The following is a 144,179-nucleotide window of genomic DNA, read 5'->3' on the forward strand; positions in this document are numbered from 1 at the left end:
GAGATGGACGAGGTCATGTGATCGTGTTACCACAGTAACGGCATGAAGGAACGCTGGAAAACTCCATTCGGGGCTTCTCAGCTGCGTTCTTACCCAGCCCACAGCGTTTTCTCAAGGCACTTCGAACTTCCCATACCCCTGGATTTAGACCATGGTTTTGCTTCCGGGACCCTCTTTTGGCAACTCCACAACTACAAGACTTCCTCTTGGCTCGGATCTCTCAAACTGCCACGACCTCGGCAAGGCTCTACGGACTGTTTTTTGTATTAACATTTTGTTTTGGCGCCCTTGATTTGCGAACTTAAACATTTTCCGACCTCGGTCTGTACTATTCGATTGCCTTTGGAATTCCCTTATTTGCTCCACGCTCACTTTCACTCAAACTCTTTACCTGAGTTCCCACTGGTTCCACGTCAAGTACCTTCCAGTACCAGGTGTTTCAATCGCAGGACTTTCATTGACTTTAACCTTGCACCACCCTAGTGGGGGGGTAGTCAGGTATCCTGTCCACCTGCCTCAGCTTGCACATCTTCCCCAGCATACCAACTGGTAGGTGTCAGTTTCTGGGTTTTCTTGATTGGATTTGATGCACAAAGTGCAAAGTGATTGTTCCACTAACTCCCTGTTACCATTGTAGCTACCTGGGGAACCGGTGTATTGTTCCAAACACCTGTGGTATCAATAACTTGTCAGCAACTTCTTATTAGTCTCTCTGACTGGTGCTTGGGGATGGAGGCATACATAGTCTGCACAAGAATCATTTCTGACACTGCCACCAACCCATACGCTGCTCTGTGGGATCTCACAGGTGCCCAAAAACACAAATAAAGGGTTGAAGGGTGTATCCTCACCCATGGGTGCCATAAGGGTATCCCTTGAGTGTTTTTCACCATAAAGAAAACATGAAGAGCTGCACTACCAGAGGTCCAGGTTGGACCTCAGTGGCCGAAAACATAGAGAAAACACACACAGAGAAGTGGAAGGACAAGTACTAGGAGGCCCTGCCCCTCCAAAAGGCATTTCTAGCATCCATCACACTCGGACTTGGCAATAGGGCAATGCGAAGTGCCAGCCCCTGAAACTAGGATGGGTCAATTTGTTTGACAGAATGGACCAGTTTTGTCCAGAGTGGGCCAGTTTCATAAGTTAGTACACACGTTTAAACAAATGTTACTAAGCAAATATGTTTACAAAAGCAATATTTGCACATATTTTACTCCAAACACCCCATTGGATAGTACTCAAGCAGACTCTTCTGGATAGTAATGATTTGTCAAGTGTGATTGTGGGCCACTTTTTCATTAGTGTCTGGACGGAGTGTATGCCCTGGTCTGACCATGTGGGTAATTTTGAATCACTTAAGGTTTCATGCTAAGTAAGTAGGGCAATCCAGACATGGACCCCTTGCTCTCCTTGCCAAGAGAGGTTCATGCACTTCACTAAGTGTGCCCAGGGTGGCAGAAACATGTGTCTGGGTTCATGTTGGTGTTTGGAGGGGATCTGCTTGGCATCTCAGGCTGGTGGGATCAGACTGATAGGCTAATGGAAATTCTTCTCTGCAATGGAACCGTGAGGACTAGACTGATAAACAAATGGATATTCTTCTCTGGCATGGAACAGTGAAGAATGATAAACAAATAGATATTCTTCTCTGGTATAGGACAGTGGAGACTGATATACAAATGGATATTCTTCTCTGGGACAGAACATTGAAGACTGATAAACAAATGGATATTCTTCTCTGGGATGGAACAGTGAAGAATGATGTACAAATGGATATTTTTCTCTGTTATGCAACTGTGAAGACTGATATACAAATGGATATTCTTCTCTGGACGGAACATTGAAGACTGTTAAACAAATGGATATTCTTCTCTGGGATGGAACAGTGAAGACTGATGTACAAATGGATATTTTTCTCTATTATGCAACAGTGAAGACTGATATACAAATGGATATTCTTCTCTGGACGGAACATTGAAGACTGTTAAACAAATGGATATTCTTCTCTGGGATGGAACAGTGAAGACTGATGTACAAATGGATATTTTTCTCTATTATGCAACAGTGAAGACTGATATACAAATGGATATTCTTCTCTGGGATGGAACAGTTAAGACAGAGATAAAAATTGATATTTTTCTCTGGGACTGAACCGTGAAGACTGAGATAGAAATGGATATTCTTCACTGGTATGGGACAGTGAAGACTGAGATACAAATTGATATTTTTCTTTGGTATGGGACAATTAAGATTGATATACAAATGGATATTCTTTGCTGGGACCGAACATTGAAGACTCATGTACAAATGGATATTTTTCTCTGTTATGGGACTATGAAGACTGAGATATAGATGGATATTTTCTCTGTTATGGAACAGTGAGCTAAAATGTGATTGTGTACCCTCTCTTTTTTTCAAATGCACAGGTATGTTGCAGAAGCAATCTCGGCCTGCAGATGAAACATATTTGGTTTACGGAAACCCAATAGATCACCAGCTGAGTAGTTTACACTACTTAGAGCAGGTTATTTTAGCTTTTTCTTGTTCTTAGTAGTTGGTTTCACTCCCTGGTGCCAGACATCATATAGAAGTATTTGGCAGATGTATGGAATGGGGGAGGGGGTGGGGATTATCGGAGAGACGTATGATGCAGAAGATGCTAATAGCAGGGGTATGCAGTCTGTTAAAAAAGTTAGGTTTTTCAAAGGCATGCAGCTAGTGGTGTGAATTGTTGAAGGGGGCTTAGTGAGGGAAATTAAGCATTCATACAGATAAGGAATCCTTCAGATCATATGAAATCCTCAGGACTGCCTGGCTGTAGAGGGTTGCCAGCACGCCCGGATTCTGACCGGCTTCTGACCTCTTTAAACTGTAACATCACAACTTACATTTATGCATTTAACCACATTAAAAAACAATGGGGCTAGGTTACACGTGGAACAAGGAAGCAGATTAGAATACAAATACTCTCAATTACACGTAATTGACTCTTGGTGAATAAATGACTGGTATTGTTATTGGCCAGCTCGGTGACATTCCTTCCCTAAAGGCACTGGAAATATGAAAAACAATAGAATCGAAATATACCCAGGACACTGTCAGTGGCCAAGAAGCATTTCCTTACGCATTCCCACTAAACAGTTTTTGGTTTGCTCGTTTCATGAACACGCGAAAGATGGAAGGCAGAGGTAACCCGTCTGGGACTTATGGTGTACATACACACACACACACCTTTTTTTTCTTGTTTTCTTTTATTCCTCCCCCTCTCAACCATGGTACCGTACCTCACCCAGAATCCTCGTGGGTGTTCTTCTACAGTGAAATCTGAGGCCTCCGGCTTTCCCATTAATGTTGGTCTTTAAGGGAACATCGTCTGCGCTCCGGAAAATTGACAGATGGATCCCCTGCCGTCTCTGCTGGACTTGGGCAACTGTGAAAGTCAGCCTTTTAGTAGAGTAGCCCATGGGTGAGGAGCTGGGCAGAGGCTGGAGGATTGTAGGGCACTACTGGGGATATCATAGCTGCCCTGATGGGCATCGCCCAGGAGTTTTGTGAAGTGTATGGGGGGATGTCAGTGAATTGAGAAGGAGGCATCTTGTACCAAGATCCAGATGTCCTTTTTCCTTTCCTCCATATGGCCTTCAATGTGCAGGAATGACATATCGAGGGCCTCAGTAAGTGCTAAAACCTGCGATGGGGCATGGCACAGGCCGCAGGTCTCGGTAAGTGCGGAGACTGCACAGGCAACATGGTACATTCAGAAAGGGCTGTATTTTGGTAGAAGGCATGCTGCAGCTCCCTTTGACATATCACGGCTTTTGGGGACTCTTGGGCTGTCAGTTTCATGCTAAGCCTGTTCCAGATGGGCAGGAGAGGGACAGGCTGTGGTGGGTCCATGAGGTGCCTCAGCCAAATGAATGGGGACAAAATGGTGAGCCATGATAGTTGGGGGGGACAATCACCCCTGTCCCCTCCTAAAATTACGCCCATGGGTCCATCGCTCTCTTTAGGCCCATTCACCACCCCACGATTTTAACTGTAAGGAACTTGGGCAGCGAGGGTGGGCAGCATGTTTTAGGCTCCAGCTCATCCTACCCAGGTATTTTCAGCTGTCACTTCGGGTTACTCTGGCACTGTGGAGACTGTGCCATATCCCTGGTTGATGCCTCAGGAGGATAGCTCAGGGGCAACGTGCTCGCCTTGGAAGCAAAACGACATGGAGCACCACAGGTTCAATCCCCGGGTCCACGCTTAGAAACCTCTGGATATTAAGCGTCTTATAAATAACCTATCATATCATATATCATATTATGCCACTGCATTTTTCACTAACCTCCTGGTTCAGGTCACAGCTACCTTGTGACTGTTGCAGCAGGTGGACTTCAGACTGCCGAGAGGTGTTCAGTGGTTTAGGAGATTCCAATTCTCTTAACCATTGTGACCATGTGCTTTTGGTTGTCTTTTCCCTATTCTTGTTGGCGGGTAAATGCAGTGTCTGCTGTCTCTCCTTTTCTCTTGTGACCCTTATGAGGTTTCGGTCCAGATGCTTGGCATTGTAGGGGTAGAATTGCGAGCTTTTACAAGTTGTCCTCTAGGTTTTCATATGTAGTGCCATCTTCACTGTAGATACGGTTTTGTTCTTTGGGGGAGGACTTAATAAGTGCATTGGAATAGTTTGAATGCAAGGTGGTGGGTGAATTTGTAATGTTCTGTTCTCTGAATCTGCGATTGCTATATGTAAGTCACTTGGTTCAGGAGCTACTGTTAGGCAAGCCTGCAGAATTCCAATGTGCTCCTTACAACATGCTAGTGGGGGCAGCTGCCGCTCCCGACTAGGGTTTGAGGTTAGGGGACTTTGCTTTCCCTCCTGGATGGACTCCGCTGACCCCGATTCGGACACTACCTTGGTGCTTTGGTTCCTATAGTCCAGAAGCATTTATTTGCATGACGTGTTATGCTGGTACGATATGATATGGCATTTGTAACGCGCCTATACACAAGTGTTGGGGGTAGGTGGTGAGATGCATATGCATGATTTAGGGGCAGCCCTAGATGTGGCACTGTTACTTTCCCCTCCACAGAGGTTATGGACCCCCTTTCAGAGGGGGCTTCAGCATAATATTGACGATTGGTGAGCTGTTCCATTGTTGGTGGTGTCGTGGAATGCCAATTCTCCTCGCTTGGATGCTGGGACAGGATTTCTAGCATGGGCTGATTGGGGTATCTGCTCACATTATTGTTGATTACGTCCTACTCCCACTCCTGTGCCTTGGCTGTAGCATCTTTTCCTCTCATTCCTGTCAGCACTTTTGACGTAGGTGAGGTCTTTACTTTCCAAGGACTCGCCAGCCATCCTCGGTATCTGTCTATAGGTTTCTCATATCTTTCTGGCCACCTGTGTATCTGCTGATGAGAGCACGAGATACTGTTGCTTTGGATTGAGATGGCGCTGTTTTATGTGTTTTGGAATTCGTTGGGTGGTCGCTACATGTGGGTATTTCTGCCTTATTCCACACGGGAGATGAAGCCTGGTATTTGTATTGATCACATCTCATTCTGTTCTGTGAGTGTGCTGTGGTGAGTCAGTAGTCTAGGATGCTTGGGTTTGGTTAGGGAGTTTCATGGTCCTCTGCTAGGGCATTCATGGGGCATTCCAATCATGGATTCCTGCATCTCTTTGGTTGAGGAGGGGGGGGGGGTAATTCACCATATCGGTCTGCTGACTGGGGCATACTTTTGTCCCCAGATTGGCTATTCTTCTCCAGTTTCCCTAAATGTCCTCTCTAGGTGGTTGGGTAGACGCAGCCCATAGGAGACTGTTCATACATCTGCTACCTTTCTGCTTTCATGCTTTCATCGAAAGGGCCACTTTGCTAGTTGTCACTCTGGGTTTCTCCATCATGGAACAGATTGAAACTCAAGTGGACCATGTCCTTTCTTGATTGTCGTTTTTTTTTTTTTAATCAATGTTACACTTTGAAAGACTTGTGATCTTTCTAAATTTCTGGGCTACCCCTTGGGAGTGCCAGGTGTAGGGAGGCTGCCAGTATTTATTTTTTGCTCTGATCTCGGCGTCTGATCTTTAAAGGCCTCAGATTTGTAGGGCCAGTCTCTGTATACCTTTGTGTTTTTGTTTATGCATTGGTCTGGTCTGCGGTCTTTGATATGCTTCACAGAGTAAATACTAGGACGTGATAAAGGAAGAGGAGGCAATGCTTGGATTACTTATCGGTAATCTTCATTCCTCCTAGTCCTACTCTTCTTCATTACAGTACATACGACCCACCTCTCCTGCTCTTTAGGGGCAGATTGTTCTGGAGTATATGGTATTGCAGAACGATTGCGGTTAAGGCGAGGGCCTATGCACCCTGTAAACGTGGGGTTTGAGTTAAAGACATAAAGAAAAAGGATTTTTGGGCAATTTGCCCTCGCAGAGTAAGGTCTGTGACACGGAAGAGTAGCACTAGGACTAATGAAGATTATCGGTAAGCAACCTGCGCATTACCAGTGATAGAAACTCTGTTCCGCCCAATGCAATCACTAATGGGGATAGAACCTCCGTTCTTCCCAATGTATTCATTCAGTGGAGACAGAACCTTCTTGCCCAATTCATTATTAGAGATTGACCCGCCATTCTAGCCAATGCTTTTATTAGTGAGGTAGAAAATATTTCACTCCCAAATCCAACCAGCCCTCGTTTTAACCCTCTCAAGTTTGGAGGTGTGGAGGTGAGACATATTTAAATATGACCGAGTGTGTTGAGAGGTTTCAGCATACTAGGTAGCTCCACCGTCAAAGTCACATGTTTGAATCCTGACGATACGGGGATAGTCCTTAATTTGACAGAAGTTAAAACATCGAGGGCCATTAAAATACTTACCACTCACTAAACGCGCAATAGGCAGTGCCGAGCACTGCTGTTGAACATGGTAACATGCACAGTACTTTTGTAATTGAATTTGCAAGCACTCTGTTGCCACAAATGGCGTCCTAGAACTGAATTCTCTCTCACTCTCGGGGTCAAGCGCTCACTGCGGCTGCATTACCACTGCACATGACCGTCACCACTTCCATCTGACGCGGTTTGCCAACGCGGAAAGTAAGTTCTGCTTTGGAAATCCGCATCTGGCATAAAAGCAAGGCGCATATGCCCCTCATGTAGGCCACATCCAAAGGACGTGGTACATCATATCTGCCCTACCATACACACATTGTTGGGCATCTTGATAGTTTCTGACCTTCCTATTATCCCTCCTGCCCTTGTCTGCTTCTGCACCCCTACAACTCCTACTGCCCCTAGATAACTAACTCCTGCCCCCTACATCCCTAATGTCCCCTTCGATAGCTACTGCCTCCCTACAGATCCCACCGCCCCCCTTTGACAGATACCTCCCCCCAAAACCCTAACACACACCTTTGACTCTTACGGACCCCTTCCTGCCTGACAACGTGCCTCCATTACTGCCTCACAGCATCCGGCACCGACTAAATCCATGCCACATTCATACATTATCAAGTTCTTGGTTGATGAACTCAACATGGTGGCAGTGTTGGGAAGTAACTGTCTCTTTGGTCGTGAGCAGAACTAGATCCTGTCTCAGCAGCAAAACAAGATCTGGAAGGCGGTACAACTTAAGATCAATGCAATGGCAACAACACCCTGCACAGTGAGCCAGATCCAGAATCACTGGCTGGACACAGAGGTGCATCCTCAAGCTGTTTGCCGAAGCCTGCACAGGGTGCCTAGCCACGCGAGGCGGCTCACCACCATCACCGCTATGGAACACAGAGTAGGATCATGAATGGTGTGTATTGGGTATGGGGGGGTGTGATTTTCCATTACTTTGGCAGGTGTTAAATTATGCCACATGCTTTGCTGTGTCTGTACCCGTGTAGGTTGACAGCGCTCTTTTCCCTCAGTGTCCGGTGTAAGATGTGTGAGTCTACTGGCGGGCGGGGACCTAAATACCCCTTGTTACATGCAAAATGCCATTCGGTGGGACAGTGAGTGGGATCAGTGGTAAATCTGGTAGTATTGCTCTTGTTGCATGGGTCCCTTGTTGTTTGACTAATGGGGCAACTGGCAGGGATTTAAATTGGGCCTCATTACGACCCGGGCATTAAGGGATTACCGGTACCGGTAAGGGCACCGGTACCGGTAATCCCTTACCGCCCTATTACGAGTTCCCTTTGCGGGTCCTCCCTTAACAGCTGGTAAAACCAGCCGTTAAGGACAGGACCCGTAAAGGGATTTTAGAGGTAATAACGGTACCGCAATTTGCGGTACCGTTATTGCCGCCTTCCCCATTCCCATTGAGCCCTATGGGGGCTAAAATGGGAATGGGGAAGGGCCATGGTGAATGGGGAATTACCGCCCCAGCCAACCTTGGAATGGGGCGGTAATTGCTCCATTCACCATGGCGGAATCGGTAAGGTTTTGGAGGCAACAATGGCACTAATAGCGCCATGGTTACCTCCAGGGTCGTAATGAGGCCCATTGTGTATTTTGTATTTGCCTATGAAGAAGGTGTAATTATAATCGCAAATGGCTCACATAGTAGCCATTAACTGAGAGCAGAGGCTGCCCCAGGATAATGTGGGTTTATATGAGAAGGAAAATTGCTGATGTATACCAGGTGGTGTAGGGGTACGAATAGCAACATCATTTTGTACTCTTAAAGCCTGAGTCCAGAATGAACATATGTACAAACCTGAGGAGTGCTGGAGGAGGGCAGGAAAGGTGGATTGGTTGCTTAGTTTGGAAAGGAGTGTGGAGATTTTGGGGACTTCGTCATTGCAAGCAGGTAGAGTTTGAGCCTAGTTTTGATTTATTCCACTGAAGAGAGGGCTTTGATTCCTGGGAGTGGGGGATGAGAGGGACATTCCAGTGGATAGGGGCAAATAGGGAGGAGAAACAAAAATGGGAGTAGACACAGGGAGACAGAGGTACTTACAGGGTAAAGAGACAAGGAGCGGGGGTGGCCAAATGGGAGAGTACAGTGAGATGCATTCATTCAGGTAGTGTGGGCAAGAACATGGAAGGGAATCGTAGCAGGATTGAAAAGAGAGTGATTGTTCATGGAGAACCATATAGTGTGGTGACGGTAATGTGAGAAACTCATGGTTACCAAAAGTAAAACAGACATAAGTGATCACAGTTCAATAGTGTTTATTTTTTTTATTTTTTTATTTTTTATTTACTTGATTCAATTTACAAGAACTTTTTACAAGAAAATGAACTTTTTAACCTTTCCGCTCTCTCGTCCATCCATTCCAGCTGAAGGTTCTTAAGAACTGAACAAAGAATTTAAAAGAAAAACAGGGAGAAAGCTTGCTCCAAATCTTAAACTCTCAGTCAAGTCTCTGTTACAGTCTTGAAGCTTCAAGTTCAAAAATAATTGGGAAACCGCTATCACATATGAAGTGTTTTCCCCCTCTATTAGTTGGTTTCACCAATCCTCTTCTCCACATGTTGTCGACTCTTTCAATATATGTCCCGAGTGCGTAGTTCTCAGTTTCGACAATGTTGTACATGACAGTAGAAGATGTCGAAGTGTCTCGGTTTGATCTTTCTTTTTACAGAAACGGCAACTGTTATCCAGGTTTATTTTTCTTATCGTTCTGATCTCATTTGTTGGCAGGAGATCCATTCGAAATTGCAAGAAGATGCTTCTCAGAGACTTATTTGGGAATTTTTGAAAGTAATTCGCTAAGTCATTTAGGCTCGTTGTTGTTGGTGGCTGATGACTTGTCAGTTTACTTCTATTTTTTAAGGATGTCGTTTGTATCGAATCTCGTTCCCACAGTTTTTGTTTTACTTTGTTTGGATTTTGAATGAGTTCTTCCTCAGAGCTGTCCATTTCTTCCAGGAGTTTTTGATTTTGTTGCACCCAAGTCATCAGCAGGTTACTTTTTTATCTTTAATTTCTGTATGAATAATGGTCATTACATTTGGGCAGTTGCTGATTATGGTCTTCCTATATAGCATTATTGTGTTTCTAGCAACAATCGACTCCAATGATTGCAAACACAATTCCTGAGGAATAGACGCTACGGGTGTTGACACTGGTAAATTCTGAGTGTTTCTCCAGAAGAGACCTTCTATATGTTTCCAGAATTCTCACGGTATCATCAACATGGTATCTGCACCATAGATTAAAGAGGGAACCACCTTACCCTTGTAGAATTGTATCAGGGGGATGGCTGTAAATCGACAGAATCTTCCGTCTATTGCTTTGGCCTGGCTTGCCAGCTTCCTCGCTCTTTCCAAAAGATGGTTTTGCGTTGGGCACTCTAGTTTATTGTTACTTAGTATTATCCCCAAGTATTTAAATTCCTTCACTTGTTCAATCTTCTTCCCCTCCAGGGTCCATCTAAAGATCTCAGTATGGGAATTTTGTTTCTCCATAGTCATGACTTTAGTTTTAACCTTATTGATTTCCAGATTGTTCTTCTTTATATATGACACCAATTTGTTTAATTGGCGCTGGAGGCCAATATGGGGTATAGCCCAATAAAATAAGGTCATCCGTATAGAATAGTCTTGAAATCTTAGTTTTCCCTACTGTTGGTGGGAATGAACGGATCTCCAAATCACATTCTTTGATGTCCCAAAGGTACGAGTTGAAAAGTGCCGGAGCAAGGGGGCACCCTTGCTTTACTCCTCTGGCCGTAGGGATTTGTTCTGATAACATCCCTTCTCGATTTAGACGTACCCTGATGGAGGTGTCTTGGTGGAGAGCTCTGATTGTTTCCAGAATACTTTCCAGACATCTTCTTGCTCTTAATTTGTCCCATAAAATTTCACGGTTGACCTGGTCAAAAGTCTGGACCAGGTCAACAAATGCCAGGTGAATTTTTGGGCTTCTTTCATGGATCTTCCTTTTAAAGGCGTTTAACAGAAGGATGGTGCTTTTCCTGCATCCTTCACGAACCCAGATTGAAGTGGGTCTTCATTTCCAGAAGACCTTGCCCATTTTTGAAAGTTTTCCAATAGTAGCGATCCAAATACTTTCCCAACAACATCGAGGAGTGCTATTGGGCGGTAGTTCTTAGGTTCATCTCTGGGTCCATGTTTATAAATTGGTATAATAGTTGCTGTTGTCCATGAGGTGGGTATGGATCTAACTTCTGTGTAGTTTTTTATTACCTCGTAAATGAAGTCCGCCCATTCTGCCTGATGTTCTTTTAGGTCTGCGTTCGTGATGCCATCTGGCCCCGGGGCCCTTGAGTTGTTCAGACGAACAAGTTTTCTCTTTATGTCTTCCAAGTCCCAGGTTGTCATCCATGGTGTATTTAGCACCTCTTAATTAGCTGAATTGTAGCATCCGACTTTCTGTAATAGACTTGTGAAATGCTTCACCCAGGCTTCTTCTCCCACAAAGTTATTTATGGGGTTATTTTGGATCCCTGACCTTGTTCTAATCAGGGTCCAAAAGTCTCTTGTTTTTCTGCTGCACATTGTCTTTAGCATAGCAACTGCGTCTGCTTGGTTGATAGTCGCTCTTTGATGTCATATCCAGCTTTTATATATTCTCGCAGTGACTTTTGCCTGTTTCACAAGCTCAGTGGTGTTTATTTCTTTTGCTTGCCGTTTTAGTTTCCTTAATTTTTTTCTCTCTTCCACTAAACGTTTGTTGAATTTGTGTAGATGGATTTTTATCTCATGATTTGGCCAGACCTTTCTTTTCATTTTGTAGGCTTTTAGCAAAGGTTGATAGTCGATATTATCTTTGTTGTTTTTCGGGCCCATTTGCTGCTTTATCTTGCAAATGTTGGTATATGTATCGGTCATTTCTACCACTGCATTTGCAGACAGTCTCAGCTTTGTTCCTCCCTTACACGCCTCGATCTCAGCTGCCAAATTTAGTCTGGTGTTCCTTATACAAGTCCATTTTACCTTTAAGAGGTTGTGGTCACTATTGATTGTTCTCACAACCTCGAAATCGGTTACGATCTTCAGCATCTCGTTTGAGACAAATATATGGTCTAGGTTTGCACTCTGATTATTTCTTTCCCATGTCGGGATTGTTGGACTGGGTCTAGGTATTGATGTTTCTATGCTTTGTAGGTCCCAAGAAGTCATCACTGCCTTCCATAAGTGTCCTCGGACCATATTTAATGGTACTTTTTTCCTCATTGCTTCAGAAACTTTAGATTTAGGGCAGACCGCATTAAGGTCTCCACATAGAATGATGAATTTCGGGGTCCATTCCAAGTGTATTTTTTCCAAGATGTTGTCTGCCAATTCCAGATAATCCTCATTCTTGATCACTGCAGGATTCCAATATGTATTTATCAGAATCACTGTTTCATCATTTAAAGTATCTTTGTTGTTTTCCGAGGTTAGTTTTGTCCATTTCAAAAAGGATACTTGGAAGTGGATGTTTGATGTCACAGTTTTTATGTATTGTATTCCCACTCCAGATCTAATGGCAAACAGCAGGCCTGACGATGGACGGCCTCGTTCAGAGCGTGTCGCCGGGGAAAGGTAAGTTTCATAGCCCTCCAGAAATGGCTTTTTAGTTAGCCATGTCTCTTGGAGACATAAGATATCAAAGTCCCCTAAATTGACATCACTTATAGCCAGGAGGTGGCTGAAGCCTCTGGTGTTCCAACTTCCCATTACGATGGTATCTTTCTCTGGATCTTTATCTGCATCGCCCCACACCTCATCACTTCTGTCCGTCTCTTCTGTGCATGGCTAGCTCTTTTTTACTAGTGCTTTCGAAATCCACGACCATCGGGAAAGTTCACCTTTTTCCCTGTCTTTAAGATTTTTTGTAGTTATTTGTTCATTGTCCTTATCTGAGGCTTCTTGTGCGAATGTAATTGTTAAGCTCTGGAGAGGTCCCTTTGGATATCTTCCGTTATTCAAGGGATACAAGTAAGGAATTTCCTCCATTGTGTCTGCAATCGATTCTACTCTTTGACCCGACCTCTCTAAAGTACCTGTCCGCTTTACATTCTCGGTCTCTGCCTCTTTTTGTATCGACATTTTAATTGATCTCGCTAGAGGCTCATTGGTACTGGCCGATGTGTTCCCTTGTTGTAAGTGTGTGTTCTCTTGTGTTTCCTGTTGTCGTTTTTCTTGCTCTGCCTTGTCACCTCTTATGCGGCACTTGCATAAATCATAACCCATCATTTGGAAACTTTCCTGTTCCATTGTTTTCATTGACCTGATTATTGGAGAAGGGATATGTAGATAAACACAGTCTCTTTTTCCCGTAGAGCTAAATTCTACAAATCTGATGTCTTCAGAGTTGATCTGCCTCAGGTTAGGAATACACTTGATTAGTGCCATTATGTTTTTCCTATTCAAGATCAGATTGTCACGGATATCACCCACGCGCTCCAATTTAAAAGACCTTTCACTACCCATCTTTTTACTATATGGGATGTGAGTGTCTTTTCCATTGTCTGGATCATTATTTATTTTCTTTCTCGAATTTCGTTCTTGGCTTAATTCCAGTAAGGCTTTCCTCTTATGTTCTTTCTTTCAGTTATGACTGATTGAACCTCCTCCCAAACCTGGGTTTTCATATTTCTCTTTGTACGGGGTGATCTACTCCTATGTTTCATATCTCGTGAGTTCAATACTTTCTCTCTGGAATCTATCCCCCTCTTCTCTCTTCCTGCGGAAAGCGTTTTGAACATTTTTCTTTTCGGTGAACTCTTTGATAATTTCTCCTGCCTTTCTTTCAGAGTAAGATATGGACTTGTTTGCTCTGTATCAGCGTTTTCTTGGGTTTTTACTCTCAGCTCTTTTATCCGTGTGCCCGGTTGTTGCACAGTTTGTAAGGTTTCTGTGTGCGAGTTTTCAACTGAGTACACTGAGAGGTCCATAAGATCTGTACTGTCTTCCAGATCTTCAATCACCATTTGTCATTTATTTACAGAAGCATCTTGGCCTGTTTTTTCTACATTAAGTGGCTCTAGATCTCACAGAACCACAATTCTATTTCTCGTCTGTTCTTTAGTCTGCATTTCTTTGCTCTGGTTGTTTTTTGGATTCTGTATTGTCTCTGAATCTGTTCGCTGAGCTTCAATTCTTACCACTCTGTTTCCTACTTTTTTTGTATGTCTCTTTTCATTCTCAAAGAGTGGGTATGTTATTTGTTCCTTACTTAGTAGGTCAGGGTTTCTTAACTCAGGAGTCTCTAGAGGTTTCACCCTTGAAGCCTTGATTTGGGGCTCCATTTCCCCTCCGCCTACAATAGGAGGCATACTCAGGACCTCTTTTTCCAGGGTCATGACCACACATCCGTTAGCTGATTGTTTCTTTGTTAGAGTCTGCTGTTTGGCCCCCTGTTGTTTTTGTGGTTTTACTGGGGGGACTTTCTTGGATTCTTCACAAGCATTTACAGGAGCGCTCTGTATCTCTCTAGCCGTTTGTGTTTCACCTGGCTTTTGTCCTTCATCTCTGACCGACATGTTCACAGCTGTTTTTAATATCTCCTCTGTCTGTGATGCGACTGAGATTTTTTCCTGAATATGCTTCTCTGCTTCCAGAACATGATGTTGCCTTGGTTCTCCATTTGTATAGCTTACTCTGCTATTGGCTGTACATGGCCCTCCTCCCCTCATTTCCAAAGCCATGATATACCCTTCTGCGTGAATCATTTTCGTGTGGAGCATAGCTACCAGAGTTGTCTGATCCTTTAAAGTGTCGTGGATGGATTCATATAATTTACAGTATGGAGCCAAGTCAATTGTTATCGCTGACATTACAGCAAAAATGTCTGTTTTTTTTGTTGGCGTTTCTTTCTCGTTATTAGAGGTCAAGGTTGAGGATCTTCTGTTTCGTGTTGGTGTTTCTTTCTCATTGTTGATGGTCAAATTAGAGGATCGTCTATTTCGTAAAGGTGACCGCAAAAGAGGGCAGGTCGTGGGGCTCGGTCCAAAGTCGTTGTCCTTTGATGGTTTTTCTACATGATGTTCCATTTCCAGAGTCGTTTTTGTTGGTGTCTTTTTTGGGTCCTTGTCCACTGGGAGAATCTCGTATGATGTATCCTTTGTGTTTCTTTCGACTCGAGAAATATCGTTTTCATGAGTAATTTTCCTGGTGTTCTCCTTGGATGTAAGGTAAGCGGCCTCCTTATCGCTAACGTCAACAATGGCTGCTTGTGGATGGAAAATACACCCTTTTGCCAAGTGGTTCTGGCTATCAGAGGGAATGTCTCTTATTTTCTCCAGTATTTTCTCTGGTTGTTGATTATTTTGCACGGGCACAGCCTGACTGTCCAACACCACTTGAGATTCTGGATCTTTAAAATATCGAATTCCTGTTTTTAAAACTGCTTGTGGGGTGTCCATTCTCATTCCTGACCAAACAAAACTTGATCCTTGTGAACTGTGCTTTGTGGGCGAGACGGCTCCTTCCAACAAATCCACGTCAGACAGTTCTTCTGTTTGAAATTGTTCCTTAGTCAACAGTTTTTGGAAGAATCTGGCCCCTGAGCTTACAGAACAGGTCTTCATTTTTAGTCTGGGGATGACCTTGCGTAACACTCTTTTGTTTTGTAAACTTGTGTTCTTTTTCTGAGTTGCTTTCCCCGTCAATGGCAGTGTCTTTGTTGTACTGCCCCTTTGTTTTTGTGAGGGTTTTTTTGTTTTTTGCTGGGGTTTTCATAATCGGTGTCACACTGCAAGCAGTGTAATTCATTACACACAGGTGGGGCACAGGATTTAGGAGGATTGTTTTCACCAATTTTTTTCCCCGTTTCTGAATTCACTGCTTCCTCGTTTTTTTCCTCTGGATAATTCTTATTTTCTTGTGTTACAGAATCATCCAGAGAGATCTTATTATCTGTGCTCTTCAAGTCCGGCCCTGTCATCGAAGGATGGATCTCTATAGTAATGCTTATTGGTGTTTTTAGATTTACTTACTATGGGCATTGTTAGCGCAACCTGGGGGGTTTCCATGTAAGCGTCGCTGTCTGTGTCTTCTTGACTAGCATTGGGGGGGTTAACAAAAATTGAAGCGGGGACCTCCCCCGCCTCCTCCTCTACCTAGGCTCCCGGGAGGCACTCCCGCTGTATGTGCGCCTCTCCTGTCCCAACCGACGGTGCTTCTCTCTCCACCCTTCCCCATTCAAGTTCATGTTCCACAGGGGTTGCTCCCGAGCCCCCCCACCACATCCCCCACAACTTTCCCAGATGCTCCCCTGCCCTCAGGGAGTCGCGGAAGTCACAGAAACCCCAACGGCTTTGTTGACTCCTCCACAGCGAGCCCGCCATTTGGCCCCTCCTCCTTACCCTCTCCTTCGTCCGGTAAGTGAGGCGCAACAGTCTTAGGAGGAGCTAGGGGATTTTGGGGAATCTCTTGGGTGTCGAAATCCACCGCATGAGTTGTCGCGGTCGTAAGTTTTGTTTGTTGTTGGCATGGTGGGGGAGTGTGCAAGGGAGGAATAACAGAGCTGTTTGGGCTCGTTATCAGGAGTGTAGATACAAGTTGATCCATACCTGCAATTTTCTGTTTGCTCGGCGATGTTGCAGATGTTGCAGAAACAGTGCGACGTTGGCGAGGTGGATTTTTTTCGAATGGCTACTTAGATCCAACCCAGAGTCTTCTCGACTCGACCGTTGACTTTGTAAACGACGCCCAGCGTCCTCCATTCTTTGAGGGGCACACACTGCCCCGTTCTCCCTGTACTTCAGCAGACTGCTTCCAACCTCTGCTTCCAAACTCCGCGTCTGCTCCGCAGTATGAGGTGGATTATGTAGGTTGTCTCCACCCACAGGCACCAGTAGAGCTAGAGAACAGACTGGAAACAGACAGTGACTGCTGCAGACTGCTTCCAACCTCAGCTTCCAAACTAGTGTTTATTGAACAATGAAAATGGTATGCGGGTTGGAAAAATGCCTAATCTAAACCTAAATTTAAGATGGGGACAGGCGTCGACCATCAAATGAAAAATAAGGCAGTCCTAGTGATGTCAAGTCAAAATAAAAAGGCCTATACAGAGAAACCCTATTGCCAATTCCTTACGCTAAATACAAAGGATGTTGGGTTAAGTTTTACGAAAGAAAGAAGTGCTCTCAAATAATAAATCAGGATGCAGTGGCTTGGGTCCTCCTTCCTCACATTTTGAGCACGGGGTAAGGTTGGAGCCTGGAGCTTGGAGCACAGTATGGTCTTGGGATTCACCAGCATGAGACGACAGTTCCAATAGTGTATGGATCAGGCTTCACCAGCACGGGACTACAGTTCCATTGGTACAGGGTCTCAGGCTTCACCAGCACGAGACAGCAGTTCCAATGGTAGATCTTAAGACGTCGATGGACAAGTCTCGTTTCCTTAGAAAGTCCCTTGCCTTCAGGCATGAAGTGTTCAAACAATAAAACAAAAAGTTCCTTTACGAAATGAAAGTTTGTTTCCAAAACTCAATACGGGTGATGGTTTCTCTCATGGGTTCCCCCTCTTCTGGGCTGACCCTTTTGTATTGTATTCCACAATTTCCGATAGGGTGACAACTTCACCCCTGGGTCCCCCTCTTCTGGGCGGACCCTTCTCAATTATAATCCGCCGTTCTGGTAGGGCAACAATTTCACCCTTGAGCCCCCTCTTCTGGGCTAACCCTTTCTTAATCCAATTTCTCTGCTATAGTTCAGATAGGATGAGGGCTTCCCCCTGGGTTCCCCTCTTCTGGGGCTGACCCATGCTCAATAGAATCTTTGGATGATAGCTTAACTCCTTGGATCTCCTCACTCGGACTCAGATCTCTTTCGACTGCCAGCCCTTGGGTGACGGCTTCACCCCTGGATCTCCCTCATCCGGGCTCAAACCCTTATTAACTTCTTAATGTCTTTATCAAAACAGTTCAGTGGGACTCCCTCCTTTGGGTTCACTGTAACCTTTTCTTTAATGCTTTCAATACAATTCAAATGTTCACAGGATTCATGTCCCTTTCTTTCATTCACCTGGTGGGATTCACTTTCCTTACTTTTAATCAACTTGCGGATCAAAGTCTTTCGAATGTACGGGGCTTTTGCTCGACCCTCACGTATGACCACTTTGCTTTGGCCTTCTGGTTTCTGTAGTTCCTCAATTTGGGGCTCGACCAGAGTCTCTTGAGTGGGCACCCACATGGTGCCACTTTCTTCCTGCAGCTGGTCTCCCCTTCACAATTTTAATGTTCATCAAAGTTCATTAGCTCTGTTTCAAACTTTAGTCATTCTACAATGGTCACTCAACACAACCCAGTGCATTTCCCTTTGCATAACCCCGGGTTCCCCTACCTAGGTGATCCTCCCCCACTGGTCCACCCCCAGGAACTGGATCCAACAGCGATGGCCATGTCCTGGCCACCTGAGAAAGGGAATTCCGAGGTCTCACTGGGAGAATACCCTCAGGTTTCTCACAGTAAATAAAGGTGGGGGAATATATGGCTATGTTGTACATTTGGCTTGTTGAATACTTTGTTCAGGGGGCGAGGTGAGTTGATGGGTAGACCAAGAAGTCTGCTGCAGTACTCCAGGAGTCTGAGTAAAGGATTAGAGATTAAGGTTTTTGTTGAGTGGTGCTTGAGGTGTGGGTGTATTTTTCTGATGTCTAGGTGGTCTGACTATCGTGGGAATGGCACTGATGAACTGGTCACTGTATACGAGAACCCCAAGGTTGGCAGTCAAGTATCAGGATGTGAGTTCATTGGGGTAAAATATTGGAGAAGGGAGAGTGGGCTTGGCATTGGTGGGAGGGAGAAGAGAAGGCTTTCAACTTTGAAGATATTAGCATGAGGCAACAAATAGCGTTCCAGTCGAAGATGGTGGTCAGGCATGTGGTTATGCATTTCGAGATTACAGGGGTGAAGGGTTGGAGTATCTAAGTATCATCAACAAGTATGTAAAACTTAAAGTCAAGGGAGGTCTTGAGTTTTGAATGTGAAAGTATATAGATTGAGTATGAGTAGACCCAAGATTGATCCTTAGGGAATGCCCAGGGCAAGCAATGTTGGGGATGAGATGCAGGAGTCCAGTACAATGAGGCAGCAGTCAGAGAGATAGGAGGGCACCCATTCACGTATGTTGGACTTGAAGCCAAGGAGGGAAATAATTTGAAGGAGGGAGGAAAGATATGCAGTGTGACAGGTAGCTGTAAGGTATGAAAATGGAGGAGAGATGTGGGTAGTGGCCAGTGGGAAGCACTGTGGCAATGCAAATGAATGCAGTCTCTGTGAAGTGGGATGTTAAACTTACTGATGCTGCTAAATGCTTTGTTGATTAACATTTTATGAACCCCACCTATGTAGTCCCACAAACAGAGTTGGTTGAAGCTCCACGTGTTCCAATTATATTCCAATCCTGAGAGTAAGGTGTATCCCATCACCACTGCATTTTTTGGCCAGATGTGAGCACACTAGGAAGTGTGGGGCAAATGGTGTGCCAGAGTGTGTTATTGAAAATATTGGAGATGTGGGGTTGTACTGTGTACTTACTGTGAGTTGGCTTACCCGCTATCCCCAGGGATTCTCTCTCAGGTGGCCAAGGTGCGCCCATCGCCTTTGGATCCCGTATCCCTATCGCTGTAACACTTTTACCCCATCCTACCAGGTAGGATATGTGGTAACTTTACCTCCCTCCTTTTCTCTACACAAACACGTCCACACAGACAGCCCACTCTGGGAGAAAACAGACTCACACCCGAGCAGTGTACATGTACCGCTACTATGGTCACGAAAAGTCAGGCAATTACTGACAATCACTCACACCTGACTTCCATTAAACTTCCCCAAACAGATAAAAGGCAGAGCATAGGGGCACACTCTAAGCAAGACAAAGCACACGAAGGAGCAGCAGTTTCGAGAAGGCAGCTGAAGAAGGGGAGAAAGACAGCAAATCAAGGAGGGAAATACCCTTGATCTTTCCGACAGGAAACCGTTACTTTCAAAACCCTTGTAGATCAGAAAATGTAAGGCTAGGAAACCAGGCTAAAGAATCCTGCATTGTGTGTCGGAGATACCAAAAGCTGTCCTGCATAGCTGACCAAGTTGGAGAGAAGCAACAGCCACTGTGGTATCGACCTTGGCTCCAAGAACAAAGTAGCACCAGAGAGATCAACACAGCCAATGAGTTGGGGAGGCCGATGCAAGACCCGTCTGTGTTGAAATCAAGGTTGCAAGTGGCAACATTGTATAACGAGCGCTGGAACGGACATTGTTAAACGTGTGTGATGAAAGAGGTGAGTAAAGCTAACTTGCTGATGAATGTTTGATCTTTGAGAAGGAAAGATACAATACCAGTGACAGAGTGGTCCGTCGCGGCGTGGGTGCTCAATCGAAGGTCTCTGTAAAAGTATCCAGCCAAGAGTTGGTAGAAACGAAAGTGAGAACATTGTGTGAAGTGTATCGAAGTGGTCCTGCGACGGTTAAGCAAAACCCATGGCACTTTCAAAGTCTTCGATTTTTCATATCAAAAGGAAAAGGTAGAAAGTGAGATTGCATGGTCCGAACCCAAACGAGGGAAACCAGTTGTGAACATTGTGGTAAAAAGGGGTCCAAGCCTGAAGGAGAGAAACCCATGATGAATATTGAACACGAGAACTTGTACATGTGAAAGTCCTGTTAAAAAAGGAACTTAGATTCTTAATTGTTGCAACAGACCTAATGCAGTAAGAGACTATTATTGGAAAAGAAGCTTTGGCAAAAGGCCCTCATACCTTTGCTTTTAACTGTATCCTTGTGACAGAGAAGCAAGAGTGTGTGTGAAGCTCGAACATGCTGCCTTGCCCCGTGCTGAAAACGTGGGGAAGGGAAGCCAACTGCTCAACTATCCTGACATATTTCTTGAACACTTTTCTTTTTGCATACACCATATCTGCCACCATTTTGTATTTAGAAGTAAGGATTGGCATTAGGTTTATTAGTACAGGCCCTTTTATTTTGACAAACTTCACTAGGACTGCATTATTTTTATTTGATGGTCGTAGCTTGCTCCTCTCTTTAGATTTAGGTTCAGATAGGCATTCAACTAACCCATTGAAGTTCAATAAACACCCTTGAACTGTGATCACGTGTGTCTGTCTTCACTGTTTGATACCATGCCTTCATTACATTACCCAGCAGCCAGGACCATTCCAGGTGTAACCCCTCTAACCCAGACAACCACGCCAATGGCCTATCTAAGATTAGAACTGGGATTAGTGTCCCTCATGAGCCAAGCCCTAATACAAAGGGGCTCACTGTACATGAAGGTGAGAAGTAGACCAATGTGTAAATTGCTGGACCTAATGGGAACAAAATATGAAAAGGAAAGCAACCATGATTATGTCATCTTAAATGAGGCTTGCTTCTCAAACATAGATTGGTCCTCTGATTTCGACAGAAGAGCGAAGTTTGAGACACTAAAGGTTTTGTTTGAAAACAAAGTGAAAAAGTGGGACTGGGCAGGAAATTTCACACACCTGGAAAAGCTTCACAACTTCAAATATGTACGGGGAGAGCACATTGCTATTTTCAGACCCAAAAATATCTCTTGAAGTGCCCAAGTCTGGTGGTTCGAATGTTTATGTTGAAACTACAGACAAACCAGTTGCCACTGCTGGCACTGCAGGGTGCACAAGCCGAAATACCGACGACCAGAGAATATGCTGTATGTGTGGGTTAAAAAAGCAGATGGAAACACCTAGACACATACTGACACAGTGCAAAAGATGGGGTCTGACGTACATGACAAGGCTGGGGGAGTTTGTAGGAAGCTATGAAGCATTCAAAAGCGATGAATTCCGGTGTTACTGTTTAAACACAGACCTTGAATTCGTGCACATGGCTTTGTTTTCAGTCTGGCAAGGTATCTTAGAATACCTAAATAAGATGACATAGTGGCAAAAATAAAGTGGTTCCTGCAGCAGTACTTAAACCTGATGTGACCTCTTGGTAAACCCATAGGCTCTTTGATTGAAAGAGGGGAACCTAATAAATGGGTGCATGCTCATACTCCTGTTGAGATATCATATATTTTATAAACCTGAATTGAATTTTATTAATTGAATTTTACTAATTATTAAATATGAGGCTGTGCTGGTTCTGGTTTTGGTCTTAGTGCCATGACCTGGCAGAGCCTGGGATCCAGCTGGCGATGTTGGAAGCTATCTGCATATACAGTGCGCCCAAGTTTACCTGTCTCCTTCAAGATTTTGCTGGTGTCCGCTGAAGCACGTAACGTGAGTAGGTCACTAGACCACATCAAGATAGAGCTGCATATTTATGAAGTACCGCCCATTCCGCACTGGTTCCCACAGATTATGGCACTTTATCTACTTGGATGAACACTGCGATTACGCGCCACAACTTCTGGTATTCCAGACTATTGCAACGCTGTTCCTTATTTGTGCTTTACATGCTTCTTTTTTTTCCTTCCTTGCCTTGCCATTCCGCCTTAGCTTCTTCTTCCGCCATGCATTCCTATTAAGCCAAGCTATTTCTTGATTACCTTGACTTCCGTCACTGAAGGGTCTTGCCTCAAATTAATCCGGATCCTCTGCAGACATCACCAGCATCTATGGAGGATTTTACCTCTTGGGTTTTTCCTCTGTCATCGGAGGTTCCTTCTGGTTATCACCTCTTCTACTGATACTTCTGAGGACAGGGTGACTTCCAGAGAGGACTGTCCCTATCTACGGGACTCCCATTCACAGCACCGCTTTAGAGCCACCTTAGTAGTTGAGTTGTCAGACCGCGTCCCAGATCTATGATTCCGCCCTTGGACTACTCCACTCATTGGGTGAGTGAGACTGCTGACAGTGAGCCCCCTGTCCCAGGTAGAGAAGGGTCCCTCTGCCTCATTGACAGGGTCATGACCCTGACTGTGTCACAATGGTTAGAAGGTTGCTCAATCCAAGAATCATGGCGTCATGGGTGGAGCCAGGGAATCTGGCACACACGTGTGAAGAGCAGTTCAGCATCACCGGCCATCTGCACGTTGATGGAGTGCTGCATCTTCCTCTTCCAGAAGACCTCTTCTGATTCCCTGGGTGGTACAAGGGCCACAACGATGCAGCCTACAGTCCCTACCCCATTGAGGAAGACTCTATGCCATAGAAGTGGGTGTTTTTATTGTGCATTGTCTCAGGATTGTTGGGGAATGTAATGTGGTGGCGCAGCCATCTCATCATGGCTGCAAGCATCTGTGACAGGATTCAGGATTGGTAGGACTGCGTGATGCCACGCGCCAGAGCCACTTTGTGCTATCATGTGCGGCTGGCACAGATATGCAGCACTGTTAGGAGGATCTATGTGATCACTGCGCCGCCCGTAAAGTCGATCACAAAAATGTCAACTTCCGTTATGGCGTGGCACAATGATCGCATACATCACTGTGCCCTGCCTCCCTCACATGCCCCCCCCAATGCACTTACCTTCTTGGTGGCAGAGATGTGTGCTGCAGACTCCCCTCTAACCCTGCAGCGTCAGTTCCCACCCACTTATGTGGGGCGGCGCTGGTGGCCCTGGGTCCATTTTTATTTTTTTCATTTTTGTTCCTGAAAACGTTCTTGTCCCCCACTCTCCATCTAATGGAAGTGGGACCCACCCCACCAACTCCCGACCCCCATTATCCCGACCAAGGGGAGCAGGTGACACCCCTGCAGCCACTTCTCCCCTTAGCCAGGGTAATGGGGGTCGGATTTTGGTACTGCGCAAAGGCGCAGTTTTAGTAATGGGTGACATTTTAAAGTCGCAGTTATTGTATGTTTCCCTATTAGGACATTCAACAGGACCAGGATTGTTGCAATGTATTCGATGATGTGCTCTATATAGGGCTCCATTTATGTCGAGTTGGGTGACTGTGGTGGGCATGTCCAGGCGACAGGTGGAAAGGACCTGCTGGTCTGTGAGGGTGAGGTAGTGCAGCCAAACCCTGCACACCCTCTGGATGTGGGTAGGACCTTAGTCCTCTCATGCCCCTCCTTCTGGCCTAGTGCTGCTGCTTAGGGGACTGGGGGCGTGGCTGATGGGCTGCCTGAGCTGGGGCCTGGCTGATGACCTTCTTGGGCTGGGGGCCTGGTTGATTGCCTGCCTGTGCTGGGGGTGGCTGCTAGTGGGTCAACAGTGGCTGATTCAGTAATCTGATCAGCAGGCTCAGTTGTGCTGAAAAACCTCGTGTTCCTTCTATGGTTCTGGAAACCTTGAACACTTGAAATTGAAACTGTGTTTTCAGTGCTGCCCCACCTCCTGATGACTAGTTTGCTCCCTATGTGCTTTACTGTGGGTGATTCAATGACCTCATTGTCTGCTTTTGCCCCCCTGTGGAATATAGCCACGTTTACACTTTTGATTTGCACCGCCTCTGATAAGGTGTAATTTTGAGATGTACAAGTAAGTCGTAAAACAGGTCAAAGTGTCCTGTATTATTCCGACACTAGCACCCGGGTGGGCGCGACAGCCAGTCAGGTTGCTCGGATCGTGGGCCGAATTCACCAATACTAGCTCACGTTCCAAGCAAGCCAAACACTGCTCATATCCATCCCACAATCTTCCCCCAGCTCCCCTTCTTGCCACTGTCTCCCTCCCTCGCTCGCTCCCACTCACCTGTTCTTCGTTGTGGCGGCTACTGTCGACGAGTCGCTCCTCCATCCCGGGCCACCACGGAAGTGGACGAGGGCTCCGCTCGGGCCTTTTAAATTCGGCCCGAGGCCGTTACCACCCAGTGCACACCAGGCACCCGGTTACTGTTGCTTAAGTGTGATTTCATAGGCGGTATTTCAGCGAGTAACGTAATCGCTGAGTGGATTTCAGACAAGTATAATCCGTGCAGATTTTTCGGTATACGCGACCGCTCTGTATGTCAGTTGCTCTGCGGCATGAGCCAGTCACTTTAGGGTCCATTGTTCTAATATTTTGCAGAGTGAAAATGAAACATAAAATCATTAGACTTCACTTTTACTCTCTGGAATTACACTCCTTCGTTTAGAAAATGAAATGACCCAGTCTTTCTTGTTTTCACTCTTGCTTGATGTCTCTTTCACTCATGGCATGAATGTTGCTTCAATGTTTCGAAGCTAGATATGGGCATATACCCTTCACACCTTCGGATCTTCCATAGCTAGCATGTTTACATGAATGCTGGTGCCCTTTTTGCAATGGGCATGAGTGGTAAGATGTTGCTGGGTGCTCGAACCAGCAGTTATCAAGCAGACCACACCTTCATACACATGATCTCATATACCATGAATGACTGTATTCTATTTCTGAGTGGTACAGGCCTACCTTTTGCCCTTGTCGGGGCTATGCCAGTCTGTAGGACATTATTTATGGCCCTGAGTAACTGGGGCTTGAAGTTGAAGGTGTGTTTTTACATTATTGATGATGCCACTCTGGATCGTACAGAGATCAAAACCATTTTAGGGGCCTTTGTGGCAAGGCTGTGTAGGCTTCAGGCTCGTGCCACAGCTGCTGATTTGAAATGTTAGACACATTCAATCAGACTAACAGCCCCCTAATTACACTCACGTGATGATCTGCCCTTCAGCTTGAATGTTCTTGCTGGGCCTGTTCTTTATGAGGTCAACGGAAATGCATATCTATAAACATAACTTGCAATGAACAGCTGCAAAAGCCAAAACTATAACCTTTTCCAAAGCTTATTTCAGTTAGAGGATAGCAAAGACGCAGCCAAAAAGGAAGATTACACTGGCCAATGAGAGGAACACATTGCATTACATAGGGGCGAACTGATAGCAGGGCCCTGCTGGTGACTCTCGGAGCTCTAGGGTATCAGAAGCTCTCCTTAGTGAGAATGAAGCGTGCATTGTAGGGTGCAGTCCTTGCTCTTGCCACAAGGTGTCCACAGTTCCCAACACATGCGAGGCATGAAAGAAGTTCTGTGTTAAGAGGACATAAAACAACGTCTGATTATGAATACTGCTGCTGTCTTCCTGGGATCACGTGGAACTAATTTGAATGGGTGCCCTTGTGAAAGGAGACCGAAAGCGCGTGGTTAGGTTGCACCGTGGGCGTGCAGGGAAGCGGGCCTGACATCTGTGCCAGGGTGTCTTGCCTTGACATTGAAGATGTGGGCGAGGGCTTTCAAACGTTTGTACGAGGGTGAGGCTGTTTCTGGATGGGTGTGAGTAAGAAGCTGGGCGTGGGTGGATAGGTGCTGCAGGGTGCGTCTGGGTGAGGCTGAACTTAAACAGATGTTGGAGGGTGAGGCTAGGATGTGTGGGGGTGTGTATGCATGTTTGTTTGCAAGCAAACTGAAATCTGCTCGGTGCAAGTTTGAAGACAAACGGGGCCGATGAGGCGCTGGCTTTGAACGGTTGAACGATGGCATGGAAGGTTTTCAACGTCACCTTGGATCCCTAGCAAGTCGATGCAGCTCAGAGCAAAGCATACATGCCCAGTTGTATTCAGTGAATGGTAGTCCATACATGGCTTTCTTGGCATTCTGGGACTTTTAGTTCTGCATTTCCCAATTTTCTTACTACAAAACCAGGTACAAGACCCAGAATACAAAGGCAAACATTAGAATGGACTAGCAACTTCCCATTGGAAGCGGGCTCGTTGGCGTGCATTTCACGAGCCTGCGATTACATGGAATGCATGGGCATGTAGACAGAGGAAGAGCAATCTAAAACATGATTTTTTATTTTCGTTTTTTTTGTGATTTTGATTTGACACTAAATAAAATATGTATCAGTGTACCCATAATGAAAGGTATCCATGTTGAATTATAATTGCAATTGCGTGTGTTTCTATACATATTTCAGGTGGACGGATGCACTAAGCTATTCGATGAGTTGGAAAATCAGTGCACATAGAAGCGTTTTACAATGGTCCAATCCCAGTTGTGTCCTTTCACGCGCATTCATGCAGTGAGGCACGGACACAGAGATACGCCTTGAATCCTTTATTGCATATTCCTTACTGCCTTTCCCTCGTTTTTCTCTACCCTCCTCCCGCCCCTCCCATCCCGTTCCTCGTTTTGCTTTTTCCCTTAAAGGGGCCAGTGCCTTTTCCCCTCATAACACCCCCCCTTACTTATCATGGATGTCCGGGCCTATATTTCTTCAATGAGGCGGGCGGGCTTCCTTGCGAGCCTCTGAGGCCGGCCGGCCGGATCGCCTCTGTCATTGTCCAGTTCTCTGGGCACGGGGTCCTCAGGTGGTTCAGAGGGCGTCTCTCGGCCCTCTGGCTCATCCTCTTCGAGGAGTGTACCTTCTTCCGAGTCTTCCTGGAACATTTTGCGAAAGAAAGATGCGTACCACGTTATCTCTCCTTGGTCTCCTGCGGCCGTGATCATCGGTCCTTTGACTTCGGTCACTACCAAGGGCTCTGGTCGATACCTTGAGTCGGTTTTCCAGTTTTGGGACTGCTTGACCAGCACAATTTCACCAAGAGGGATCTGCGGTTCTCTAGCTACCCTCTTCTTGTCGGCCCACTCTTTGGCTTTCTGCCTTTTCTCTGCCTCTCGCATTCTTATTTCTTCGTCTTCTGCAGGGGTGTAGTCTTCCAGTTGTGGTAGCCTGGTCCGTGGCTTGTACTTGATCATTAGTTCTGCTGGTGTCCTGCCCGTCGCCTCATGGCCGTGTGTCGATAGCTTCTCAGCATTTGTGAGATGGCTTGGGGCATCGAGGTCTGTTCCACTGCAGCTTTTTGTTGAGTGCACTTGATGTTTGCGATGAAGCGCTCCACCATGCCGTTGGCTTGCAGCCACAGTGGCGTGATCTTTTGGTGGTGGAATCCGAGGTGTGCTGCGAACTTCCTGAACTCCTGGCCTTGGAAGGGAGCCCCATTATCAGTTTGCACGACGTTGGCGATGCCACATTCACTGAACAGTTCATCCACTGTGGCTACTACTTGGTGGAAGGCCGTGGACTGCACGTGTTTCACTAGTGGAAATCGCATGTATTCATCGTTCGCCACTAGGAGGTGCCCTCCTTCCTCCAGTGGGCCGTAGAAATCAAGTGCTACTCGTTGCCATGGTCCCTCGGCAGGGGTACTGTCTGAAGTGGGCATGGGGTTGGGCTTGCCGCGTTTATCTGGCAGGGGTCCTCCACTATGGTGTCCATATGTGGGAACCAGACTTGATTTTGTAAGATCTTCTTCATGTTGGCTATGCCTCGATGTCCCTCATGTGCAATCATGATGAGGGGTTTCATCAGACTCTTGGGGGCCACCAGTTCGTTGCCTCTCAGCAATAGTCCTTGGGTTGTGGTCACTAGTTCTCCGTGTATCTTTGCCATTCTTGTCAGGTCAGGTCTCTCCTGTCTGCTCCCCCCCCCCCTCCCCTGGCTCAAAGTGTTCCGTGGCTGCCTGTCTCCACTTGTTCGTGTTGGTGAGTTGGATGGCAGCTCTGATCGTGGGGTCGGCTCTGCTTCGTTCTCCGAAGAGCTTTGCCATGATTGCTGGAGGAAGGGCGTTAAGTGACAGGTATGCTATGTATTCATCTGCTTCCCCTTGCATCCCAGTGTCTGGGGGTTTGTCCAGGTGTCTTGACAGGTGGTCTGCTGGGTTGGCTTCTCCGCCAGGTTTGTGGACGATGGTGTAGTCGTATTCTTGCAGCCGGTTCCCCCAACGTTCGTTGCGGGGGGGGGGGGGGCATCTTTATTCTGGGATTGCCTAAAAGGGCCAGCAAGGCTTGGTGATCCGTAATCAATACGAAGGTCCTCCTAATGATAAAGTGGTGGAATTCTTCGCAGGCCCAGACTGCCGCCAGGCTCTCATGTTCCCCCTGTGAGTAGGCTTGCTCAATGGGGTTCAGTGCACGCCTGGCAGTGCAACCACGTGCGTTTCAGCGTTTTGTTCCAGGTTGGTCTGGGCTAGTATGGCTCCCAGGCCCACGGGGGTGGCGTCTATGGTTATTTCCTATCCCACTGTGGGTTGAAATATGCCAGTTGACGGTTGGTTGCCAGTTCTTGTTTGATCGTGGAGAACGCCCGTTGGCACTGTTCTGTCCAGATCAAAGGTTGGTCTTTCTTCAGCAGTTGTCGTAAGGAGTTGGTGAGAGTCGCATAGTGTGGGAGGTATCAGGCGCAATATCCCGCCATGCCTAGGAAGGAGCGCAGCTTTGATACATCCATCGGGCTTGCCAGGTTGACTATGGCACTGATTTTGTCCAGGTCTACTTTGATGCCTTGGTCCGAAAAGATGTGGCCAGAGAAGCACACGCTGCGGGTGTTGACTTCACACTTGAGGGCGTTGAGTGTGAGAATGGCTTCTTAGAGGATGTGACATACCTGGTGCAGTGCGTTGTTGTGTTGGTCTTGGGTCACTCCAAAAACCAGGATATTGTCACTGTAGTTAAACGCATTGGTTACTGGGCTGATTAATCTGCGAATGGTCTCTTGAAAGATTTCGGCTGCAGATGAGATTCCAAAATTCAGCCTCTTATATCAGAATAGTCCTTCATGTGTCGTGAAGGTTGTTATTGGTCTTGATTCGGGATCAGTAACTAGCTGATGATAGCCTTGGTTGAGGTCCAGCTTAGAGAATCTGGTGGCCTGGTTGAGTCGCACCAGCATATCCTCTGTTTGGTTTTGGGTGCCTTTTGCGTTGGATGGCTGTGTTGGGGACCTTCATATCAACGCAAAGTCGAAGGCGTCCGTCAGCCTTGGGGACAACCACTAGTGGGGACACCCATGGGGTGGGCCCTTCTGCTTTCTCTATGATGTCATTGTCCAGTAGCATCTGCAATTCATGCATCACCTTGGCCTGTAGGTGGAACCCGATCCTCCTGGGGTGTTGACGTATGGGTCGCACCGAGGGGTTGATGTGAAGTTTGATCACATTGTCTTTCAGCATGCGGACACCTTTGAACAGGTTGGGGAATGTGGTTTGCAGTGTCTCGATGTTGATGGGCTTTTGAAACATGGCTTGTATGTGTTGGGCGTTAGGTGGGAACCCTTCAATTGTCTCCGATTGGTCATTGTGAATGTCTATTAGGCGTAAGGTGATGGCTGTTTTGTGGCTCAGGAGGCATCTTCCTGTTGCTGGGCTGTGGATGACGTGTATCGTCGCCTGTATCCTTCTCCCTCGGTGTACGAGGTCACGCAGGAACGGACCCTTGGATGTTAGGGGTAGGGTTGCACCCCACTGAATGATGTGAGCTCGAGGCGGCTATAGGGTGATATTCCTTTGCAAGATCATTGTATGTTTTCTGGGTGATCACATTGACCATGGCACAGGTGCCGACCAAAAACGGTATCTTGATCCCTCCCAGGTGAATCATCACTCGTGGCGCGGCAGTGTCGTCAGATGAGTCTGATATGAGTTGAACATATTCTCGGCTGTATCTTTCATATTCTGCAAATTGTTCCACCCCTGTTGGCAGTTCTTCGATCAGGGGGGTTTCATATGGGTCTGGGATGTTGAAGTCTCTCCTTGGGGCTTCGTCGGGAACAGCGTGCAGGTGGAACAGTTATTCTTGGCCATCATATGCATCGCTTGGAGGCTCTACCTGCAGATTCTCTACAGCCCGGATGAATCAGGGGTGGTTGAAGCTTTTGGGACTGTTGTTTCTGGTGTTGTCCCTCTCGGGGTATGGTCGCATGTTGGGTATCCTCGGTGGTTCGTATCGCCTGTTTGATGTTGGCTGGCTCGGGGGCCTGTAGGCTTGTAGTTGCGGTGTTCTTTCTTGGCATATGCTCTGAAAATGGTTCTCGTGACCGCATCTCATACACATTTGGCCGATTTCCGGGCACTGACCTTTGTGGGGAAATTCAAACCCACAGTGATAGCACTGTCTCTCTGGTGGGTTTCGTCGTGGTGGATTCCAGGAGTCCTGTCGGGATGTGGTGCCCAGCTGGGAAGCCTGTCCTTGCGGGTTGTTGGTGATGGCCGCTATGGTGTCTAGCTTCTTCGGCTTTTCCATATTGGCCGCTTGGACATCCACGCGTTCATAGACTCTCGCCAGTTCTGCTATCTCTTGCAGGGGCAGGGGCTTTTTTAGTAGGTGTTTCCGGAACTGGCAGGGCAGGCATCCTTCGATACCTCTCAGCCAGATGGCTTCATCATCGTTAAAGTTCGCAAAGTCGCAGTATGTTATTTTTCTCTGAAGGCGCAGTATGAATTGTCCTATTGTTTCATGAGGTGCCTGGGTGCACTGGTTGAAGGTGTATCGTTCATAATCTCTATTTGGTACCACGACTAGGCGGTTGTTTATGGCATCAATGAGTCTCTGGCATGTTGTTCTCTCAGGGGGTGGAAGCGTCTTGATGATGCTCTTGATGTCCTTTCCGACGAGGTTGGTGAAGATGTCCAGCTTGTTTGGTGCGTCTTGGTTTCCTGCGGCCCTCATAAATTCTTCAAATTCGTCCATCCATTCCTGCCATCTCTATCCTTGATTTTCCTGGGGTTCCAGTGGAAAGGGGGTTGGACCGCGTAGGCATGATATCGGATTTGTGGAGGTTACTCTGGGCGTGGGTGGTGCAGCAGCATCTGCAGCAGCGCTTCCTGATTGTGACATTTTGAGCTTTGGCCTGTTTTCGGTGGCTTGCTTTTGACTGATGATCTCCTGGCGGTGTGCTGTATGGGTCCTGTTTGCTTAGCGTGGGTGTGGCTTTATTGGTGTGTTTCACGTGGTTTGTGAGCTTTGCCTTCTCTGTATATTTCCTCTGTACTTGTGCTCCTCGCTTTCAAGTAGCTCTGGGAGCGTAATGTACGTGCTCCTCCTGCCGGGCTGCGTGTCACCCTCACACGCGCTTTGTGTCCATTCTTTTTTTGATTGAGTTTCTCGCTTTCAAGTGGCTCTAGAAGCGTAATGTATGTGCACCTCCTGCCGGGCTGCGTGTTCTCCTTACACGCGCCCGCCCCTCTGCCCTCTTTTGTATGTGCTGGAGTCGTCCTGCAGCCGTTAGACACGCACACAAACACACGCATCCATGCATGCAAGGAGACACGCCGGAGACGTGTGATGGCTCCGGTCTCCGGCGCGAACTGCCGGGCACCGCCTTTATTTAACTAATGCGCATGCGCGAGCCCCGTGGCTGCCCGCGCATGCGTACTTGGTGTACGCAGTACACAACGTCCCACCTTTTCCCCGGAAATAAACAATTAACACTTCATTGCAGAAACACTAACAATTAACAACGGACTGCAGAAGTACAACCTGGTTCCTTCTTCGGATTTGCAACGACACCTTTCCCACCTATGGTGCAGGGTCCATGATGAAGTCTCTGAACCTCTGGGGAAGTCGTCGTCCGGCCCGGCTCGGGTACCGGGTTGCCCCATCACTAGGGGCCTCCGATGTCTCGTGATCTGCAGTTGGGGTGGCTTCTTCCACCCTTGTCTCTTCCCCTTGTTCCGGGACTTGTTTGGCTGTTTCCTCGTCACTCGCGGCCTTGATGCGCTTGAAAAACGACACGTTTCTGGTGACAGTTCCTCTGGCATTGGCGGCGGTGACCATTGTGCCTTTCACGTGTGTTACTCCCAGTGGTTGGGTCTCATACGTTGTCGACAGCTTCCCTTCTGCTCTCCTATTTCGTACCAACACGGTATCCCCGACCGCAATCTGTTTTTCTGGCAGTCTCTTCCGCGCTGTTTCATTTTCATTCCTCCATGACCTTTCTAGTTGTACTTGGTCATTATCTATTACTCCCGGTTGTCTCCCCTCTGACTCCGGTATGAGTCCCCTTGGGATCCTCTTGAAAAGTGCCTCAGCCGGGGCTATTCCAGTTGATCGATGCCATGTTGTGCGATACTCCCGGAGGAATTCGACCAAATTCCGTCGGAGGTCTTCCCCACCATTTTCGGATATGCGAAACACCTTGTTTAGCGTCCGCATGAAGCGCTCCACTTCTCCATTGGCTCTTGGCCAAAGCGGGGTGACCTTTCGGTGTTTTATGCCTCTCTCTTCGCAGTATCGAGCAAATGATTGTCCTTGGAAAGGTGACCCGTTGTCCGAACATAATTCAAGGGGAAAACCATGGGTAGCAAATATCTTGTCCAAGGCCAGGGTGGTGTGATCGGTGGCCTGGGACTCGACCAGTTCCACCTCTGGATATCGGGACCATTGGTCAGTCACTGCTAGGAAGTGTAGACCTCTTCCGGTTGAGCCAAAGCCGGCATGCACTGTCCCCCAGGGTGAATCGCTCCTTGCCATGGACTGAATCGGGGGTCCCTTCTCCGCCGGGCTCGTTGCTTGGCACGGGATGCAGGCCCTTACATACTCTTCCACTTTCTTTTCCAATTCTGGAAACCACACTTTGAGTCTGAGACGTGCCTTCATTCTGGTCATCCCTTGGTGTCCGTTGTGCGCCAACTGAAGGACCTTCGGCACGAGTGACCTGGGGATCACAATCCGGTGCCCTCTCAGCAGGAGTCGTGTCGTGCGCCCCAGAGCAATTGCAGGTCCCTTTGCGTTTCTGCGTTTCTTCGGGCATTATTCAGGAGGAGTTCCCGCCATGCTCCTGTGGCTACCGCCCCTTTTACTCTCGGAAGCGCCTCGTCCGAGTTCGATTCGCTGGCAATTTCCTGTCTTGTTAGGGCAATGGGAAGCACCGATTCGACAACCATGTGAATGGTGTCCGTACAGTTTGCAACCTCCGTAGTGTCTCTGGGTCTTCCTGTGCCGGGGTGGCGAGACAAATAGTCTGCAGGGTTGTGCGTGCCTGGGCGGTATACCAGTTTCACCCCGTACTCCATGAGAGATAGCATCCACCTCTCTATCCGAGGTGGCGGTTTGGACGAAGCGCCAGCCAGGATGGGCAGTAGGGGTTTGTGGTCCGTTACCACAACAACTGGTTTCCCCAGAATATATAATCTAAAATGTTTACAGCCCCATAGTATTGCGAGGGCTTCGCGTTCAATTTGGGAATATCTTCTCTCTGTGTCTGTCAGAGCCTTGCTGGCGTATGCAACGGGTCGCATGGGTCCCTGTTGATCCGCCTGCACGAGAACTGCCCCAAGTCCCACTGGTCTGGCGTCCACTATAATTTCAGACTCCCGGGCTGGGTTGAAATACGCCATGGTGTCTTGTTCAGACAGGGCGTCCTTGATGGCAGTGAATGCTCTCTGTTCCTTGCCAGTCCACGTCCATGCCACTTCGTTCCTCGTGAGTGCTCTCAGGGGTTCGGAGAGAGATGCTAAGTCTCGAATAAACCGCCCACAGTAGTTCACCATCCCTAAGAAACTGCGGACTTCTGCCGGGGACGTGGGAGGTGACGCTTCTCGAATGTCTCTCACCTTCTCAGGGTCAGGGGATATGCCTCCCGCATGGAAGACAAATCCAAAAAATTCCAGGCTGTCCTTCAGGAATTCGCACTTTTCTTGGTGCAGCGTCAGGCCAAGGTTGTGGAGCCTTTGAAAAGTGTTCTCCAGGCGCTTGATGTGCTCCGCTTCAGATTTGGCAAAGACTAGTATGTCGTCTGACATGTTTATTACACCTTTTAGTCCGGACAGAGCTCCCCTGATGGCATTCTGGAAGACTTCTGCCGCCGAGGAAATTCCAAAACTGAGCCTTTTATATTGGTACAGTCCTTCGTGTGTAGTAAAGGTTGTAATATACCTGGACTCTGGGTGGAGCTCCAACTGGTGATAACCCGCTCTCAGGTCTAGTTTCCAAAAGAATTTCGCACCCTGAAGTTCACCAACGATGTCGTCCAGAGTGGGAGTAAGATGACGTTCTCATTTTATGGCTAGATTTGGAAGTCTCATGTCCACAGAAATACGTACAGCCCCAGGCTGTTTGGGCTTTGGAGCCACTACAATGGGAGAGACCCACGGGGTGGGCCCTTCCACCTTTTCAATGATATCTCGTTCCACCAGGTCTTGTAGCTCCTTTTCCACCTGAGCCCTCAGATGAAACGGTATGCAACGATGTTTCAGCGCTGTTGGTCTGACCGACTCGTCAATGTGGAGCCTTATTGGCTCCGCCTTCAGTTTCCCTATGCCCCTGAAGAGCTCTTTAAAGCGTGTCAGCAGGCTGTCCAGATCCGTGTGATATACAGCAAACGTGAAATGAACCAGGTCGAGTGCTTCAGATGCTGCGCAGCTTAAAAGAGAGTGCGGGCTGACGTTGGTTACAAAAAACCTCGCTTTGATGCTGTTTTGGCCATGGGTCACTGGGGCTACAAATACCCCCTGGATGGGTAGCGGGGTATCTTCACCAAAAGCGTATATCTGGGCTTTGGAGGGCGACAGGGTAGGTGGGCCTGCCAGTGCGTTGTAATGTCTGTCCGCCAGTACACAGACTGAAGCTCCCGTGTCAATGAGGACTGGGGTGGGAACCTCTCCAATGTCCACAGTATATATGGGCCTTCGTCTGGTGCCAGGGACATTTGCGATGCTGGAAATGAAGAAAACTTCTTCCTCCTCTTCTTCCTCTTCTTCGGCAATGTTTAGGTTGTGCACGTCCTGTTCAAGGGAGGATATGCCCCTTGCCGTGTGAGCGCCTCCTCTACCGGCCCTCTCTGGTCCTCTGCTTGCTGCTACGGGCATGGCGGCCCTACACATCCTTGCGTAATGCCCGGTATCCCACACCTGCCGCATGTTCGTGATTTGGCTGAGCATTCGCCCCTGTGTGGGAGGTCATATCCACAGTAGGAGCACGACTGAGGTGTACCTGAAGTCGTGGGTCCTTCACCCTTCTTCGGTGTCCATCTGGCCTTCCCAGGTGTGAACCGTCCGACTGCCAGAGCCTCCTCCTCGTACTTGGAATGTGTGGCCGCGTCCATTTTCGATCCTCTGGCCTCCGCCAGCTCATACGCTCTTCCCATGTCCAGGATTTGCCGGAGGGTCAGCCCTGGTTCCCTCAGGACTTGTCTCCTCAGTTTTCCTGAGCAGCAACCTTGCAGCAGTTGGTTGCGGACCATTTCCTCTTCGTTGACCCACCTGCAGGAGCTCGCTAGGTGTCTCAAACGGGCACAAAACTGGTCCAGTGACTCTTCGCTTCGTTGTTTTTCTGCCCCCATGACAAACCTGTCGAAGTCAACATTGGCCAATGGTAGGAAGTGATCCCGAAGTGCTTGCTTGACAGCGTCATACGTTGCCACGGGAATGTCAAAAGAGTCATATATTTTCTGGACTTCAGTGCCTGCAGAGTACATCATGATGGCGATCTTTGCTTCGTCTTCAGTCTCCCCCGAGGCTCTGAACATCATTTCCAGTCTTTTGACCCATGTGAGCCATTTTGGGCCACGTTTGGATGGGGGCCCCGTAGTATCAAATTCGGGCATGGGAGCCAAAGTGGTGCGCACTCTGCGTGGTATTGGGGCAACGGCGCCCTCATCATCGGTTTCTTCACCCATCACGATAGGTACTCACTGTATTGTCTTGGCAGGCTGACGGATGATCCAACTCCCAACTGTGGCAGAGTTTACCTGTTGGCTCTTCTGCCTCTTTTTTTTTTCTTTTTGATGTCACAGCCCTGGTTCAGCTGGGCTGTGAAGTGTCCAAAAATTACTGCAATCGGGCAGATGGCGCACGAGCACCCGGAACGGGCCGCAACCACTGCGTGTGTCGTCGTGAGTGAGCACTCAAAATGGCCGCCAGCTGTTAGAGCGGGTCCGCGACTGCGGAGTTGTGCTTCGTTTCGCCGGTGTCATCGGAAACGGGAAGAACAGCTCCGATCCCGCCTCGTCGCCAATTTTGTATGTGCTGGAGTCGGCCTCCAGCCGTTAGACACGCACACAACCACACGCACCCATGCATGCAAGGAGACACGCCGGAGACGTGTGATGGCTCCGGTCTCCGGCGCGAACTGCCGGGCACCGCCTTTATTTAACTAATGCGCATGCGCGAGCCCCGTGGCTGCCCGCGCATGCGTACTTGGTGTACGCAGTACACAACACCCTCTGCTGTACCTTGTGGTAGCTGTACAATGCTGCGTACGCGGGCTCCTCGTTTACTCCGCAGCTCTGACGTAGTCCTGCTGGGCGTCGTCTACTCCAGGCAGAATTCCTTTGCTGCCTGCTCTGCCGGGTCTCCTCCCACCACCGGCGACTCCGCTGAGTTCTTTGCTCTTCTGGGCAGGCAGCTCCCTGGTCGCCTGCAACGCTGGGCTCCTTCCTCGACCTGGCTGACTGCTGGCATGCCAGACCTCTTCTCTGGCAACTCCGCAGGGCAACTTTCCTGCAGTGCATGAGCACGCCGGACCTCCTCTTCCGCAGCGTTGCAGGGCCTCCTTCCCTCGGTGCAGCGGCACACCGGACCTCCTCTCCTGCAGTGCTGTAGGGCCTCCTTCCCTCGGTGCACCATGCTCCTCCACCGCTGCCTCGACAGTTTGGTCCTCCTCACTGGGTGTGGGCGCAGGTCCTTAGGACGTAGGACCGTGGCGTGGGCTGCTTCCTCTTCGTCGCCAGTTGTTGTGTCCTTTCACGCGCATTGCAGTGAGGCACGGACACAGAGATACGTCTTGACTCCTTTATTACATATTCCTTACTGCCTTTCCCTTGTTTTCTCTCCCCTCCTCCCGTCCCTCCCACTGTGTTCCTCGTTTCGCTTTTCCCTTAAAGGGGCCGGTGCCTTTTCCCTTCATAACACCAGTTAAAAACTGTTTTTTAAATCAGGCCCAGTGTATTACATAAGTCTATTCCATCACAATATGTGATAGAATGAATGGCGAATGACAACATGACAGAGACACATTTAATGTTCAATAGGTAGCTCGTAAGATATTTTGTTGTCATTATCAATCATTCGTCATACAATGCTTTAAAACAAACATATAAAACACACAAAAATGACATGTTATAGAATATACACCTATAAAACAGATGCAATGAATCAACTAAAACCCGCACACCTACATCAAAATCTACAATCTAAAAAAACGTACCAATAAAAACACATTTTAAAACACTCCCCTTAAACAGTATCTCCTACAACATGCACATTACATAGCTTCTAGTGGCACTGGCCGTGCAATTATCTTTCATAAATACCCATATAGGCCAGTCTTAGGCGGCATTCTCTGCTGCCAGGCTCTAGCTTAAAACTCACATATCGCATATACTGGCTCCTGGTTCCACCACCTCCATCAGAAGCGTGTACTAGGTTATGCTACATGGCATGGTATGGTATGCTGCATCTCGAGGAATAGACAGCCAATTACCGAAGCAACATAGAAACGTAGGGCCTGATTCTCGAAGGTTTGATCCCTTCCTTAGCGCCTGAAAAACTCTCCCCCTATTCACAAGCGTGATCATGAGACGCACATAGTTTGATGATCTCAACCCCCGCACAATTGCGCAACGCAGGAGGTCGAAGATGGGCGTTTCTGTGCATTTCAAGTGCAACACAAATTCGGAAACAGGATGTGATTTGAAATGTGCAAAAATCAAACACATGGGGATGCATAAAGCACAGGAGGATCATTACTGATCCTCTCATGCATTTATTTTAAGTGGACTTGCGTTTCTATCCCTCAGAGATACAAATGCTTTTTTAGCATTTCCCAATCACAATCGCTATAGCGCCTGTCACCGTGAAATACACTACCAGCACACGGGTGCGTCCTGGGATCCTGTCATACATTCTCCCTGCACTAATGCATACAAGGAGCTCCTTGGAAATCCCCATGTCACTTTTGTGAATATGATGACCTGTTCATTTCACAAAGTATTGCGAGTAAAAAACAGCATCATCTGGCGGTCTTTGTTTGTCTTACTTCTGGAGAGTTTGGCTTCAGTGGCAAATAAGGACCACCGGACATAGTGAGTCTGCCTATTTGCATCCTACTCTTGCCACGCAGTTCCCTGATTAATCCAACGTTCATCTTGCTTTCTAACCCTATCGCTAGCATGAGTCTGCCCAAGGCCTTAGGAGGATGGAGACTAGTCTAAGATTTGTTCTCTCATGTTTCATTTTCCTTGTTTGTTATCAATTAAAAAATATATATATTTTCAGAGTCTTCCACTAATAACACTTCCTAATCATTCAATGGTAAAAATAGAGTTATAAGTAGAATCACGTATACTAATTCATTATTGCAAATTGCTAAAAGCATATTTACAGGGTAATTCATAGAATTTCGCACAAAAGTGGCGCACGTGGCTGGCGCACAGTGTCCTCGTGCGATACACTGCGCCAGCAGCGTGCGATAAAAGCCATTTCATCGCACAGCGTATTCATGGATTTTAGCCTCCAAAACCAGCCGTGGCACAGAGTGGCGCAACGACCCTGCAGCAGCGCCAGTTACGCTCCCAAGAACGCCCTTGCGCAAGGAAAATCCATCAAAATCCCCAATTCATCGCAAATGTCTGCGCTAACCCTGGACCAGTTTACAGGGCTGCCAAACAGCAAACGCCAAGCAGGGAACGTGTATTTCAGGGGTTCGCGGGAAGTTTCACACGCAATCCCAACAGGGTACGTGTATTTCAGGGGTGCGCGTGAAGTTTCATACGCGATTCCATCAGGGCACGTGTATTTCGGGGTGCGCGGGAAGATTCACACGTGATTGGCCTGGGTACGTGTATTTCGGGGTGCTCGTGAAGTTTCACACGCGATTCCAGCAGGATACGTGTATCTCAAGGTGCGCGGGAATTTCCATACTCAAATTCAGCAGGGTATGTGTATTTCAGGGGTGCACGGGAAGTTCCACACGCGATTGGCATGGGTACGTGTATTTCGGGGTGCGCGTGAACTTTCACACGTGATTCCAGCAGGGTACGTGTATCTCAAGGTGCGCGGGAATTTCCATACGCGAATTCAGCAGGGTACGTGTATTTCAGGGGTGCGTGGGAAGTTCCACACGCGATTGGCCTGGGTACGTGTATTTCGTGGTGCGCGTGAAGTTTCACACGCGAATCCTGCAGGGTACGTGTATTTCAGGGGTGCGCGTGAAGTTCCACATGCGATTGCCCTGGGTACGTGTATTTTGGGGTGTGCGTGAAGTTTCACACGCGAATCCTGCAGGGTACGTGTATTTCGGGGTGCGCGGGAAGTTTCACATGCAAATTCAGCATGGTACGTGTATTTCAGGGGTGCGTGGGAAGTTACACACGCGATTGTCCTGGGTACGTGTATTTCAGGGGTGCGCGGGAAGTTTCACACGCGATTCCATCAGGGCCATGGGCGTAATTTTAGGGGGGATGGGGGTGTTTGTCACCCCCAACTTTCATGGCAAACTATTTTGTCCCCATTCATTTGAATGGGGCACCTTTTCTTCAGAGGTCATCTCCCCCCCAACATTTTCAGCAAAGTTTCTCCACTGATCAGGGCACGTGTATTTTAGGGGTGCGCGGGAAGTTCCACACGCGATTGCCCTGGGTACGTGTATTTCGGGGTGCGCAGGAAGTCTCACACGCGATTTCAGCAGGGTACGTGTATTTCAGGGGTTCCGGGGAGTACTACACGTGAATTGGCTATGTGGGTCCTCCCAGGTGTTCCCTCTACACCCTCCATAGCCCCTGCAGGCAGCCCACACCACAGGGGACTACCCTGCACCCCTGCTCATGTCCCGCAGGCAGCCCATCCACCATGGGCATGCCCCCCAGCCAAGCCGCATGTCACCTTGCACTACTGATCAACAACGCATGTCTCCCAGCACCCCGAGCACTGTGGGGCACCTGCCAGCAGGCCCCCACTCATTTCCAACTCATGTCTCCCAGCACCCCTACCCCCCAGCAGTCAGGGCCACCCTCCACCAGGCCCCCACTCATGTCTCCCAGCACCCCCACCCCCCAACAGTCAGGGGCACCCTCCACCAGGCCCCCACTCATGTCTCCCAGCACCCCCACCCCCCAGCAGTGCAGGGCACCTGCCAGCAGGCCCCCACTCATGTCCAACTCATGTCCTCCTGCAACCCCACCCCCCAGCAGTCAGGGGCACCCTCCACCAGGCCCCCACACATGTCTCCCAGCACCCCCACCCCCCAGCAGTGCAGGGCACCTGCGAGCAGGCCCCCACTCATGTCCAACTCATGTCCCCCTGCACCACCACCCCCCAGCATCCAGGGGCACCCTCCACCAGGCCCCCACTCATGTCCAACTCATGTCCCCCTGCATCACCACCCCCCAGCAGTCAGGGGCACCCTCCACCAGGCCCCCACTCATGTCCCCCTGCACCCCCACCCCCCAGCATCCAGGGGCACCCTCCACCAGGCCCCCACTCATGTCCAACTCATGCCCCCCTGCACCCCCACCCCCCAGCAGTGCAGGGCACCTGCCAGCAGGCCCCCACTCATGTCCCCCTGCACCCCCACCCCCCAGCATCCAGGGGCACCCTCCACCAGGCCCCCACTCATGTCTCCCAGCACCCCCACCCCCCAACAGTCAGGGGCAACCTCCACCAGGCCCCCACTCATGTCTCCCAGCAGCCCCACCCCCCAGCAGTGCAGGGCACCTGCGAGCAGGCCCCCACTCATGTCCAACTCATGTCTCCCAGCACCCCCACTCCCCAGCAGTCAGGGCCACCCTCCACCAGGCCCCCACTCCTGTCTCCCAGCACCCCCACCCCCCAACAGTCAGGGGCACCCTCCACCAGGCCCCCACTCATGTCTCCCAGCAGCCCCACCCCCCAGCAGTGCAGGGCACCTGCGAGCAGGCCCCCACTCATGTCCAACTCATGTCTCCCAGCACCCCCACCCCCCAGCAGTCAGGGCCACCCTCCACCAGGCCCCCACTCATGTCTCCCAGCACCCCCATCCCCCAACAGTCAGGGGCACCCTCCACCAGGCCCCCACTCATGTCTCCCAGCAGCCCCACCCCCCAGCAGTGCAGGGCACCTGCGAGCAGGCCTCCACTCATGTCCAACTCATGTCCCCCTGCACCACCACCCCCCAGCATCCAGGGGCACCCTCCACCAGGCCCCCACTCATGTCCAACTCATGTCCCCCTGCATCACCACCCCCCAGCAGTCAGGGGCACCCTCCACCAGGCCCCCACTCATGTCCCCCTGCACCCCCACCCCCCAGCATCCAGGGGCACCCTCCACCAGGCCCCCACTCATGTCCAACTCATGCCCCCCTGCACCCCCACCCCCAAGCAGTGCAGGGCACCTGCCAGCAGGCCCCCATTCATGTCCCCCTGCACCCCCACCCCCCAGCATCCAGGGGCACCCTCCACCAGGCCCCCACTCATGTCCAACTCATGTCTCCCAGCACCCCCACCTCCAGCAGTCAGGGGCACCCTCCACCAGGCCCCCACTCAAGTCCCCCTGCACCCCCACCCCCCAGCATCCAGGGGCACCCCCCACCAGGCCCCCACTCATGTCCCCCTGCACCCCCACCCCCCAGCATCCAGGGGCACCTGCCAGCAGGCCCCCACTCATGTCCCCCTGCACCCCACACCCCAGTTTCCAGGGGCACCTGCCAGCAGGCCCCCACTCATGTCCCCCTGCACCACCACCCCCCAGCATCCAGGGGCACCCTCCACCAGGCCCCCACTCATGTCCAACTCATGTCCCCCTGCATCCCCACCCCCCAGCAGTCAGGGGCACCCTCCACCAGGCCCCCACACATGACTCACAGCACCCCCACCCCCCAGCAGTCAGGGGCACCCTCCACCAGGCCCCCACACATGTCCAACTCATGTCCCCCTGCACCCTCACCCACCAGCACTGTGGGGCACCTGCCAGCAGGCCCCCACTCATGTCCAACTCATGTCTCCCTGCACCCCCACCCCCCAGCAGCAAGGGGCACCCTCCACCAGCCCCCCACTCATGTCTCCCAGCACCCCCACCCCCCAGCAGTCAGGGGCACACTCCACCAGGCCCCCACACATGTCTCCCAGCACCCCCACCCCCCAGCAGTGCAGGGCACCTGCCAGTAGGCCCCCACACATGTCCCCCCAACACCTCATGACGATCCATAATCATGGCCCCCATGCACCCTCAATACACTGCCTACGCCACCCCAGTCCGAACACACCACCAGGTATGACATCCACCCGACAAAGAAATCACCAGCACATGATGCATCCCAAATGGCTAGTCTGCACATCAACATATATCCGTCAAACCCACACAATGACAGCATGTGAATGATAAAACACACATTGTGACATGCATGAAACCAAAGAGAGAATACCACACATTGAAGTACCAAATGATAATGTATTAAACAGAAAAGCAAGGTAATGAAATGGAACAGAAGAAAATGGAAATAATAAATGAAATCCAGCATGTCCAATAAATGAAAAAGATGCATGAAATCCAAATGAAAAGCAATCCAAAAGCAAGTCTCCAAAGTGTCAGTCTGAGAAAATAAATCCAAGGTGCAAAAATAATAAAAAACCATTGATCCATGGGAAAAAAAAATCAACAATCCAAATCCATTGTCAAACTATGTACAAAGTGAACATCCAGGATCCATGTGCCCAATCCTTTAAATGAAACCTATAAAATAAAATCCTACCTAATGAAGAACTATATACAAGAAGTTGGGCCATTGTCCAAGCGCCCCAAAACAAAACAAAACCGAAAGGAAACTTAACACTAAAGAACTATTTACAAGGGCAGCGGGCTAGTCCAACGGCTCACTTCTGGATGTTCCGGGCCAGGGCATCATCGAACTCCTGCTCAATGTCCCAGAGGCGGTCCTCTTCCATGGCCCCGAGGGTCCGCAGGGATGACGACATGTTCTTCTCCAACTCCCTGCGGATTGCCTCGAGGCACTCGGCCCGCCTCAGGGCCCTCCGCATGGAGTTCTCCGCCCTGACCATCGTGAGCCGTGCCTCTTCCGCCCGTTGCCGCTCCGCATCTATGGCGTGGCCCAACCGCTGCCACACGGAAGACACTTCCCGTCCTGGGTCCTCCTGCCCTCCGGCCGATGCCTGCCCCTCCGATGTCGAAGGCCCCGAGCCATCATGGCTCCCACCTCGTTGCTGCTGCTGCTGTGCCTGTGCCCGTGCCCTGGCTCCTGCTGCCTGCACATCCTCCACCGGCCGGGGTGCAGTCGTTGATGTGGCCACCCCTGCTGGACGTCCGACTCCCGACTGTGGCAGGGATGTGTCCTCCACCAGCCTGGCCGCACCGTCAGAGGCAGCTCCACAGGGCACCCAGGTGACAAATGGGTGGAAAGATGGCACGGAGGACGACTGGCGCATAGGGTGTTCAGTTGAGGAGGGGGTCGGAATAAGCTCCAGCAAACGGAGGAATCCGGCCTGGGTGACCTGTCCCAGTAGGCCGACGCGGTCAACGAGCCATTCGAGATGACGTGCAGTCTCCTCACGAAAAGACTGCAGGTCACCTCGCATGGCCCGTTGACGCAACGCCACACCAGTCAGGACAGGCTCAAGCCGTACCTGGATAGCCACGTCCGCAGGCAGAGGAAGGCCAGTCGTTGTAAGCTCATCCCCTGCCTGAAAACGGGTCTGGACGTAGGCATCCCTGCTGGTGCAAGATGGTGCAGTGACAGGATCAGGGACAGGATTGCACACAGGCACCTCCGCGGCGGCCTGTGCTGCCTCCTGTCCCTGGTCCTGCACTGCACCACTAGCACCAGTGGAATCCCCACCTCCAGACCCCGTCTCTGTCGCTTGCATGGCCTCCTCCTCCACCAAACCCCCCACCAACCTGGATGACTCCGTGCCATCTTCCCCCGTTGGGCCCTGTGGGGTCCCACCTGCCCCTTCTGCTGCCGAGGAGTCCAACTCCGACCTCCGCCTCTTGGACCTCCCCCCGGCAGCTGCGGCCTGGGATGCGGCACCGGACTCCTCACTCCCCGACGAGATGACAACCTGGGAAGGGAGCTGGGCCTTGCGTCTCCGGCTGGCGGTGCGATCCCTGCCGCTGTGCTCCACAGCACCTTCTCCGCCCTCTTCATCAGTTGACGCTGCAGACACGGAGAAATAAAACACAGGTATCAGGGCACTGTACAATGGACACATACACACATGACAGTTGTACATGAGTGGCATTGGCAAACCTCAGACATGGCATCACAATCGCCAACACACATGTCATTTCAACTCGCACACATACCACAGCCATATCGCAACAGCCAGCACCAGCCATACACATACAACAGCATGAGCAGGCAAAGGTGAGCCAGACATCACATGCAACACAGGGAGTGCACTACACATGCACACACACCACCACACTTGCATGCATGTGTACACCTCTGCCAACTGTCGCAGTGTTGAGATCGGCATCCATGTCACATCTGCCAATCAGTCTTCCACATCCCGGTGTCACATGCATCCATGTTGCATCACTGTTGCACCCTTGTCAAATACACACACATGCACATGTACACAGTGCAGATACATGCAGCTGAAACCAACATCCATGTGTGACATCACGAACATACCTACTTACATACACATTCATTCAAACATGTGTGCCCACACATCTGCATTTGTAATGCAAGCCTACACACACAAGCACCATCCATGTCTCACACATGAAAGCCCTCGCATGTGTTAGCCTCACGGCCCTGTACACCCCCACCCATACTTGGCCCCATAAAAACACATGTACAACCTGCACACTACTGGCACACCACCACACGCACAGCTTACAATCAGGATGCATGTACACTTATCGCTCGACTCCAGACGGGTCTGCCTCTCAAGGACCTGGACGTGGAGCGCTGGGGATATGCGTTCCAGGACCCTCATCTGATCTTCCGACAAGTGGCCCCGGCGCCTCTTAGCATCTGCTGCCTTCAAGAGGCGCTGGGCCTTGTTGAGGGTCCTGGACCTGAAGTCCTCCCAGTGCTTCTTGACATGATGGAATAGTCGGACTGCCACCCCCTCCGCGTTGATGGCAGTCACGATGTCCGTCCAGATCCGAGTCCATCCTTCCTTGTCGGCGCGCAAACTTCCGAAGAGGGCATCATACTGCCCCAGGACTTGCTCCACCAGGACACCAACTTCGGTGGCAGTGAAGCTGGTGCCCCTCTGCCTCTCTGGCTGCGGGTTGCCAGTAGTGCCAGATGTTGCAGTGCCCGACATGACAACCCCAGAGGCAGGAGTGGGTGGGCAACTGGGTCCTGGGGCTGGTCTGTGGAGCGATGGAATCCCAGTCGGGAGTCTTCGGTTCCAGCAGGGGTGGTCACAGCAACAGCACCCCTGGCTGATGTGCAGGCAGGCAGCAAATGGCAGGGCACGTGGGCAGCAGGCAGTCAGGCAGCAGCAGATGGCAGGTGGGAGCGTGCTCGGGGCTCTGGGGGCAGTAATTCGGCCTTCTGGGCAGGTGCGTGGTCTTCCGTGTGCTTACGCGTGGCCAGCTTAATACGGAGTGAATTGGCACATGAAAATCCAGCACATCTGCGTGTAATTCGAGGAAAGGCCCTTAGCGCGTAAGCGCGTCAGCACACGTACGCAAATTCATTGGCCCAAAGGCCCCCAGTGTGTAGGCACGTCTATGACGTTACGCGCACGTGCGTTTTCCATGGTTGTAGAAAAAATAAGCACGTCAGATTGTCAAAGCGTGTAATTGGTGGAAAGGGCCTCAGCGCGTATGCGCGTCTGTGACATGCGTGTGCGGGAGTTTCCCTGTACACGGGTGCATGTTACACGTCCAATGACTGCACGTCAGAGTGTCAGCTCGTGTAACTGGAGGATAGGGCCTTAGCGCGTACACGCGGAAGTGACGCTGGACGTGTGGGCATGTTTAAAAGGTACGTGTAGAACGCCATTTCCTTGTACGTGCTTTTCGTGGAGAGCGAGTGGGTGAAATCTGTACTTCTTGTCGGTTCACACGCGATTTACTTCACGGCGTTCCAAGTTCATACTCCCTGTTACCTCTGACAGCTTTTTCTCTTTTTGTCTTTTTCCTGGGCCTGTTTCCTCAAACAGCGTTCACTTCTCCTGTTGTCCTGTCTCCTCAGACAGCGTACAATTCTTCTTTTGGCAGGGGTGTTGCCAACGTGCCCACGCGTGTCTTTTTCACGCTATCTTTCCAGGCAGACGGTGAGTCGCGCACGTATTTAACATCTGTGCTTGCCCCGTGTGTCGCGTACCCCTTCAGAGGTCATTCTAGGCTGCGTGTGACACGCATACGTTCATTTTTGTATTTCTGGGTGCCACAGCGTAGTGCAGGTTTATTTTTCCATGCACGTGGTCTAGGAGGGGTTGCATGCACATTATCTCCTTTTTTTGGGGTGCCTGTGCGTTGCGTGACCCTTCATCTTCCCCCAGGGGTCACATACAGCCTTGTTAGAGCACTAGGGTACGAATTCCATCTAGTACCCTACCCCTTTGACCCCCAATTGCCCAGGACAATAGTTTACTGCAACTCCCATACGCACAACAACATCAGTGCCATGGTTGGGAGGCGAGCAAGCGGTAAGGGTGGCAAAGGTGGCCGAGCCTCAAGAGGTGGGCATGGTGGATACGGTAGGGGACGTGGCCAGGACTTGCAGGGTGCCCCTATCCCCCCATGTGTGAGGACCAGTCAGGGACACCCATGCCCCCCCCGGTTGAGCGTAACGTGGCTGACACCATCCCTGCTCAGCCCTTGTTGGACCAGCCCATTGTGGCACCAGACCTGGCACAGGGTGACTCCATGGCTGACTTCCAGGTGAGCAGGTCTAGGCCACGTGTGGCGGTGCACGTTGGTGTCACCAGGCCACGTGGATCAGGGGCAGCTATGTCATCTGCTGCCCCGAGTAGGCAGGGTGGGAAGGCTGCAGAGGCAGCTGCGGCTCCATCCACCCCAGCTCTGAGTCTCCCAGCCAGGACAGTGTCGGTCCCAGTCCATCCTGTTGACGTTCCCCCTGACTACATCACACTTCAGCTAATGCCAGCACCAAGTCCCATGGTGAGTGTTCATTCCCACACTCCTAGTCCACAGTCCACCAGGGCTCCTGCCCCTAGTGTCCAGCGCGGCGTAGGACACTCAGGATCCCCACCACCTTCCAAGCGGAAGAGGAAGAGTGCTCGTCCAGTACAGGCTGATGCCCCAGACACAGCTACACAGTCCGGCCCGCCAAGGAAGCCCAGCTTCAATCAGGCCGAACTTAATGCACTTGTGGAGTATGTGTCCGCACATGACAGCGAAATGGTGATTACTGCAGGATGCAAGACCACACCTGCACAACGTCTGGCACACTGGCAGACCATCACGGACATCATAAGTGCCCTTGAATTTGTGAGGCGCACAGCTAATGATTGCTACAAGCGCTGGAATGACCTGAAGCGCAGGGCAAAGAAAAAGCTGGCCTCAAGTCATGCCGTTACTCTAGTGACTGGAGGTGGGTCTCCAGCAGAGGACATTGAACTCACTCCACATGAGTATGTTGCTGGGACCTACGTCACGGAGGGACAGATCCAAGGCATGGGAGACCTGCCAGATTACGAGGCATTGTCCTGTGAGTGCACATGCATGTGTGTGTCATCCATGTGCATAGTGTGTGTGTGAGGGCTTCTGATTGAGTGCCAGGTGAGGGTGTGTGTGCCTGAGTGGTTTGGGTCACCCATGTGCTTCATCCAATACATTCTGTGCACCAGGATTTGGGTATTGCAGTATCCCTTCTGGCAACAGTAGACATTTAGCCCAACCTCACGCCAGTTGCCCTTGAAGTGTCATCTTGCCACAACATTGTTGCATATTATTCTGTGTTCATTCAGGCTGATTGTTTGCATTCCACCACTTTCACTAGGCATTTCTCAGTCCTATTGTCACATGTGTGACATGGCTATGGTACATGCCATCTGTGTGATGGCATGCGTCATGTATGTGTATTGGACATGCCAATCACAGGCCAATGTGTGATGGCACTGCTAGCCAGCTTGCAGCAAATGTGTTGGTCTTCCATCTTGGTGTCATCAATGTGTGCCATTTGCCTCCCCTTCATACGCAGTGACGGTGCATGCATGGGAGGGTTATAGTCATGTGGGCCATGTGTCAATGAAGTACTGGTTCTGTTGGTTCTCAGCCCTAATTGTGTGACATGGTGCTAATGCCTGTTCCCATTTCTTTTCTTTCATGTCTTTGCAGGGGATGATGCACTTGATACTGCTGGGGTTGTGGAGATGGTGCAGACCCAGGAGGGGTCTCAGGCCCGACCGGGCACCAGTGAGGGACGTGGTGTGGTGGTGGGTGAGAACCCACACTTGCTGCAGACCATTCTCTCAAGGGGTGTCTCTGGGTGCACCTCCCTGAGCTCTGTTCAGGTGTCGATTCGGATGATGAGACCTATGTGCCGTCGCAGGTAAGTGTTTCTGGGAGGGATTCTGTACTGTCCAACCCACCTGCATCAGGGGTAGAACCCTCAATGGGGATGTCAGTGTTGGTAGGTCCGCCTTTGGTGGTTGCAGATGCAGGGTCACACTCCGCAACATCTGATCCTGTTCCTGGGCCAGCAGATCAGAAGGGGAATGCAGTCCTGCAGCCTCAGGCAGTGCCAGCACAGCAAGGCGCAGTTCGCCTTGCCCCAGACAGGTGTGGTGCTCGCCGGCGCGGTGGCTGTACGCCACCTGGCAATACCGCATGGGAGCAATCCATATACGGTATGGAAAACCAACAGGCAGTATCATCTGAGATGATGGCTCAGGCCATGGATAGGGTGGCCACTTCCATTGTCCCCCAAGAAAGGCTGATGGAGCAACTACAGCAGGCAACAGACTCCATTTGCCAGTCACACAGGGAGGACATGTTGGTGTCCAACAGGGACAGACGGGCGGCACTGGAGACTCTGCGGAAAGCCATTTCTATTGAGTCCCAGGGCCACAGGGAAGCCCTGAGGGTGGAACTCCGTCAGCTCAGGGTGACTCTTGTTGAGCTTGAGGCTTCAACTGACACGAGGACAGAACAGCAGCTGGAGCGGCTCACACGTATGCTCTCAGCTGAGATGCAGGCAACTCGGGAGGAGGTCCGGGCATCCCGTGAGTTGTTGCATTGGGACCTCCGCACGATTATCCTCCAGACCCAGACCTTCCACACCTGCATGCTTGCTGCCATGGAGGAGGACCAGACTAGGGCTTCGCGTGGGCTGCCTCCCATAGTACCACCACCTCCTGATGCAGCTGCAGAGGGTGAGGAGCGCGACAGCAGCGATTCTCTCACAATAGGGTAGCCGTGCAGGCCATGAGCCCATGGAGGTGTTTTTTTTTCCCCAAAATCAACACAGGTGGGTTTTGGTGTGCACCCTGTCCTCGGACCTCCTGGGTGGCCTCCCCCACCCCCCTGGCCCATACATGGCCATTTTAGATTTTTGATTTTATATTTTTGATTTTTTTTTACAGTGTGTTGCCTTGTGTGGCTCCCGTGGGCATACGCTGTATTGTGGCTGGGCACATGCAGGTTTGTCCTGAATTTGGGTTAGATGCTTGGGTTTGTGTGACACACACCCCTCCTGCTTCCCGTTTCCATGGGCTTGCAAAGGGTGTGCCCAAGTGACATTGACTTACACAGTGACGTTGGACTCCCATTTGCTGTGTGGGCAGTCTGTAGTCAATACTGTGTATACATTCCTAGTGCATATTATTGTTGTATTGTACACTGCATGGTGTATTGATATGTGCCTCTGCATCCCTCTCATCCTCCTAATTTGCAGGTCCATTCCTCATGTCTTCACAAGGCGGTCTATTTTGGAAATGGAGTCCATGTTGTAAGCAGTGCACCTACACTTTTGCGTGGCGCTAACACTGTACAGTTGGAAGTGGTCGAAGTGCTGGCATTATCAGGTAGTGAGACTACCAATTTTTTAAATCCGTACTGTCATGTTTATGGTAGGTTTGAGGTTGTGTAGGTGATTTGTATGATTGCTAAATATTTGGTCATGTGTGTTGTTGGTCCTGCATTACTGTGAGCATTTCATGTGTGGCCAGTTTCCATTAGGGACACTGCACTTTGTGACACTTGTGTCATGTTGTGGGGATTACTTTGTTTGCTCTCACATAGCATGACATGCCATGGTGTGTTGTGTGGCGGTGCCGGGGAGGGGTTGGGTGACATGGCACTGTTCTCATGTTGTATTTTGCAAGTGGGTATTCATTTTTGCTGCATAGAAGTGTGTATTTTGATGACACTGCATTGGTGGTGTTTGTGTAGGTAGGGATGCACACATTGTGACACTTCCTGGTGAACAATCTCAGGCTGCTATGGTTGTGACAGTTGACTGTCCCTTCATTCATCATCATTGTCAGATTGAGTCATCATTGATTGTCAGATGGTATGTGCCAGGGCTGTGTGCACTCCACAGGGGTCTGATTTCTATGTGAAGTAATTAGCCACCAGCTGCGTACGGCTGCCTCATCCCGTGCCCTTTCCCCTCCCATGCGCAGCGGGCGTGCATGTGGTTGGGGATGTGGGGGCACCACCATGTCCACAGCCAGACCCCGGCGTGTTGCAACATTGTGCAGGACACATGCTGCCACTATGATCCTGCACACTACTGGGGGAGCGTATAACAGCTGCCCGCCAGAACGGTCAAGGGAGCGAAAGCGTGACTTGAGCACTCCGAATGTGCGCTCCACTATGCCCCGGGTTGCAATATGGGCTGTGTTGTATCTTACCTCGGGAGGCGTGATGGGGTTCCGAATTGGCGTCATCATGTGGGTGCTCAGAGGGTAGGCACTGTCCCCTGGGGAGGTGGTGATGGGTATCATTAGTGGGGTAGTGACATTACTCTGTATCTGACATGCATGCGTGTGCAGTGGCATTTAAACTCACCAAGCAGCCATGCATCACCATTTCGCCCAACTTCCATGTCCCGGTTTAGGGTTGACATCCTGTAAATGAAGCTGTCGTGGGTGGACCATGGATAGTTGGAATATACTGAGGTGATGATTCCCTTGGCATCACATACTACCTGGACGTTGATGGAATGCCAGTGCTTGCGGTTTCTATAGATGTGCTCAGATGCCCTGGGGGGACGTAGAGCCACATGGGTGCAATCAATGGCACCTAGCACTTTGGGGAATTGTGCCACCCCGTAGAAATCCTGGATGACAGCCTGCCTTTTTGCAGGTGTTCTGGGCAGGTATATGTGCCTGCGGACTGATGGGCGTGCAGTGATGATGGCCAACACCTGGTGTAGGCACCATGACTGCGTGGCCTGTGACACCCCCCCCACTATGGCACTTGTCCGCTGAAATGATCCGGTAGCCAAGAAGTGCAGTACATTGAGGACCTTCTCCAGGGGGCTGAGTGCTTGGGAGCACAGGGTGGGTGATGTGAGGTCATCCTCCCCCTCACTGACCAGGTCGAGTATTATGTGAGGTGGAAACCTGTACCTCCCATACACCTGGTCATCAGGCATACCAAAAAGGCTGGTTCTGGGTCTAAAGATTCTGGCCCTGACTATCCTCCTCCTCCTCCTGCGGTATCCCACAGCCACTACTGCTAGGAACGGTATATTCATCCTGGCGCCTGAGCTTGTTTGTTGTTTGCGCGCACTTTTATGCTGCACGGGTCGACGTACGCCTGCTTCATGAGAGTCGACATGCGCCTGCTTCATGCTGGCGTTTGTGTTTCTGGATTGGACCGTCTTTTTTGGCGCGTTGTAGGCGACCGTTTAAATCTTCCCGCCCACCCCAGGAATACACCTAACCCGCTCTCCCAGGCCCAGTCGCGTGTAAATCTTCCCACCCAACCCAGGAATACACGTACCCTGCTGATATCGCGTGTGGAAGTTTATGCGAACCCGTAATACACGTACCCTGCTGAAATTGCGTGTAAAACTACCCGCGCACCCCTGAAATACACGTACCCAGGCCAATCGCACTGCTGGGGGGTGGGGGTGCTGGGAGACATGAGTGGGGGCCTGCTGGCAGGTGCGCTGCACTGCTGGGGGTGCTGGGAGACATGAGTGGGGGCCTGCTGGCGGGTGCCCTGCACTGCTGGGGGTGGGGGTGCAGGGGGACATGAGTGGGGGCCTGGTGGAGGGTGCCCCTGACTGCTGGGGGGTGGGGGTGCAGGGAGACATGAGTTGGACATGAGTGGGGGGCTGCTGGCAGGTGCCCCACAGTGCTGGGGGGTGGGGGTGCAGGGGGACATGAGTTGGACATGAGTGGGGGCCTGCTGGCAGGTGCCCTGCACTGCTGGGGGATGGGGGTGCTGGGAGAAATGAGTGGGGGCCTGGTGGAGGGTGCCCCTGGATGCTGGGGGGTGGGGGTGCTGGGAGACATGAGTTGGGGCCTGGTGGAGGGTGCCCCTGGATGCTGGGGGGTGGGGGTGCTGGGAGACATGAGTTGGACATGAGTGGGGGCCTGCTGGCAGGTGCCCCTGGATGCTGGGGGGTGGAGGTGCAGGGGGACATGAGTGGGGGCCTGGTGGAGGGTGCCCCTGGATGCTGGGGGGTGGGGGTGCTGGGAGACATGAGTGGGGGCCTGCTGGCAAGTGCCCCACAGTGCTGGGGGGGTGGGGGTGCAGGGGGACATGAGTTGGACATGAGTGGGGGCCTGCTGGCAGGTGTCCTGCACTGCTGGGGGTTGGGGGTGCTGGGAGACATGAGTGGGGGCCTGCTGGCAGGTGCCCTGCATTGCTAGGGGGTGGGGGTGCTGGGAGACATGAGTGGGGGCCTGGTGAAGGGTGCCCCTGACTGCTGGGGGTGGGGGTGCAGGGATACATGAGTTGGACATGAGTGGGGGCCTAGTGGAGGGTGCCCCTGGATGCTGGGGGGTGGGGGTGCTGGGAGACATGCGTTGGTGGGCAGTAGTGCAAGGTGACATGTGGGTTGGCTGGGGGGCATGGCCATGGTGGATGGCCTGCCTGCGGGACATGTGCAGGGGTGCAGGGTAGTCCCCTGTGGTGTGGGCTGCCTGCAGGCGCCGTGGAGGTGTAGAGGGAACACCTGGGAGGACCCACACGGCCAATTCACGTGTAGTACTCCCCGGCACCCCCGAAATACACGTAGGCCGCTGGATTTGCGTGTGGAACTTCCTGCGCACCCGAAGTACACGAACCCTGCTGAAATCGCGTGTGGAACTTCACGCGCACCCCGAAATACACGTACCCTGCAAATTTGCGTGTGAAACTTCCCGCGCACCTTGGAATACACATACCCTGCTGAAATCGCATTTGAAACTTCACACGCACCCCGAAATACACGTACCAAGGACAATCGCGTGTGGAATTTCCCGCGCACCCCGAAATACACGTACCCAGGCCAATCGCGTGTGGAACTTCCCACGCACCCCGAAATACATGCACATGCTATTTTTCACACAGCAGGTGTCCGTGTTTGTCGTGTACCCCTTTGCACCTCATTTGTCCTAGAGGGCCACAGTATGGGGCATTCATCATAGCTGTTTATAGGTGCTTTTTGTTAGCGCACATTTTGGCGCACATTTATTTCAGGCACAGGGACGCTACCGCCTGCTTTCTTGTGGCAGACTTGTTTGGCCCTGTGCGCGTCTTTGCCCGTGCGCTGGTTTGCCCTATTCGATTCCATGAATATGAGTTGTAGGCGAGCGTGTGGGCGTTCCGCGCACTTGCCTCCTGTACTTCCCCCGTGACGCCCATATTTTCACGCGTTGTTCCCCATTCCGAGTGTTACGCCCCGTGTTCCGCCTACTTTTGTTATGTGCGCCGCGCAATGTGCGATTTCGCTGTGGCCGTGGCGGACGCCGTTGGATGACCTGTGCGCCGCGCACTTTTTCAGCGCACATCCAATATTTTTCTCGCGCACGGACTTCCATGAATCGATGTGCGCTGGTTTCCCAGCGATTTTCGCACTTGCACTGCGATTCGCACGTTTTGGCACCTCTGCGCCGGAATTTTCGGCGCACATTAATACCATGAATCGGCCAGTTAAGTAAGTACTCCACTATTGCTGAAAGATACACAAAATATGCAGTGCTTCATTATTGCTCATATTCTCTATAAAAGAGTAGGGAAAGGGGACCTAAAACCACAGAAATATATAAATCCACATGCAGTAGCGCTATTTTCAAAATCTACGTTGCCAGCCAATTAGCTTCTCCAAAATCAATCTGCCCAGCGTCCAAGGGAATGATGTCATCATTAGGAGCGGTCCTAACTAGCCACCAACTGTTTAGCAGACCATAATGCGTTGGGCAAACACTCTTTGTGGGGTTTTTCTGATACCCTTCCCCCATATATTACGGGTCTCAAAAGCTAGAAGGATAAGTCTTCCTACTAAAAAGACCAGTATATGATCGGGAGAGGACAATGTAAGATCATGGCTTCCCTACCACTGAAGATTCCATTTGCCGGCAAAGATGTCCTTTGATAACCTTCTCCCATCATGCTTATAGTGGGTGCACCATATCCCCCTCCCACTTAGTCCATAGTCACATTGTGATTGTGTCAAGGCCAGAGCCGTTGCAGGCAAGCACTTCCGGCGATACATGAATGGATTCAACCTGGCACTGACAACTACGTTGCATGGGACTTAACATCATTTGCCTCGGAGGAAACCTCAAACCGTTAGTCAGATGGACACATGTGAAGTGGCCTCCGTCCAGTCCTTTGAGCTGTTCGAAGCAGATCACCTTCTTTAATTATTTTCATCAGAGGATGTCACCTTTTATGCTGGGAGTGAATCTCCTCCTCCCTGAGCCTCTTGATCAAAAACTCTTCATGTGCTGCCAACTTCCAAGGGTAGGGTGTTTTATGTAAAAGGATGTGGAACGGAGGTTCCTGAGGGCTGCTTTTACCAGGGGATTAAGGACCTCAGCATTTACTTTCTTCAGAATATAACAAAGGCGGCCAATATACAACACTGCCCCAAGGGCGTGCTCCCCAGTCTCCAAACACAAACCGCTAGCGGAGGTCCCCTTTGGTGAGTTAGTAATCATGGCCGGCATACCAAGTGAGTTGGCTTGAAAAGGTTGAGGGCGGGATATTGCGCTGCCCATTGGGAGTATCTGCCGTCACCCCTGTAGAGGCACTGAGGTTGTAGTTGGGGTTCCCTTATTTCATTATAGATTATGACTAGGTGCACGTTGCGGGTGAAGATTGCTCTCCGGCCAGAATTACGCTGCATGTAGGGAGCTGACAGGCATGGTGTACACTCATCTTAATGAAATAGGGCTGGTGCTGCCCATTGCCTCTGAAGCTACCCCATTTTTGAAAAAACTGAAATAGAAAACCCTTTGCTGGGATCGCTCTCGATCTATCCACAAAGTGACAGAGAAGAAGAGATCCAAGCAATGTGCAAGACAGGGCTCATCTTCATATCTCCCTTAAGCATCGAGATCTATCTCTGATACGCTTTATAACTTACCTGCGTCTTAATATCCTCCAAGTGATAGAGTACTCTGGAGCTTGGACGGGGACACTGTGGGTAGCCAGACTTTGCTGCTTGTGTGGATGCGACATTGAAACCTCCAGGCGTGTGCTAGGGAATGCCCAACATTGGTAGACGCACATGGCAGAGTGTATCATACATTTTCTGACCCTGGCTTGGGCCAATTTTGGTCCGAAATATATGGGGCCGTATCATTGGTAATTACCGCTGCGGCTTTCCACGTTTGGGAAACGTTTAAAAATAGATTAATTTGTAATATTTATTTTATGACATGTGACTTGTTCTTCTGTTGTGGTACAATGTTGATGTATACGTATGAACAACATTTGTTTTTTATTTTTGTGTGATGTTGTTTTAAGCATTTGTAATCGGTTTTATAGTGTTAAAGGTTTGCAAGTTAGGCCACATACAGTTCTATTTAAAAAGAAATTGGTAATCACCCTCATGATTCATTGTTGGTGGCCGCTATTACCAGAGGTGCACCAGTCTGCCTTCTCGTGGAATACTATGGAGGAAATCCTCGTGCTAAAAAGACGTTTGGATTCCTGCAGACAATGCCTCTGGGCTGTTTTGTGCGCTTTATAAATGTAAATAAATAAATAAATATGTGCACCATGGCTACTGTGGCTATCAAAGAACTGGATTAAGCACCCTTTTGCCTGCTTAGCCTGGGCAACTACCCCTTTAGAGTGCGGAGTCCAGGCACCAAATCCTGAAAAAATGAAAAAATAAGCCCCAGATGTAGGAGAAGACATTTTGACTGCAAGCCCATCTGTAGACCACCGACATTTAGGACCTCCATTTTCATAATGGCCCACTTTCATTTTTTCAAATTCAGTCCCACGTTGTTAGATACAAAAAGGGATCTGGCTCTGTCTTACCTTGCATTGGAGTACTCTGGGGGTAAGATTAAGAATAGCCATATTGCCAGTGTACAGCAGGGATAGAACTCTGAGGCCCCCTTTCCATGACGGCCTTGGCAGTACCACTCCTGGAGAGATCACGCCAGGATTGAGGCATGCTAAGATTAAAGTAAAATGAAAGTAAATAAAATAAAAGCACGACCAATGGACAGCATCAAGGAGGTACAGCAGGGGGTGAAGGAGAGAGGTAGTGAAGAGGGCAGAACAAGAGATGAAAAAGAGGACTGGTTAGGTGCAAGATCATTGTAACTTCTCTAGAAGGTAGACAAGGACAGGGAGATGGGGGTTAGAAATAGGACCCTGAGACGGGGAGGGATGAAGGCAGAAAACCCCTAGCTGGCCATTCACCTGTTGGAAGTGTCGGGGCTCATCCATACCATCCACCTCAACTTCTGCAATCATCCATGTGGGTGCACCTCGGTTCGCGAAAACCAGGAAGGTCGTTTTTCCAGGAGCCCACAAAGTGAAGCAGTGGCCCAGATGCACCTGGAAGAAGAGTTAAGAAGGAAGTGTGGGGACACTTAAATCCTCAGAGCTCTGAGAACTTGAGAGACATAACAGGGAAAGGAACCCGGATTTATTTTCTCTAAAGGTCGACCACTTGTGTCAAAATACCTAATATACTTGGATTTTTTATTTCCTCAGCAAATGTTGTGGCTTGAATTAGGAAACCCTTCTGATGGTGGTACTCCACTGAACAGAAGCACCAGCTGCTAAGAGAACATGTATTTTTCTTTCCTTCTCCCATCCCTATGGGGCTGGGAGTGTGGCTCTGCCTTTTGAGGGCTGCTACAACCTAGACAATCATAGAGGGGGTAGTGGTGGCAGTGATGGCTTCCTGAAACAGAACTAGAAGGCCTGCACCTCCTTTTTATTTGAATTCCTATATGCAGTACATACTAACCAACGTTCCCACTCTTCTGCCCCTCTTAAGCCCAAGTAGGTGACTGAGTCAAAATGTGATGTCACTTCAGGTGATGTCACTTCTCTAAAGTCTGGGCACCACTGGGAAATGCATACGTGACTCCCCTGCCCAAATGGGTAAAAACAGGGAAATTGGAAGTAGCAAGAAAAAGAGCTGCGCCCAAAGTGGTGAAGCTGTAGAAGCTGTATAGTGTGAACGTAGTAAGAGTGATGGTGGTGCTCAGAGGAGTGAAGAGGGGATCCAAAGTGGTGATGAAGGTGAAAGAGCCATACAGGCTATTAAAGCTGACAATAGCAAGGACAATTGTGTACAGAGGAGGGAAAAAGTACCTAAGTGGTGAAGAAGGTGTGAGGGGAAAACAAGACTGGGAGAGAGGTTACAGTAGTACCCAAAGCGATGAAGAAGGGAAAGAAGAGAGATTTGGAGATCAGTGGCAGTAAAGCACACATGGGTGAGAGAAACTGTCTTGAGGAGCATGCAGTGGGTCTCCAGGAGGAAGACAAGTGACAGCAGACTACATAAGAGAGAAAAAAGAAATAAAGGAAGAATGTCCCACTAAAACAAGTACTTGTTGAGACTCACCACGAACTGCAAAGGTTGCAAGTCCTGAACTCAAAGACATTGTTGTAAGACCCTCTCTTATTGCAGAACAGTTTCCTGGAAGTGAACCCTCAGAACCACTGAGGCTGCACAGCAACCATTTTTGAACTTTGTTTCCCTGAACATTAGTTATTCAAAATCATCAGAACAATCATGACTTTTTAATTGTCCTTTATTCTGACCCCATTTTATTATGTTGTCCCCAAGCTGTAATTTCTCACTAATATGAATCCCTAAACCTTAGTAATCACTGTTTGTTTTGTCATTTGACCCCTGTCACATATGTGACAGCAGGCTCTACACTGCATTAAGCTCAGTAACGACAGGCTGCTGACTCTGGGGTCATCACAAGTTGGGTGGTATTCCGGTGCAATTTCCACTGAGCGGAAATAGCATTACCGACGGGTCATGCAGCAGTATTAGAGCTGCATCGCATCCTGGTATGAACGCGCGCCCCACTCTGGCAGTAAAACTATTACCTCCCGTCCAAAACAGGGTTACCACTGAAATATTGGTGCAAATAGCGTTACCGCCGGCAACCCCGGCACTAATAGCACCGGAATTGCATCATCGCTGGAACAGGAAGCATTGCGGTGCCATCTTGAAAAACACAATGCATCCAAAATCTCCACCTCCTGCAGCCATCCGGACCTGGAAACAAGGCAAAATGTCACAGGAGATGACCAGAGAGAAGGTGCATGAAAATTGTTTGAGAAAACCCACTTTCAATGAGGTAGAGCTGGTGATCCTCACAGATGAGGTCATTGCCCACTGTGAGGAGCTACATGGCAGTAGGCAGCAAAAGACCATGGATAGTGCAGGGCAGTCATATGGCAGGCCATCAACCAGAAGGTGACACTTGTGGCCAGCGTACCATGTGATGGGGACGACTTCAGGAAGCAGTGAAATGACCTGAGGGTCATGTTGCATGGACTGCTGTCCCAACACTGCCAGTAGTCCCTGGCGACTGGAGGTGGTACATGGAAACACTGGTCCTCACTGCCTGGGAGGAAAAGTGCAATATGATCCTGGACATGGAGGGGATAGAGAGAGTCAGCGGTGCGGAGGTGGGTGCCAGCAGCCAGGAGGCAGGAGGTGAGTCAATCACCCCCCAGCACAAGTGCATGCACAAATGACAGCCTAGCATAAGATGCCCCAGAGGACAGGGACACATGTCAGCAGACCCAGAAGCTGGGCAGGCCAACAGGGTGAAGTGACGGGGTGGTACATCAGCCACCCTCCATCAGCGGGAAGGGGCGGAAAGTAACCTATCCAAGTGCCATTAACACCACACTCCTGCTGGTGCACCCTGTGCCAGCAGGATTGTGGTGCATGAGCAACCACAACACTGTTCAGGAGTCACACCAGCATGTTGCAGGCCCAGTTGGCCTGCCCCATATTGGCATGGCAGACAAGCCACATGGAAGTACACGTCCCCCTACACCGACATCGGCTCAGCTAGCCAATCGCTGTACACAACAGCGCAACACTGCTGGCTGCACAGCAGTACCCTGTCAAGCCATGCCATTGCCATAGAGTAAGACACCCCACCTACTCCCACAAGGTGAGTGCCACCCGGGGAAGAGAGGTGGGGGCATGAAGGACCACAAGCATGCAAGCCATACATCAGCTGCCCCAGCATGGACACCCTGTCCTCCCCACACACAGGCCAAAGACCAACTGGCTATGTGTCACACACTCATTGCTGCAACGGGAAGATAGCTAAGGGGCAATGTGCTCGCCTTGGAAGCAAGACGACACGAAGCAACACAGGTTCGGTCCCCGGGTCTGCGCTTAGAAACCTCTGGGTATTAAGCACGTTATAAATAACCTATCAAATCAAATCAAATCAAACCATCCCCACAATGCTGTGCCCATATGCAATGTCCCCAGACCAACCATGCCCATCTGCCCGAACGTGTGGGGGCCCACTCTGTACCATAGCAAATGTGTCTTGCATGCCAACACATGTGGTAGAACCATACTTGACAACATTTCCAATGGGCAGGCCGATCTGGGAGTGGCGCATCCAGGCCCTCACGGTCAGCCACCACCCCCATTACCCCGCAAAGGTGCAGACGGGCTATGCTGAGCAGGTGTCCTGCTGTGAGACACTGCATACCAGTAAGGACAAGCCCCCAGCAACACCACAGCCCACCAGAACCACCTTAAGACCCCCTCCTGCAGTGGGAGGGTCTGACACTGAGGACACACCTCCAGGTAGGGTCACTGTGGAGACACAGGGGGACATCAGCCCAGTGTCACCGCCTACAGAAAGGCCACAAACCCCTGAGAGCCCTTACTGCAGCCAGCGTGCCCAGACACCTGAGCCGGACATGGACACTCCATCCTATGGCTCTCCTGCCAACAGCCCAGAGTCAGTGCACAGCCCCCTTCCATACGGCACATACCACCAAGCAACACCATACTGCAGAGGCTGTAGGATATGGAGAGGCAACAGAGGGAGAAGGAGGCTATTGGGCAAACCCACTCCGAACACCTGCAGGCAATCCTATAAGGGGTCACCTGTAGGATTGTGCGGCTCATGACGAGGAACCGGGCAGAGGCAGTTGCCAGTACGGCCGCCCTGACTGTATGGGCAGAGGGTCAGGGAGATGGCCGAAGGGTTCTCTGCACCTGCAGAGGCCATTTGCCAGAGTATGGAGGTCACACACGGAGACTGGCATGGGGGAAAGAGGCCGTGGTTATAATGAGCGTTGAGGCACTTATTGCCCTGAGTGGCCGTGCTGGGGAGTTTATGGTGGGAGGAGGAAGGGGGGATAGTGTGCTCGGGAGTTGGTGGTGGGAGGAGTGAGGTGGATAGTCAGTCAATCAGAATTGGCTTTATTCAGGAAATTTGCCATCAGCAAACACAAATTACAAAGCGTCATTGACTACGTCTAAAAATTCAAGTTCAAAACATGATAATGTTACAATTTTAAATTCATATAGTTGCATCATAGAATCAAATAGGATACTCGAAGAGGAGCAGTAATGCAGCCAGGCAACACATAAGAGCTTCTTATGAAGCCAGGCACAGTGAATATAAATATAATTTGTCATTTCTGTAGAGCGACACAAAGCAACTGCTTCTAAGATATCTTGACACGTGCTTTCCTGAATAATGGGACCAAATACATTTTTCTCAGTTCGTTGTAGCATTCACAGAAAAACAAAAAATGGAGACCAGACTCGGGAACCATACCACAAGCCGGACAACTTGCAGAATTGCCACCCCCTCCAAGTGCAAGTAAAAGTCGCAACCTCAAGGTTGACAATTCTGAATTTGATGAACATGGTACGCGCATAGGCTGGTGTTATTAGATCTAAATAACTGTACCTGCCTCGGACGAATTTCAACGAAATGTAATCCAACCCTGATTTCAACCTTAGCCATGAACTTAAAAGACCTTCCTGGTTGACAAGTTTAGTGATCAACTTGACGTCTCTTTTTGAGCTACGAGCATATTTAGCAGATTCTTCTAGAGTTCATCTAAACACACAAGTTATAGGTGGTGTTTTATGTGTCTCAGCCACATAGGCAATACAGGAGGTATCCCCAACACATGGTCAGAAAGCCATATCTTGCCAGTAAGAAAGGTCCTTGGAATAGGGCACCCAACTACTGCATGCTTGCCATGTTAGACGTGCCATCCAAGATCCTTGGCAAGGTATCACTGTCAAAACTGAATGACTGGATCACAGTGAATAATATACTACCACCGAACCAGATGGGCTTTATTTAGAAATCTAGCACAACCCACAAACTGCTCATTCTTGTAACATCCATAGAATATGCTTGGAAGCGCAGAGACACACCTGTCTGTGCTGACTTCATTGATTTCACTGCGGCATTGGACTCTGTGCTACTCAATATACTATGGAAGAAATTGTCACAATGGAACATACCGCTCTGTCTTGCTTAAAATCCTAATGTTATTATATTCTAATACATCAGTTAAGATCAGAGTTAAACAAGGGTGCATTGTCGCTGCAACATTATTCAACCTGTATCTCGCTGACCTTGGCCTAGCCCTGACGAACCCGCATTTGTGCCCTCTTAAAATGGTTTGCCACCTGACCAGCTGATTAGCCTATGTGGATGACCTGATTCTGGTTGACCACACTCCCAAACCGTTGCAAAGTTTAATTCACGCCTTGGGAGCATAGGCCAAAACCAACAGTCTATCTATTAACATCAAAAAGAGCAAAACTATGAAATTCTCTCCATCCCATGATAAAAAATCGTACCGTTGGCTGCACCTTGAATGATCAACCTCTTGCTAATGCTGCCACCTATAACTACTTAGGCCTCCACGTACAAAGCGACCTGAGACGGGGAACACACTGGAAAGCAACAAAGGTCAAATGCAACCGAGCAGTTGACACCATTCGCCAATTCATTGGCAAACAATGTGGGATTTCCTTCGTGACAATTCTCCTACTATACCAAACTAAAATTCGCTCCATCCTATTTTATAGTATTGAGATCTGGGGACACAAATACGGCGCTGAAATTAAACGGTATGACGTATTTATATTGCATAAACTGTTTTTCCTACCACAGTCACTCTCAATTGAATATCTCTATTTGGAATTTGATCTTCCTGGCATATTATCCGACTCTATTATGAAGATGTTAATGTTTTGCGACAATCTGTTCAAACTAGAGAACAAAATCATGATGGCAACCTTTCACGAGGCATTTTGCGAAATTGATAATTGTAAGTCAATGGGGATCCTTGGCCTGTTGATCCCCATGCATTCTAAATGGAAAGTGGAATTTTGTGGTAAAACAACAAACGGAGTAGTACATACGATTAAGTCTCGTTTAAAATCCAAACTCCAGGCATATAGCAAAGAAAAACATTTGGTGAACCTGTATTCTGGGAGTAATGCCACTGCATTTTGTGAGTACATTTCGGAACTATCATCTAAACCTACCTACCTAACTGCGTACCCAAATAGTGCTATTGCTAGGCAGTATATGAGATTAAAATTCAATATTAGCAATGCCTTGATTACTCAAGGGGCACGATACGCATTCCACGTAACTCTAGATTCTGTCGGCTATGCGGAACTGATGCCATTGAAACTATTGAACATCTGCTAATAACTTGTAAGTCTCCATATTTTACGATGTATTTATTTAAAAATATACTACAGTGGTTTTCATTGTCACAACAGTATTTATGGCCTGCTTTTATTAATGGTTGCGACCATAACCTGTTTTTTTTTTATCTAGTAACATTTTATTGGAAGTGTGCTGAGAATATTAACATACTATCTTATGAACATATTTTTTTCCAGTGATCATTAGAAACGAGTGAATGACGTGGTGTAACCTGCTAGATTTTAGTCTCTTGTTTTAGCTTTAGTTTTAAAATATGTCATGTTTTATACTGTTTAACTTCATCCCCCAAAACGTATGCCTATGCTGTTGTGAGAGCTGAGCCCGTTCCGATTTCCTTTGGTGATGACTTTTATATTGTACCCTAGACCTTAACCCTAACTTATTATCTCTGTTGTAACAGTTTTTTGTTCTGTTAATGTTGTATATGCAAAGCCACTCGGCTGAATGTATATTAATAAATAAATAAATAAATAAATAAATAACTCTACCTACCTTGGACGAATTTCGAGGAAATGTAATCCAACCCTGATTTCAACTTTAGGCATGAACTTAAAAGATGTTCCCGGTTGACAAGTTTATTGATCAACTTGACGTCTCTTTTTGAGCTACGAGCATATTTAGCGGATTCTTCCAGAGTTCATCTAAGCCCACAAATTATAGCTGGTGTTTTACGTGACTTGGCCATTGCAAAGAGGGACCTCCTGTATGGTTCAGCAAGTCTAAAAGAGCTTCTTGGTACTTTCCAAGCTCTGGTGAACCTCAGAGTCTGACCCAGTAAAAAAACAGTTTCCAAGCCAGTTGGTGAGTTATAGGTTCTACGTCATTTTCCAATAATAGTGGAGCGCTTGGGGAGCTGCATGGTAGCCTGAATAGCATTTTTAAGAATGTGTTCTCGGCTACCCCCAGGTTTGATCAGCTGGAGTGCCACCCCCCCCCATATCTGGAATCCATACAATACTGCTGATGTGACCTGAATCGTATAAATGCTAATAGCAGGTGAAGCTGCTTGTTCAACATTGGAGACAGAACATTTCTTTAGACCAATGCTGTTGTTTTCTATGATGCGCTGCGACCTACTGGACTGGCTTGCCCATGTTCCAATTTCAGAAAACCTCACCCCCAAATAATCATAGTAAGTCACTTGTTCCAGGACTGTCAGCTCAGAATCCAACCCAAGTGCCACAGCCCTGGACCTTCTTGGTCTGAACACCATCACCTTGGTCTTGCTCCTGTTGAGGGTCAGGCATAGCTGGAAAACATTGTGAGATAAATCGCTCCATACCCAGCCTGATCCCCAGAGGGGACGTGGGTAGCAAAACCGAGTCATCCGCCAAAAATTGTGCCGGATAGATACCAGCACCCAGTTTTTGGTGGATCAAGGTTCCCCCGTGGCGTTCTGCCAGCAAGTCTAGAATGATCTCATTTGTATAAAGACAAAACAGAAGCGGGCAAGGACACAGTCTTGCCACATACCTCTCTCTGCAAGTGCCTTATCTCACAGTCGCCATATTGTTTGAATAAAATTGAGCAATCACAGACACCAACTGACGTGGCACCCCTCTCATTAAAACTGTTAAACGTAATCAATGCAGAGGCCACCAGGGGTCACAGGCAAGATGGACACCTGAATCCCTAACTCTGGTCCCTGTCCTGGAACATCGGGAGCCGCAGGCATATAGTGACCCCACGGGACGGTAAATGGAGTGACGGCTAGGTGGACCGACAGCAGCGGTATGCCCAGACCCAAGGAGAGTCCAGCATCCCATATGAATGGAGGAAATCACCTCCGAAAACTGAGTCCACCAAATTGAGGTAAGGAGCAGACAGAGCAACGGCCAGGCACCTGCGTGGCAGCCTGCAATGGATGAGGTGAGTCCACCCATCCCGAGGACTGAGGAGCAGAAAAGGACGCTGACCACACTGGAACACGGCTGAAACAAAGCGGTCTCCAGGGCACCCGGGCTGAGTACTGGAGTGTGCCCGGGGTGAACCGCTTGCAAAACGCAACCTGGTGGAGGGAGAGAGTCCCCTGCCATGAGACGTAAGAAAGTGACGATGTGGGTCAACATGCCCAAAGAGCGGAGCAGGAGAAGATGGAGCCCAAGCCCAGCGTAAGGCAGTGGCCTGAATCTGACACTTGAGTCCCCCCACCTGTGAGGGACTGTGGAGGTGGACGGGGAGGAGAATAAAACATAAGAGGAAGAGCTCCCTAAGAACCTCGAGGCAGCAGGGATTTGCCTTTGGGTCTGCCCAGGAAGGGCCAGGACACAGTGTGGTAGTAAAAGGCTGGGGGTGAAGGACTGCCCCCACCCCCAAAGTCTTGCGGATGTATGGACCAAGAAGGGGAGATGGCCCCCCAAAGCACAATAAGGAGGACTGAATAGAGACACATAGATGCATAAGGGCAGAGTGGACACGCACAACTCAGGAAGTGCGCTGGTCCCCCCGAAACAGAAGTGGGATACAGGGCATAACGGCTGTGCGGTAGAACGTGGCACACCAGTGGAAGACTAGAAAAGGTGGACCACGGAAGGGGAGAGAGGGAGGAGGGAACGAAAACACTGGGCCGCAGAGCCTGCCCAGGAACAGTTGATTCTGAGGAGTGCAGAGGGACACAAGGGCCCAACAGAGAAGGCAGAAGAAAGACATAGAAGCAGCCACAGACTGATTAAAGACAGCACACGACGGAGGGACAAAAAGGCCCAGCCCCAGCTGCTAGTGGGGAGACCAGAGAAGGCGATGGGGCCCCTATAAAGAACACCAGCAAGTGGCAAATAGGTACCAGGAGGGAGGGGGAAGAAGGGATCCCACTGAGACCCGCAACACCTCGGCTGTGAGAGAATTGAACAAAGGGAGGTGAGGCAAAAGGAGAACGCCGGAGAGAACGGCCAGGGGCAGCAGACCCATACCAAGTAAATGGGGGTCATTACGACCTTGGCAGTAAGGGGTTAACGGCACCAGTAATGGTGCCAGAGCCATCAACCCCTTACCGCCCCATTACGAGTCTGCTTGCGGGACCCGCAAAGGGCGCCTGGTGAAACCAGGCGCCCTTAGCGGGTCCCGCTAGCAAACTAGGGAGCTAACAACGGGCCCGTTATTAACGGGCCCTTTGTTAGCTCCCTCCCCATTTCCATTGCGCCCTATGGGGGCTTGAATGGGAATGGGGATGTACCGGTTCCGGGTTCCTTGAATGAGGAATTACCGGGTCCTCCAAGGTTGGAATGGCCCGGTAATTCTCATTCAAGGAACCCGGACCCGGTTGCCGGTAAGGGGGTAACCATGCCGCAAATTGCGGCATGGTTACCTCCAAGGTCGTAATGACCCCCAATGAGTTGGAAGGGGGCTCTCTCCAAGTTTCAATAGTCAGGCGAGGGAGCAATGGCTGCAGCAAAAACGGATGGGGGATCTCACCCATGTGCCACGGAAAGAGGGACCATAAAGAGAAGTGTTATGATGAGCCGACTGGTTTCAGTGGTAAAAGACCACTTTCATCAGGGCTGTAACAGCTTAGCCAGTTGTATTGCCGTTGGAATGTAGAGGCTGAATGTAGCTTCTTTTCATCCAATTGGACCAAACTGTATGAATACAGAGCGGGAAGGAGAAGGAGGGACGAAGAGAAGGCACATTCGTGAGAGATGTTATGGCTATACATAGTGTCTATTTATTGCCTGATGTGGTAGGCGTCTTACCCTCCACTCTCGGTGTCTTCTCTGCCTAGGAAGGTCCTTGATGATTCACGTGTAGACTTCAGTTCTACTGCAGATATCACTGTTAATCCAATTTCTGCATAGGATACCTAAGTATAGAACATTAAATAGATTGGGGTCATTTACTACATCGTGGTATCCATTTTTTATGACATGGCTTTAATTACCTCTTCGATTACTTAAGGCAAAGTTCATAATGAACGAAAAAAGTACCAACATATCTCTAGTTGTGTATGTTAATAAGGTACAGATTGGCCAGACCCGGTGAATGGCCACTCTACAACTTGTAGAGTGGCCATTTGTGGAATGTTTGTATATAAGGCCTCAATATCCATAGTGACTAGTATCTGCTGACCTGGATTGAAAGGAAGATCTTTTTGTAACTATATAAGGTAACATTCAAAGTGAAAAGGACACGCCACGTTCGGCATGTTTGGCACCAGCAGGGCTAGCAATTGCCATTTTTATGCTATTTAGCGCAACAAGGCTACATTGACCAACAGGCTCCTCGTTGCTTTTTGTCTTTTTCTATGTATCCCCTGTACCCTATAAAGTGTGGTGCCATGGCAGAGTTCGGCTGCCAGAACCCAGCCGTCAAAAATTTTGCCTGTATGACCCGCATCTAAAGGATAAAGACCTTAAGGTCAACAGGTCAGTTCAACTGTATTACAGCATACATGTGTACTCCCTTCAAAAATCAAAATCTAAACCCCAATCCAGTTTCCCACAAAGGTGGTATCCTGTGTACAGACTTGTATTATGGTATTAGACCCCTGTGTTTGCCACTCACCGGGTCTGGCCAATCTGTACCTTATTAACATACACAACTAGAGCTATGTTGGTACTTTTTTCGTTCATTATGAACTTTGCCTTAAGTAATCAAAGAGGTAATTAAAGCCATGTCATAAAAAATGGATACCACGATGTAGTAAATGACCCCAATCTATTTAATGGTCTATACTTAGGTATCCTATGCAGAAATTGGATTAACAGTGATATCTGCAGTAGAACTGAAGTCTACACGTGAATCATCAAGGGCCTTCCTAGGCAGAGAAGACACCGAGAGTGGAGGGTAAGATGCCTACCACATCAGGCAATAAATAGACACTGTGTATAGCCATAACATCTCTCACGAATATATCTTCTCTTCTTCTCTCCTTCCCCTTCCTGCTCTGTATTCATACAGTTTGGTCCAATTGGATGAAAAGAAGCTAAATTCAGCCTCTTCATTCCAACGGCAATACAACTGGCTAAGCTGTTACAGCCCTGATGAAAGTGGTCTTTTACCACTGAAACCGGTCGGTTTACCATAACACTGCACTGGCACATCCTAATGCAATATGCCAGAGTATAGTGCGATATACCCTAAAGAAGCTAAGGATTGATCTAGGATCATCACTGTGTATTATACACACAGAAACACAGAGAACCTGTGTCAGATTATCTACATCAAGAAAAAAGAAAAATCAAAATGAAAAAGAAGTAGACGTGAGGACTGTAGGTCCCAACTACATCAAGTATTCCCACCTCCCAGAAGACAAATTCACCAGGGATGAGTGGGGGTCTTTTTAAACTAAAAAACCTGCCTTCAAATGAAACTGAATAAAGTTAATGTTATTTCATTCTGAGGACAGCCTTTTATGACAGAATAATAGAAGTTTTCCTAAAGATCTTTTTGTTTTTGCGAAACCATTTTGAATCAAACTGCCCAAATACTATTGTGAAGACACGTCATTAAAGGGACGATTTGGGTCTCGACCACCCTTACGGTCCTGTACGTGGATACCGGACCATAAAGAGCAACATACAAATAATATTAACGGAAATACAGGGAATGAGCAAAGACATTGGGTCCAAGGTGGCAGACCTGTCTGCAAGAGTGGTCACCTTGGAAGAGAGACTGGAGGGCGTGGAAGTTAATCAAGCATCAGCAGGCGTATTGGAGGCCCAAATAGAGGTTTGCCTCCACGACATCGAAAGGAAAGAGTATGATTTAGGACTTAAAGTGGACGATATTAGGAATCGGGAGAGGCGCAATAACTCTTTTGGACTACAAGAAAAGGATGGGGGTCGGACTCAAAAGAAAAATACAGGAAATAATGGGAATGGTCCGAGGGGCCAAAGAGGGCGAGCAAGTGGCCATAGACCGGGTCCACAGGGCAGGAGGGGGCACGAGGGGACCCCGATCAGTGCTCCAAGGAGAGATACACCAGGGGCGGAGAGCGGAGGGAAAGGGGTAAGAGTGGCAACCGAGGCTGTAAAAGGTGCACCACGGGGGAACGCATCAGAGGGGAGAGGGCGGGGATAGGGAACATTGTAAGTAGAACAGAGGAGGTCATAGGGGAAGGGAAATGGATACTTATGCCAAGAGAGGGGAAGGGGGAATGCAGCAAAACCTCACATTCATACTGGGGAAAACAGCGACAAAAGGTCACTCACATCAAATATGCTCCGCAAAGCCAACATAGAGGTGCTATTTCTACAGGAGACACTACAGGCAGGGGCAGGAATGTCCCCTTACGGGACCAACGATGGGGCAGACCTTTTGGGCTTCACACAAGACTATTAAAAAAGAGGGTGTACGGATAGCCCTGTCAAAATCCATGCAACTAAGGAGGGTACAAGTTAAGATGGGTTTTGGGGGCAGGCTGGTGGCAGTCGAAAGTCTGATTAAGGGATGCCTAATCACCTTGGCGTCCATGTATGCGCCTAACATGCACCACTTGGCATTCCTGAGAAGTCTTTTCCTGGAGCTGGAGGAGTGGGGGGAGGGCATGCTAATGGTGGGAGGGGACTTCAGCCAGATAGCTGACCCATCGGTGGAAAGTGGATTGGTGGTTGGCAAAAGGGGATACAACTAAGGAAAAAGGGAAGGAACACAAAGCTTTTTTGCAACTGCTGGAAGACCACTTCTGGGTGGATGTATGGAGGTCCAGGTTCCCCCAGGCGGGAGGATACACCTTCTCGCCTCCACACTGCACTTACACCAGGATAGATCTCTTGTTGGTACCTAACGAGCAAGAGGCCGCGGTATCGTCTCCAAGGGTGGAGACAGTGACCTGTTCAGACAACGAAATGGTCACAACAAACTGGTGGCTGGGGGAAGGCAGGAAGGGACGCCCACAATGGAGGTGCAATGGCATCCTTAGGGACCCTGTCTTCAGGGATTTCCTCCAAACGGAAATCACCCAATACTTCATAACAAATGACACAGGGGACACGAGTCGGAAATGGGTGTGGGAAGCGGCCAAGGTGATGATAAGGGGCCTTCTTATAACAGAGGAGGCATGCATAAAGAGGGAAAGGGCACTGCTGGAGGGGAAAATACAGGAACAGTTGAGAGATATGAGGGCTAGACTTACGCGACAAGGAGAGGACCGGAGTGGTCTACTGGCCACAATGCGGACAGAAGGCAGGAATTACACTCCCTCCTGATAGGAGAGGTGGTTAAAAAGCTAAGGTATGCCAAACAGAAGTTCTATGAGGAGGGCGAAAAGGTGGGTACGCTATAGGCAAACAGAGTCCGGGAGTGTAGGGGAGACAGAAAGGTCCACCGATTAAGGGACAAGAATGGGGTGACAATTGGATCGGAGGACCTCATCCCAGAATTCTTTGCAGACTTCTATGAAACCCTGTATGTACAACCAGCCAGGGCTAAATAAAAGGCGATCAAGGAATACTTGGGCAGGCTCGCCATCCCCCACCTTACCACAGAGGGGAAATCCATGCCGGAAGCTGAAATAACACAGGAAGAGGTCAAAAAGGTAATGGGGGGGGGGGGTTGAAAACGGGGAAGGCACCAGGGGAGGATGGCTACACAGCAGGGTTTTATAAGCAGTTTCAGGACGCCATAGTGGGGCCGCTGGCAAAGGTCTTTAAACTCTATAAGGGGCGTAGACGATATGCCTCCGACCTTTTTTTTTTTTCTAAATATTTTTATTGAAATATCGTGTAAACATGAAATTCATCAAGTAAGCTATGAAAGAAGTAAAATAGTAATCATAACAGATAATCAACGCTTCGAGATTTAATTTTCATTGTTACAATTCATCCATTCTATATAACTTCATCACTAAGACGCCCATAAGGGAAGGGTTTAACTGAACATGACTTGAAAACTATCAGGAGAAAAAAAAAAAAAGGTTGACAGTACCCATAAGTGCAATCAACAGTTTTAACCTCTAGGAACGCCACGTTAGGTCCGACTTCGCATGTACGTTGTTCAATGTCCATGCTTAAAGTTTGTCATGGTCAGAAGGTATTTGAGCAGCTTTGGTTGAAAAAACATGTGCTCCTTTTCAGCTACGTGTTCCAGGAATGGTCCCCAGATTCTAGAGAACCTGGATGTTTTGCCTTCTGTTGTGGCCGTTAACTTCTCCATACCAAGTAGCTCCCAGATCTTAACCCACCAGTAGGCTATATGGGGGCCCTATGTGTCTTTTCAGAACCTGGCTCGGGTGAGACGGGCTGCCATGAGCAAGTGAGTTATCAGATCCGCTCTAGGACCTGACTGCGGATATGACCCATCCTCTGGAGTATCTCCCAACAGCATTATGAGCGGGTCCATGGGGAGGAGAACTCCACAGATGTCCTTGATCCTAGATCTAACTTTGAGCCAGAAAGGCCTGGATGGTCGGACAGTGCCACCACAGATGGCCCAGGTCCCTTCTTCCTCCGCATCCATGCCAGCAATCAGGATTAATAGCATGTAGTTTCTGTGGGGAAAAGTACCAGCAAAAACATATTTTAAGCGCACATTCTCTTTCTGTTGTACACCTAGATGCTTTATGAGCTCTACTCCAGATCCTTTGCCAGGACTCCTGGGCAACGTCTATCCCGAGATCCCTCTCCCATGCAAGCATATAGGGCAGTTTCTCATCCACCGAATCCTCTTCTAAAAGGCGGTAGCACATGGCTACCCTGCGGGTATGTTGGCCTTCCACTGCAGTCAGCTCCAATCCCATAGGGGACCTAGTGGCTACCCTTTGACATTTGGGTTAGTTATCCAGTGGCAAAGCTGAATATATCTAAACCTCTCGGTTTCTGGGAGATTGAATTTCTCTTTGCATTGGGCAAAAGTCAGGGGGGAGTTGTCCATATAGAGTTCACCCAGCCTCAGGGGATTTTCCCTTGACCATAGGAGGTATGAGTTGGGTTGAAGCCCAGGAGTGAAGGCCGGGTTCTGCGTTACGGGGGACAGTGGGCCCAGGCCCGGCGAAAACCCTTTCTTCGCGTAGGATCTATCCTAAGAGCGAAGTGCATTTTGTGGAGGGAAAGAGGGATCCTCTATAGGTACGCACCTCCCGTGGGATAAAGGGCAGATGGCCCAGTGGTATCTTTGTTTATTGAGAATCCTGAGATCTTAGCGAATTGGGCAAGAAGGTCCATAAGGGGAGGGATTGAGGTCCGGGCCTCTCTCAGGAAGCAGAGGACATCATCCGCTTATAACGCGACTTTATGACATTGTTGTCCTACCTTGAATCCCTTAATTGTCGGGTGGAGACAGATGTGCTGGGCTAGGTGTTCCATAGCTAACGCGAATACTAATGGGGATAGCGGGCAACCTTGTCTGGTTCCTTTACCCAAGGGAATTTGGTCTGTCCATTTCGAGTTCATTTGAATTTGGGTTGAGAGGATCTGGAAGTTTGACAGTATTAATTTAGAGAATTTCAGCCCAAATACAAACCCATTCAACACTAGTTTCAAGTAGTCCCAGGACATACTATCAAATGCCCTATGGGCATCTAAGGACAGGAGCGACAAGGGGCCAGGGGTTGCAGGACCGAGGGAGATCAAGTTTATTACCCTGTGGATATTATCATGTGCCGAGCGACCCAGGATGAACCCAGTCTGATCTCTATCTATGATGGATGGCAAGGCCTCCCCTAGGCGCCGGGCTATGATTCTACTAAACAATTTTGCGTCAGTGTTGAGCAAAGCTGTAGGGCGGTATGAAGTACACTCCGTTGGGTCCTTCCCGGGCTTTAGAATTAGGGTCGTAGAGGACGCAGCCATTGATTGTGTGACAGAACCTGTTTCCCATAAGTGATTAAATAGTTCTGTATGGTGGGGGGGGGAGCTCCGAAGAAAAGGTTTTATAAAATGTATTTGTAAAGCCGTCTGGGCCCGGGGCCTTACCCAAGGGGAGGGCTTTGTTAGCCATTTCGACTTCCTGTGTGGTTATCGGATCTTCCAAGGGGTCTCGCAGGGCCTGTGGAAGTTGTGGGAGGTTCGCTCTTACCAAGAAGTCTTTGGAGTCTTGTGAGTTCCCCAAATTGGGGAGGCTTGTTCTGTGAAAAATGTCTCAATGATCTGGAGTTTGCCCTCTTCCGTATGGATACACCTGCCCGTCTCATCTCGCAAAGGCATCTATCCTGTTTTGTCTATTCTGTTTTTTTAATTTAGCCGCTAATAGTTTATTAGCTTTGTTCCCCTTCGAGTGAAAGTATTGCTTGGTGAGCATCATGGAGTAGGCCGCCATTCCCATGTGGTGTGCTTCCAGCGCCCTCTTAGCCACCCGCAAGTCTCTCAGGGAGCGTCGCAAGACTTTTGCTTTATGTATCGCTTCAAGTCTGCGGGCTTCATTCTCTAGCTGAATTTGCAATCACTTCCTAGCTTTCCCTCTCTGTGCTGCCTGCTCAATCAAGTGTCCCCTGATAACTGCTTTACCTGCATCCCATAGTGTTCCCCGGGTCATGTCGCCTGTATCGTTCTCATTGTAGTATAATTCCAAAGTCTCCCTTATATGGGTACGGATCAATGGGTCTTCCAGTAAGAAGTCATTCAGCCTCCAGGGGGGCTTTCGAGGTGGGGTTGCACGGAATGGGGAGATCATTAGCCTCACCAGCGCATGATCTGAGAGAGCCTCCGGGAGGGTCTCTATCTCTTTCACCAAAGGGGTTAGTGAGTCAGAAATAAGAAACATATCTAACCTGGAGAATCCCCCATGCACTGCCGAGAAGTAAGTGTAGCCTCGCTCATTTTGGTGGCAATAACGCCAGATCTCAATGAGGGAATGCTCCCGCAGTAGCGTGGTAAGGGCCCTGAAGTTGCTCTTATCGACGGCCGTGGGGGTAAGGTTTTATCTACCAGAGGATTTATTACAGCATTGAAATCCCCCCCCCAGGAGTATTTCCCATTCTGCATGATCAAATAAAGCTTTAGATAATTTTGCGAAAAATATGTCTTGTTTGGCATTCGGGGCATATATTGAGACCAGTGTGGTTTTGTGCCCATCTAGTATGGCTACCACTAGCAGGAATCTTCCCTCCTCATCTCGGACCACCTCCAATGTCTTAAACGGAGTACCTTTTTGAACCAAGATGGCGATGCCTCGTTTTTCAAGACCGCTGGAAGCAAAGAATTTCGTAGGGTACAGCTTAGTATTGAGGCGAGGTTCATCAGCAGGGCATAAATTAGTTTCCTGAAGGAATAAGAGTGTTGCCTGCAGGATTGCTAGTCTAGGAAACAATGCTTTACGCTTTAAGGGGGAGTTTAGGCCTAACACATTAAGAGTGACACATGTAACATTCGGCGCCACCATCTCAAGTTCGGTCCAACCTCCGTGCCCCGTATGAAAGCATTCATTTGTCCCCATTACAGCCCTTTGTAGGTGCAATGCAATGGAAGGGTCCGAAGGAGACCTCCGGCGAAATCTACCAGTGTGGCGTTGGGTTTGGGTATTGCGTGGTGTGTGGGGTCGAGATTCAGGTTTATCAAGACCGTAAGGGGGGGGACAAGCAAAGGAGACAAAAAACAAATGTAACACAAATAAAGAATTATAACAGATTGGAATGAATAACATCCTTGAGAATCTAACCTTACTTGATTCCCAAGTAAATTTTTTCCAACCAGTAAACATTTCGGGGTGCAATCCGCTCCGGCGCCCAAATCCGCTAGGTAAATGAACTTCAACAGCCCTTAGTCATCCCCTATCTAACCTTCAGGAGTTACGGGGCGCCGGCGTGCCCCGCGTGCACGCGGCTTCTGAAATCCAACTGAAAGAGGAAGCAATAGTACAGGCCACAGCCCCCCAAAGCATTCATCTCAAGGGGTTCCCGTCCAGGGGAGTATACCCTGGCTAGTGTATATACGGAAAAAGAGAAAACAAAACCCATTTATCTGCAAGATGAGCAACATTAATTCAGGTAATTTTCTGACTCAGCCATTCGCAAGATTATCTCCATCCGGCTCCAGGGAGATCTCAGGTGTCTCTCGGTCCTCAGCTCCGCTCATGGCTCTCGTTTCCTGCTGGGAGGTTGGTTCCGGGCAGCGCCACGCGCGGGGCTTTCTCCCCTTGTCTTTTAGTGTGGGGCTGAAGGTCAGCTCCGGCAGGTCCCGAGTGCAACAGTGTGAGCAGTTTGTCTTAGATGTCTCCGCCATCAGGGCCCTGGCTTCCTCCTCTGAGGAGATCGTATAGTGTTGGTTCTGGATGTCAAAAAGTAATTTGCATGGGTAGCCCCATCGATATCGGATCTGTTTAGATCTCAGCCAAGCCGTCCCATTGTGTAGCCGTTTTCTGTTAGCTAGGGTGTAGATCTTGAAAGAGCTGAACCGTCGCCCCCCGGAATTGCACTGCGGCCGAGTTCCTGGCGGCTGACATGATCTTTTCCTTCTGTCGAAAGAAGTGCACACGTGTGAGGACATCTGTCAGAAGGTTTCTTTTAATCTGGTTCGAGGATGGGAGGCGCTTATAACCGTGATTCCCAAGCCAGGCAAAGACAAAACCAACTGCGCCTCATACAGAACTATCTCATTACTGAACGTAGATGCAAAGATCTTTACAATGATACTGGCGTCCCGGTTGGAAACACGTAGATCATGATCAGACACAGTTCATACAAAATAGGCAAGGATCTGACAACTTTAGAAAGACCCTACACATCCTATATGATCTGAAAAAGCAGAGAGGGGGGCCTTGGTCCTCTCTCTTGATGCCGAAACAGAGTTCGATAGGGTGAATTGGGCATTCATGGAAGGGGTATTGGTAGAGATAGGAATGGGAGAGCGATGGAAGGGATGGATCAAAGCCCTTTATCACACTCCAAGAGCCAAAGTAGTGGTCAATGGGGACGTGTCTAGATCTATAGGGCTCCACAGGGGAACAAGACAGGGGTGCCCTCTGTCCCCATTACTATACGCCCTGGTGATGGAGCCTTGGGCGATAGATCTCCGGCAATCAAGGGATATCACAGGAGTCTCTATTGTGGGAAAGGAATACAAAGCAAGTCTCTTTGCGGTCGATGCGTTTCTCTAACTCTGCAACCAGCCATCATCAGTGCCCGCCCTCCTCAGGGGACTTGAGGAATATGGGGAACTGTTTCGGTTCAAGGTCAATCTCTCCAAATCAGTGGCCTTTCTGGTGGGGAAGTGGGAGCAAGCGTACATAGACCTGGTAGGGGAATGGGGGTTGCAGACGCAGCAGAAAGGCTTCGGGAACCTGGGCATAGAAATCCCTAGGAAACCAGAGGACCTATTCACAGTGAATTACCCCCTGTGGGAGGGGATAAAGAAATACCTGCAGCGTTGGAGTACGATAGGCCTATCATGGATGGCACGGTTGAAATGCATTAAAATGACAGTTCTCCCCAAGCTGCTGTTCCTCTTCCAAATGCTCCCCACGGTAATACCAGCCCACTTCCTGACTGCAATCCAGAAAGCCCTCTTGCAATTTTTATGGGCGGGGCAAAACCCAGGGTGGCACAAAAGGTGCGCATGCTAGCAAAAGAAGACGGCGGGGTAGGATTCCCAGAGCTGGGAGCATTCTATAGGGGGGCCCAGCTGCGAATTGTGGTGGACCACCTGGACCCCGATACAAAAAAGCAGTGGGTGTGTATGGATAACGCAACCCTCAGCCCGATAAAACTGGGGGAATGGATGTGGGTTTCACAAAGGGAGATCCCTAGACACGTATTGATACACCCAGTCTTGAGGTGTTTTGGTCATTCTGGTGCGAGGGAAGTACGGCACACTGACTATCCACCTTGCCATCCACCCTTAGCTGTATCTGGGCACCACCAATACAAAACCACATCTCGGACCCTCTACGATTCCAGCAGTGGTATGAAGCGGGCCTCTCCAGGACGGGGCAACTGTGGGGAGAGGCAGAATTCATGTCATTAACCAGGCTAGAAGGCTTGCTAGGAATAGGGGGACTCTCTCCCTTTAAATACTCACAGTTAAAGGAAGTGTTAATGAGGCCCACATGGGGAGACAATCTAGCCCGAGATCTGACCCCCTTGGAAAAAGCACTACTGCAGGAAACCAATACCAGAAGCAGGCTATCCAGGCTATACAGGGAATTGGGGAGGGGGGAACCCTTAGACACACAATACCATTGCAGGGGGAAGTGGGAGGAAGATCTTGGGAAGACAACAAATGACCAGCTATGGGGTAAAATGTGCAGAGGGGTGAAAAAGTCTGCACTATCCCTGCAATACAGAATGCAGGCATTTAAACTGCTCCACAGATGGCACGACCCACCAGCAACAATAGCAAAAATGTACCCAGGGACAACAGCCAGCTGCTGGCGTTGTGCAAGGGCGAAGGCAGACTACTACCACATGTGGTGGAAATGCTCACTAATCCAGACATTCTGAAAAGAGTTGCTGGGCTGGTTGGAAGGGGTGGATGGAATAACCCGACAGAGGGACCCTGGCTTGCTGCTGTTTGGGGTGGAGGAAGGGGAGGAAGAAGGCGTCAAGGAGGGCCACATGATACTCACCCAGTTGGTAGCAGTGAGATGCTGTATAGCCCAAGAATGGAAGAGGGAGTTGGTGCCCACGGAGAGGGATTGGGTGTAGAAGGCAAGGTCCGTCTACGACATGGAGTACCTGACGCATCTCATGGACGAGACAAGGGCAGATATAGAGGGGATTTGGATGCCCTTTTTTTATAAATACGGTTGTTAGCTCATCTACAGAAATTGATAAACCAGTGAAAGTACAAGAGACTCCCAGTGAAGGGGAAAGATGTGGAGGATGCGGAGGATACCAGCAGAGCTGCATTCTGGGGGGAAGGGAGTGGAGGGGGGTGCGGGGGAGAAAGGCAATACCCAGTTGTTGATGCAGTTGGTGTTAATGTTGAAATGTTGAAATTGCAAAAAATGCCAATAAAGAATTGACTTGAAAAAAAAACGTCATCAATGCGAAGACATTCCTGATTGTGTCATTGGGCCTCATTCCGAGTAGGGTGGTAAGGGATACCGGGCACCGTTAAAGAGACCGGTGCCGGTAATCCCTTACTGCCCTACTACTAGGTCCCTTAGCGCGTCCCTCCTTTAATGCCTAGTCTGACCAGGTGTTATGGACGGGACCCGTTAAGGGACTTCAGAGCTAATAACGGTACCGCAAATATGGGGGCTCAATGGGAATGGGGAATGGCTTTTTCAATTGGGACTTACCGGTCCCGCAAAGGTCAGACTACACCGGTAAGTCCCCATTGAACGGGACCAGTGCCTGTACCGTTATTGGAGGCGGTCATGGCGCAAATAGCACCATGACTACCTCTAATCTCGGAATGAGGCCCATTGTCGCGTTTATTGATAGAGGTAAGGGTCACACAGTCATGCATGGCTTGTGCCATGTGAATGTGTCAGAAGAAATTGTCTATCAGTCCCTGGCGAGCCAGTCTCCCATCCCTCACGTTATCCCTGCCAATACATGCATTTGCCTCTGCCACAGACACTGCATCCTCATCCGCTGGGGGTGGCATGTCCACCTCAGGGGGTAGCGGAACATTTATCTTCAGGTAGATATTGTGCAGCGTGGCACACACAAGCACAGTTCTACCCACTTTCTCTGGAGAGTACATCAAGGCTCCACCAGTATGGTCGAGGCAGCGGAAACGTGCCTTCAGGAGACCGAAGGTATGCTCTATGCACACACGCGCCCTGCTCTGAGCGTGGATGTAGGCAATATCCTGCAGTGTTTGTGGATCACACACAGGGGTCATTAGCCAGGGCAGCTGTGGGTATCCGGAGTCACCTGCCTGGGGCTAGGCACAGCCATTAGTCACGGTGTAAAGTGTGGTGGTGGACTTACACAATATCAGGGAAATGGACATCTTGTGCATGCATGCAGGCCTTCATTTTGCGGTATGTGTCTGTACTATGTCTGTGCATGCTATGTCACTCGTATCATGCATTATTTCTGCTTCACATGCACCCTGTTACTTTGCAGCATTTGTTACGTAAGGTGTCTGTCATTGACATGTGCAGCTGACATGGTGGCTGTCTTGTGGCAGTGTATTTTCCCCCATGCATGTGACATGCTGGGTTTCCCATCTGCCTTCCCAAAGCTTCTGGGGCCACCGGGTCTGCATTGTGGGCTGGGTGCACATGGGTGCATGGATATGGTATTGGCAGGGTTGTTTTTGTGTGTTGAAATAAATGTGGGCATTTGTCAGCATTGCTTTGGTTTGTGCATCTTGCATTGTGGTACCTGCAGTAATGTTTGTGTTTGTAGTTGCTACTGTATGTGTACATCAGCTTCTCCATCCAGGTGAGCCAGACATGTGAATGCTCCCTGAGCTGTACTGTGACGTTGGTGCAGGAGGTGGTTTGGTACGTATTTTGCATTTGCTTGTCATGCCATGCTTTGTGTAGTTATCCGCACCTCCTTCCCCCAATTTGGTCAGGTGCTTTGCAGCACATGCGTGCAAGTAATTTTCCTCTGCCGCTATCCAGGTCTGTTGTCCTCTGCCCCTATCCATGTATCCTGGCAGTGTGCTGTTCAGTAGGACCATGGAATCGTGGGTGGAACCAGGGTAGCGGGCAGAGCAGATGGTTATGTGCAGGTTGGGGTTCACAGGTCACCTGCACATTCAGGGAGTGGTAGTGCTTCAAATTAAGGTACACTGCTTCGTGGGCCTGGAGGGACACCAATACAACATGGATACAGTCCAGGGCAGCTATCACATTTGGCATTTGGGCAAAGGCATAGAACTGCACCTTCATTGCTTTGGCCTGGGCTGGGGTGATAGGCAGTGAGATGTGGTGTTGCACTTGGCGCAGGAAGGCTTCAAGCATCTGGGCCAACACTGCACAGAATGTGGGCTGTGCCATGCCGTGCATCATGGCCACAGAGTGTTGGAAGGTGCAAGTTCAGAGGAAGGGGATGAACACTAGTTTCAGCAGCGGGGGCACAGCTGTCCGGGTGTTGATCCTTCTCCCTTTCTCGTCCAGTATTGTGGTGAGCAGCTCAGTTATGGTCTCTCTGTTGAGGCCGTACAGGGTGACCAACTGGCTGTCAGCGCTGGTTTTTGGCGCTAATACTGCCGTACATGGACTTGTGATGCGGTTGTGTTTGCGCTTTGTGTGGCTGGCACAGATAGCACAGGCTGTAATAGCACTGGATGATTTGACAGTTGCCGGTATTTGCGCCAGCTCTTGATCCGGTATTGGCGGTGCTAATTCCATTACCACCACTTTTAGGGCTCACCTCCCAACTTGTGATGAAGCCCTCTGTCAGTTTCTGGGCGTCTCAGTGCATGTGCTCTCATCTTTTCATTGTTGTTGCCAGCACTGTGATCAGGGTGAAAAAGCTTCCCATAGACACAAGCTTTCAGGTGCTCCTCATTGATTGTAGATCTTTTATCTTGTTTGGGATAGCAACCACAGGCTATGTGCTCAGTCTGTTTGTGATTCTCTCCTGTCCAGTATGTTTTTCTCATTTCTGATCCATGTAGATTCTGGGAAGCAAGGCTTTCCTGGGAACACAGGATCGTTGAGACGTTGCGACCCAGATGGTCCCACCGGGTCAAGCGGCGGGAGATACACCCTTGCTAATCATCTGATGTATGCAAATAAGGACATAGCTTCCCTCTCAGAATAGTTGTTGGGTGACTATAGTGAGCAGCAAAGCTTACCCACAACTCTTCTACAGATTGACATCTTACTCTGCTTCAGGACTTGTCCACAGGTACAATAAAGTAAGGATGCAAACAAACAATTTAAATAGGAACTTGAGGGCTGATTCGGAAACACAAGTACCAATCACAGGCTTGCATTCTAATACAGTTAGAATAATAAAAAGGAAAACCAAAAGTGAACACATCTCCGCCGATATATTAGCCCTACACTGGTTGACTGCGGAGGATAGGATCCAGTTTAAATCTATTACTCTAGTCCATAGATGTCTTCACGGGAAAGCCCCGGCGTACCTGAAGGAAAAGATTACTCAACACGTACCCAAGCGTTCTCTGAGATCGGAGGCCTTGGGCCTGATCACAATCTCGGCCCATAAACGATCAAATGGTAAGGGGAGAGCGTTTACAGTCATATCAGCACAAAAATGGAACAACCTCCCCCTACGACTTAGAATGGAGTCCATCACACAGCTTTCAGAAACATTTGAAAACATACCTCTTCAAGTAAAGGGAGGATTCTCCTCCTCTGATTGGTGCCCTTCGGTAGCGCCTTTCATCGTGGGTGAAGGCTTCATGGTGTACATGTTTGTATTAACTGTGTTTGTGGTTTGTGCCCTGATGCCTGCGGGCTTTCGGCGCAATATGAAACAATAAATAAAATAAATAAATAAATGTAGACAGACAGTTATTTCCCAAGGGTTTGCCACACTCAACACAAGGGTCAGGCAGAGTCAGACAATTACTGATAATTACACACACCTGACTTCCAGCACACTTCCGCAAAAGGATAAAAGGCGGAGCACTAAAGCACACTCTGAGCAAGGCAAAAAGCACGAGGAAGCAGCAATTCCATGATGGCAGTTTAAACTGAGGAGAAAGGCGGCAAGACCAGAGAGGGCTGCATGGAGGGAATTACCCTTAACCTTTTCGAGAAGAACCGCAACTTTCAAGAAGCCACTAGAAAAAGAAATATAAGACCAGGAATTGCAGCTGAAGAACGGTGCAGTGTGTGCAGAAGGTACACATGGCCCTCCGACATTGGTAGCCAAGGCAGGGAGAAGCGATTGCTGCCGTGGTTCTGCCCTTGGCTCCGACAACAAAGCAGCACCAGTGAAGACAGCACAGCTAGTGAATTAGAATGACTGATAGCAGACCTGACTGTGTTCTGCTCAAGGTTGCAAGCGACAACATTTTATGAAGAAAGATGAGGCGTATGTGATTGAACTTTATGAAACCGAAATAGGTACCAGATACAGAGTGGTCTGGCGCCACTTGGGTGCTCACTCAAAGGTCTCTGTTTGGTATCCAACTGAGCATGTGAGAATTATTGAACTGTGAAATCGAAGTGGTCCTGCAGCGGATCAAGCTAAATCCCATGCACATTTGAAAGTCTTTGATTGCCTATGAACAGGAAATTGGTTTGAACCCGGCTAAGGGAGTCTAATTGTATACAAGGGGATCTGAGCCTGGAAGAGGAGGTTCCGGGGGGAACCCTGAGTCACCCGAGAAGATATTGTTGTGGCAAATGTGAACCCGACTGAGGGATGCCTGCAAACTAAAGTTGGTCTAAGCCCGGCTGAGGGAGGATAATTGTATGAAAAGGGTCTGAACCCGGAGGAGGGGGATCCAGGGTGAAGAGTGAATTGACCGACTTCAATATTTGGAAAGGATGTTTTTTCTTTGTTTTTGGTACATCAAGAGACTGTGAAAGTAAGAGACTTGGGCACAGAAGACCCTGATGTTGGTAAAAGGAACTGTGTCCTCATGCCGAAGAAGCCCAAGAGTGTACTATGCTCGAGTGAAACGCCTTGTCCCGACATCCTGACTTATCATTTTGTGAACACTTCTTTCTTTTTTGTGAACATTACCCCACACTATTTGTAATTTAGCAGTAAGTATTGGCAATAGTTGTTTTTAGTATAGACCCTTTTTATTTGATGAGACTCCACTAGGACTGTATTATTATTATTTGATGGTCGTAGCTTGCTCCCATCTTAGATTTAGGTTTAGATAGGCGTATTTCACACCCTTGATAAAGTTCAATAAACACCCTTGAACTGTGATCTCTTGTGCCTGTCTTTCTTTGATACCATGCCTTCCTTACAGCAGTGCAAAGTGCAACTGGATGTGCAGGAGCCTAGGCCCAAGTTCAGAGGGTAGCCAGGTGACCAGTGCATGGAGCAGTCAGGACATCAGCAGGGTAGAGGAAGAGAGAAAGCCGTGGCGAAGTGGAAGGTCTTGAGTTGTTTCTGGAACTGAAGGTGGTTCTGTTCAAGTTTGAGAGGCAAGGGGGCTGTGCCAGAGGGAGGCCCCAGCCGAAGATAGAGATCTGCCCCCAACTCTCTGCTTGGAAAAGTGACTGACCCTTAGAGAGTTGGAAGTAGATGAGCGGAGAGCTCGAGAGGGGAGATGTTTTGGAAGAGAGAGCTGGAGGTAGTGCGGTCCAAGGCCCCAGAAAGCCTTGTGGACGATGCAGAGGGTCTTGAACTTGACCAGTGCTGCCAATGGGAGCCAATGAAGAGATTTCAGAGCCGGTCAGATACGGTCTCTGGGCTTGAGGCCAAGGACAAGTCTTGCAGTCCTGTTCTGGTTGCAGAGGTCGGAGAGTAGAGGCAGGAAGATTTAGAAAGAGCCTGTTGCAGTAGTCCAGCCTAGAGAGGACCAGAGCTCTGGACACAGTGAGATTCTGGTGGAAAGTGAGGAAAGGAAGAATACCTCTGAGGAGGTGCAGCTGATAGTTTGACTTCTTAGAGATGTCAGATGTGAGGAGAGAAGATGTCCAGTCAAAGGATTGATTACAAAAGGCTCGAATGCAAAAGGTGAGAGTCAGTAGGGTCGAAAACCAAAGGTTCGATTTTTTAAAAAAATGTACATATTTATTTTTGGGTTTCCGTGTAGGTAATAAAAGTGGTTTTTAACACAAAAACAGGGGTTGGGGTGACCCCCCCAAAATAAAAAATATATTTAAAAAATAATAATTCTTTCGAACCTTTTGTTTTCGAGACTAATGACTCAAACCTTTTGTCATTCGACCCTTTGCAGTCGATCCTTTGACCTATAACCAGGAGAGAAGGAAAGGGGGGAGTCGAAGATGACCCCAAGGTTCTTAGCCTCAAAGGTAGGAGCAGGAAGAGAGCCCAGAGTGGGCGGCCAAATAGAGAGAGGAAATGAGGGAGTTTTTGTTCCAATGAGGTGGATCTCAGTCTTACTAGCATTAAGACAGGCACACCATTCCTGAATTGTGGTCAGACAATCTGTAATGAGAGAAGGAGAAAAGGCAGCTTAGGGGAGCCTGAAGGATAGTTGGGTGTCATCCGCATAACACTGAAAGTTGGAGCAGAAGGAAGCAATGCGATGGGCAAGAGGTGCCAGGTATTGGTTGAAAAGCCAGGGAGAGAGGTTAGACCCCTGGGGAACACCACAAGTGAAGAGAGAAATAGAAGAGAGGAAGGACCCAGTTGGACCTGGGAGGGACGGTCAGTGAGAAAGGAGGACAGCCAGGCCAGGGCCTGATCAGTGATACCCAGGTCATCATGGAGGCATTTGAGCAGGATAGCATGGTTGAGCGTATCAAAGGCAGAAGAAAGATCAAAGAGAATGAGGACAGAAGGAAGGTTAGAATCAAGGTTAGAGAGCAGATCTTCATGGGTGTTCAGGAGAGCAGATTGCGTGCTTCTGGCAGCTCTAAAGCCAGACTGGTGGTCATGGAGACAACCAACAGATTCAGTGTGCAGATTAAGCTGGGAGATGGCCAGCTTTTCCAAGAGTTTGCCTAGGAAACGGGTGATGGAGATCAGGCAATAGTTTGCCGGAGAGGAAGGATTGGAAGAGGGCTTCTTTAGTTGTGGGTGCACAAGGGAGTGCTTAAGGGGGGAAGGGAAGGTTCCAGTGGCAACGGAGTGATTGCAGTAATCAGCCAAGGCTGGAGCAAGGGTGTCGATGTGGTCCTTGATGGTTCTGGATTAACAGGGGAGAACCTGTTTTGACGAGAAATTCATAGATCAGACTTGTCTAGAAACATTGTCAGGGGTGATCAAAGGAAAGGAAGATAAGGAGGAGGAGAGACGGCCAGAGGCAGGCCAGGAGTGGAGGAGGAGGACGAAGAGGAAGAGAGGGTGGACATTATGACCTGAGTTTTAGTGATGAAATGAGAAGATAAGGCCATACAGAGGGCCAGCGAGGGAACACGAGAGGTAGAGACTGCAGCAGGATTAATAAGCTACTTGCAGATTGTGAAGAGTTCGGGCTTGTTGTTAGATGCCGCAGAGACACAGGTGTGGGCTCTCTTCTTGGTGAGGACAGAGAGTCAGTATTGCCTTTGGAGCAGGTGCCATGCCAGTTTGTCAGAGGGTGTCCCTGATGCCCTCCACTTCCTCTCAGCCACCCTGCACTTGCATTTGAGTGTGACAAGGTCAGAGTCGTACCAAGAGTTGCACTTGGATTTGGGCTTCAAGCAGATCCTCATAACAGGGGCAAGTACATCAAGAGTGTTAGAGATAGAAAGATGAAGGTTAGATAGGGCTGTGTCAGGGTGTGAGTCAGCCAAAGGTGCAGAAGGTGGAGAGAAGGTAGCAGAGAAAGCCTCAGCTGACACACGCTTCATGGGTCGGATGACAGAGAAGGTAGGTGGCAGTGCTGGAGTTGGCTTGGCCTTAGGGGTAGAAAGAGAGGTGGGAGGAAAGGTGAAAGTGATCACTCAAGGAGAGAGGAGTGGTGAGAGAGTTGGAAAGAGGGCAGGTCTGAGGTGATCAGAACATCCAGGGTGTGCCCTGCAGAGTGAGTCAGGCCAGAGGGAAGAATAGAGAGAGAGAGTTGCAGAGGTTGCTAAAGAGTCCTGAAAAAGGGCAGGTAGCATCCAGGTGGATTTAAGGTCTCTGAGGAGGAGAGGTTGGGAGGTAGAGTTCAGGAGAGAGGAGGAGAGGTCCACCCATTCAGAGAGGAAGGGGCGACCTAGCCAGGTGGCCTGTAGATAGTGGCCGCAGTGAGAAAAAGGCCAAGAGAGAGAGAGAGCCTGCAGACCAGGCATTCAAAAGAGGAGTAGTCCCGCATAGGAATGATAGAAGCAGGGATCCACTGTGGGAATATCAAAGCTACACCCCCACTGGAATGGTTGGTTCTGGGTTCGGAGAGGATCTTGTAGCCATCGGAATGGAGAGTGTCAAAGCTTCTGGCAGAACTGGCTGTGAACCAACTCTCGGAATAGATACAAATCGAGTTCTTCCACGTGACGGCAGATGTCAGAGGAGTGTTTGACAGCTGAGCGAGAGTTGAGAGTAGCAATGTAGATCAGGTTGCCCCCTTTGAAGGACTTCCATGGAGGAGTACAGATCAGAGGTATGCTCTGTGGAAGAGTTGCACGTGCCCGAGGATGGGCAGAGGACGACGGAGGTGAAGGTAAGGTAGCCAGGGAGGAGCAGATGGGTGCCAGAGGGGTGGCATAGGAAGAAGGCAACAGGGTGGCCGGAGACGCAGCGGAGGGAGCTGTAGAGGTGGTAGAGGATGAGGCGGCAGAGGAGCCAGAGAGGGGAAAGAAGGAACAACAGGAGAAGAAAGTAAGTTGATAAGGCACGGGAAGCGTCTATAAAAAAGGAGCAGGTTGGCCTGAGGGCATTGGACCAAGTCGGTGCCATTTAGGTAAACATTAATGATGCTCTTGGAGGAGTGGAAGCTGGCCAGGAGGGCCTCCCACCGGGTGCCACCATTAATGGGTGAAGAAGAAAAAGGAGAGAGAACAGAGAACATATGGGGGGTCCATAGGCCTGGAGAGGGAAAGAGGATGTCAGTAAGGGTCTGTCTGGCGGAAGCACTGGTGTAGGTATCGGTGATAGGGAGGCCTGGGTTGGAGACCAGGATGTCCCTTTTGAGCTTCTTCCTGCCAGACTTAGTGAGAGGGATAGGATAGTCGATAGAAAAGCAGTTAGAGGAGATAGCTGAGGGAGAGAGCACAATAGAGGGTGCAGAGAGGAAGGGGGGAGAAGAGAGAGGGAGGGGGAGTTCAAGCAGAGAGGGGGGTGCTGGGAAGCAGGCATGCAGGGGGGGAAACACTAGGGTGGGGCACGGAAGGAGGGGTGGCACACAGTAGACAGAACACAGACAGAAAATCAGATGCGATGCATAGACCGGATCAGTCACCCAAGGAACCTAGAAGTAAGGAATGAACAAACAGGAATGCAGGCAGTACAATGTAAGGAAACAACCCTGGGAAAACAAAAACGACAAGAAATAGAACAATCACCAAAGGAACCTAGAAGTAAGGAATGAACACAGCAGGAATGCAGGCAGAACAAAATAAGCAAACAACCTGGGAGAACCAAAAACGACAAGGAAAAGAACAATCAACAAAGGAACCTAGAACTAAAGGATGAACACAGCAGGAATGCAGGCAGTACAATGTAAGCAAACAACCCTGGAGAAACAAAAAAATGACAAGGAACAGAACAATCACCAAAGGAACCAAGAAGTAAAGGATGAACACAGAAGGAATGCAGGCAATGCAATGTAAACCAACAACCGTGGAGGACAAAATGTCAAGAACAGTACACAAAAGAACCGGAGAGTGAGCTAAAAAGAGGGGAAGGAAAGACCTGCGGGGAATGGGGGGAAAGCAGTGGCAGAGGGAAGGAGGGGGTGCATGCAGCCGAGTAGAGAGAGAGAGAGAGAGAGAGTGAACGTGACCTAAAGATGCATGGGGGTGCATGCAGCCTAAGTAAGAGTAGACGCATGCGGCCTTGAACTGCGAGGGAACACACGCAGCCTAAGTTGTGAGGGAGTCATTGCAACCTAAAGTAAGAAGGGGCGCATGCGGCCTAGAGTTGCGCGGTAGCGCACACAGCCTAAGATGCGAGGGAGTGAATGCAACCTAAGATGAGAGGGGGCACACAAGGCCTAGAGTTGCGTGTGAGCGCAAGCAGCCTAAATTGCAAGGGAGTGAACGCAACCTAAAGTAAGAGCACATGGGCTAAGATGCGAAGGAGTGCAAGTAAGAAGGTGGGTGTGGGGGGTGGTGCGAGGACAGGACGCAAGGTAAAAACAATGCATATCCAAGAGTGAAAAGGTGCACCAGATCAGGTGGGATGTGTGGAGTGTAGCAAGCAAACTCTCATTGCACCTTCTTACCTGGGCGCCGCAGACAGGAGGGTGAGGTCATCCACACTCACTGTCTACGCCGCTGCCCCTTCACCACCAAACACCTGCGTCGGTCAACACTGCAGCCTTGTGCTGTGAGGGATTTGCCACAGAAGGTCTGTACCTCGGTTCTTATAGGCATGGAAGCGTGGACATAGCTTGCCGCAGAGGGTCCTGTGAGAAACCTGAAGGTATCTCACCCGCTAGTCCCCGGAGATCTATCATCCAGTTGGTAGGAACACAGCCCTTGCTATTGGACCCAGTTCCTGGGGGTGGACCAGTGCAGGAGGATCACCTGGATGGGGAGTCTTCGGGGAGTGGAAGTGGGACACCGAAGGGTGAGACGTGGTATCCCCTTACTTATGACACTGTTCCCCCATCCTGCCCAGTAGGATATATAGAAACTCTACCCCTCTCCCTTTTCCGACATGAACACATTCTCACGCCGTGAGCGACAACGGGCTAACAGCCGTTTACCTGACATGTCCCAACTCAAGGGTCAGGCAGAGTCAGGCAATTGCCAAGAACTACACACACCTGACTGCCCTTTCCCTTCTCCACAGGAATAAAAGGTCGGAGCACGAGAGCACACTTTGAGCAAGGCTGAGCGCACAAGGAAGCAGCCCTTTCGGGATGGCAGTTCAAACAGTGGAGAAAGGCGGCGAGAAGGAAACATAAGACAGAGAATCGCAGCTGGCGAATGGTGTGACGGATGTCAGCGGTACATGGGACCCTCCTGCGCTAATTGCCAGGGCGGAGAGAAGTGGTTGCCATCATGGTACCGTCCTTGACTCCAGCGGCAAACGCCAACGAGTTCAGCACAGCTGGTGAGTTGGAAGATGCTGATAGTGGACCTAACTTTGTTAGGCTTTAGGTTGCAGTGGCAACATTGTAGATGAAGAAAGAAGGTCATAGACAGAGGTCTTTCGTGAATAAGATTGGTACCAGAAACCGAGTGGTCCAGCGCCACATGGGTGCTCAGTCGAAGGACTCTGGCTGGCACCCCTCTCCTGAACTGTGAGAATGTATTGAGAAAACTATAGATACCAGGAGGCCTTAAGGAAGGCCGGTGTGAGGTGTCAAAGTGGTCATACAAGGATCAAGCCAAATGCCTTGTACAGTCGAAAGTCTTTGACACGTTGTGAAAACAAAGTGAACTGTGTGAGAAGGGCAAATGTGAATCTGACTGAGGGATGCCTGCGAATTGGGGTGAATAGTGACACACCCATGAACATTGTGACGACAAGCATGAACCCGACCGAGGGATGTCCATAGTGAAGTTGTTGGTCTAAGCCCAACTAAGGGAGGCTATCGTTGAGAGAAGGATCGGAGCCCAGCTGAGGAGGATCCAAGGGTGAAGAGTAATCGCCTGACGTGAAGATTAACAGAAGGAACTATTGTTTTGTTGTTTATAGCATATCAGGCCCTCTGAAGCAAGAGACTTTGCATGAAAGAGACTTGCGCACAGAAGGCCCTGATATTGTGGAAAGGAACTGTAAGCTTGTGCCAGTGAAACCCAGGAGTGTGCTGTGCTCAAGAGTCGCGCCTTATCCCTTCCTAAAAACGTGGGGAAGGGAGACCCCGGCCTAACATCCTGCCTTATAATTTCGTGAACACTCATTCTTTTCTTGTGAACATTATCCCACACTATTTTGTAGCATGGCGGTAAGGATTGACAATAGGTTCTTTAGCATAGGCCCTTTTTATTTGACTAGACTCCACTGGGACTGTATTCTTATTATTTGATGGTCGTAGCTCGCTCCCATCTTAGATTTAGGTTTAGAATCTGTGAAGTTTGGTATATACGCTTTACAGGCAGCATCGATCCTGACTTCCGGGGAGACGTAAAGGTTCTCTTACAGAATCATGGTGAAATCCCATTTTAAATACGGCATGGGGATCATGCTCAAGGAATTTTGGAAAGGGCTCCATTTCCGCAGTTTAAAGAAAGTGAACCAGACAAAACAGAAATAGGTACATTAGGCTTTGGGGAAGCTGATAAACCTTTTAACATCGAAGAAAGGGGAGAAGAGCCTAACATCTATCCTGACCTAGCCTTCACCCAGCGAAATGATCCAGCTCTCGCAGAAGCTTTTCTCCAAGCTATTCCAGAAAGAGAAGGTATAGAGAGGGGGATCCCCTTGTTCTTCTTAAAGCAGGAGTTACTATATAGAAAAGAAACATCTCCAGAAGGCTTAGTAAAGACGCAGTCAGTAATCCCCAAGACCCACCGAAAGGTGGTACTGGAGATTGCGCATTCCCATCTTACCAGGGGGCACTTAGCACGATCCAAAACCCAGGCACATATCAGTGTGAAGTTTTACTGGCTCGGTATTCATGCAGATATAAAGATTTTTATCCAGACGTGTGAAATATGCCAGAATACCAGCACGCACATCCCATTAACTGCCCCTCTGAATCCTTTACCAATCATAGAAGTCCAGTTTTCAAGAATTGGGATGGACATCATTGGACCTCTAGAAACATCCAGAATGGGCAACAAATATGTCCTTGTGATTGTTGACTATGCATCCAGATACCCCGGAGTATTCCGAATGCCAGTTAATAACACACAGCAAATCCTTAAACACCTCCTACCGTATTTTTCAAGGGTCGGCTTTCCCAAGGAAATACTCACCGGTCAAGGTTCAAATTTTATGACCAAGCTTATGACAGAAGTCAAAGAGCTGCTCTGTGTTACCACTCTAGGAACATCTGTGTAACACCCAAACCAATGGCTTGGTTGAAAGATTCAATACAACTCTGAAATTAATCTTACGAAAATTGGTAGATGAGAACGGAAGGACTGGGATCGAATGACCCCTTGTGCACTATTTGCACTAAGTAAAACCCCTCAGGCCTCTACAGGATTCTTTCCATTTGAACAGCTTTATGGTAGGGAGCCTAGAGATGTCCTGGACATGCTCCGGGAAACTTGGGAAGAATGAGAAGAGGCACCCATTCCCATTTCGTAAACCGCTACTAGGATGCGAGAGCATATGAGACTTGTTCTAGTCTGCACTCATATGGCAAAAGCCCAGAGTCAACAAAAAACCTTTTACGACAGGAAGGTGAGGTTCAGATCGTTCTACATAGGACAGAAAGTACTGTTTCTCTTACGCACCTCAGAAAACAAGCTTGTCTCTAAATGGCATGGGCCCCATGAAACATTACAACGAACAGGAACCGGAACTTATAAAGTAGCCCAACTGGACAGGAAACAGAAGGTCCATTTATATCATGTAAATCTTTTAGAAGAGTGGAAAGAGAACCCGTCAGCTACCCATGCCAAAGTACTATCCTGTTTGGTTCCGGTAGAAATAGACAGCTTTGAATTAATTCCTCCAGAGCTATCTATTCAACAACAACAAGATCTAAAAGATCATTTCCTAATGTATTTTCAGAAAAACCAGGAAGAGTAAAAGGCAAATACCACTATATTAGAGAGGAAGTAACTAAAATGTTGAAAGCCAATATTATTGAGCCTTCTTCGAGCCCATGGTCTTCCCCTATTGTGTTGGTCACTAAACCTGACTGTTCCTGGAGGTTTTGCATAGATTTCCATCAAGTTAATGCCATTTCCGATTTCGATGCCTACCCGATGCCTCGCATAGACGACCTAATTGATCAACTCGGAGCAGCCACCTTTCTATCCACCCTAGACTTAATGAAAGGGTACTAGCAAGTCCCACTATATGGGCCAGATAAAGAAAAGACCGCTTTATCAACATCCCTAGGACTGTTTCAATTCAAAGTCCTTCCTTTTGGCTTACATGGCTCGCCAGCTACTTTGCAACGCCTCATGGATAAAATATTGCAACCCTTTTCCGATTTCTGTGGAGCTTATTTTAACAATATCGTTATTTATAATAAACCCTGGGAAGACCATCTTTTCCATCTTTATACTATTATGAAAGTCTTCAGAGAGGCCGGCCTAACTGCTAAATGCAGACTGGCCCAATCAGCCGAGAAATACCTCGGCCTCTTTGTAGGTAATGGGAACGTATAACCTCAACATTAGAAAGTGAAAGCCGTCTTAGACACACCTACGCACAAAACTAAAAGAGATCTTAGAGCCTTTCTAGGGTTAATAGGATATTACCGTAGGTTTATCACAAACTTTTCAGACAAAACTGCTAGGCTAACAGATAGACTCAAGAACGCTGAACCCCAGAAACTTCTTTAAACTGACAGGATGATATATGTTATAACACCTCAAAACAAACCCTGTGCCAGAACCTAATCATAAAGGTAGTAGATTTATCAAAAGATTTCATATTGCAAATGTACGCCTCCCTTACAGGGTTAAGAGCAATTTATCTCAAGTTTGTGACGAATTAGAACATCCCATCTTGATTACAAGTCAGAAGCTTTTCCCACAGGAAATAAATTACTCAATGCCGGAATTAGAGGCGCTGGCCATCAAGTGGGCCATTATCTACCTTAGATACTACATTTTAGGAAGGAAGTTCACACTCGTCACAGACCATTCTCCCCTAGTTTGGATTAGTCAACGCAAAGACTCTAAGCCCTCAAGTCATGCAATGTATTCTAGATCGGTAACCCTACTGTTTCACGGTGGAACACCGAAAAGTTAAAGACCAGGTGAATGTAGATTTCCTTTCCCGATTCCCCTGTGAAACAGATGCGGCTACATTGCATGGAGGAAGGGTATGTAAGAAACCTGAAGGTGTCTGAACCGCTCACCCGGGGGATCTGTCATCCAGGTGGCCAGGACATGGCCATCCCTATTGCATCCAGTTCCTGGGGATGGACCAGTGCAGGAGGATCACCTGGATGGGGGGTCTTAGGGGAGCAAAGTGGGACACCGAAAGGGTGAGACGCAGTATCCCCTTCCTTATGAAACCTTTCCCCATCCTGCCCAGTAGGATATATAGAAACTCTACCCCTCTCCCTTTTCCGACATGAACACATTCTCACGGCGTGAGCGACAACGGGCTAACAGCCGTTTACCTGACATGTCCCAACTCAAGGGTCAGGCAGAGTCAGGCAATTGCCAAGAACTACACACACCTGACTGCCCTTTCCCTTCTCCACAGGAATAAAAGGTCGGAGCACGAGAGCACACTTTGAGCAAGGCTGAGCGCACAAGGAAGCAGCCCTTTCGGGATGGCAGTTCAAACAGTGGAGAAAGGCGGCGAGAAGGAAACATAAGACAGAGAATCGCAGCTGGCGAATGGTGTGACGGATGTCAGCGGTACATGGGGCCCTCCTGCGCTGATTGCCAGGGCGGAGAGAAGTGGTTGCCATCATGGTACCGTCCTTGACTCCAGCGGCAAACGCCAACAAGTTCAGCACAGCTGGTGAGTTGGAAGATGCTGATAGTGGACCTAACTTTGTTAGGCTCAAGGTTGCAGTGGCAACATTGTAGATGAAGAAAGAAGGTCATAGACAGAGGTCTTTCGTGAATAAGATTGGTACCAGAAACCGAGTGGTCCAGCGCCACATGGGTGCTCAGTCGAAGGACTCTGGCTGGCACCCCTCTCCTGAACTGTGAGAATGTATTGAGAAAACTATAGATACCAGGAGGCCTTAGGGAAGGCCGGTGTGAGGTGTCAAAGTGGTCATACAAGGATCAAGCCAAATACCTTGTACAGTCGAAAGTCTTTGACACGTTGTGAAAACAAAGTGAACTGTGTGAGAAGGGCAAATGTGAATCTGACTGAGGGATGCCTGCGAATTGGGGTGAATAGTGACACACCCATGAACATTGTGACGACAAGCATGAACCCGACCGAGGGATGTCCATAGTGAAGTTGTTGGTCTAAGCCCAACTAAGGGAGGCTATCGTTGAGAGAAGGATCGGAGCCCAGCTGAGGAGGATCCAAGGGTGAAGAGTAATCGCCTGACGTGAAGATTAACAGAAGGAACTATTGTTTTGTTGTTTATAGCATATCAGGCCCTCTGAAGCAAGAGACTTTGCATGAAAGAGACTTGCGCACAGAAGGCCCTGATATTGTGGAAAGGAACTGTAAGCTTGTGCCAGAGAAACCCAGGAGTGTGCTGTGCTCAAGAGTCGCGCCTTATCCCTTCCTAAAAACGTGGGGAAGGGAGACCCCGGCCTAACATCCTGCCTTATAATTTCGTGAACACTCATTCTTTTCTTGTGAACATTATCCCACACTATTTTGTAGCATGGCAGTAAGGATTGACAATAGGTTCTTTAGCATAGGCCCTTTTTATTTGACTAGACTCCACTGGGACTGTATTCTTATTATTTGATGGTCGTAGCTCGCTCCCATCTTAGATTTAGGTTTAGAATCTGTGAAGTTTGGTATAGACGCTTTACAGGCAGCATCGATCCTGACTTCCGGGGAGACGTAAAGGTTCTCTTACAGAATCATGGTGAAATCCCATTTTAAATACGGCATGTGGATCATGCTCAAGGAATTTCGGAAAGGGCTCCATTTCCGCAGTTTAAAGAAAGTGAACCAGACAAAACAGAAATAGGTACATTAGGCTTTGGGGAAGCTGATAAACCTTTTAACATCGAAGAAAGGGGAGAAGAGCCTAACATCTATCCTGACCTAGCCTTCACCCAGCGAAATGATCCAGCTCTCGCAGAAGCTTTTCTCCAAGCTATTCCAGAAAGAGAAGGTATAGAGAGGGGGATCCCCTTGTTCTTCTTAAAGCAGGAGTTACTACATAGAAGAGAAACATCTCCAGAAGGCTTAGTAAAGACGCAGTCAGTAATCCCCAAGACCCACCGAAAGGTGGTACTGGAGATTGCGCATTCCCATCTTACCAGGGGGCACTTAGCACGATCCAAAACCCAGGCGCATATCAGTGTGAAGTTTTACTGGCTCGGTATTCATGCAGATATAAAGATTTTTATCCAGACGTGTGAAATATGCCAGAATACCAGCACGCACATCCCATTAACTGCCCCTCTGAATCCTTTACCAATCATAGAAGTCCAGTTTTCAAGAATTGGGATGGACATCATTGGACCTCTAGAAACATCCAGAATGGGCAACAAATATGTCCTTGTGATTGTTGACTATGCATCCAGATACCCCGGAGTATTCCGAATGCCAGTTAATAACACACAGCAAATCCTTAAACACCTCCTACCGTATTTTTCAAGGGTCGGCTTTCCCAAGGAAATACTCACCGGTCAAGGTTCAAATTTTATGACCAAGCTTATGACAGAAGTCAAAGAGCTGCTCTGTGTTACCACTCTAGGAACATCTGTGTAACACCCAAACCAATGGCTTGGTTGAAAGATTCAATACAACTCTGAAATTAATCTTACGAAAATTGGTAGATGAGAACGGAAGGACTGGGATCGAATGACCCCTTGGGCACTATTTGCACTAAGTAAAACCCCTCAGGCCTCTACAGGATTCTTTCCATTTGAACAGCTTTATGGTAGGGAGCCTAGAGATGTCCTGGACATGCTCCGGGAAACTTGGGAAGAATGAGAAGAGGCACCCATTCCCATTTCGTAAACCGCTACTAGGATGCGAGAGCATATGAGACTTGTTCTAGTCTGCACTCATATGGCAAAAGCCCAGAGCCAACAAAAAACCTTTTACGACAGGAAGGTGAGGTTCAGATCGTTCTACATAGGACAGAAAGTACTGTTTCTCTTACGCACCTCAGAAAACAAGCTTGTCTCTAAATGGCATGGGCCCCATGAAACATTACAACGAACAGGAACCGGAACTTATAAAGTAGCCCAACTGGACAGGAAACAGAAGGTCCATTTATATCATGTAAATCTTTTAGAAGAGTGGAAAGAGAACCCGTCAGCTACCCATGCCAAAGTACTATCCTGTTTGGTTCCGGTAGAAATAGACAGCTTTGAATTAATTCCTCCAGAGCTATCTATTCAACAACAACAAGATCTAAAAGATCATTTCCTAATGTATTTTCAGAAAAACCAGGAAGAGTAAAAGGCAAATACCACTATATTAGAGAGGAAGTAACTAAAATGTTGAAAGCCAATATTATTGAGCCTTCTTCGAGCCCATGGTCTTCCCCTATTGTGTTGGTCACTAAACCTGACTGTTCCTGGAGGTTTTGCATAGATTTCCATCAAGTTAATGCCATTTCCGATTTCGATGCCTACCCGATGCCTCGCATAGACGACCTAATTGATCAACTCGGAGCAGCCACCTTTCTATCCACCCTAGACTTAATGAAAGGGTACTAGCAAGTCCCACTATATGGGCCAGATAAAGAAAAGACCGCTTTATCAACATCCCTAGGACTGTTTCAATTCAAAGTCCTTCCTTTTGGCTTACATGGCTCGCCAGCTACTTTGCAACGCCTCATGGATAAAATATTGCAACCCTTTTCCGATTTCTGTGGAGCTTATTTTAACAATATCGTTATTTATAATAAACCCTGGGAAGACCATCTTTTCCATCTTTATACTATTATGAAAGTCTTCAGAGAGGCCGGCCTAACTGCTAAATGCAGACTGGCCCAATCAGCCGAGAAATACCTCGGTAATGTGAACGTATAACCTCAACATTAGAAAGTGAAAGCCGTCTTAGACACACCTACGCACAAAACTAAAAGAGATCTTAGAGCCTTTCTAGGGTTAATAGGATATTACCGTAGGTTTATCACAAACTTTTCAGACAAAACTGCTAGGCTAACAGATAGACTCAAGAATGCTGAACCCCAGAAACTTCTTTAAACTGACGGGATGATATATGTTATAACACCTCAAAACAAACCCTGTGCCAGAACTTAATCATAAAGGTAGTAGATTTATCAAAAGATTTCATATTGCAAATGTACGCCTCCCTTACAGGGTTAAGAGCAGTTTATCTCAAGTTTGTGACGAATTAGAACATCCCATCTTGATTACAAGTCAGAAGCTTTTCCCACAGGAAATAAATTACTCAATGCCGGAATTAGAGGCGCTGGCCATCAAGTGGGCCATTATCTGCCTTAGATACTACATTTTAGGAAGGAAGTTCACACTCGTCACAGACCATTCTCCCCTAGTTTGGATTAGTCAACGCAAAGATTCTAAGCCCTCAAGTCATGCAATGTATTCTAGATCGGTAACCCTACTGTTTCACGGTGGAACACCGAAAAGTTAAAGACCAGGTGAATGTAGATTTCCTTTCCCGATTCCCCTGTGAAACAGATGCGGCTACATTGCATGGAGGAAGGGTATGTAAGAAACCTGAAGGTGTCTGAACCGCTCACCCGGGGGATCTGTCATCCAGGTGGCCAGGACATGGCCATCCCTATTGCATCCAGTTCCTGGGGATGGACCAGTGCAGGAGGATCACCTGGATGGGGGGTCTTAGGGGAGCAAAGTGGGACACCGAAAGGGTGAGACGCAGTATCCCCTTCCTTATGACACCTTTCCCCATCCTGCCCAGTAGGATATTTAGAAACTCTACCCACCCTTTTCCAACATGAACACATTCTCACACCGTGAGCAACAACAGACTAACACCAGAGCTGTTTACAGGTCAGGCAGAGTTAGGCAATTGCCAAGAACTACACACACCTGACTGCCCTTTCCCTTCCCCAAAGGGAAGGATAGCTCGGGAGGATAGCGCTTAGAAACCTCTGGGTATTAAGCGCGTTATAAATAACCTATCATATCATATCATAACAGGCAGAGCACGAGAGCACACTTTGAGAAAGGCTGAGCGCACGAGGATGCAGCCCTTCCAGGATGGCAGTTCAAACAGAGGAGAAGGGCAGCAAGACCTGAAAGGACGACGAGGAGGGAATTGTCCCTGCCCTTGTCAACCCATATTTGCAAAGCCTCGGAGAAAGGAAATGTAAGACCGAGAATCGCAGCCAGCGAATGGTATGACGAATGTCAGTGGTACATGGGACCCTCTTGCACTGATAGCCACGGCGGGGAGAAGCGGTTGCCATCGTGGTACCGTCCTTAACTCCAGTGGCATAGGAAACACCAACGAGTTCAGCACAGCCATGAGGCGGAAGAGACTGATAGTGGACCGAACAGTGTTAGTCTCAAGGTTGCAGTGGCAACATTGTATATGAAGAAAGAAGATAATCGACAGAGGTTTTTTGTGAATAAGATTGTTAACAGAAACAGAGAGGTCCGGCGCCACGTGGGTGCTCATTCGAAGGACCCTTGCTGGTACCCCTTTCCTGAACTGTGAGAATGTATTGAACAAACTACATATTCCAGGGGGCCTTAGAGAAGGCCGGCGTGAGGTGTCAAAGTGGTCATACAAGGGTAAAGTGAAATCCCTCGTACAGTCGAAAGTCTTTGACACGTTGTGAAAACAGGTGAACTGTGTGAGAAGGACAAACGTGAACCCGACTGAGGGATGCCTGCGAATTTGGGTGAATAGTGACACACACATGAACATTGTGACGAGAAGCGTGAACCCGACTGAGGGGTGTCCACGGTGGAGTTGTTGGTCTGAGCCCAATTGAGGGAGGCTATCATTGAGAGAAGGATCAGAGCACGACTGAGGGGGATCCAAGGGTGAAAAGCAATTGCCCGATGTGAAGATTAATAGAAGGAGCATTTGTTTTATTGTTCATAGCATATCATGCTCTCTGAATCAATAGACTTTGCATGAAAGAGACTTGGGTACAGAAGGCCCTGATATTGTGGAAAAGAACTGTAAGCTTTTGCCGGAGAAACCCAGGAGTGTGCTGTGCTCAAGAGTCTCGCCTTGTCCGTGCTAAAAACGTGGGGATGGGGGACCCCGGTCTAACATCCTGACTTATCATTTTGTGAATACTCTTTCTTTTCTTGTGAACATTATCCCACACTATTTTGTAGCATAGCAGCAAGGATTGGCACTAGGTTTTTTAGTGTCAGCTCTTTTCATTTGACTAGATTCCACTACGACTGTATTATTACTATTTGATGGTCTTAGCTTGCTCCCACCTTAGATTTAGGTTTAGATTAGGTGTTTATCACACCCATTTTACAGTTTAATAAACACCCTTGAACTGTGATCACTTGTGTCTGTCTTACTTTGATACTGTGCCTTCCTTACAGTCCGTACCTCGGTCCTTATAGGCACAGAAGCATGGACGTAGCGAAGCATGCTACACATAGTTGGGCAGCAGCTAATGCATGCCTGTGTCGCTCAACACCAGGGCCTTGTCCTGCGAGAGCTTGCTGCAGAGGATCTGTACCTCAGTTCTTATAGGCACAGAAGCATGGACTTAGCAAAACGCGCTAGGTGTAGTTGGGCAGCATCTCCTGCGCACCTGCATCGCTCAACACCAGAGCCTTATTCTTCGACGGCTTTGCCGCAGAGGGTCCGTTCCTCAGTTCTTGGCATGCAAGCATGGACATAGCGGAGCATGCTATGTATAGTTGGGCAGCGTCTCCTGCGCACCTGCATCGCTCAACACTGCGGCCTTGTCCTGCGAGGATGTAATTGTGTATAAAGCCATTTATTTGGCTATATGTCTGCAAATAAAATAATAACAGCTGATTGTCCTTCAAATTGTCCTCTTGTCAGGCACATTGCAAGATGTGACAAGCAATGTTCTCTGGATTCAAGTACTTTTTGAGGTATGAATACTCTAGAGGCAGTCATGGCATCTGGGATAATTGAGCAAACAAAACAGCTCTCATCAGACGTTTCTCTCCATACTCCACTCATGTGCTGGTACCCCAAATTATTCGTGACATGGGCAGAACCAACCATATAGTTACTCAGGTGCCTAGAGTCATCCAACACACTTCTTTTTATTCTTCTCATCTGCGTCCTTACTATAGGACATTATTTTGTTGCCATTTCACTCATCAATGCAACAGTAGTTATATTTCTGTTTACTATCTATCTACATTGTAAAGGACCAAGTCTCTTAATGCCATAAGAATAATAAAATAGAAGCTAGAACGTGTAAAAAGAATTTGCTATATGCATAATTGTTAATGTGTCTACCTTTTGCAAATTATTGGAAGTGTTATTCCTTCTAAGTGCTAAAAGCGAATATCTAACAGTATTGACCAATCCCATTCTTTTCACCTTAAGAATTCCTTTCACATTTCTTTAACAAGTAGCTATTTATAGAAACAAATGTGTTAGTAGTGAAAGGAAACTTCTTTCAAAAACAAGGTAGGCTTTTATATTAAACAATAATACAGTGAAACATATATTCCATGCTCCTAAAAAGGGATAAGTGTCCATCAAAAGGATAAAACCAAGATAAATATAACTGTTATAGGGAACATTTGTTATTCTCCTTTTACTGTGGAAGTGAGTATGCTTTAGTTTAGGCAAACGTTGTTGAAAAGATGTCGAACTGTCTTGTCTGTATCTATCTTTGAGGAAACAATGCTTTTTATTCTTCTTGCTGCTGATTGGTCCTTGTCATAGATATTGTTTGGACTCTTCCCACTTCTTCTTCACCTTTGTGCTCAATGTTGGCAGGCAGAGGCGTCGCTCCTTTGTAGAGTTTGACGTCGCCGAGGTGCAGCCAGGCCCGTCTTCCTTGGAGCTTCAGTGCTGTCAGTGTATCTGCTTCAACTATGAACGTTCCATCAAAACAGGACTTGTGCAACTGTATTGTACATTGTTTGCAGATGGCTTTGTCTCCTGGAAACAGTATTAGTGGTCTAAGCAGGGTTTTGGGATCAACATGTTCATTAGCTTCATCCGTCTTCTTCGAACCCCCTGCCGTGCTCGTAGCTGCTGAGACATACATTTAGGGGATTCCGTCATAGCTGTGAAATAACCATGCATTTCTGTCCCTAACACAGTAGCTGCATTCTATCCATCAGTGTGAGCTTGAGTGGGAGGAGCAAGGGGTGGGTGCATTCAGTGTCCCGTCACCAGCTCATGTGGAGTCAGATGATGGTCAGAGCCGGGCTGATTGCGCAGTGCAAATAGGGCTAAAGGAAGACAATTGGAGCCAACCTTTTTTCAGTGCCTCTATTAGTTTGGCAGTCGGCTCCTTTAGGAAGCCATTGAGGCGCTCACAGATGCTGTTTGCTTGTGGGTGCTAAGAAGATGAGAATTTATGCTTAGTACCCAACCGGATAGTGAGGTGCTCAAATATCTAATTTACACAATGTGATCCATTGTCAGAGCAAAGCACTTCTCACACTCCTCATCTTGGAAATACCTCATGTATAAGCAACTTTGCAGCACATGTGGCATCCGGATGTGTGCATGAACCTGCTTCGATCCATTAGGAAAAGGGACATACAACTGCTAGCATGTACCTGTAGCCGTTACAAATTCGGAGCACATCCACATAATCGATATGCAAATGTTGAATTGGTCCAGTATGATGGGGTATTGCTCCTCTCACTGTTTGCAAAGTATGGCCAGCAGTAAACTTCTGGCACTTCCAACAATTTACAACAAAATCTGCAACGTGTTCTGCCAAATGCGGCAAAACCAGTCCTCCGAAATCAATACTGCAAGACACTCTCTTGATGTGTGTGCTGGATGATACAATTGATCTAATGCTATTTTATGCAACCCTAGAGGCATGACTGGTTTCCTGGTGCCGTCCTGCTGCCACATTGCATCTGTGGGGGACAATGAGCACCCCCTTAATTTCCATAACTTTTGCTTTTCTGGTGGTACTATTCCCTGTAATTCAGTTATTTGTGCTATGGGTAGTGTATTAAAACCCTCCTTCATCACTACGTTGCGTACACGTGTGCATTTCTTTGGTGCAATCGGAATGCCCGTTAGTTTGGGGAAGTATGCTGCTCTTTTTGCTTCAAGATTGGCAGCCTCATTGCTGCAAGAAATCAAATCGCACCTCTAGTGTGCGCTGTGCATTTCGCCACAGTGATGGCCATTAGGAGTTGGAGCACGTCTATGAGCCTGTCCAATGGCAGCAAATGCTGCACTGGTGTGCCATGTCCATGTAAAAAGCAGTGCCTCTTCCAGCATGACATTCCAACATGTACTCTTGACGTCACATAGGTGGATTTAGAGTACGCTGCCACTGCCTCTTCTTCATGCACTTTGAGTGCCAAAATCAGTACTACCAATTATGCTACTTGCACCGGGAAATGCGCTGGCAATCTCACACTTGTCACTGTCTCAAAGCTGTCATTTTCTTTTGCTTTTACTACTGCTTTCCCTCTTTGTCATTCGTCAGTGTTCTGTCTCTTAACGATGACCCATCAATGAAGAGAATGAACCCCCTCCCAGGGCATTTTCTTTAACATGTGGTATTTCATCATAGTATTCAGTGTATGTAGTACAATCATGCACATTGTCTCCTTCCTTCACTGGTTCTGCTATGAATCTAGCTGGATTCACCACTTAGCACCTGACAATTTTAACTGATGGGGTGGATATAATTACTTCATAACCAGAAGCTCTCTGTGTGGTCAATGTGATTTTGGGCTTTTCAAGGATGGAAAATAGGGCATACTCAACATATAATATGACTGTGCAGCACATAGTTATACTGGCAGATTTTTCAATCACAAATGCCACTGCTGCCAATGCTTGGTCGCAGGGATAATGACCTCTCATTACTGGATCTAAGATCCCACTGTAGAAGGCTAGTGGATTGTGCCCCATGGTAGCCTTTTGTGTGAGGACAGCTGTCATCACTACTCCCTTTGAATGGCAAAATAAAAATAATTCTTAATTGTAATCAAGGATCCCTAACATAATTGCTAACTTCAATTCATCAAATGCATATATCATCTCCCATGTCCAAGGTATATCACTGTTTTCTTTCTGCGCATCCCTGAGTCCTTTTAAAAGCAGTCTGACATTTGTGCTGTAGTCAAATGCCCTTGCCCTGCAGTAATTGCAAAGACCTACAAATTGCTGTAACCCATTCTCCGTCTGTGGATCCGGTGTCTTCATGACTGCTTCTGCTCTTTCAGGTGCCACTTTCCTTTCTTCTTTTGACATTAGCTCACCCATGTGCAGTACTTCTTCCTGGCAATATTGTATTTTTTCTTTGTCAACTTTTTACCCTTTTTCTGACAGTACTGTCATCAGTTCTATTGAGTATCTCCTGCACTCTTCATCCATCGCGCTACACACTAGAATGTCATCTACATATTGTATCACTGTGCTGTCAAGTTGTATGTTTCCCAGGTCCATCTGCAGCACCCAGTTAAAGACCGAGGGGGACTCACAGTACCCCTAGAGTAACTGAGTATGTTTTTAGTTTCATCCCATGGTAGGTGAACGAGGTCAAACATTGCGACTCTTGATGCAAGGGGGTGGAAAAGAAACATTTTTTATAATCAATCACTGTAAAATATTTAGCTTTGGATGGAATATTGTGTCTGGGCTCAGAACCAATGGGAACTCTGCATCAACAAAATTTTTCAGGGGAGCGTATGTCCTGAATAAATCACCACTATCACCCTGGTAGCTATTTTTACTGGGTACACAGCCGTGTTACATGGGGATTCTGAATGCACTAATATCCCTTGTCGCACTAAGGCGACATTAGTGTCATAGATACCCTCATCAGCTTCTTTTGACATGGTATATTGTCTCACTCGAGGTAAAATACCTCCCTGCTTCAATTTAATTTTGACACCCCCTTACTCATTTCAATAGACTAATGTCACATGGACTGCTGGTCCACAATGTGCTTGGTACGTGTGCAAAATTTTCCTGGAGAAAGGACAGTACCTTTTTTTACTAGAGACATCCTCTAGGCTATCTCTCTATTTTCAACTTACATGTGACACTTATATTGAACATCACCTGGTCATCTGAGTAGTCACCTGTAAACAAGTATTCATCTGTTAAGTAAGTCAATCTGTGCCCTTTTTCAAGAGCTATCGCTGTTCTCCACTTTACTCCTTCTTCGTCAACTACGTGTAGAATTACACTATCTTCCCTCACAATTGCTGCTTCTAGCTCCAATATAAATTATTTGCCCTTCCACGTCCGTGAGTACTTCTGGTCGACACATAAAATCTGTGGGTAACCGCCATAGTATGTCCTGTATTCTTGGAAGCCATGCTAACAATATTCGTACCCTGTAAAGAAATACTTCTGGGTTCAATGGCACACCTCTTTGTGCTTCCTGGCCATAGAATGCTGTTATGAATTCTTGGAGCCCTTGGTTAGAACATATTATCCCCTGGTCACTGAATGATATTGTCTTGTTTAATTTGCCCCTCAAAACTCTCCCTAATATGTGAACTGGTGTCTTGCGGGAATATAATAATGACATGAACGTGTCGTGTTCTCCAATGGGAATAGGTAAAAAGTCTGTAAAAGGAACTGTAGTTGTCACCTCAGAAAATACATGTGCGTTCATGGCAATGCCTGACATTGGGAACTTCCCCTCTTTAACAAACACTCAATTCTCCCCCGTATATACTAAGAGGGGGGAATGATTTGTCACCTATGGTCACCCCAATCCCCGGTTCCTCTTGTAGGTCTGGTGTGATCGATAGAATGGAACACATCAAGTCTTTCTGTGGGCTGTCCGATTGCGGGTATCTTGTATCTTCCTCTCTCCCTGTACGAATGTCTGCTTGAGTGTGATGATGTCAGTACAGAATGTTGTGTGAGTGAGAAGAAGAATGTTTGTTTGTGGTTTTCACATAGGCACCTCTCACCTAGGCAGATGATGGAGATGTAGCCTGGGTGGTGGGAGCCGGTTGGCTCTTCCCATAAGATCTTTGCTCCTATGAATATTATCTGATCTTGATGACATCTGATTTACTATGGAACTCAATAAATACCTAAAGATCACCTGCTATCGGAAGAATCCTACTTTACAATACTGGCGACAAGCTGGTCTCAAAGCGGACCCTGCAGAGGACAGTCAAGGCAAAGAACAGGCACCTGTGAACTGCGTATGGAGAAAGGAGTGAAATGGAGTCATGACTGCTGTGGAGTGTGTAGTATAAGAATGGAGCATGTGTCTGAGGAGAGGAAGAGGGAAGCCCACTGCCCCCATGGAGTTGAGTCCCACCACCTAGGGCACAAAAAAAAGGAAGTGGAGAGATGATGGAGGGATGTTGCCCAGACAGAGTGTAACCCTGCACTGAGGAAGGAAGAAAGTGAGAGCCCTCTGCAGACATGCTGCTGGATGTGTTATAATAGCTACTAGCAGGAGGATCCTGTGTTTCCCTGGACACAGAGGTCCAATGGCTGGATGTGTTATAGCAGCTAGGACAAGAAGGTCTGCCCCTTAGACAAAGACAATGAGGGACTGAAAGATGAGAAGTTTGGAAGATGTGAGGTGCTGCCTCTGCACACCATGGGGGTCCACGCATATCCTGAGATGCCTCTGCCCTGTCACTAAGAGTGAAATGAAGAGCCGGAATCCAAGATTTTTTGAAGAGTGTGCTTTATCTTGGTAGGAGTGGCTTGTCTGAGGAGGCCTATGGTCCTGACATATGCCCGCCAAAAGAATGAAAAGAAATTCATGGGTTCAGGAGGGTGAAGGACTGGAGAAGGCAGCTGCTCTCTTATCTTCCCGGATGGGGGTCCATGGAGCTGTGCATGGCAGTGGCACAGCGTGTCTCCGCTGTTGGTCTGGTGTGGCCGTTGGAGCTGAGGAGCTCCGTTTAACTCTGTGAGCAAGGCAACTATGATGATATCAGATGTTCGCTGTAGGGGAAGAGTGATGTCTTAGAAAGTTTTGCCCAAGGCATTCTTGCACAGAACTCAATGTGTGTATGGGCATAGATTAGACGAAATAACCTTTTGGCATGGAGCTAACATGACGTTCCCACTGGTGGTATATCTAGGTAGACTCGTTGCCCAAGAAGGGGGCAGGTTGGTTCTCTAGGGTGCCAGCCTAGATGTCCATTTGTGGCAGAGATGGATGGAAGAAGTATAGGCATTTCTCAGTTGGTTGAGAGCATATAGGTTTGTGGTGCTGTCATCCGTGGTAAGTTAGTTACACCTGGTTGGCCACCTCCATCTTTGGATGATGTGTACAGATATGTATAAGAGGTTTCTGTGAATGTTATGCTTTTGGTGGTCTTAAAGGAAAGGAGAGGTGATGTGTTCTAGTATTATGTTTTTGTGTTCTGGTGTTCTGCGTTTCCCTAGTTGTAGTGTTCTGTAATCCTTGTGCTGGTGTTTCTTGTCATTGGTAAACAAAGGGAGGTGTGTTGTATCTTGTTCCCTCCTTGTGTTGGTGTTTGCTTGTTACATGTCAAAGGGAGGAAGGTGTGTTGTATCTTCCTCTCCCCCTGTATGGATCTCTGCTTAAGTGTGATGATGTCAGTACAGAATGTTGTGTGAGTGAGAAGAATGTTTATGTTTGTCTGTGGCTCTCACCTAGACAGTTGATGTAGATGTAGCCTGGGTGGTGGGAGCCGGTAGGCTCTTCCCCTAAGGCCTTTATTCCTATGAATATTATCTGATCTTGATGACATGTGATTTACTATGGAACTCAATAAATACCTAAATATCACCTGTTGTCTCAAGAATCCTACCTTACAATAGGGTACATGTGCAGTCCTGTGCCAGTGAAAGGATTCCCTCCCACTACTGTCACACTCCCTATTGTAGGTGTGGGTGCCTGTGGCAATATGTTCGTGCTGCATGGTGTCACTGCATTCTGTTGTGCTAATGCTTGTCTCTACATTGGTGTCTGTTGGATCTGCACTGGAGCTTGATGTGTTTGCATTGGTGCAAGTTGTGCTTGGGGTGGTATCCCTTGCTGCATTTTCTGTATTTGAGGTGCTTGTGTCTGCTACTGCGTGCGATTTTGGGCATAATATTCTGGTGGCTCTGCGCTATACAGTGGGGGATACGCTGACCCTCCTCTTGGATCAGCTGCTTGCCAATTCTGTTGCATCCCTCCCCTGCTTCTACATTGACGTGAAATATGCACCTTCTTCCCACATGTGCAACTTTGCTATGTCATGTCTGTCCCCCAAATATGGGTTGTCCCCCATTAAACGCTCCTCCTTGTGGAGCTTGAAATCCAAACCCTCTGCCTCGGTGCAAACCCTTGCCTTCATGGAAAATAATTATACTCTCCTTTCCCTGCAAAATTTCCATTCACTGCTGGCTGTACCTGCTGTGCCCCTCGTGTATTAAAATCTTCTCCTCCACTTGTCAATATTGCCTCTTCCAATGAGAATTTCGAGAATTATTTCTGAACTAATTTTGCTTCCTCAATCTTCCTGGCCTCAATTTTCTTTTTGTTTTACTCTAGTTTTAACCGACAATGGTGAACAATTGTGAGTTGAATCTCCGCCCATATCTTCCCTTCCATTCCCACAATCTTTTTCAATTGTCTTTGCACTTCCTCGAAAGTCCCTGGCATCAAATGTGAAAAAAATAATAGTTATGTTTTGGTCGCAGGGTTCTCTAGTTTCTAACAGCCATTTTGCCTGAATATCCTGAATATAAGCCGTCAGATCTTTTTCCGCTCTCATGAGTCATAATGGCGCTCATGTCTGACGAGTCTGGGTACTGAACCCAGACCGCTCTCCATACGTTAGCTCGACAGTTATTAAAAGGTGCTCTGTCATGGTTGTTATTTTGTGCAGTCACTCCAGAACAGCCCGTCTGCTTCCAAATATCATCTGATTGCTCCCCTAATATGGCAGCAAGCAGGCTTTTTATGTCACCTACTGCTAGGGTCATCCCAGCTGTCATTCTCTCTAATTCATAGATTCATTTACCCGCCCCTGATGTTGGTAATGGCAATTTACAAATCAAATTATTTGTGTCCATTTGTGGCCATGGAATATATTGCAGCAGTCCTCCCCCTTTCTCTAATAAGAGGAATTGTGTAAACCCAGCGCCCTGCCCGAGTGCAGCTGCACCCTTTGTCTTTGTCACTGCGTCTGCCATACTAATTCTCTTCCATCCTGGTAAATTCCTCAGCCTGTTCACATACAGCGTTTTCTCTTCTACACTATTTGATTGCTTCTTGGGGTGTTTAGGATATTCAACAGGCTTTGCCCTCTTCAATGGTATTTCCAAATCTAACCATGTTTTATCCTTCCCTATCCCCATGCCTGTAAAAGGGTCTTGTGCTGCTTCCTCCTCTCTGCTTTCCTCTCTCTCTTCATCTTTGAACATACTATCATCACCTTCCTCATCTCTGTCTTTAAAGTTTAGTCTCCCAAGGGGACTCACCCTATACATTCCACTCATCACTTCCTCCAAAGAGTTCCTCCCTCCATCTTACAGAGACCCTCTTATACTCCCCCTCATGCTGCTAGTGCCATGCCTCCTTCTCCTATACATATTACCAATCCGCTTTCATATGGCCTCTTCTTTTCCCTTATCTGGAAGAGTATGCTTTTTAAGTATCTCATCCACTTGCTAACAGCGTTTTTCTAAGCAACTCTCTTTCTTTCTGTTCTTGTTTCCTATCTCGCTCTCTGTCTGGGAGCATACGTACCCTAATAATATCAACTTCTTTTATTCGTCTTTTCCTGCTTCTTTCTATCTCTCATTGTCTTTCACTCCCCTTCTCTTCATCCGTTTGAAGTTCTTTTCCCTTTCTGCATCTCTCCGTCTTTCCCTTTCTCCTTCTCTTCTCTCTTTCTCTATCTATCTCTCGCTTCTGTTCCCTTTCTTGTTCTTCTTCATTCCTTCTCTCTCCTCTTTTCTGCTCTCTTTCTCTCTCCTTCTGTTCTTTTTTCTCTTCTTCTTTCTCCTGCCTTTATCTAACTTGCCCTTCTCTTTCTTTTAAATCGTCCATGCCCTTTCCATCTAATTTGAGCATTATCTGTCCTCCCACCCATTTATTCGGCACGGTCCCTGTCACATCCCTGTTACTCTGTCTTTCTCTCTCTCTGGACCTCCTCCTCGGCTTTTATCAGTTTTTCCTGTAGATCGCGGTGCTAGTCAAATTCCACATGTGTGGACACTGGTCTTTGTTTACTTATTTTTCACCACTTATAATGGCTTCACTACTATATGCAGTTTGCTTATATGTGGATTTGTGTGGATTACACAATTACTGTGCCGTTTTTACTGTGCCCTCTGAAAATGTTGACTTTTCTTTTTAACTTTGACCTTCTTTTCACCCCTTATATGTGTGGGGGGTGGGATATAGTATAAAATGCATGTAGGGGGAAAGGGTGTTGTCGAAATAAAAATTCAAAATTTCCAGGGAGCACAGTCAAAACAGTGCAGTAATCACACAGATCCGATTTGTGTACCCTGCCGCTGCTTTTAATGCTCATAATGGATATAATCCCTGTACTTCCCAAGGCGGTTCACTGCTCTGGAGAGAAGGAGGAGGAGCTGTGGGTGCTATGCCCCCTTCATTATGCTGATTGATCATCCATTCTTTCACTGGTGGCTCCTCTATCTCTTCACCATACATTTTCCACAGTTCCGGAATGGCTAGTCGATTCTGTAACTGTTTTCCTTTATACACTGCGTGTAAATATGTGCACATGTGTTGCAGTACTGCCTTGGAATGAATGTCTTTCTGCGGGGAGGTTATAAACATGTTGCCCTTAGTGTCTGCACCCACTGAGTGTGATACTTAAGGATTTTGAGCTTGTACCGGGGTAATGCTTTGCATAGGTGAATTATGGGAGTGTCTCCCATGATAATATGTCACAGTTTCACTTACCAATACTTACCAAATTTTATCTCATTTCTCACTCGCCCTCTTTTACCTTCCTTTCACATCTTTCCCCAACAATTTTTCTCACACAAGTAATACTTCGGCGTCTCTCTTCAAGACCACACCTCCTGTGTAATGCAATGTTTCAGAGTGGTACCACAAATGCCACTCATGCTCTGAACAGCTCCTCCACGCTGTTCCCTCCAAATATTCTGAGTGACACCACACCATCACTCACGATCTGAGCAGCCCCACCTCACTGCTCCCCCACTGGATCACATTCCGCGTCCACACCACAACTTCACGTCCTCCACAATGTATATCAACATGCACAAAAAGTCAACTTTTCACAAAACATAAGCTGTCTTACCAAGTGAGGCTGGTGCCAGCAACTTCTACACAAATAAATACACTATGGGCCTCATTACACGGAAGGCGGTAAGGGTTAACGGTCACCGGTAAGGGTACAGGTGACCGTTAACCCTTACCGCCATGCTAAGAGGTCCCTTTGCGGGACCCGACCTTAACGGCTGGTGTAGACCAACCGTTAAAGTTGGGACCCGCAAAGGGACCTTGGTGCTAATTACGGTACCGTAATTAGCTCCTTCCCCATTCCCATTATGCCCTATGGGGCAAAAATGGGAATGGGGAAGGGCCATGGAGAAAGGGGGAATTACCGCCCCGCCAACCTTGGAATGGGGTGGTAATTCCCCTTTCCTCCATGGTGGTACTGGTATGGTACCAGCGGCAACCATGGTGCTAATAGCACCATGGTTTACCGCCTCCCGTGTAATGAGGCCCTATGTCTGTCTTCCCAACTCCTGGTGAGGTTACCCTTCTCTTATTATTACCCCTTAACGAGGTGTACCTGATCTTTCCTGACTCTTGTCAGAAGCTATCTCTTTATCTCTTATTTCTTTATCTCATCACAATCCCTCAATATACAAAACAATCCCCTCAGCTTGTTTTGCCAAGCCTATGTCATACTTACATCCATGGATCTGCTGAGGGTCTTTGGTATCGAGTCTCCCTTAACTGCCAGCTGACGTCTGCCCTACGGGTCATCCTGTGGGAACTAGACAAGATTTTTCTCCAGGGGGCTCCTGTCGACCTCTCTCTGTTGTGTGTAATAACGCTCTCCACAAGACACTCCTGTAGTCTTCGGGCCATGGCAGGGAACCCTCGACAAAACGAGGACTCTAGCAAACCATCACCTCTGCTACACTCTGTATGACAGCCTGGAAAGTCTCAAAATTACACAGAAGTTCTGGAGGCAGACCAAATTAGACTCACTGACGGATATAGACAAAGTGCAAGGCAAAACAAAACCCAGCTTTATTAACATCCAAATAAAGCAGGGACAGTGTACAAGCATAAAATGTCATCACTCTCAGCGTACTTATCAAAAACAGTTGCTTTAATACTACAAATGTGTCATCAATGACGTCATAACATAATATTAGTTTACAAAACCTACGGGGAATGAGGATTGGATAATAATAGTTACTACATATACATTCTATAGGGGTTACATTTCTGATTGGGGAACGCTTGTCTGATGGCACCTCCTGAGACTGCTTCTAAATTGATAACAGTAAAAAGACATTGGGCCTCATTACGAATCCGGCGGTAACCGAGGTGGTAAAACCGCCTGGTTACTGCCGGACTCGTATTACCATCCCGCCTCTGTGACTCCCGGAAATACCAGGGCATTACGACCCTGGTGTCCCAGGAATTCCGGAGGCGGACTTCGGTTAATCCCCATTCCCATTGGACTCAATGGGAATGGGGAAGTGGAAACACCGGCACCATCTCGTGATGGTGCTGGTGTTTCCACGTCCGCCTGCAGGCGGGCGGTGTTAAATCCGCCAGGTCAGACCTGGCAGGAACATCACCTCCCGCCTGCAGGAGTTGGGATCGGGCGGTAAACCCGCCGCCACTGTTATTTCCAGACAGCCCGACCTGTAATGAGGCCCATTATCTCTACAATAAACTATTGGTTGGCATAATACGTAATGGGCGGCCTAACATTGGGGGTTTTGATTGGTTGGATTTCTACTGCCCAGCCTTGGGCAACTGACAGGTCATCAAGATATGAGCAAGACAGTAGTAGGGGAAGAGAGGTCCATGGATTACTTTTCTTTCAATTAAAGAAAATGTGCCTTTCATCCTTCACCACTCCTCTCTATCCTTCTCCTACCGCCTCCATTGGTATTGTAACTCCTCCTCTATTCGTTCTCCTCCTCTCATTTGTGCATCTCTTTCTCCAGGTCTTTCCACTTTCCCCCGACTCCTCTAAATTTTTCTCATCCTTGTACTTTCTCTTCTTCTTCTCCTCCCTTGGCTCCTGCTCCTCTGCCTCACCTCCTGTTTACTCTGTCACTCTTCACTTCCCTCTCTCCTCATTGCTTCTGAACACCACTGCTTTCCTCCCATTAACTCCTCCCATCTGGCATTGAGAACCAGCCATCCTTATACTCTTGCAGACCTGCCTCTGGGGCCTCAACCGGGGTCACCTGTGCAGCTCAACCCTCTGAAGATGGAGATAAGTCTACCATATGCAAATTGTTCTTTCACTTCACTTATGACTGATGCGTGCATCCCTGGGTGGTTCTGCACGCTAAACCTTCAAGAGGTTCATTTGTCTTTTTGATTGTCACATTGCTAGTGTTTTTGGTATTGTCACTTCCCCACATAGTTGCTATTGGTCTCACTCAATCTTCCACATCCAAATATGTGGCTTCTACTCAGCTTGCACAAGTAAGCCAGTGGTTGTCCCTTCTGCCTTCCCTGATTCAAACCATTGCTGTATTAGTGTTTGCCCATGACTGCGGGATCCAGTGTTCTCCTAGCTCCACACAGGACCAGTTTCCCCTGAGGCTCTTCCGAAATTTGGCATGTACTAAACATTTAGTCACTAGCAGCAAGTTCTCAAAGCTGAATGGAATCCTAATGTGCAGACTATCTTCTGAAGATTGCCATTCAGCCACAACAATCTGGAAATCAGTTGGGGTTACAGACAAGGAGTCATAAGCTGGGATAAAATATATGGTTTTGCATGGTGTAGTAATAAGTAGAGTTGGGAGACTAGGAGGGCCCTTTAGTAAAAATGAAGCCCAGCTCTCTGCAAAAATTGACAAACTGCTGCCAATATAATGTTCCAGGCTACCTTTGAGGGGAGAGGGTCATGAAGAATTAAGATATTCTCCATTCCCCCCATGCTGAGCAAGTTGCTCCATACTTCCAACTTAATTAGATGGTTATCCAATAATTGGATTTGGGGACCTTCACTCTTTCTCCCCCTATCTTGGGAGTGTATGGTTCAGTGATGGGTAATATATTTCAGTAATGGCGATGGGCTGGAGAGGCTGGCAGACCCTTCATTTATCTCCCCCTGGCCATGCATTCCAGTGAGGGTGGTGACACCCACCCCCGTATCGTCACCTCATCAGCTCAGCCCATCACAGGAAACTTGGTCACAGTGCCCACAAAATATATGCCAACTTTGCCAATGTAAAAGATGTTCAATATATCCCATCATTACCACTGTAAAACACTTTCAAGATGCATTGCCCACAATAAATGCCAGCTTTTCCACTTTAAGCACATTTTCATGGTACCTACGCCCACAACATTTGCTGGAATTGCCACTGTAGAAAATGCTGTCTATGCTCACAATATATGGCAATTTGACCCTATAAATACGTTTTCATACTTGATGTGTTCCCACAATGTGACAGGCCTTTTCTGTGGGCACAAATAACAAAATACATGTACATTTTCTAAGTGCAGAGGAAGAGCTGCAAAGGAGAGCTCTAAAAGGTTGCATGTATTGAAATTGCAGCAAAAGTGTCTGTGAAAACAAAATATTGCTGAAAAATGCAGTGGTTTTGCCGCCACAATCATGTAAAGGATGTGGGGGACACCCCCGCAAACCCCGGACCCATTATACCATTTAATGGGAGCGGGGGACACCGCTGCAACCCCCGCTCTCCTTAAATGGTATAATGGGGTACACCTTTACCAGGTCAAACCACTGCATTTTTGCCACGATTTTCTTTACCAGTGACATTTTTGCCGCAATTTTATTACCTGACACCCTATAAAAAGGCAGAACAATACAGACAGAGCCTGGTTGCCTCAAGGCAGGTGTTAAACGTGGGAGGATGAACAAGCACATGGCTGGAGATCAGGCAATAGAGACTCAGACCCTGGGATAACCAGATTCGGGGAACACCAGCCTCTATGGAGAAGTGGAAACTCCCTATGTGGCTCTGCCTAACAGTGGGAGGCCAGCCTCTCAAAGAACTTGTGATGCCTGAGGAAGAAGGGGTCCCTTCAAGCCATGGAGAAGCCAACCCCAATTAGCACCAACTTCCCATCAAGGGGAAAATTACAGTTCCACCACTCACTCCTTGAGGATACCCATCTAGAAGGGTGGGGTGGACACACCTGGAAATACTGACGAGAAGTGGGCTGGGAACCCTTGAGAATGGAGACATTAAAAACAATGGTGCAGGACACCCTAAAGCAAGAGGAGATAGAGAAGAAGGGTTTTGCAAGTCCATTAAATACAGGAGTAAAGCTGACTGATTCTTGAGTTGAACAGCTGGCAGAGATCCTGCCACAGAATCACTGAGAACTGGAAGAACATTTGGTTTAAATACTCTTTATTTTCCCTGAGAGATACTTTCTTTCATTGGGTTGTCCCAAAGCACTACCCTGTACGTGAAGAATAACCATCATGATGCTTTTAGTTGGTGCAGACCCATCCCGTTTGCTACTTTGGCCATTCTATATTAATTTATCCCTCATAAAATTGTGTGTCAAAGAGTTTTTTTGGCATGGCTGGTCTGTTGATTCCTGTCAGCTATCTGACAAAGCATTACAGTGATGCCAGCAAACTGAAAAGCAATGCAGCCAGTGGTCTCCCCTCTGCAAAGACAAGGCCACTGATTCCTTCCTATTTCCCTGTGGAATTCATGTTATCTGTGAGATTGGTATGCAACAGGTCTGTGAGATAGTTAATGATCTCCCTATCCACCCCTAAACAAATAGAATGAATGTACCTTCTCCTCCTTAGCTGGTTGTACTATTTTTGCACTGTTAGGTGTGCTCTGTGTTTTCAGTCCTGTCATGCAGTTTGTTGCTGTCAGATCTGCCTGCTTCCATAAACACAGGGGAGTCTGCAACTGCTGACTTACTGTTCAATAGGCACTGTCACAAAATCAGTGGGCAACTTTGCTGGATCTGACTCAACACATACTGCGCCCCTACCCGGGCTTAACTCCCTTTTTCTATTGTGTCTGAAGACCTATTACTGTATGTCAAACAAGACTAACATTGAATGTTCCAGGCTCTGTGACCTTTTTAATGTTTGGATTCCAAAATACAGATAGGTCCAAGTACTGAAAATGTTCCTTGGCCCTTTGGCCAAGCAAAATCAGTACTGGAATCCTCCTTCACTTGCATGCAGCCCAATCATAGTCTGTGGAATCCTCATTCATTTGGACTCTTTTAGGCAAAGGGGCCCATTCTGCAAGAGATTGTTTTTAGAAAGGTATTTCCATTACTTCCTTGCTTCATCCTTAAAGTTGAAGAGAAATACATAGCAGAAGTCACTAGTTTCTAGGCATTGGTATTCGCAGGAGCTGAACAAAACCTCCCCTGTTTACATCCGAGAGAGGGGTGGAGTAGGAGTAAGAGTCCGATTGTCTTGGATAACTGAGCCACACCTGGGCTTCACTTCCCCCATTGTTTTTTTCAGAACATATCCTGATTACGCAGGGATGATAGACCAATGCCTAATATCACCTCCAACGGTCCCCTGCCTGGGGATGGTTTACCAACATCTAATATCACCTCTAATGTCACCCCCACCCCCCACCCCAAGAGGCCCTAGACCAGAGAACAGGCACAATGCCATTGGTGGCCATGGCTACAAGACGGGGCAGAGGGCAGGGAGTCGCACAATCAGGGTTTTATTCTTGAATGAGTTCCCCAAATTGAAACAGGGGAAGGCCTTATTAACAAATGCACCCATTGGTTTCGGACAGTGCACGGCTGTTTGTCTATCATTCGCAATTACATTCTCAGTTGCACCAGGCTCCATTTAAAAGGAAAAGGTGCATTTGATGAAATTAGAATGGAACTTAAGGAGGTGAGTGTGGCCCACAGCCTCTTGGGCATAGATCGCAGGTCCTATCCACCACCTAATTGCATGGTAGATATTAGAGCGCACCACCCCGCCCCGTGCAAATTTGTCTATCCCTCTGAGCCAGACCTCAATATCCCATCCTATCTGATGCTAATATGATCCCATTGGGGGCTAGGCGGCTGTGCAGTTTACCCACGTTTAAATAACTGTGGATGCTATTTGCTATAACACTGTCATGACTGATATATATTATCTGCCTAGGAATGCATGGAGATTCTATGGTCAGTTTCTCATTTGGCCAAGGAGGTCTTAATGTATCTAAGGGAACCTTTAGCCAGTTACTTGGCAATGTGACCACCCAATTCAATCCTTTTTGGAATACCATCATTTAGTTTTGTTTATCAATTGCCATGTATTAAGGTTCCTGTTATTTACTTAAATGCAATTCTGGTCAAAATACTCTGCTTTTGCTCAGCCTGCTCTACAGAACCTCATAAATGTCTTCAATGCGGTGGGAAAGGGTTGCCAGGTACTGGTTGAAAAGCCAGGGAGAGAGGTTAGACCCCTGGGGAACAGCTAAGGTAGGGAGTGAGATAGAGGAAAGGAAAGACCCAAGATGGACCTGGGAGGGTCGATCAGAGCAGAAAGAGGTCAGCCAGGCCAGGGCCTGATTAGTGATACCCAGGTTATCACAGAGACGGTTGAGCAGGATGGCATGGTTGACCGTGTGAAAGGCAGTAGAGAGATCGACTAGGATATGGACAGAAGGGATGTTAGAGTCGAGGTTGGAGATTAGGTCTTCATGGATGTTCAGGGGAGCAGTTTCCGTGCTTATGGCAGCTCTGAAGCCAGACTGATGGTCATGGAGACAACAAACAGAATTAGTGGATGATTAAGCTGGGAGATGGACAGCTTTCCCAGGTGTATGCCCAGGAAGGGAGTGATGGAAATCGAGTGATAGTTAGCCGGGCATGAGGGGTCGGCTGAGTGCTTCTTGAGAAGAGGGTGCACAAGAGAGTGCTTCAGAAGTGAGGGGAAGTCTCCAGAGGTGAAGGAGTGGTTACAGAAGTCAGCCAGAGCAGGAGCAAGGGTGTCAATGTTGTCCTTGGTGGTTTTGGACGAACAGAGAAGAACCTGTTTTGACAAGACTTTCATAGATCGGACCTATCTAGAAACCTTGTCACGGGAAAATGAGGAAAGGAAAAGAAAGTGAGAGGGACGCATCTGCAGGAGGACCAGAGGTAGAGGAGAGAGGAGGGGGAAGGGGAGAAGAGGACGGGAGGGTGTACAGGATGTCCTGGGTTTTTTATATGAAATGAGAGGTAAGGGCAATGCAAAGGGCCTGGGAGGGGACAGGAGAGGTAGAGACTGCAGCAGGGTTGACCAGCTCCTTGCAGATTTTAAAGTGTTTATCTGTGTTGTTGGAGGCCGTAGAGACGTGGGCTTGGATGTGGGCTTTCTTCTTAGTTCGGACCAGGAGCCGGTAATGCCTTTGGAGCAGGCGGCAGGCCAGTTTGTCAGAGGGTGTACAAGAAGCCCACCATTTCCTCTCAGTCACCCTACACTTGCATGCTCTTACTGCTGCCAACTGTGAGGCTATGAACCTCTGCGACATCTTCGACCCCACACTTTCCTTCTCTCCTCACATCTCTCACGTCTCTAAGAAGTGAAACAGGCTCCCCTCAGCCACCTCCTCTCCCTCTCTCATCCTGGATTGTCTGTCTGCAATCCAGGAGTGGTGTGCCGCTAATGATCTCTGCGTTAATGCCAGTGAGACGGAGATCCTCCTCATCGGCACACCTGCACCTTCCTTTTCTGTCACTCTCTGGCCGTACACTCTGGGCCCTCTTCCTGCTCCCACCTGTGAGGTTAAGAACCTCTGGGTCATCTTCGACTCCACACTCTCCTTCTCTCCTCACATCTTTTACGTCTCTGAGAAGTCAAACTACCAGCTGCACCTCCTCAGAGGTATTCTTCCTTTCCTCACCTTCCCCCAGAAGCTCACTGTCTCCAGAGCTCTGGTTCTCTCTAAGCTGGACTACTGCAACAGCCTCTTTCTTAAGGTGCCTGCCTCTACTCTCCGTCCTCAACAACTCATCCAGAACAGGACTGCGAGACTTGTCCTTGGCCTCAAGCCCAGGGATCGTATCTCTCCAGCCCTGAAATTTCTATATTGGCTCCCAGTGGCAGCAAGGGTCAAGTTCAAAACCCTCTGCATTGTCCACATGGCCGTATGGGGTCTGGGACAGCAATACCTCCACAATATCTTCCAACTCAAGCTCTTTGCTCCTCCACCTCCAACTCCTTGATGGTCAGTCGCTTCTCCAAGCAAAGAGTTAGGGGCAGATCTCTGTCTTCGGCTGGCACCTGCCCCTGGAACTGTCTCCCTGCCGCTCTGAAACTTGAGCAGAACCATCTCCGGTTCCGGAAGCACCTCAAGATCTTCCTTTTTGCTTCTGCCTTCTCTCTTCCTCTCCCCTCCTGATCTCTTGTTTAATACTGCACTGGTCACCATGCTACCCTCTGAACTCGGGCCCAGGTCCTTGCCCTCCCAGTTGCACTCCCACACTGCCTCCTGGCATCCCCTGCACTTGTGGTCTGTATCTGCAACCCTACAGTTCCCTTAGCTGCACTTGTTGACACCTATTGTCTGCACTTTTAACACTCGCACTTGCCACCTGTTGGCTCCACTACTTGTTGGTGATCCCATGACCGGCACTTGCACATCCCCCCGGCACTTCTCCAATCCCCTCTTCCCTGCACTTGCGCGACCTCATTGTCACTAGGCCTAGTAAGATTGTTGTTTTTATCCTCCCTCTGTTTCCCCTCCCTTGCCTCGCCGCGCCTTGAAACACTTGTGTATAGGCGCGTTATAAATACCATATCGTATCATATAATTTTCTTTTTTTTAACCAACTTTATTTTCATTTTCTACATCTTTTAAACGGGAGGCAACAGTTAGCCTTTGGTTACAGAAGTATTACAACCATTATTATCTATGAAAACAAAGTATTTAACCTACTTGAACTTTGACATCGAGACTGTTAATGGCTTTCAACTTTCCCCCCGAGTATCCCCACCCTCACCCACCTGTCCCACCCCTTTCCCTTAGAGTTACCTGAACCAAACTAGGTCAAAGTTATGACCAAAGCAAAGCTGTTTCCTGAGCCCATCCCTCTTTCATCTACTGCAGTCTCTATCTGATATGAATGTTCCTTAGAGTCCTGGGTTTATAGAATTGAGCCTCCCTTTCCCCCACATAGTCTTGAAGTGGGTCCCATATAGCTAAGAATTTCAGGTAGGTCCCTGATTTTGTGGCGCAAATGTTCTCCATCGCCATAACTCCCCACACTTTCATCCACCACCATGGGGCTGTTGGACCTTCCACTGTCTTCCATCGTTGGGCCACTGTCATCCTTGCTGCCGACAGTAGGTGGGTGATGAGGGCCACTTTGTTCCCTGAGGCTGCGTATCTTCCTTCTGACACTGCACCCAGTAAAATGACCTTAGGGGAATGTGGTAGGTCTGTGCCTGTTATGTCTCTGATGAGACTCAGTATCTCTTTCCAAAACACTTTTATCCTTGGGCACAACCACCACATATGGAATAGGTCACCTTTTTCTCCACATTGGCGCCAACAGTCTGAGGAATACGTGGGGTTCATTTTATGTATTCTGCTTGGGGGCAGATACCATCGGTAGCCTATCTTATATGCCGATTCTTTGATTGCCGTGGATTTGGATAGTTTGTGAGCCCTTCTCCAAATTTGATTCCATTCTTCCTGTGTGATTTCTTCCCCTAAGTCCCGCTCCCAGTCTTTCATATATTGGAGGGTTTCATCTGCTTGTGATTTATCGAGTAACTTGTACAGTCTAGTGATCCCTTTTTCTTGTGTCCCCTCCCGAATCGTGAGTTCTAGACCTACTGGGGGGCGTAGTCCAGCCTGTTTTACCTCTGGGTGTGAGATCCAATGACGTACTTGTATATATTTAAATCTGTGGTGCTCGGTGATGCCAAATCTTTGTTTGCAAAGTTCAAAGGAGAGTGGGGCGTCATCCTGATATAAGTCACTTAAGGATAGTGTATCTGCTCCCTGCCAACCGTCCCAGGAATTTTGTTGAAGCCCAGTCGTAAAATCGGAATTTTCTACTATAGGTGACATTGGACCCAGGCCTAGTTTGATCCCCCTGCTGTGGATCGCAGTGTCCCAGGTGTGTAGTGTCATTTTTGTCGCTTCCAAAAGGATCCCTCCTCTCTCTCGTGCTTTTGGCTTGAGGAATGGTAGCATACAAAGTGGGGTGTCCGTCGCAGACTGTTCTATTTCCCCCCACCCTGGTAGGGGGTCCCTCCCTGCCCATTTCAATGCTGACGCCAATTGGGCTGCTAGTAGGTATCTCCCTATGTCCGGCACGCCTAACCCTCCCATTAGTGTTGGGCGCATCATAATCTTTTTCTGAATTCTCAGCTTCTTATTCCCCCAGATGAATTTGAACACTGCTTTTTGGAGTTGCTGGATCATTGTTGGGGGGATAATCACCGGGGTGGAGCTTACCACATACAATAGTCTGGGTAACAAGGTCATTTTTATGGCAGCTATCCTAGCAAACCATGCTAATTTCTGGATGTCCCATCTCTGCAAGTCTCCTTGCAGGCGTTTCCATAGAGGGGTGATATTCGCTTTGAGCAGGTTTTTTGCGGATCTAGTGATTTGGATTCCTAGGTATTCTATGGACTGCTTTTCCCACTGCAGGGGGTAGCGTACCTTTAGGTAGGTTATATTATCTCTGCTCTTGGTTACATTCAATGCTTTGGATTTGGTGTAATTTATTGTGAACCCTGATGTTTTCTCGAATTTCTGCAATTCCTTGATTATTCTGGGTAATGTGTGCTTTTGATCTGCCATGTAGAGCATAATATCGTCTGCATATAGGGCTATCTTATGTTGGGTTCCCCCTATAAGCACCCCTCTAATATCTGGGTCCTCCCTAATCCTATGGGCAAACGGCTCCATTGCCATGGCGAAAATAAGAGGGGAGAGGGGGCACCCCTGCCGTGTGCCTCTCCGAATACTGAGCCTTTCTGATGTATAGCCGTTTACTATTAGGTGCGTAGAAGGATGCTGGTAATTAGCCAAAACCATCTTAGTAAATGTCGGCCCGCAGCCGAAACCCTCTAAGACCAAACTTATGTACTCCCAGTCTATGCTATCGAATGCTCGTGGAGCATCAAGAGCCGTGATGGCGAATTTCTGGACGCCCCTGATGCCCCAGTCTATAATGTCAATTACCCGCCTGACATTATCCTGAGTGTGTCTTCCCCGTACGAAGCTCGCCTGGTCTGAGTGTATTATCCCGGGCAATACTGTTGCTAGTCGATTTGCGAGTATTTTTGCATATAGTTTTGCGTCCGTATTAAGGAGCGCAATGGGGCGGTGGCTGGAGCATTCTACTGGGTCTTTCCCCTGCTTTAGGGGAAGGATTGTGACTGAGTGACCCATGTCCCTTGAGACCGCTCCCTTATCCCTAATTATGTTGAAAAGGCGAGTGAGGGGGGTTGTCAGCTGCGTCAGAAATACTTTATAAAACCCGTTCCCTAAACCATCTGGACCGGGTGCTTTACCTCTAGGTAGTGCTGTGATCGCATCACTCACTTCTTGTGTTGTGAAGGGGGCTCCTAATTGTTCATTTTGCTGCTCAGAAATCTGTGGCAGTTTTATGTCTGACAAATAGGACACTTGTTTTGCAGCATACAGGTTCCCACTAGACATCTGGTTTTTGTGAAAGTGGAACATCGTTTCTAGTTTCTCATTATCTCCCGTTTGCAAATCCCCATTACTATTTCTTAACCGGGTGATGTGGTTGCGCTCCTTCTGTTTGCATAATTTGGGCGCCAAAAATGTGCTCGCTTTCCCCCCGTGTATGTAATAAGATTGTTTGGTGTTTAGCAGTGTTTGCGCTGTTCTGTCTGCCATGTGGTTTTCTAATTTGGATCTAGCTTTTTTAGGTCTTGCCATGTTCTGGGAGTCTGACGTGACTTATGGAGCTTTTCAGCACTTCTTACCTCTTTTTCTAGTTTCTGCGTTGTAAGGGCTTTCTCTCTGTAATACTGCGTTGCTTGAGCTATGAATTCCCCTCTGATAACTGCTTTCCCCGCATCCCATACCACCCGCCAGTCCACCTCTCCATTGTCGTTTTCCAGGAAGTAATTACTTATGAGCTCTGAGCGCTAAGTCCTTTAGGATTGTCTCATTCAGCCTCCACTGTGGACGGGGCCTATTCGTTATTTTCTGCAGTTCCAGGCAAGTTACCACTGGGGCGTGGTCTGAGAGGTACTGGACCTCGATTTCTATTTTTTTAATATAGGGGATCAGGGTGGAAGACACTAGGATCATGTCAATTCTGGAATATCCCCAGTGTACTGCCGAATAATGTGTATATTCCCTGCTTTCTGGGTGGAAGAATCGCCACGTCTCTATCACCTCCAAGTCTCTGAAGAGTTTTCCCAGGGCCTGTCTATTTTGCTGGTCTGCAGCTGTCGGGGGGAGTGTTTTATCCATTTTTGGGTCCATAACGCAGTTAAAGTCTCCACCTATTATCACTCTGCCCTCACACCAGCTCCCAATCTTCTGGAGTAGTTTGGGGATATACTGGTCCTGTTTTTCATTGGAGACATATACCGCTATAATTGTGTACATTTGGTCATTGATCGTACCCTTCACCCCCAAGTATCTGCCTTCCCGATCCTTCAAGACATGTTGTTTGTGGAAGTCTAGGTCCCTGCTACAAAGGATTGCCACCCCTTTTGTTTTGGACTGGCTTGAGGCGAAAAATTGGAGGGGAAATGATCTGCTATGCATCCTTCTTTCATCCTGTTGGAGCAGGTGTGTCTCCTGTAGGATCGCTATTTTCGTTTGCATGGTTTCCAGCCTATTCAGAATCGATCGTCTTTTAGCAGGGGAATTCAGACCCTGGACGTTAAGCGAGATTATGTTCACTCCTACCATTGCACTCTAGGAGATGGGATTTGGCTTATTGGGTCTTGCATCCTGCTACAGAGTTTACCCACTGTCTGTTGTCTTTCTGTTAAACCAGGTTGTGGAGGTGGCTCATCTTTGCTCCTTGTTTTTGGTTCCTTGCTTTCCCCATCTTTGAACGCTTCTCTCCCCCCCTTTGCTTCCCCCCCATCCTGGGAGAATGTGAGGCCTGGGCCCCTCATGGGGTCCTCCGCTGAACCAACGGATGTAAGGCCTCTAGGGTCCCCCCCAGTTCACAATGGTCAGGAGTAGATTTACTCTGACCCGGTTTCCAAGATAAATGACCTCCTATCTCTGTGCAGGCGCTTTAGAGACATTTTGCGGTCTTCTCACTTTTGTTGGCGCTTCACTCATTGTCTGTGTGTTTGGCGGCTGCCTTTGGAGCTGGTGGGCTTTTGGGTTCACAATCCTGAGCTGGTTGGGTGCTACCCGTTCTGCCCATTCTTCCTCGTCTTTGTCTTCTCCCTGTTGACCATTCCCATGGTTTGCTTGATTGGCCAGTTGCGTTTGTCCGAGGGAGCACGGGTGCCTCCTGCTGTTTGTCTTCCACGTGTAGGAGAGCTAGAGCCTCTGCACAGTTCCCAATATTCCTCTGTTTGCCTTCCCATGTAAATGAGAGGCCGAATGGATGCAACCATCTATATCTGATTTGGTGTGTCCGTAGGGATTTCGTTACTGGTTGCATTAGCCGCCTTTTATGTAGGGTGATTCGGGCGAGGTCCTGGTATAGCTGTATGCGGGACCCGGTGATCGTGAGGTCCCCGTTCGTCCTTGCCGCGTGTAACACCTCTTCCTTCAAACCATACGATGTCAATGCTATTAAAACATCTCTGGGGCGTGACCCTGGTTCGTTGCGTATTGGACCCACTCGGTGAATCCTGTCGAAGCCTATCGTTTCCGGTTGGGCATCGGTTAATAGGCTGCTAAAGCAGAGTTGCATAGTGTCTCTTAAGTCCTTGTCCAGTACTGATTTCGCCAGGCCCTTAACCGTGATATTGGATCTTCTCGATCGGTGTTCTAGATCCTCCGCCTGCAGTTCCAGATTATTCGTTGCAGTCGCCAACTGGTCTAGAAGTAGGCTATTTTGATTAGTCTCCTCTGTGATGTTTGAGAGGCCCCTTTCCACTATGTCTACTCTTTCGCCCATCTCCGCCATGTCCTTATTAACCTCCTGGAGGGACGATTTCAGGTCCTCCCTAAGTTGTTCCATTTGAGTGTGGTAAGCTTTTGTCATCCTGGCCTCCATACATTTCAGACAATTTAACAGTTCGTCTTTGTCGGTTGCCATATTGCTAGTTGGGTGGGCCTGTGCTTCAGTAAGTGGCGCTGGGGGAGGAGAGGGTGAGTCTGCCTGCGTACAGTTTCTTTGTCTCCAGCACTTCTCGAGCTGACCCTCCTGGGGCCTGGCCGGGGTCCGTGCTCTTGATGGGCCCGTTTTGGATTTGGTACCTGGCATCTGAGACAGGCAGCTGTTGTCGGTGATTAGTTTGTCTGAGGAAGAGCGAGTTTTGGTGTTGCGGTCGTTGTCTTCTGTTTTAGGTGTCCCTTGCAAAATAGTGGATCATGGGTCTGGATCACAGCACATTTTGGCATCTAGACAGAATCTTCCGTGCCACTCAGGGTTCCAGTGGCCAGTTACTGGGCTGCCAGCACAGATTTAAGGGGAGCATTTAAGTACTTTCGAGCGTGCTTTGTTTACCACGCCACCTCCAGCCCAAAGACACCATGTGCTGTCATGGGTGGGGGTCACCCACTGCCCGACGCTCTGTGGTGTGCTGCCTCCTATCGACCGAGTCCTACCTCCTTTGACTCACTGCTTCTCCGGGCAAGCGTATGCCTACCCCGGACTCGGGGATGTCAGCGACCTAGGGGCCCCTGGTCGTGTTCAGCTGGGAGTCTACTGCAACATGGGGCGCTGGGTGTGCTCGGTGTCTGCACATTTTCACGTGTCTTAGTAATAACGTTTGTTTGTTTCCTGTACGGGAGACATTTTTCCTTTTACCTAGACAACCAAGAGATGAACAAGGTAGAAATGTTTTCCCAAAATATGGCACCCAAAGTATACACCCAGCACCACACCAGAGTTTAGCGAGCTTTATTAGGGAAAATAGAGCCAGACACGCAGCACAGCTCCCAACTCATTCAAGCAAGCGGCGTGCTGCCTTCCCACTCCGCTTGAGATGTGAGCGGATTTTTCACGTAGTAGCAATCTTTTTGTTGAACGGTAAGGAGTATAATTATACGTAATACTGTTAAAGAGTTTAATAGATACACAATTTCAAATGAAGAATGGATATGACATAGGTTGTTTCTCCTTTTTCCTCTAGGTCACTAATTACGTGAATTGAATGGCGGCTCATCTGCAATTAAACTTTAGAAGTGGTTGTGCCATTAAAAGGCCATCTCGAAGAAGGTCAGTGTGTCTTTACTACATTTCAAAAGCAGCATACTGAACTGACAAGATAGTTCATTTTCTGTCTTCAAAACAATATTAAACATTTGTATCTAGGTGATAACGGGAAATGCTTGAATGTTGGACCTCTTCGCAATAGAATAGTCATGAAGACGCAAGTATCCCAACTGGGTGATTATGATATGTTGATTTATACCCTGTACCACTGCCATTTTCATGGTTTCCAGGGGCTCTCGTGGCTCTGAAAGGCAAAGTAGGGTGGTTAGGTCCAGACAGAGGGATAAGACAGGTGTGCTCAGCTGTTGATGTTTTTAGAACCAGGAGAAACTAGCGTCTGTGCTTTCTAAGTGTGTTTTGTTTTATACAATGGGGGCATATTGTTTCCAGATGGGAGACCTCCAGTATCTGAGTGGTCGGGTGCTTGAGGCTAGTAGGGAGTTTGTGAATTGGTTTGAAGTAAAGCATGTGGTTTAGGGGTGTTTAGCTGGTGGGTTTTCTATAGCCTTCTTGGGCGAGTATGGTAAGAGTGTGGTGAGAGAGGGTAGTTGAGAAAGGATGTGTTTAGTAGGTTTTGGGTTGTGGGTAGTTCTTCTGTACAGTTATGTGATTCTTTTTTTCCCTTTTTGTTGGGGTGCTCACCTTCATACTGGTGTGGGGTTATGTTGCTGCAGAAATTTGTGTGACAATGCTGGGCTTGTCTGGGTGTGGGGAACAGACTAGAGGAGAGCTGGCATTGTAGTGAATTATTTTGGGAGTCTGTGACTGCTTCAGGTGGAAGCTCTTTACTTGAGTAGGCTGAGGAATGAGGTATGACTTATTGGGTTGCCTGGGTGCTTTTGATCCAACTAAAACGTGTGCACTTGGGTTTAGAAGGCTATTGGGGAGTGGCTTGGGTATTGTGTGAAAGAGTTGTGACACGTTTTTCTTGATACATTGGGAAATGAAAATTGGCGCATTAGATTATCCAGGTCCTCTTGACCCACTCACTTTGGGACATGGCCTTCAAATGCCTTTGCGGCATGTTATATGGTAGCTTGCACACCTAATTTGTTTTGGTTTAAATTTTCTTTAACAGAGTGACATTAACGCTGCACTAATACATGGGAAAATATTAGGGGCATGATTCATGGAATTATTTGCGCATAAAATCGGGAACTATTGTGTCAAATTGCGTGCGAAACACTGCTTGTTGATTCATGTAACTGACTGCATGGGACTTGTATGGAGTTCGCACAGGCTCGGCATGGTTCTGCGAGTGGCCGAGTGCCTTGCGCCAGACTCCATGCAGGGGGTGGGCGTGGCCTACGTAGGGGCCAGAATAAGGGGCAGAACACACAAAATGGGATGTACCAGCCAGAAAGTGCGCGTTACGAGGGATCGACTGCAGGCAGTCCATAGCACACCCACAAATGCAAAACAGCATATTCATGGATGTGACCGCGCAAACTCTCGCCTGCAAAATGCCCACGCAGTTCCCTCAAAATCTTTGCCACCCAGAAGCATGCATATGGATTTACGCTGAGTAAAAGCAACTCTGGAGGTGAGTTTGCATGTCGGATTTAGGGGTGAATGCACGTAGACAGGGTTCCGATTGGACTTAAGGGTGCCTGTACGCAGCAAGCAGGATGCAGGGACTTTTTACGGGGGTTCGTACACTTTGACTGGGTATATACATGCTTTCCGTGAAACTGTTTGCATGTCCTCGTGGTGCCGGTTACAGTTATGGGGGACCCCAGGCAGGGACCCCGAGATGCAGGTCCGCTAGCGGGGGACCCCATGCATTGTTTGAAGGGTGCGTATATTCACACCCAGGGGTGCACGCAAAGGTAGCTGTTCTGGTTGGTTTTGCTTTGCATGGGGGCGTGTTGGGGGTGTTCCGGGCGCATCTTGCGTATACAGTTACTTTGTGCAGATAATTCCATGAATACATGGGGCATGCATTTTTTATTCTGTGTGCAGACTGTATTATAACAAATGAGCTACCAATCATCCGAAACACAATGGGCCTCATTATAAGTTTGCCGGTCCGGGAACTACAGTACCGGTAAGCATGCCGGTACCGTAGTTCCCGGACCGGCAAACTACGAGTTGTGCTCGCGGGTGCCTTTCTGCCGACCTGTCGGGCAGAAAGGCACCCGCGAGCACAGCATGTCGGATGCACCGGCACCGTTATAAACGGTGCCGGTGCATCCGACCTTCCCATTCCCATTGAGCCCTATAAGGCTCAATGGGAATGGGGTGTATTGGATTCCGGCCCCTGGCAATGGGGACATACAGGGTCCGCCAAGGTCGGAATGGCCCTGTACGTCCCCTTTGCCAGGGGCTGGAAAATATGCTACTCCGGCGGCAGCCATGCCTGTTTTACAGGCACGGCTACCGCCAGGGTTGTAATGAGTCCCAGTGTGTTCAAGTGATATAAAAATGTGAGTGTTTACATTTTTGGATTCACTTACTGATTTATGTAAAAATACCAAACTATTGATTGTGGTGATACTGGCATCATTCAGTTCTAGAATTAAAATATGCTTATGTGGCTTGGTTAACTGTATCCCATGTAATGCTTTTTATGCAACTTTGTATGTTTGAAATGTGTAAAAGAATTGTATGGCTTAACCAGGTGTGCATATTTGGATTTTTTTTCTTCCAGTTCTTGACAATTATGTGCTGCTATGCATACAGTCATGAGGGTCAAGACTGAGTACTAGCAGTGGCATCGCTAGGGTGGGGCTAGAGGGGGGCCCGGATCCCTCCACTGAAATCCTGTGTCCCCCCCTTGGGCATCCCCTACAGTGGCGTACCGAGCCAGGGGGCAGGGAGGGCAAGACCGAGATATTTGTCAGTGGGACACCTCTTCCATTAGGCACCTCAATGAGAGTGCCCAACGGGAAAGGTGTCCCGCTGGCAGGATAATGGGTGCTGAGCAATTGCTGCTCATCACGCTCATTGTCCTGGCAGCAGGACACCATACTCTTTCCAAGAGAGGTGTCCCGCTGCCAGGACAATGTCCCAAGGGTTGTATACGAATTGTTCGTTTTACAAATGTTCGAATTACAATTGACCTTTTCACAATTGACTGAATTGTGAAGGTCAATTGTAACATATATGTGGGGGGAAACCCCTCACAACCCCCCACCTAACGCCAAACTCCCCAAAACCCCTATATATATAAATAAATATATATTACCAAACAGATATATATATATATATATATATATATATATTTAAATATATGGTCAATTGTGAAAAGGTCAATTGTGACCCTTTAAATTCGGTCAATTGTTCATTCGAACAATTGTAAACGAACAATTTGGGTAATACCGTCCCAAGGTGTTCTGAGCAGCAGAGGGGCTCTCACGTTGCTCTGTGTCAACAGAGCATTTCAATGTGAGCCATTAGGCACTGATGGGAAGGGGCTAGGGTGGACTATTAGCAGGGACTTTTGTACCTTTAGAATGGGAATGGGAGGGAGTGATCAGAAGTGAGAAGGGAGCATAATGTTGCATGCTTTATGAAATTACTATGGCTTTAAAACCCAAGGGGAATTTTTCCGTCTACATTAATCTACATGATGCTATTGTGACTTTGCATGCAGATGGGGAGAATAAAACTAAAGCCATGCTCTTATTGCTTAACATATTTCTATGACAATGTATATAGGGCCCGATTCATGCAATGGGACGCAGAAAAGGTGCAAGGTCCACATGATGCAGAAAAAAATTGCACGCCACACCTATTCATTGATTTTAAGATGCATTACTAGCTGTCTCGCAAGTAACAAGCTGTGTGAGGAATGCCCACAACACGCCGCCACGCACACCAAAAAGCAAGCTAAAGGACTAACACAGTGCAAGCCTCCGTGCCACCCCTGGCCCAGCATCTGGTACCCCTGTGAGTGCCTCATCTTTCAAGCCCAGGCTGCATGCCAGCTAAATCGTGCGTCTCACCTCGCAACCCAGTCTGCACCCCAGCGAAATAGCACGTCTCACCTCGCAAACCCGGCTGCACCCCAGCGAAATCGGACGCCTCACCTCGCAAGCCCAGGCGCCATCCCAGAGAAAACATGTGCCCTCCCTCGAAAGCCCAGACCGCACCCCAGCGAAATTGCGTGCCTCACCTTGCAAGCCCAGGCCGCACCCCAGAGAAAACGTGTGCCCCCCCCTTGCAAACCCAGGCCACACTCCAGCGAAATCGCGCACCTCACCTCGCAAGCTGTGGGATGTATTGACCCACTTTGCTGTGCTATGCTGTATCACTCTTATACTTATGGCGCAAGAAACTGCAACAATGGCAGCAAAACTCTTGTGCGCTCCAAAACCGACAAAAAACCTACAAAAACCGTGTGCTTCAGCACACAAAAAGAGGGATGCACAACCTGCCACCAATGGGGCATGTGCGGTGGAATAGCGCACACCCTGCAGAAAATGTGCCAGTGGGCTCCATGACCTGCAAACAGAGGGCAGAGAAAGAAGCAGCGCTTTGCAAATGAAACTTCAAAAGGTGCCTATAAATGACATTTGCTGTGTGCTAAAAACTCCAAAATGCCTATAACACACACGTCTCAACATCCAAAACCTTGCTTGGCACTAAAATGTATGTAATCTAATGAAGCATTGCAAACATACAAAGTCCTAAGGTGAAGAGCAAAACATTTCATCAGACAAACTGGGTTGTCTGTAAACTGACAGCCCCTGTCAGAATCTGGGTGCAGTACCCTGGGCTACCTGAATGACAGCTGTCAGATGAGTTACTGATGAAACTTCAAAGTGATCTAAACTAAAAAATCTGCCAGATCAGCAAACACAAAAAGGATTGAGGGTAAAAAGAATACACATCTCAGTTGCTTTTTATCCCACAGAGTTAAAGCTAAGAAAGTAATGTATTTATGTTTGATGCAACAAGTTTGGTTTTTCCTGGATTTTTAATTAAGAATAAATTAGCTTGGCTGAGCTGCAACCCTTTGGAAGTGAACAAACAGGTTTCTCCCAAGAGGAGGACCTTCCTCTCAGCAGAAACTCACGGGAAGGTTCTAACTGCGGGTTAGCCCAGACTCTTGACTACAGAAAGAGAATGAACAATAGCAGGCCCTTCAGCCCCAGAAACAGAGGTGTGGGAGGGTCGTAAATGGCTCCTGGAAGGAACAAACCGGGAGGGGGATGCTCCTGGACTAAAGGGAGAGAAAAAGGGGCTTACCATTTGCTGTTAAGCATGAACAAAGAACATTTTTTAAAAGACTCATAACTTGTGATTCAAAATGGTGAAAAATATACCAAGGACATATCTGTTAGTCTAATTTTTGGCTGCATGTTTTAAGAGGCGGCAGAACATGTGCTGGACAGGAATGGCAATAGATGTGGTTTTATATGAAATGTATTAATCCTAGAATTGTGAAAAATTACACACTGTCACGATCTGTTTCAGCCTTCCCCAACTCCTCCTCACCTGTCTTCTCCTGTTCTTCTTCCGTCCTGATTACAGCCTTCTTCTTCTTGACCTTTTCTCCTTCGGCTGGCTTCTTCTCCTTTTTTTGTCGAAGGTATGGACGCGCTCCCTCGGTAGCCTCCGTGATCTGGCTGATAACAGAACAAGGGAAAACCCGAGGAGCATGCCCTAAAGAATGGGGAAAAAAGCCTCCTGGCAAAAAAAACCCGATCAGTATTCAGGTGGCCGTGGAATACTGATGTCCGGCAATTATATGGAGATGTTGATTCCTGCAGCAGCGGAGCTCCGGACACGTAGGAGGAATGTCCACACCTTGCTCAACTCGTTCCCTGAGAAAGGCGGTGAGACCAGGATACCACCTCCAGTGTTGTGCGGTCTCGATGTCTTGTGGGCCGAGTTGTAATTGAAGGGAGGTCTCAGTCCGTCGGAACACCGGAGAGGCGTTACGAACGGAACAACAGAAGAAAGGAAGGTGGAAAGAAAGAGGTAAGGAAAAGGACAGAAAAGTATGAACAGCCGAAAACGCTCACAGCGAAATGCTAACGCTGAAGCGCCGACTGAGTGAAAAAGACAGGAAAAATACTTACATGGAAAACGCTTGGTAGTACGCGTCGTGTAAGAAAGAACAGAAGATAAGAGCCTAATCACCTTACCTGAAAACCTGAAAACACCACTAGTGCAGGGAAAGTAGGTAGGTAAGCAAAGGACCTGAACGAAAAGGCAATGATGGAAAGCTAGACACTGAGAGCGACTGGCTGGGCACGTAACGAAAACGATACAACGCGCCGAGCGTTGCTATGGCCCTCTAGTTATAGAATACGTCGGCCATGTTGGAATAAACTAGACCGATAGAATGTAACAGACCCCCATCTTAGTAGTATCTCCAACGACTAGCAATTCTCCAGGGCTGGTGCATGACAGTATGCCCCCTTCAATACCTGCCTCCTCCAGGTTTCCCTGGATACAGTCTATGGAATCGCTGTACAAGTCTGGGAGCGTGCATATGGGATCTTGGTTCCCAAGTTCTTTCGGCAATGAGGAATCCCTTCCAATGGACCAAATATTGAAGGGTTCCTCTCCTGTAGCGGGAATCTACAATTCTGGCCACTTCATATTCCTCAGGTTCTTCGGGCGGAGTGATCACCGTTCTTCTCAGAGGTCTCTTGTACAGATCTTTTTGATGAGTCTTGAGTAATGAGGAGTGAAAGACCGGGTGTACCCTCCGCAGAGAGTGAGGTAATCTTAGTTTGAAGGCTACAGGATTGATCTGGGCCAGGATCGGGTAGGGACCTATGTACCGTGCTGCGAATTTCCCCTTATGAGTCCAGCGAGGTAGATATCGCGTAGATAACCAAACCAAATCTCCTGTCTTCCAAAGAGGAACCGGATTACGTTTGGTATCCGCATAGGTCTTATACTTCTTGCGGCTTTCCTCTAAGGTTTGTAGGGCTTCCTTGTGTGTACGCTTGAGATCCATCAGCATCCTCTCCAAGGCGGGAGTTGTGGTCTGGCTACTGAAAGATAAGGCTCCTAGATGATGCGGGTTATAACCATAGGTGCACCTGAAAGGACTCATCTTGATCGCCGTATGAAAAGTGTTGTTGTAAGCGAACTCTGCCATTGGTAACAGAGTAGCCCAGTTGTCCTGTTCCCTGTTACAAAAACAGCGAAGGTATTGTTCTAAACTAGCGTTCAGTCTTTCGGTCTGTCCGTTGGACTGGGGGTGATATCCCGAGGATAGCGCCTTCTGTATAGCCAACTGGTTACATAGCGAGTCCCAAAATTTAGAGGTAAATTGTGTTCCCCTGTCCGAGATTATGGACCGTTGTAAACCGTGTAACCTTACTATCTCGCGAAGGAAGTCTGTAGCGGTCTCTGAGGCTGAAGGAACTCCTGCGAGAGCTACGAAATGAGCTAACTTGGTGAAAGAATCAATTGTCTAGAGATCACCTTTTTCTCCTGGGAAACTGGGAGTTCTACTATGAAGTCCAATGAGAGGTCCGCCCAGGGGCGTGTAGGAGTCTTGGCTTGATGTAGGAGCCCGAGTGGTCTGGGGCGAGGGGTCTTATTGATGGCACAGATGGGACAAGTCGACACATAAGAGGTGATATCTCTTCGCATCGACGGCCACCAGAAACTCCTGGATACCAGCTCAAATGTTGCCTTCTCCCCATTATGTCCAGCCAAGGGAAGATCGTGACAAAAGCTGATGGCCTGTCTGCGAAGATCAGTTGTGGGTAAGAACAAGGCTGAATGATGAAACCACAATCCTTCGCGTTCCTGCAATTTGCAGGACTGTTTCTCTTCCTGACCATAATCCTTGAGTTCATCTTGGACCTTTTCAAGGAACAGGTTAGCAAACGTATGAAAATGGTTCTCAAGCAGAATCTTCTCCTTTTTAACCTCCGATAGGTCTTCCTCCAACCAACTTCGGGATAATGCGTCTGCCACACTATTCTGGGATCCTGGTATATAGGTGATCTGGAAATCAAAGCTTGAAAAATAATAGGCCCAGCGGGCATGACTGGAATTCCTGCACTCCATTTGTTGGAGAACCTTAAGATTCCTATGATCAGTACGAATGACAAATTGATGAGAGGCTCCCTGTAGCAAATGTCTCCATTCCTGACAGGCTGCCCGCATTGCTAATAATTCTCTTTCCAGAACCGAGTAGTTTCTTTCACTTCGAGTTAGGGTGCGAGAGTAATAGGCGATAGGATGTTCATCTCCATTGCTTCATTCTTGTAGCAAGACGGCCCCTAAAGCACCCCCCGAGGCATCGGTCTCCAGGATAAATGGTTTATTCTGCTCGGGCTGAGCCAAAACCGGGGCAGTGATGAAACATTTTTTCAATGTCTCGAATGCCGCTTGAGCCGCCGAACCCCACTGGAATACTGTACCCTTTTTGAGAAGTGCTGTGATGGGTAATACCAGATCAGAGAATTTGGGTATAAACCGGCGGTAAAAGTTTGCCAGGCCTAGGAAACGTTGGATCTCCTTGACTGATGAGGGTTCTGGCCATCTGTCTATGGCCAACACCTTCTTGGGGTCCATACGGATACCTTTCACTGACAATATAAATCCCAGGTAAGGTACCTCTGTGGTCTCAAAGAGACACTTCTCGGGCTTGGCGAAAAGTTGATTTTCCAATAACCTACGAAGTACTTCGCACACATGTATCCGGTGTTCCTCCAAGGAAGGAGAGAAAATCAGTATTTCATCAAGGTATACGACTACCGATATGTATAACATATCGGCAAAGATCTTATATACAAATCTCTGAAATACTGCTGGGGCGTTTACCAGTCCGAATGGCATAACACAGTACTCAAACAACCCCAGCGGCGTTCTGAATGCGGTTTTCCACTCGTCTCCATTCTTTATCCTTTACAGATGATATGCACCGCGGAGATCGAGCTTGGTGAACACCTTTGAATCTCTGACAGCTTCCAGAATGTCTCTGATAAGCGGCATTGGATACCTGTCTCGGATGGTAATGCTGTTCAAGCCCCTGTAATCGATACAGGGGCGTAATTCCTTGGAGTCCTTCTTTGATATGAAGAACAATGATGCCCCTGCTGAGGACTTTGATGGTCGAATGAGCCCATTCTTTAAGTTTGAGTTGAGGTACTCCTTCAATGCTTCCTTTTTCAGATAAGGATAATGGATACATTCGACCGAAAGGTAAGGAGGTCTCTTCCTTGAGATCTATGTTACAGTCCTCGTGGCGGTGAGGTGGGAGGAGTCTGGGATTAATGTCTTCAAACACTCTAGCAAAAGCCAGATACTGCCTAGGTATAGAGGATATCGAGAGGTTGCACTGAGTCGTAGGCAGACTGGAATGTATCTCCTTCTGGAATTCCTTAGTACTCATGCAGTGTTCCCGGCAGTATTCGGAGTTGAAGCTTAGCTTGTTATTAGTCCAGTCAATGTTGGGGTTGTGTCTTCTTAACCATGAAATACCCAATATTAACGGAAAATGAGCTGCTCTGATAACATCAAATTTGAGGGTTTTGACATGAAGATCCATTCTTACTGTTATAGGTTCCGTTTCCATGGTAATGGGTCCAGATGAGAGCGGATGGCCATCTACTCCTTCTACCGGTATCGGTCTGTCCTTCTCCCTCAGTGGAATCTGATTTTCCTGAGCCCATGTTACGTCTATAAAGTTTCCTGCTGCTCTGCAGTCAAGCATAGTCAAGACAGACAGGTTCTGTTTCAGACTGTAGGAAATGGATAGCTGGAATACCATCAGACGATTGTCCTCTATTCCTTCATTAATGGGTCTTGTGAGGTTGCAAGGGTTTGTACGGTGGTCCCCATGGCTTCCCTTGCAAAAGCCTTGGGTCTGGCGTTTCCCTGTCTCTTAGAGGGGATGTCTGGACAATCCTTAAGAATGTGATTTGACGAACCACAGTACATACAAAGGTTGAGCTCCTGCCTTCTTCTCCTTTCAGTCTTGGTTAGCGGTCCCCTGGTTGCCTCTATTTGCATAGGTTCCTCCGGCATAGGTCTTTCCTTCCTTCCTGAAGGCGGGCTGTAGCGTGGCGCTGATCCTCTTCCTCTTCTCTTCTCTTCTCTGCCCGTCTTTCCTGTACACGGTAGTCGATCTGTAGGACTAGCGTAACCAGCTCTTGGAAGGTGTTTGGACGTACTGCTCTAGCCAGTTCGTCCTTCAGTTCCTCATTAAGCCCTCTCCGGAAAATGGTTTGTTGTGCCGTATCCGGCCATCCAGCTGATACCGCCAGTGTTTGGAATTGCGCAACATAACCCTGTAGATCTTGGTTTCCTTGTCTGACATCAAGATAGGCATCATATTTAGAGTACTGTACTTCGGAATGCTCAAACCTGTTCTTGAAACCTTGTATAAACTGGGCGTAATCGTTAACCAAAGGGTCTTGGTTGGTTACCAAAGGGGTGGCCCACGCTAGGGCGCTTCCTGTCAAGTTGGCAATGAGGAACCCAACTCTGGCCCTTCCAGACTCGAAGGCCCGAGATCGGAAGGAAAAATAGACTGCACAAGCATCGAGGAATTCTTTGATAGACCTAGGGTTTCCATCGTATTTACCAAATGTGAATGGCATTGGTGGTAAATCTCTCTGCCAGCTTCCCTAGAGGCTGCTTGTTGCCGTAGAAGAAGGTTCTCGGCGTGCAGCGATTGCATGTCGACTCTGAGGCTCTGAATGGCATTACACATATCTTGAATCTGTTCTGGCGATGCCATTGTGTCTTCGTGGCTTGCATACTGTCACGATCTGTCTCAGTCTTCCCCAACTCCTCCTCACCTGTCTTCTCCTGTACTTCTTCCGTCCTGATTACAGCCTTCTTCTTCTTGATCTTTTCTCCTTCGGCTGGCTTCTTCTCTTTTTTTTGTCGAAGGTATGGACGCGCTCCCTCGGTAGCCTCCGTGATCTGGCTGATAAAAGATCAAGGGAATACCCGAGGAGCATGCCCTAAAGAATGGGGAAAAAGCCTCCTGGCAAAAAAAAACCCCGATCAGTATTCAGGTGTCCGTGGAATACTGATGTCCGGCAATTATATGGAGATGTTGATTCCTGCAGCAGCGGAGCTCCGGACACGTAGGAGGAATGTCCACACATTGCTCAACTCGTTCCCTGAGAAAGGCGGTGAGACCAGGATACCACCTCCAGTGTTGTGCGGTCTCGATGTCTTATGGGCTGAGTTGTAATTGAAGGGAGGTCTCGGTCCGTCGGAACACCGGAGAGGCGTTACGAACAGAACAACAGAAGAAAGGAAGGTGGAAAGAAAGAGGTAAGGAAAAGGACAGAAAAGTATGAACAGCCGAAAACGCTTACAGCAAAATGCTAACGCTGAAGCGCCGACTGAGTGAAAAAGACGGGAAAAATACTTACATGGAAAACGCTTGGTAGTACGCGTTGTGTAAGAAAGAACAGAAGATAAGACCCTAATCACCTTACCTGAAAACTTGAAAACACCACTAGTGCAGGGAAAGTAGGTAGGTAAGCAAAGGACCTGAACGAAAAGGCAATGATGGAAAGCTAGACGCTGAGAGCGACTGGCTGGGCACGTAACGAAAATGATACAACGCGCCGAGCGTTGCTATGGCCCGCTAGTTATAGAATACGTCGGCCATGTTGGAATAAACTAGACCGATAGAATGTAACAGACCGCCATCTTAGTAGTATCTCCAACGACTAGCAATTCTCCAGGGCTGGTGCATGACACACACACATCCATATGTTAAACACACACATCTGTGGAAATTTGCATAAAGTTTGGAATTTGTGTTCATAGCAAAAAGGACAAAAGTCTGTAGAAAGTTGAAACAAGATCCCACAGCCGCGGGATTTTGAGGAATAGATGTTACATAAAATATGGAATCTTTGTGTGTGATTTGTGTAAAGATAACCAATGCAGAAATATGTAGTAAGTATAAAATCCGATTTTGAGACCAATGGCTAAAGGGAGGTTTCTTAGAACTGTAAAGCAAACCATAAAATGTGACATCATCCGGCCTTGATCCAACCACTTAAAGGCAAGGCGGAGATGATGTCTTGATCCAATCCCAACTCACAGGGGCAAGCTTAGTTAAGCCGGCCCACACACCCATTTTGTGATGTCATTTTAAAGCATAAATAGAGACAGCTGACAACACATAGGGACTCACTGATTCACCCACTTTCCTAATTCCGGCGACACACTCTGATCCAGCGTTCTACATCTAGCCTTTAACATCCTTCCAGATCCAGATGCCAAGACTTTTATCCGCAGTAGAGAACTATTGATTTCAGCAAGGTCCAAATCCTCAAACTTATTCTCACCACCCAGTGAAGCGCTGTGGGGTGAAAAGGACTTTTGAACTAGTATCCTGAAATTCCCTGGCTTGCTACCACTAGGCTTGTCTGAGGAACTTGCTATCCAGCTGATTGAAATATCCACAAACAAGGAGCGCAGATTCAGTGCAAATCCTGTGACCGGCCTAGCTGACCCGATCCCATGCCTCATGTGCTGTTCTTCCTAGACCAGATCCAATCCATGACCAGAACTGACAGTCCAATTTAATAACTTGTCCTGTGAGTATTAATAAGAAGAACTGTGACCCGTAGTATAGTTGCATTGTCTTATCCCTATCTCAAACCCATCCCATTTTAATTCAGAACCATAGTGTTGCTAGAACTATCTTTGCCCTGACTCTTTTCTCATCTGAAGAAGTAGAGTATCCACAACAGGCGGGTTACGCTGATCACGTGACTGTAAAATCCATTTGTGGCATTCGCTTTTTCATAGTCATAATCTATTGTACTCAACCCTTCTGTCATTTTCAAAGTGCATTTCTGTTTTCCATTCTCACGCCTATTTTACAAAAACAACCTTTACTAAAACGTCTACAACTCCCTCAGTTTTTATGATAGAAACGAAATTTCAACTGCTACTTGTACCTAACATCGTAGCTATACATAGAACCCGAGAGTGCGATTCTCCCGTTATCGCGAATATTGCGCAAGGAAAGGTTTGCCGCGATTTTACATTCTGAGAAATTTTACACGTGTGAAATTGCTTTAATTTGTTTCCGACTTGGACTTTGAGATTTCAAAAGTTTTCTTCTGACTAAATCATTGCTGGCGATTGTTTGCAACTGATAAAAGCGGCTCCCATAGGAATGTATAATAGTTTAAGTATTTTTGACCACATTTGGTGTTTTTGCCCAGTCAATTCCAAAGACAATTTCAAAGCCATCATGACAGCTGAAAAGTAAATTCCATTTTCTCTTGTGTTTGAAGGGGGAAGGTGGGACTGATATTCTGTTTGATTTGTGCTATTCTTGAATACCTGCTCTCTCCGCACATCTATTTAATTGCCTATTGGGGGGTTAAGGGGGATTGCAGGGGGAACCTCTAACCATAGTGCCATTTGTTCCAACTCAACAGTATTCTTTTCTGTGCTGCATTTGTTTTTGTGCTCATTATTTGATTTCTAGTGCATTAAAGATACTATTCAGTGTTCTGTCACCCCATTGGTGATTGTTGTTTACCTATTCAAATATATAGTGATTTCAATTCTAATACATATACATAAATAAATATTTTCCTTTGCAAAGTAGCCTGATTCTTGGTTCAGTGTGACCGGGGGTTCCAGGAGAAGGGTGTGATACGAGTGATATATCGTTCAGAATATTGACTTATAGATAAAAATAAATAAGGGTTTCAATTGTGCACTACATGCTGGGCTTGACTTGGTTTTGTGCCGGAATGAAATCACTTACAAAGCCCAGGAAGCACCCCAGAGAAAACGTGTGCCCTCCCTCGCAAGCCCAGGCTGCACCCCAGCAAAATCACGTGCCCTCCCTCGCAACGCCAGGCTGCACCCCAGTGATAATGCGGGCCCCCATTGTAAGTGGAGGCTAAACCCCTTACCAAAACGTGAGTCCCCCTCTACACCCTTGGCACCCATCCTGTCTGTACCCCCCCTACTGCACATCAACCACTGTAGGTCAGACACAACCCCCAGCCCCCCTCACCTGTGACACCCCCCACAGGCAGCCCCCTCCAGACTGGACACCAACCCAGCCCCCCTCACCTGTGACACCGGCCACAGGCAGCCCCCTCCAGACTGGACACCATACACAGGCAGCCCACTCCAGACTGGACACCACCCCCAGACTCCCACACCTGTGACAACCCCCCACAGGCAGCCCCCTCCAGACTGGATACCACCTCCAGTGCCCCTCACCTGTGACACCCGCACAGACAGCCCCCTCCAGACTGGACACCACTCTCAGCCCCCCTCACCTGTGCCAACCCCATAGGCAGCCCCCTCCAGACTGGACACCACCCACAGGGAGCCCACTCCAGACTGGACACCCCCCACCCAGGCACCCCCACACAGGCAGCCCCCTCCAGACCGGACAGCACCCCAGCCCCCCTCATCTGTGACACCCCCCACATGCAGCCCCCTCCAGACTGGATACCACCCCCAGCCTCCCTCACCTGTGATACCCCCACAGGCATCCCCCTCCAGACTGTGCACCCCCCACATGCATCCCACTCCAGACTGGACACCACCCCTTCGCCCCCCCACACCTGTGACACCCCCCACAGGCAGCCCCCTGCAGACTGGACACCGCCCTCCAGCCCACCTCGCCTGTGATGCCCCCCCCACAGGCAGCCCCCTCCAGACAGGACACCACCTCCAGACCCCCACACCTGTGACACCCCCCACAGGCAGCCCCCTCCAGACTGGACACCACCCCCAGACCCCCTCACCTGTGACACCCCACACAGGCTGGCCCCTCCAGACTGGACACCCCCCACAGGCAGCCCCCTCCAGGCTGGACCCCACCCACAGGAAGCCCACTCCAGACTGGACACTAGCCACAGGCAGCCCCCTCCCGACGACACCACCCCCCAACCCCCCACCTCTGTGATACCCACCCACAGGCAGCCCCCTCCAGACAGAGAGTGATGCTGCACAGGTAAATGCTACTGAAAACATACAGGCTGCCCCCTGACAGTCTCACACAATACCAGTGCAATGCATGGATGTAGCTCACCTGACCTTCTGTGCTCTGACAGCACCATGAAGTGCAACACCAACATGTAGTTCACAAATACGACCAACTGGAATCACTGGATGTCCAACCATGAGTGGAGCATCTGCTCACACACCCTTCCAGGCCTTAATCAGCCCACACCATACACATGTGACAAGTGAATGCAAATACATGTGCATGTTGCCCATGGCACATTGCCAAGGCATCAAAGCACAGTGACTGAATGTGTCGCCACAACAGAAACAAACCTGCCAACAGTTGTTGCAAGATCCACAAACAATGGCCAGCGTGTCACCGTCTGAGCATGAGTGACCTGGGTGGCAAAATACCTCTCAGGGAACAATCACATGACAGGGCCATGCATGAGTGATGGTATGCCAGTCAGAGAGAACATGACTCACAGAGACTAGAGAATTGTGCTGCCCCTCCGGAAGAGCAAACATGGCCCACTACTGCATTCCAGTGGTAGAGGTTGAGCAATACATGAGAGAAGGCATAGTGTAACTGCACATGCTGGTGAACGTGTCTGCACGACATGGGTTTTACACAGCAATGATAAACTAATGTGCTATGAACGTGACCATGGAACACTCCCACAGTTAGCCCACCTTCCTCCACCACAACCACACTGATGCCAAACAGACAGTGATGCTGCACAGGTAAATGCTAATGAAAACATACAGTGCAGACCCAGTCATCTGATGGACCCAGGCCCACATGTCAAGCACATGTGCATCCTGCCATCAACAACCATCCCAGCAACAACACACAAGCATTCATGCCCCAAGACACATGACTTGCAATCGAGAGATGCACTGGCTGAAAACAAAACTATCAACGAGGCTGACACACAAATGAAATACATGAAGCATGGAATGTAACAAACCAAAGAATGTATTTTACATAAATATGTACAAAAATAAACAGGGAATGATGCTCAAAGTAGTCCAGAGGAAATATGTAATAAAACAAATATCCTCCCCTATCCTGTGTGACTCACACCTACCGAGCTACTAATTATACTCCATGCTATGGTACACTTGCACTGTTGATGTTGATACACATACTATACCTGCCGTATATGTACTGCCTTTGCTTTCGAACTATACCGGTTATTTAAACTACATAGTGTAATAGATGTACCACCTACCCTGATGACTAACTACTATTTTGTTAGCCTGTATCTCTTGTATTTCACATTGGTACTGATTATATTGCTAGTTGTCATTTTGCCTACTCTTATAATCATAACCAGTTTGCCAGATTCTGTATCCCCGGTACAAATGCATCCCCTATATGAATAGTATGCCTTAGCTGCTTCTACGGTTTTAGCCTGTGCGCCTACCAGCATTGCACCACTGATGTACATTGCGGGATAACTGTGACTTGCCTCTTTCGTTAATAATCACTCTGGCCATATACTTTATGTACTTCATTACGGCCCGCTGCACCAGTGTTGACTAGACTTGGCCAGATGCTCAACCTGCTCATTAATACTGTCTAGTTATCTAGCTGCCTGATATACTCTACTGTGCCTGCACTGATTAAGTAACCACTTTAATTTGTACCACTGTCTTGATGTGCCACTTTCACCCATTTCGACCATTTAATTATGCTTAGGCCTAAATTGACCACCCGACCCTCAGGAACTGTACCACGCTCCTTATATTGTATAAGTTTAACTCGCTAATCTGTGTCACCTAGCTGTAACTGCGCCCCTATGTGCTATACCATCTCCTGATACTGGTACTTGAAAGATGTTAAACTTAGTAATACTGCTTTGCACTATGGCTGCTGCCATGTATGTGAACTCTAGAAGTCAAGAAAACTGTGCTCAATTGCTAGTACCTACCCTAGACCCTAGCCTGCCTACCTTAACAAATATTGTTTCCGCAAACCCATCCATATACCACAGGCCCCTAGAGACAATATCCTATGCTTTTCTACCATGTGCCACGTCCAATAGAAATGACAGACTACGTGCTAGATATACCAAATTATCTGAACCTCTGAGAAGATCCCTCCCGGCCACTAACTTTAAAACTAACCACAAGCCTAGCTCGAGACCAAGTCATTTAAAGCTGTCTCAACCACTGTCCATCTCGAATATGAATGCCCATCAGATCAATAACCATAAGCATAAGTCATGTAATAATAACTCTGACAAATCTATCCTAGTTAACAAAGTAACTGAGGTTGCCCCCCTCAAAGGAGCGCTCCTCAATGTAAGACCGCTTGTCGCTACCGACATTGCCGACCTAATCACTGAAGGCAATTTGGATTTCCTTGCAATTACGGAAACTTGGCTACATAATGCAGCAGTACCCGCACTTATGTTAGCTATCCCCGATGGCTATACCATAGTTAGACAAGACCGAGACAACGCCCGAGGTGGTGGTAATGCCATTATTTCTAAAACATGTCTCTGCCTTAGACTAGCCCCTACATATCTATCACAATCATGTGAAGTTCTCTCTGCCAAATTTCAGATAAATAATTCACAATCAATCACTATTCACCTAATATACAGACTGCCTGGTCCTCTTGGTACCTTTGAGGAGGATCTGCATAACATAATCATGAATAACCTCAAACCTTCCTCGCAACTACTCCTATTAGGAGACTTTAACTTAGGCTTCAATGACCAAATGGATAAAAATGCAACAGATATAGTCAACATAATCAACGCACTAGCTCTTTCCCAAAAAGTCAACAAACCTACTCACCTAAAAGGGAGAACACTGGATTGGATAGTGGACTTCAACTGCTCAGTTACCAACTCTTCCATCCTGCCATTATCGTGGACAGACCATTCTCTGGTGTCCTTCCACTTATCTACTATAGGACCCACTCCATTGGCTCAGCTACTAGCGCCACCATGCTCAACTAGAAGTAAAAAAAAAGTATCACTGTAGAGAAAGTCATCCCTGCTATCCTGCCCACCCTGAATGCACTGCCAGAAAATCTTGATCCTAGTATCCTAGTTCAGGAATTTAACAATATTATGCTCACCACTCTGGACAAACTTACCCGTCAAACTCAGACCTAGCAAACCAATAGCCCATTTAAATAAATGGTTCACACCACAACTTAAAGACCTTCGTATCTTAAAGAAAAAAAGTGAAACTAATTGGAGACTTTGCCCCTCCAGCGAGAACAAAGCTAAATTAACCTCACTTTCCTCACATTACAAGAAGGAAATCTGCCAAGCAAAACACAATTCCTACGATGAGCGCATTGCTAATTCCAATTCTAGTATGAAAGAACTCTTCGCCATACTCAAAGAACTAGAGTCCCCAATAGCTATACCCGATATTTGCACCAACGACAAATTCTGGTGTACAGACATCCAACACGATCTAGCTAATAAAATGAATACACTCCAAAATAAAATTCAGCAGAAGAAAGAAGTACTGAACCTGCAGCACTTGCCTAATATCCTCCTGCCTAGTGTTTCACCACCAGCACACAATACCACCTTCCATTTTTCTAAAATGTCCACCTTGGAAGTAGAACACATTATCTTGTCACTGAAGCCTTAGAACTGCAAAGGTGATATCTGCCCAGCACAATTAATAAAAGATGCTGCCAGAGAACTATCCCCATTCATCACCAAACTGATAAATGCCTCCTTTGCCACAGGCACCATCCCTGCTAACCTCAAACAATCATGGGTGCTCCCTCTTCTCAAGAAACAGACGTTAGATCCTCTCATCCCTACTAATTACCGGCCCATTACTACGGTCCCATTTCTAATCAAAATATTGGATAAAGCTGCCTATATCCAAATTCAAAAACATCTTGAACTGCACAAACTCCTAGGTAATAGACAATCTGGCTTCCGTCCACCACACGGAACAGAGACAGTTTTAAT

Source organism: Ambystoma mexicanum, chromosome 9 (assembly GCF_040938575.1).
Source record: "Ambystoma mexicanum isolate Mex_15411 chromosome 9, UKY_AmexF1_1, whole genome shotgun sequence".
Taxonomy (NCBI): domain Eukaryota; kingdom Metazoa; phylum Chordata; class Amphibia; order Caudata; family Ambystomatidae; genus Ambystoma; species Ambystoma mexicanum.